At 41.9% G+C, this 144,179-nt stretch overlaps 1 protein-coding gene and 1 long non-coding RNA gene across 2 annotated transcripts; both read left to right on the top strand.

Moving 5' to 3' along the window:
* The first annotated feature begins 24,823 nt into the window (after nt 1-24,823).
* On the top strand, nt 24,824-43,648 carry LOC116474267 (uncharacterized). The gene is made up of 6 exons (XR_004249646.1): nt 24,824-25,143; nt 35,276-35,441; nt 35,561-36,238; nt 36,761-36,876; nt 40,308-40,383; nt 43,483-43,648. It is a non-coding gene; the product is annotated as an uncharacterized LOC116474267 (long non-coding RNA).
* A 6,765-nt stretch (nt 43,649-50,413) lies between these two features.
* On the top strand, nt 50,414-141,743 carry TNC (tenascin C). Its single transcript, XM_058445736.1, has 28 exons — nt 50,414-50,582; nt 71,407-72,000; nt 75,245-76,654; nt 78,013-78,276; nt 79,673-79,788; nt 80,555-80,711; nt 84,308-84,577; nt 85,952-86,137; nt 86,406-86,495; nt 88,658-88,921; nt 97,395-97,667; nt 98,243-98,515; nt 99,123-99,395; nt 102,303-102,575; nt 104,879-105,151; nt 113,362-113,634; nt 115,202-115,474; nt 119,582-119,704; nt 120,843-120,986; nt 123,555-123,674; nt 126,002-126,145; nt 126,909-127,039; nt 130,298-130,430; nt 131,574-131,725; nt 132,519-132,615; nt 135,275-135,436; nt 137,825-137,988; nt 140,706-141,743. Exons 2-28 carry the CDS (start codon nt 71,544-71,546, stop codon nt 140,814-140,816), a joined length of 6,606 nt encoding a protein of 2,201 aa, XP_058301719.1. The 5' UTR covers nt 50,414-50,582; nt 71,407-71,543; the 3' UTR covers nt 140,817-141,743.
* Nucleotides 141,744-144,179: the final 2,436 nt, after the last annotated feature.

Raw genomic sequence — 144,179 nt, 5'->3', positions numbered from 1 at the left:
CAAGAAATAACGCAAATGGAAAGTAGTCAGTGCTATGTTAGAAGAATGTACAAAGTTCCTGGAGAACCCAGAGGAGTAGGATGATTCAGAACAGCTGAGGGGATCAGGAAAGGCCCCAGGCATTCTCTGCAGGAACCCTTCATTCCAGGGAGTTCCTACAAAGCATGACTGAAACTCTAGCCATATTTTGTTTTTGTCCTTATTCCCTGGAATACAGACCCAGCAGAAAAGGCAACCAAGATGTTGGAGGAATTGCCCCACACATACAGGATAGATGTCAAATTCTAAGAAATGCTGTAGGGATTCCAAGGAATAAGGGAAATTTTTCATCCTGAGCAGGCACAGAAGGTCTTTGAGGAGGAGACAGGATTTCAGCCAAGCAGTAAAAGGTAGATTGGATTATTTCAGGGGTGTGGGGTAAATGTTGGGGCAGGCCATTTTATTTTATTTTATTTTATTTATTTATTTTTGAGATGGAGTCTCCCTCTGTTGCCCAGGCTGGAGTGCAGTGGCCTGATCTCAGCTCACGGCAACCTCCACCTCCCAGGTTCAAGTGATTCTCCTGCCTCAGCCTCCTGAGTAGCTAGGACTACAGGCGCGAGCCACCACACCAGGCTAATTTTTGTATTTTTAGTAGAGATGTGGTTTCACCATATTGGCCAGGCTGGTCTCGAACTCCTGACCTCAGGTGATCCACCCGCCTCAGCCTCCCAAAGTGATTGGATTACAGACATGAGCCACCATGCCCACAGTGGCAGGCCATCTTAGTAGAAGGAAGAGAATGTACAAAGAACCAAAGGCAGGAGAATAAGCTCTATTCCAGAGATGGTGTAGAGCAGGAATGCAGGAGCAGTGTGTGAGTGGAGTGGAGGAACATGAGACCCAAAGAGTGGCCTGACAGCCAGATCCTAAAAGAAAGACTAAGGGCAGTGCCCTTTAGGTGAGAAGAGCCATTGAAGTCTCTGAAAACTGAAATGGCATGATAGAAAAGACATTTTGGGATAACATGAAGATGAACCTGGTATGATGGAGAGTGGAACTGGAGGGCAACCTGGAGAGGGGCTACTAAAAGGGTTACTAATGGGGAGGCTGTTTAATGATCCAGGCGAGATAGGAGGGATCCTAACCAAGGAAGGGTCCAAAGGAGAAGAGGAAACAAAAGTAAGAGAGTCATAAAGAAGGGATCCACAATTAATGGTGTAGGGGGTTCTGAAAGCAGCTTGGGCAGTCATGGAAGAGGACCTGAGGTGGTGTTAGAGTAGGGCCCTGAATAATGAATAAAATTTAGATAAACAGAAGGGAGTAGGGAGGGCAACATAAGGAAGTACAGTTTTTCAAGGTGAGAAGTCTAACTTGATTAAGTAAAAGTTTTCTGTAGTGGTACTACTGAAGATAAAGGCAGCAAGTTGGAAACTACATGTATATGTACTATGCTCTCCTTCTTTTAGTCCTCTTAAGAAAGCTATGAGTTCTTCTCTATTAACCCATTTTACAGATGAGGAAATGGAGACTTAAAAAAGATTGTATGCAAACCACCTACATAATTTGTGTGGCCTGGGGCAAAAAGAGCCTTCTTGTTAAAAAATTATTAAGACTTTCAAGACAGTGACAGCAGAGTAGTAAGGCAAGCCACAAGGCCCTTCTGAGCACCAGGCCCTATACAACTGCCTAAGTCACATGCGCATAAAGTCAGCCCTAGTTCTATGACTTGCCCAGCTCCATACAGCAAAAAAAAAAAAGAGTCAGAGCTAGAAGTCAAATTGCTCTTGCAGCAGATGAGGAGAAAGTAGGGTTGATGTGAAGGCTCCTGCAGCCTGGATCTCTGTATCATATGGAGTCAAGCCTCCATTATAGCATGAGTGTGAAATAAACTTTTGTTGTTTTAAGCCACTGAAATGTTGGGAGTGTGTATTACTGCAGCATCACCTCTCTCACGCTTACTCATATACTAAAGCACAGAAAAATCTCCTACAGCTGGGGAGGTAGCTCATGAGCCTCAACAGCCAAGACCTGTGTTCTTTCCTCAATATTTATGTTTTCCAATTGCAGGTCACAACCTGTTAGAGAGTCATGAAAACAATCTATTGGGTCACAGGCACATTTTTACATAGGAAATAATTTAATAAGTAAAATATCATAGAAACTGTGTGTGTGTTACTTATTGCAGTGGTATTTTTTATGAAACTTTTTCCACTACATGTGTGTGTTGAGAGTCACAATAAAAAAATGTACTTCTGACTATGGGTTATTGTCAAAAAATGTTAAAAGCCACTGCTCAACATCACGCTTTTGACACAGGAAAGGAAAAAAAATCTACACACATCACCCTGACAGTTTGGATACTCATAATACCTTTTGAAATCAGCTAAATGGGAGGAAACTTGGGTCCTTATTGTCAATGTAGTTAATGCTTTGGACTTTACAGTTTGCCAGATAGAAAGCATTCCAGATCTTAACCAATATGAAACTCAATCTTTGTAATATGCTCCTTTAACTCCATTAATCCTCTGTCTCCTCTGCTCCAACTCTTATTCTGCCATAAAAGAATCATGAAGTCATCATTTCGGATACAGAGAACAAACCCTCATTGTCTTTTCACACAAGATGACAAATTCCGGGCACAGATGTGCCCACTGGAGCAACTACAAAAAAGCAGGCAAGAAGCCACTTTGTCACCAGCACCAGGCCTGGTGCCAGGCCTCTTGCTTTCTTTGAATCCTTGATGGGCTAAGCCCCTCAGAAGTAAGTCATCAAGGATTGCCAGTATCTGCCCATGGAGGGAGACCCGCTTACTTTGAAAAACTCTGCAGGAAATACTTGTGCTTTACTCTGCCAGAAGCTGTCAAATTTGCTCCTCTCACCACAGCAACTGTGGGTCTGAACCCCACCCCCTGAACCCAACTTATGACAAAAAGAGCATATGAAAGAACTGAAAATAGCCTTTTTTTCAGTTGGTTGGTGAAAATTCCCAGATGTGAGCTGCAGTGACTGTGTGGCACTCATATTTCGGTTTTGAGTGTGGATATTTTCTCTGAATGTCTCCTGCAAATTGAAGCAAGAAGAACACTATTAATTATTTTAGCCAAGTTTGTATTTTTGCTCCAACCTTCTATATGTCCTGATTTTGGTGATGTGGAGGTTTAAGGGGCATTGTCCATGATTATTCTCTGTGCAGTAATTGCCTTCCCCTGAAACAAGATGGTTGCATCAAGCTTGTTGAGTTTTTAACTCTAGAATGTCTATTTTCTTTTCTTTCTTTTTTTTTTTTTTTTTAGAGATGGATTCTTGCTCTGTCACCCAGGCTGGAATGCGATGGTGTGATCTCGGCTCACTGCAAGCTCCACCTCTTGGGTTCACCTGCCATTCTCCTGCCTCCACCTCCCAAGTAGCTGGGACTACAGGCGCCTGCCACCACACCCGGCTAATTTTTGTATTTTTAGTAGAGACAGGGTTTCACCGTGTTAGCCAGGATGGTCTCGATCTCCTGACCTCGTGATCTGCCCACCTCAGCCTCCCAAAGTGCTGGGATTACAGGCGTGAGCCACTGCACCCAGCCTAGAATGTCTATTTTCTATCGTATTTCCAGACCACCCTAATCTCGGCAAGGGTGTTTCTTCCATAACCTCCTTCTAGTTTCCAGACTTGCACTCTTGTTTTCACCCACTTTTCTTGCTATCATTTCCAATAGCCAGAGCAATAGTCTTAAATGCAAATCTGATAGCCACTTTTTCTCTTGAAATCCTTCAGTAGTTTTAATGTCTCTCTTTAGACCACATCTCACCAACATTAGCAAGGTTCTGCAGGGAAGGGGACTGGGCTCCTGCTACTCTCAGGGCTCATCCCAGACTATTCTCCTCCTTGCCCTCTGAAATTCACACTAACACATTGTCCTTAAAAGTTTCTGGAATACATCAGTCTTGTACTTGACTTGGGACCTTCACATCTGCTGTTCTTGCTGAACACTATTCTTCTCAATGCTCCAAATTTTTAAAACCTAGTTAGCTTTCAATCTCAGCTATAGCATCACTTTAACAAGAGCTATCTTCTAGCTCTCAAAATAAACCAAATCCTTCCAAATTCTCTCCCATCATCTTATTCTTTTCCATTACTGGCTGTATTAGTCTGTTCTCACACTGCTATGAAGAAATACCGGAGACTGGGTAATTTATAAAGAAAAGCGATTTAATTGACTCACAGTTCCACATGGCTGGGGAGGTCTCAGGAAACTTACAATTATGGTGGAAGGCACTGCTTCACAGGCCAGCAGGAAAGAAAATGAGTGCAAGCAGGGGAAATGCCAGACACTTATGAAACCATCAGATCTTGTGACACTCACTCATTATCACAAGAACAGCATAAGGGAAACTGCCCCCGTGATCCAATTGCTTCCAGCTGGCCTTGCCCTTGACACTTGGGGATTATTACAATTCAAGGTGGGATTTGGGTGGGGACACAGAGCCAAAAGATATCACTGACTATATCATAATATATAGAAGAGTGTAATTTTAACATCTTTCTCCCTCACTAGACTTGGCTTCACAGAAACAAGGACATTGTTTCTTCATTATGTATATTCATATCTTAGCATGGTGCCTGGTGCATAGTAGCTAGTAAATAAGTATTTGTTGAATAAATGCTAAAGGCCTTTTAAATGACCTCTCTGAGATCTAAGTGCTTGAAAAATATTTCTTTGACTGAGGAACTGCTATTTTCCTAAGGACAAATAAATGAATCTACTTCCCTTTTCTTCTTTGGATTCTGGTAACCAGAGCCACATATGTATCTCAGATATATTAATCATGTTAGATACACAGGGTTTGAATAGTTGTATTTTCTCTTCCCTTGGTCTTGATCTTTTACTTTTAGTGCACTTCCTCAGGGGGAGTTTTTGCCATCTTGTTCCATGGTAAATAATATATGATACCACTATTGAATAGCATTACAATCTTTCGTAATAAAACTCAAGATGGCAAGTCACATTTAATTCTTTGAGGAAAGAGGTGAGAGCAAACATTATCTCCAAGGTGTCTGAAGACCTCACATATTTCAGATGCGAAAAGGGAATTGGGCAGCTCTCCGAAGACCCAGCTGCCGGTATTAATGCTACAGGACTTGGGAAAACCAAGTCTCAAGCCTCAGACTCTTCATTTATGAATGAGAGGAACTCTATTGTGCTTAACACACAAGGCTGTTGAAATATTGTATGATCGCTTTTAGGTTGAAAAGCAAAACACATGCACACATATATATGCACACACACCCATTTAAGAATATATGATTATGGGCTGGGTGTGGTGGCTCATACCTGTAATCCCAGCACTTTGGGAGGCTGAGACAGGTGGATCATTTGAGGCCAGGAATTCGAGACCAGCCTGGCCAACATGGCAAAACCCCATCTCTGTTAAATGTCTAAAAATTAGCCTGGCATGGTGGCACACAACTGTAATCCCAGCTACTCAGTGCTAAAGCACAATAATCACTTGAACCTGGGAGTCAAAGTTTGCAGTGAGACGAGATCATGCCACTGCACTCCAACCTGGGTGACAGAGAGACTGTCTCAAAAAAAAAGTATGTTATAGTTATGATCTCAAGGGGGAACGTCTTTGATGAGATCACATTTGATTCTCCCTTTCATAACTAGCTCATGGGCAAAAAAAGTAGGTAAAGTTTCCCTTTGTATTACTCATTTTCTCCAGCCTTTCCTCTTGGGTCTTATTCATAAAGCTGCTCAATGATATCAGTCTCAGAGACCCTCACTGGGGAATATCCAAAGACTACCCAGATATGTTCTTTCTACTTCCTATGTTCTCCATCAAAAACTGCCAGTCCTATAAACAGTTTCTCCAAAGTTTCCAGACTTCTAAGTCCTCTAAGGGCTTGTAGCTGATACCTTTATCTGGCAAACTAATTAAAGCTAAAAATAACTACAATGTAGAGAGAAAGATAATTGAGCAATTAATCATAGCATGATGAGGGCTGTGGTGGGGGAGGCCCAAAGAAAGGTACAAAGGTTTCCCAGAGGGCTTATGCTGAGCCTGAACACTGGAGGATGGTTATGAGCTTTGCCTTATATTTCTGCACACTAGTTCTGGAACCACACTGAAGTCTAAATTTCTGACAGCCCTGGAGAAATTGCAGGATAGTAATGGTCTTCCAGGAAGCCATGGGAAGGTTTCTGAGTGTCTTAGTCCATTTGGGCCACTATAACAAAAATACCATAAACTGGTGGCTTAAACAAAAAATGCTTATCTCTCACAGCCTGGAGTCAGAGAAGTCTAAGATCAAAAACTCCAAGATCTAGAATTTCGTGAAGGCCCTCTTCCTGGTTCACAGATGATCATCTTCTCTCTGTGTCCTCACATGGTGGAGGTGAAAACAAGCTTTCTCATGACTCTTATAAGGACACTAATTCCATTCATAAGGGTTTCACCCTGATTACCTCATTTAATCCTAATTACCTTTCAAAGACCCCACCTCCTAATACCATCACATTGGGAAGGAGGACTTCAACATGTTGATTGGAGGAAGGAAAATGCAATCACTCAGTTTATAATACTGATATAATATTGAGTCAAAGAGCTATCTCACTGCAGAAGAAAACTTATCACATAGGAAGCGTGACAAGGTGGGATTAGTGCTCAAGGTGCATCCCAAGGCCCATGGCAGTAGGAACAGGAGGAACTCACTGCATGGCACTATAGATAAAACTCAGGACTGGTTGAATGCATCATTCCTCTGGGATCCACCACTTGTTACCCATCTGCCACGAGGCCAAGTGCAAAACATCTCCCCAGGGATCACCACTCTGGATAGAAGCAATCTAACCAGCAAGGTAGATGCTCATTCCTCCCTGCAAGCCTGTCAATAATATTTTGGCATGTAGTATGTACCAGGCAGTGTGTTGCAGAGAAAGTAGCAAAGAAGAAAGATCCAGTGCCTGCTCTCAAGAAGCTCAAGGAGGCCGGGCACGGTGGCTCACGTTTGTAATGCCACCACTTTGGAAGGCTGAGGCAGGTGGATCACTTGAGGTCAGGAATTTGAGACCGGCCTGGCCAACATGGTGAAACCTCGTCTCTACTAAAAATACAAAAATTAGCTGGGCATGGTGGCAAATGCCTGTAATCTCAGATACTCAGGAGGCTGAGGCAGGAGAATTGCTTGAACCCGGGAGGCGGAGGTTGCAGTGAACCAAGATCGCACCATTGCACCCCAGCCTGGGTAACAGAGCCAGATTCCATCTCAAAAATAGTAAATAAATAAGCTCAAGGAATTACCCAAGGCAACAGTCAAGTAAACTGCTGCTGACAAAGCAGTGAATGGACAGAAGTGATTTAGAAGGCATCAACCTGGGAACCAGGGAAGATGTCCTGGGGCATTTACAGTAGTCCTGTACCACCAAGGATTAGGTGACTATCCTTTTGTCCATGGTAGCTCTCATCTCCATGGCACTCGGCAAATACCGGGGCTCTATAAATATTTGTTGACTCGAATTAATTAGTTCCATTTGATTAGTCATTGATCTCTGATTAGCATTTGACAAGGAAAGCAAGGTGACATCTAGTCAGTATCTTTCAGTAGAAAGATCACCAATAGGTTTAGGTATCAAAAATTCTTGGTTTAAGTTCCAACTCTGCCACTCACACCCATGTGACTTTGGGCAAGTGACTTGAACCCTCCAGGCCTAATTTTTTTCACAGTCAACATTAGGATAATATCTCCTTGTGTCATTGTGAGAATTGAATATGAAGATGCACTCAGGTGATATTGAATATGGTAGGTTCTTAGTAAGTATTGGTTCCTAATAATAATGGTAGCAGAAGTGGGTTGATCCTTTAATGTGTGCCAGACAAAGGACTTTATATGCATTATAGCTTTTAGTCCTTACATTGGCTCCATAAAATGGACCAACTATCACTTCCATTTAGCAGGAGAGAAAACTGAGGCTCAGAGAATTCAGGTAATGTGTATAGTGTCATGCACTGGTCTGAAGTGGAGCTGCACTCTGGAGCCCTATTCTCTCCCACGTCTCTAATCATGATTTTGTTCTCCCACATATGGCCTCCATCTTTTTCCACAGAGACGTCAAGATACTGAAAAGTTTATGTCACTTACACAAGTTCACATGGTTGATCATTGACCATGATGCCGTGATGAAAAAATGCATTCTAGTAAAAGGGACTTCTTACCACGATTAGGCAACAGAGCCCAACACCTCCACTCCTTTTTATAACTGGAAATGATGTGTCATGAGAATACATGGAAAGTTTCAACAATGCCTGACACTGCTATTTCTCTGTTGCTGGTGACTTAGCTTTTCCATTAAGACCCACAAGGGAAGGAGAGCAACAAAATCCCAGCATGTCCCATCACCCAGCACAGAATGCCCTCCCCTAAGAAGGTTCTGAGGTGTCAGGAAACACATTTAGACTCTGCAGTTGGTGTGAGAATAAAGTGCTGCATGGTCTGGTTCTTGTCCTCACCATATTCTGTCAAAGTACATAATTTGCAAGTCATGCCCATGGGGGCATCTGGACTCTGTCATTGCCCCCAGGACTTATGCCAGTCTGGACAAGCTGTCAGAGTTAAAGAATCTCAGAATTGAAGTACAGTTTAGCTGACCAAATTGATAGAAATGAAGATGGATCATATACTATTACTGTCACCCAAACATACTGAAGCTTCCCTGTGTGACAATCACTTGAAGAATGACTATGCACTCATTCTCTCATTTAGTAATCATAACACTCCCATAGAGAAGAAAATATATAAGTTTTATATATAAAAACAATGAGCCAGGCCAGGTGCGGTGGCTCACGCCTATAATCCCAGCAATTTGGGTGGCTGAGGTGGGTGGATCATTTGAGGTCAGGAGCTCGAGACCAGGCTGGCCAACATGGTGAAACCCCGTCTCCACTAAAAAATACAAAAATTAGCTGGGTGTGGTGGAACATGCCTGTAATCCCAGCTTACTCAGGAGGCTGAGGCAGGAAAATCTCTTCAACTGGGGAGGCAGAGGTTGCAGTGAGCTGAGATCACACCACTGCACTCCAGGCTGGGCGACAGAGCAAGACTCCGTCTCAAAAAAAAAAAAAAAAAATTAGCCGAGCATGGTGGCACATGCCTGTAATCCCAGCTACTTGGGAGGCTGAGGCAGGAGAATCACTTGAACCTGGGAGGCAGAGGTTGCAGTGAGCCGAAGTTGCACCACTGCACACTCCAGCCTGGATGACAGAGCGAGACTCTGTCTCAAAAAACAAACAAACAAACAAACAAAAAACAATGAATGATTTGCCCAACAATTCTCAGGGTAATATGAAAACTTTCCTTTAGTTAGTGTTCCAGCTCCCTACTTTCTCTGCAGATATTGTCCTTTTGCTGTTATTTATAGTCCCCCTCCTTGCTCTGGTATGGTCTTATCCTGGCTGAGTGGGTGTTGAATGAAAGAAATAGGAAGATATAATTTTGGAGAATCCACCCTTTGCCAAGGACTACATCAAGTAACCAGGTACTTATAATACATCTCTCAAGTAGTTTCTCACAAGACTAAGTATCACCATCTCCTTTTTACAGATGAGGACGAGGACACTCAACGAAGTGCACAAAGGACACTTGTAAGTGAGAGAACCTTGGGCTCCATGCCATGATCTTCCCACCACCTAGGAGAGCAAGTTAACAAGAACATTAAAATGGTCAAATAGGCAGAGCATGGTGGTTCATGCCTATAATCCCAGTACTTTCAGAGGCCGAGGCCAGAGGATTGCTTGAACCCAGGAATTCGAGACCAGCCGGGACAACAAAGACAGACCCCGTCTCTAGAAAATATATAAAAATTATCCTGCCACGCTGGCCTGTAACTGTAGTCCCAGTTACTCCAGAGGCTGAGGTAGCAGGATTGCTTGAGCCCATGAGGTTGAAGCTGCAGCAGGCCAAAATTGCACCACTGCACTCTAGCCTAGGTTGACGGAGTGACAGCCCATCTAAAAAAAAAAAAAAAAAAAAGTTAAATAGTAAGCCAAATCAAGGGCCTGGGTGATTCACCAGTTGGATGATATATCCTACAAAAATGTGGCAGCCTGTTCCCACTCAGCTGTCTCTCTGTCAGAGGGTGAAACAAAAAAGGAACTAGAATATGGTAAAAAGCAAAAGTTAGAAAAGGTGTTGATCCTCTTGAAGCTCCTAGACCATAGGGAGGGCTTAACTTGTTTGAACTAAACCTTTGATTCACTGGTTGACTCATTCCATCATTCATGTTTATTGCTTGCTTTGTACCAGGCACCATATTAGGCATGAAGATAGGAGCATGTTAAGAATACTGTGCCTGGCCCAAAGTGGAAAATCATGTACTATTTATGGAAGAAAGGAAAGAATTCAAGAAAAGAGAATATGAGTGAGACTCAATCCCTGTCTTCAAAGAGCTCAAAGTCTAGTAACCACCTAAAAATGAAACAGACACTGCCTAATAGCAACTACAATTACTAGATGTCAGGTTTGATATGAGCTAGGAAGGAAAAAGGAAAAAAGGAATATCATGCAAGATTCCCCAGAGGCAGTGAAGGGACTTTCAAGTTGAAATCTGAGAGATATGTTGGAGTTGAACCTAAGTGGGAAGTCACAGGAACAAAGATGTTCTAGCCAAAACTATGCAAAGGTCCAAGGTGCTGGGACCTCATTAAGGATTCAGGTATTTCAGAGAGACTCCAATATTGATTTTGGGCTTCTCTGTGGGAATGCACATGACTGTATTATTGGGGTAGGAAGAGATGTGTCAAGAGATATGCCTGGAGAAACTATCAGAGGCTAGGATTTAAAGATTCTCTAAAGAGAGTCTAAAAAGTGGATGTCTCAGAATAGCATAAAGCAATGGAAGGATTTTCAGCAGAAGTGAAATATCTTTATAGTTGTCTGCTATGCATAGAATGGATTGGAGCAGCTGAGACTGAGGGTAGAGAGGCAAAATAAGAGGATACTGCCATAATCCAGGTGAGAAACACTGCCAACCTAAGAAAAGGTAATTTCAACTTCAAAAGATTCATGGTACAAAATGGACAATTGTAGATTATTACAAATATTCTGAAGACATAAGCATAAGAATCAGATGCAAGAATTAATGAGGTACAGCCCGTGATTGTGTACCCAACTTTCATTTTCTCTAATAGAATAACTACAACAATAAAAATTTCTTTTATTTACTTTACATAAATCTTATAAATGACAATGTGTTCCCACTTGTCTTAAAGCCAATGTCTACTTTACAGTAGATGTTCAGTAAGTAAAGGCTCTCACTGAATTCCTCCAGTAGTCCTTTAAGGTAAGCAGGAGAGCTATGATCAGCATCTCCATTCAACAGATGGGAAAAATGAGACTCAGAGAAGTTAATGAGTGCCTGATGGTCCAAGAAAGCTCCAGAGCCAGAAATAAAACTAAATCTCATGTTTTTGTTTTTGTTTTTGTTTTTGGAGAAGGAGTCTCACCCTGTCCCCTAGGCTGGAGCGCAGTGGCACGATGTCAGCTCATTGCAACCTCTGCTTCCCAGGTTGAAGCAATTCTCCTGCCTCAGCCTCCCAAGTAGCTGGGACTACAGGTGCCCACCATCACACCCAGCTAATTTTTGTATATTTAGTACAGACGGGATTTCACCATATTGGCCAGGCTGGTCTCAAACTCCTGACCTTGTGATCTACCCACCTTGGCCTCCCAAAGTGGTGGGATTACAGGCATGAGCCACCAGGCCTGGCCAATTCCATGTATTCTGAACAGGTATTCTACCTTGATGCTAGAAATCCAGGGCATGATTTTTGGTGCCTACAGACAGAAGCCTGAGTTTGTATCTTTTTTTTTTTTTTTTTTTTTTTTTTGGAGTCTTGCTCTGTTGCCCAGGCTGGAGTGCAGTGGCGCGATCTCGGCTCACTGCAAGCTCCGCCTCCCGGGTTCACGCCATTCTCCTGCCTCAGCCTCTCCGAGTAGCTGGGACTACAGGCGCCCGCCACCACGCCCGGCTAATTTTTTGTATTTTTAATAGAGACGGGGTTTCACCGTGGTCTCGATCTCCTGACCTCGTGATCCGCCCGCCTCGGCCTCCCAAAGTGCTGGGATTACAAGCGTGAGCCACCGCGCCCGGCCCTGAGTTTGTATCTTAAAAACAGTTGTTCTTAAAACTTATTTTCCAAATAGTGTTTTAAAGGAGGATTTGAATGCAGGATCCACAAACACAGCTGGCAGGCAGGGTTAAGGTAAGGGAGTTTGAAATACCTTAAGGTGGCAGAAAAATCTAAGATGATCTCTCATCCAAAGCTCCGTATAGGCAGGTCGGACTGGTCTTATCCTGGGTCTTCGTGTGCTAAAGACAAATTTATGTGTGTTTATTTCCACTGACAACAAGTAAGGATTCTGGTCATTGTCCCTGTCCTTGATTCACTCCCCTACTGGCCCCCATAGATGCCAAGCTCCACACATGCCAGGAGTTGATCTTCACAATTGATATGTGCTGAGCCAGTGCTGGATGACAAAGATGTCTCAGGAATCTGGGCCACCAGCCTCTATATCCTGGGAGAACACCCCTCCAAACATTAGGAAAGACAGATGGTGAAATCCATCTTTCTACATCCTAAAAAGTCACATCCTGCCAAGATCTTTCCAGCTCTGGATCCAGGCCCCTTCCCTCAGTCTCCCTTCCTGGACCAGGTGGAGATGAAGTCAGTCTCCTGGCTCCTCCAACTCATCCCTGGAGACTCAGCTCAGCTCACAGCTCTCCCACACTAAGTGAGGTTGACGGCTGGTCACTAGCAAAAAGAGAAAGATGGGAGGTAAACCAGAAGGAGCAGAGAGCACCACCAGTTAGGCACTGCCTTTGCTGTTTATAGGAGATGATATTACTGCTCACATATCCTGTGCCTCTATCCTGTGCTCCTCACATGGAGGATTATATACCTTCATCCTGTTCAATTCTGTTAGAGTCACAGGACTTGTTTTGGCCAAGGAAGCATAAGCAGAAGTGATGTGTGTCACTTCTAGGAAGATGCTTCTAAGAGCCAATGTGTGGTTGCCACATTCTCTGGTCCATCTGACAGAGTTCCAGATAGAAGCTGCTCGGTTAGCAGTAAAATGCTGGCTGTCAACTTGGCCTTCTTTTCAGCCTAAATTGATTTGATTAAAGGAGAATGTAAGAGTCCCTCATATCCGCAGGTCTAGAAAAGAATTCTTTACGTGAAACTGGCAGCTGGAAGGAGTTTAAACATTCCTCCAGCTTTAGAATTCCTGTAAGATTGAAAAAACTATATCAAGTCAAAATATGTCATCATCAAATATTCAAGAGGAATAATTTCAATTGTGCAATTACTAAAAGAGCACGGTTTCTCTGCCTTCTTAAGAAAATATCTAGTAGGAAGACTTGAAAACAGGTAAAGAGGAAGCAGTAAATGAGACTGAAATAGAAATAAGGAGGTACAACAAGGGTCACATTAAAACCCACTTATCAGATGAGAGTATGAGTTGTCTGAGACCTAGCAGCCCATGCCCACAGCCTGCCAGCTATCCAATATAGGCAGAGCATAGAGATTCAGAGGCTATTAGAGTCAAAGCCCAGGCCTGAATGAGGGCACGATGGCAAGCAAGGGTGGTGCTAGACAAAGAAGAATACCAAAAACCCAACCCACAAGAAGCCAAAAATTTAAGGGACAGAGAAGGAATAGACAGAGTGGTTCAAGCAGAGGAACAGTGCAAATAGATGTCAAAGGAGACTTGCACTCCAGCCAGGACTAATTAACATTATCTATTTCAGTGAAGAGGTCTGGTAAAAGAAGAAACAGAAAGATGGCCACTGGGTTCAGTAATATGAACACTGGGTTGACCTCAGTGGGAACAGACTCAGGAAAGGAGGGTGGAGGGAGAAGGCTAATGAAAATGAATTGACAAGTGACTATGAGAGGAAGACAAGCAGTGAGTATAGACTCTGCACAGATGAGCTTAACAGAGGTTGATACACAGTATGTGATAAAAAACATGGGAATAAAGAAGAAAGAAAGGGATAAAAGAAAAGCAGAGAAATGTATACTCCAGCGTAAGAAGAAAATGCCATGAGGGGCACGGCAGAAGGATGAAGAGGCTAAGGTTTCTATGGGACTTGTTTAGGTAAATTGATAGTTATGTATTATTCAAAGACATGTATCCATGAATTAAATTACAAGCCTGAAGAAAACAACAAAGAGAAAGGTCTCTTCTCCCTCTGGACAGATTATTTGCATCTTTGGCATATTTTCTATTCAGTCTAAATATTTATGGAGACAGTTTTACTTGGAGTTGCACCATCTCCATCAAGGGATGTTAGCAACATGACAAAGAACCAGAGAAAGAGATGATGAATGTAGGGTGTATGACGGGGTGGGTGGGAGTGCTGGGGCCAGGAGAGTTCGCTGCATTTTCCAAAAGATGCGTTGATGGAATCTGGCCTTGTGGATAAGAATGCATTAATCGTAATCCATGGCAACATCTCAAGATGCATGATCAGAGTGATTCATTTGCTATTAGCTTTTTCTTTCTCTATGCATTGATGCCATAGTATTGCCAGCAATGCTGACCAGGAGGGAAATTATTGACAAGCCCTACACACCTGTGACTTGAACAACATCTGCAATCTGGTCGTTGTCTATGTCTGTATCTCCATCTCCTCCTGCAGTAACCCTCAATAACTCTCCTACATCCATACTGGCTTTTGCTCTTTTTCTTTCTTTGTTTCTTTGTTTGTTTGTTTGTTTGTTTGTTTCTTTCTTTCTTTCTTTCTTTTTTTTTTTTTTTTGAGGGAGTCTCGCTCTGTCTCCCAGGCTGGAGTGCAGTGGCGCTATCTCGGCTCACTGCAAACTCTGCCTCCCGGGTTCACACCATTCTGCCACAGCCTCCGGAGTAGCTGGGACTACAGGCGCCCGGCTTTTGCTCTTTTTCAAATACATCAGGCTGGTTCCTGACTGAAGACATTGGTGCTGGTTTTTACTCTGCCTGGGAAGCAGATATTTGCAAGTTTCTTCCCTGTCACTTGCTTTAGTTCTCTGATCAAAAGACTTCCCCTTGAAGAGGCCTTCCCTGGCCACCCTTGTAAAAATAAATCTTCAACCCAATATTAGTCTGTAGACCTTTGCCTTGTTATGGGCCTGTCACTGCTGCAAATTTGAATAATGTTTTGTTTAATTACACTTGTTGCATTTCTCCCATGAAGGTGAGGAATATTTTTGCTTTCTTAGTGCTGCATCCCTTAATATCTGGAAGAGTATCTGACACAGAAGAGGTGTGTGCTAAATATTTGTTGTAGGAATGAAATAATAAGTCACTGTAATCAATTAATCCTCCAGGAAGACAGGAAGACTCCTCTAATTTCCCAGGTTGGGGTAGGTCTCCTCATATTCACTTCTATATCCCCCCAGCTATATATTACATATGATTGTGTAATAATGTATGAAAACAAGCTGTTCTCATATCTGACTCTCCAAATTGCTCCTAAGTTCCTGAAGCTCATGAACCAGGACTGATTTATCTTTGCATCTCCAATGTCTCCCGCAGCAGTATTGTTCACTGAAATGAAGGTGAAAGGCTTTATAGACCAAATGATGATAATAATCAACGAGAAAAAGGAGCTGTGGGACAAAAAAGGACTCAAGATTTAGCAATGGCTTGCCTTGAAGAAGGAGAGATGGTTCTGCCATACATTATTTTTAACCAACTAGCAAAATATATTAACTATCCATGTGAAGTGACAGGCCTCGTCAGAGTAAGCATCCTGAACTGAGAGTCAGGCAGCATCTATTCTGGCCCTAGCCTTTGTGTGAGTCTGAGCAAGGCCCTTCCCTTCTCTGAGCCCATTCTCATCTGTACTATGAGAAGATTAGACCATGGGATGCCTAAAGGTCCTTCCAATCCTGTGTTTCAGGATTCTATATACCTAGGACAGTGAATGGTGCAATGGAGGAAGAAAAATGTGTACGGTGTGTAACCCTGCTCTCACAAAAGCCAACCATGCAGGATTTGGAGTCAGACACACATGGGTCTAAACCCAGAGTCTGGATCTTACCAAACTTTGTGAACTCAGGCAAATTTCTCAATCTACTTAAGCCTCCATAAAATGGAAATAGTAATTACTAACTACACATTCAATAAATAACAACTTGCTCTGCATTTCTTTCCCATACATCTCATGGCTGGCTGTTTTAGCCATGTTGACTCGAGAATGAGAAGGTTCTTTTATAAACACCATCCTAGCAGTTTGGATAGCTCAAGTGCTGCTGCACCGCCAGCTGACTCCAACACTAGAGTAGACAGCCTCCCTCACAAGGCTAAAGTTTTCCAGTCACTCTCTTTTGCGGCCTCTGAGCAGACTCTATTTGTGTTACCCAGGAAATTTCTTGAGCCATTTCTTTTGCTAGAATTCCACGGTAAACATTCTTACAGATGACTTACCGCCTGTCACAACATTCTACTGCTCTCTTTCCAGAAAGAATTCCTGCAGAATGAGGTCAGTCGCTTACTAACCATGACTTCCATTTCTTTCACCCCTTTTGGTCTTGCCATTAAGATGCTGAGTGACTGACTCTGGCTACCTTAATGGGTCACTTCCAACAGCTATGGGAGCAAAGTGTTCCAGCAGTTCAAGACAGAGCCCAGAGGATCCACAAGATGAAGAACAGACTCCAAATACAATCAGAGGGCCAATGGGGAAATTCCAGGTTTGTAGATCCGGTAACCATGGAGGGGAACTAAGAAGTTCTTAGATATGTTTCTAAAAGATTTGGAAATGTATAGAGTGCACAGATGCTTGCCTTCTTATAAACATTTTTATTCATCAATGGCCCCATGATGCAGGAATGTTGTTTCTTTTTTCTATGCTTCCAAAATGCTGGAGGCCCTTAAAGAAATTGTGATAAGGACACTATAGAATATATAACTCCTACTGGAAAGGGCGGCAGCAGCTCCCTCTCCCCAGCTATGGGGGAGCACAAACCAGGGGCTTCAGGTAAACACCTCTCACCTTCCCTCAAGAGGACAATGGATGTGTCCTTTGATCTCAGAGTGGGTGCACAGGAATATGCTCCTTCTCATAATCTCATATTGCTGAATTACGAATAAATTTGCTACATCGCTTTATCTTTCATGTCATATAGCTCATGCTTGACACATAATGGTTGCAGAAGTGATGGCTTTTAGTTTGAACTAAAGACTATTTGCCAACCCTAATTTAGGAAACCATTCCTATTCCCATCTCTAGTAGATAATAATTTCTCTACGGTTGCTTACTAAAATAACACTTCCAAAAACGCAACAGAGGAACTATATTGCAATCAATCTATCATCTACTCAGTTATTCAACAGACCTTTACAGAGCCTCTAGGAGAAGCAAAGGCTCTTACACTTTACTACTTGAATTTCAACCCCAGCCACTTTAAAAAGTCACCTAACCTCTCTGATTCTCAGCTTCCTAAATCATGAAATGGTAATAATAACAGAATCTATCTCCTAGGGCTGTTAGCAGGATTAAGAGTCATGTCAACTTTACTACATGTAATAAAGTGCCAGACATTGTCTGTGCTGTGATGTTCAGTGGGTTAGGTGTATTAAATGCATTTTTGACTTATGATAGGTTTAACTTATGATGGGTTTATTGGGATGTAATCCCACCATAAGTCGAGGAGCAGCTGTACTCAGTTGTCTAGTATGATAGAACATGAGATCTATGTGATTTACTATTATGTTCTTTGTGCCCAGCACAATTACCAACACAGGGTAAATACTTAATAAGTATTTTTCAAATGATAGCATGAATGAACAAACAATAAATATAGAGTAAAATGCTTGAGAGGAACTCCCTTATTTAAGGTGGTATTTTCATTTCAGAGGGACAATTTTATTCACAAATATTGTGAGGACAAACTCTTTGTGGTTGATTTTGTCCAAAACAATCTATAGGGCTTTTTACATAAAGAATTTCCCTATGATTTTCAGTTACATGCACCCAGACTGGGGACACATGTTTGGTATTTTATAAATGGGTGGGAAAAAAAGAAAGAAAAAATCCAGAGAAGCATCACGCTGAGCCCAAGTGATAAGAGAAATGCCTAAAGAAGGAACAACATTGAAAGAAATTTTTTGAAAATATTCAAAGTATATAAATCATTCTGAAACCATGGTGTCCTGGTAAGAAACACAGAATAGAAAAAAAAAATTATTTTCTTCTGTGCTAATATTTCATTATAACTGGCAGCTCAAAACCCTTGAGAGCCTGGAGTTTGAAGATCTTTGAGATGGGAGCTGGAAGGACTGATCTCAGAGCATTACCTGGGAGCCAGTTCTCAGGAAAACCACAGCACATTGTGTGGCTTTCTGGAACCCTTGTGGAGACCTCTCATTACAGTAGAGTTTCAAGGAGGAGACAGGGCTCGCTCAGGGGGCTGACTGACAAAAGAAACAGTTAAAGGATAAAGTCATACTAGGCATGGTGCCAAAACCCAAGTAGTCCTTGGGGTCACTGTCTATCAACCAGGCTGTCAGGAACCTGCCACTCAGTCATTCCTGCAGCACCCTTCATGCCTATGACTTTACTTAGGCAACTGAGACCCCAGTCTCTGCCTAACACTATGTGACATGATGGGTAGCAAGAGATGTAAATCTGAATGCTGGTTCCATCACTATGCGTGGCTTACCTAAGATGAACTTCAAAATTCTTGTCTGGGAATTTAAAAAGAAAGAAGGAAAAAAAAGGAGAAAGGAAGGAAAAAAGGAGAAAAGAAAAAAGAGGAGAGAGGGAGGGAGAAACAAAGAAAAAGAAAGAAAAGAAAAAAGGGAAGTGAAGGGAAAGGGGGAGGGGGAAGAGGAATGGGAAGGGAAGGGAAGGGAAGGGAAGGGAAGGGAGGGAAGGGGGAGGGGAAGGGAGAAGGGGAGGAAAAGGAGAAGGGGAGGGGAGGGGAGGGGAGAAGGGAGGGGAAAACGGAAGGGAAAGGAGAAGGGGAGGGGAGCGGAGGGGAGAAGGGAAGGGAAGGGAAGAGAAGAGAGGGGAAGGGTAGAAAAGGGAAAGGAAGGGGAGGGGAGGGAAGGGAAAGGGAGGGAAAGGGAAGGAAGGAGAGGGGAGGGGAGGGTGAGAAGGAGAAAGAAGGAAGAGAAGAGAAGAGGAGAGAAGAAGAGAGAAGAGAAGAGAAGAGAAGAGAAGAGAAGAGAAGAGAAGGGGCACAGGAAGGGAAGAGAAGGGAAGAGGGAAGGGAAGCACAAAGGGAATGAAAGGGGAGGAAGGAGGAAGGGAAGGGGAGAGAAGGGGGAAGGGAAGGGCAAGACAATAAAAGAGAAAAGAAATTATTATAATGACTAAGTGGAATCATAAATTTAAAGCATGGTTCCTAGCACGCAGCATAACTTTGTTAAATGTTAGTGCCCTTGCCTACATTCACTCATTGTCAGCATAAGGGTCTTTTAGAAGCCCCTTGTTACTTAGCTCAAGATCGGTGCACATGCATACAAATTCACCCTACTGCTTGTCCCCAGATGAATAAGATTTAATTAACACTTAACATTTTGGTACTTGCTCACTTTGGTGGGAGTATGGAGGAGTTTCTCTTCCTGTTGAACACACCATGCTCACCTGGAAATGTCCTTGATGACCACTTCCCTCACTGATTGCAAAATATTTTAATACTTTTGAGCTTAAGCTTAGATAAACTGGAATCCCAGTGTTCTAAAAGATAGGTTTGGGATCAGTCAGGTCTAAATGAAATCTCAGTTTTACCAATTACCAGTTGTGTGATTCTGGAAGCGTTACTTAATCTCTGAGACCCAATTTCCTTAGCTATAAATAAAGATAATACATATACCCCACAGAGTTAAAATATTAAATGTCATCATGACTAAATTGTCCAACACAGGTGCTCATTAAATTCATTCATCCGTTCAATAAATAGGTATCAAGCACCTCCAATGTATAAGGAGGTATTCTAGAAACTGATAATACAGTTGTAAACTAAATAATATTTCTGCCTTCGTGAAGACATTTCTTTCAGTTAAAAAAATGCTATGAAGCAAAAGAATGCAGAATAATAGGATGGACAGCAATAGTAATGGTGGTGCTAGAAATAAACACTAGATCCTTTTTCCCTGTGCTCACACAGTTTTCCTCTTTTTGAATCCCAAACTCTCCTACCCACTGACCACAGGTCTCCAGGGAGGATGAATAAAGGGTAGATTCTGTTGAATTGAGTCATCTGACATCATTTAAATGAAGTTGTGGACACCAATAGAAGAGTACATGGTCATCAACAGGATGGATAGAGTTGGGTGTCGCTTTGGAGACCCTTAGAGATGCACAGCTATGCTCGGTCTCCAGGCTTGTCATAGTTGAAACTACAGAGGCGATTCTTGGAGAAGGACATTTCCCCCCAAAGAGGCAGTCCACAATAATGCCATCTTTGTTGCAGCAGAACATCGGCAACCTTGTTCTGAGCTGGATCCAAGTTGAGGGGAAAGAGGGGAACAGCCAGCTGTGAAAAGATCAATTTGTTTCCAATCCATTCTTTCTTATGGTTACAGAGGCTGGCTCCCCACACTGGCTGGGTCTGTCAGGGACAGATGCCAAGTAGGGCACAGACTGAAGAAACACCCCCTGTTCCCACTGAAGCAGAAGCATTCAGCCCCTGCTCTGAGTAAGTCTCAGAGTCTGTGGCATTAGCCATCCCCTAGTTAGGTTGCTTTGGGGAGACACAAGTTGGGGCAGATGAGAGGGATGCCTCAAGTCTAATTCAAAACTACAATTATTCAAACCTTCCATTTATTTATGTTTGTAAATACCCAGTGTTGGCAGGTTGTGGGAAAGCAGGGGTTCCCATATACCATAGCTGAGAGTGTAAATTGGTATAACCTCTTAAGAAAACCATTTGGCAGAATCTATGGAAATTGAAAGTGCATAGACCCTATGTTACAGACAGTCTACTTCTAGGAATTTATCCTTCAGATAAATTCTCAGAAGTGCACCCAGATGAATGCACCAGGAGGATGTTTATTACAGTATTGTTTGTCACAGAAAAAGTCCAGAATCAACTGAACATTATGTTGTAGAGTAAAAGAATGAGCCACACATAGAAAGAGGTCTGAGAGTAAAAGGAGGAAGGAATATTCAGTTTGGTATGCATGGTAAAATCTATTTATTATACATAAAGTTAACCCCTCCATCAACAGGTATGTTTTACATCCTGTTGGATCTCTGCTAATACCTCTGTCTGTTCCTACCCCAATCCCAAGATTCAATAATACAAGGCAAGAAGACTCCTGTAGGGCCCTGTGGATGTGCAAGATGCTAAGAATGAGTGGATATTATAGATAGATGTAAAAGCAGGAACTTTGCCAGCCTCTATTACCTTTCCTCAGTAGATCTGTCTTCCTGGGCCAGGGTGAGGTAGAAACAATAGCCAAATGAGTAATCAGTGGCTTGTGTGGCTTGGCATTTTTCCTGAGCTCCATTTGGAGAGGGAACTAAGACCATACTCAGTATTTTCAGGTTTTTAGTCTCTTCATAATTGACAGCCCATTTCCTCCTCTTATCAAATTGCACAGAGATCAAATGTGAAGGAGCCTGAAAGAAAGGACAGGTTATATTGCTCAATTAAGAACTTGCTCCCTTCCAGCTCTAAAACATCCCCCAATTTTCCAGTTGCAAATGTTACCAAATTTACAATGACCACCAAATGTTGAATAAAACATATGTAATTCTACCCATCCTGGCAATAATTCACTGTGGAGTTTTGGTCAAGCTTCCTGCTCTCGCTCGGCCTCAGTTTTCCCTGTGGTTCATGTGATAAGGACTATGTACCTAGGGTGGCAAGAGCAGATCACCTGTGTGCCTCTCTCCCTGCTTCCTCTGACAGGCATAGCTAATCAATCACAACATGCTTTCCTACAGATCTCAGATGATTCCTCTGACTCCTTCTTGACACAGAATTGTAAGCAATCACAAATATTTAATCCAAGTTGACGTAAAAGTCAACATTTAATTGTCCTCTCCATACTAGATGATATCTGAAGTTCATTCCAGATTTAACATTCTGTTTCCATAATTCAAGGATTCATTTGAATGCCAGCTTGTTCATGAAGTCAACCTAGATTGCTGAAGAGCAAGATAGTTTTTCCTGTTTCTGACTTATGGAGACAGAGCTATATAAGTTGATATGAACTTGACTTCTGGTTTCTTTGCATTGTTATCTCATTGTCACCTGTATAACAATGCTGCCTCCATGGGGAAATTTAATTTAAGTATAGAAAGTATGTCCCATATAATAATTTTCAGACTGTGATGCATAGTACCCCCAGAGTTACTCAAAGATTTTCCATGGGCTCTAGTTGGCAGAGATAAGGAAATTTTCAGATTCTCAGCTTTCATTTGCACTCTTTCTCAGGAATCTGAAGACAGTCCCTTTTTCGTAAATTCTTTTCTCTCACTTTACAAAGGGAATTCATGCCTCTCACTCATCTCAAGTTGCCTTGGGGTATAAAAATTTCTAGGGGACCAAACAAAGGTACAATTCAAAATTCTTTTGAGAAAAAGTGTTGAGAAAGTGAATGACTAATGACCTTGCAGCAAATCATTCTGCAAGTCAGATGACTTTCAATGCTTTGGTTACAACAAAACTGAAGGGGAACCTAATTAAAATGTCAGCTGAGAAAGTATTAAAAATCCTATTTGATGATTGATCTTTATGTGATTTTTGGCATACAACCTGGTACGAAGTTATAACACTGCTATAACAAAAGTTTTTCTTTTCCCATTTACTTATTTTTGTGAATAGGTTTCTCAGTGCTTACAGCCAAAAAATAAAAAGTAAATATAATTTATGAAATACCATCTCATGTTAGCAATAATGAATATTCAGCAGACATATGGCCTAATTTTTTAAAAAATTCACCTCATTCAGAGAAGCATTTCTAATAAAACCTTATGTTTCACATCACATTTAGCAAAATTTTAATGTATATGGTAGATTGATCAGTTTATATGTCTAATAATTGTTATGATAATTTAATCCAGAAGAAATTGGGTTTTGTTAGCATCTTATATTTACAGAACATTAAAGAAATTTTAATATGAATTTATATACATGTTTTGTTTCAGAACAATATAATAACATGATCAGTGAAAGAATTTCCAGTATAAAAACATATACTACATTAGGAAACATTTCTATAGAGCAAATGAAATAGAAATAAAGATTTAAGGAAAACAAAAGAACTATGTAAGTTTTCAACTGTTAGGGAAGATTCTATTTGTATATTTTTAAATGGATGAATGGTGGTATCAAATTAAAGTGGAATTTCAATCCATTAAATCCATTTATAATAGACAGTTTTATTTTAAATGACTATATTTTCAATATACTTTACATTATATCCCTCACAACTATTTAAACTTATAATAAAAGCACTTGTCAACTTAAAAAGGTTCATATTTTTCCAAGAATATTTTAGAGAGCATTAAAGCGAACTACTAAGGACTGTATTTTATCAGAGTGAATTCTCTTCCATAATTATAATAGGGGAATCAAATTGTAGTTGTTTAAGAAAATCCAGTCTACTGATGGACAAATCTGTATAAAGGAGGTGAGAATGACACATTTTCTAAGTATAAATGTTACACGTCAAGTTTGGGCTGCAGTTGGACTAAGTCTACACTTCTTTATTTATCCTCAGCCAGCCAATCTAGGTCTTATAGCTCTACCCTTTGACCTGTGCTACCCTGTGTAACTGGTTCCCTAACTTGGATTAGAATATTGAAAGATTTTCAAACTGCAGGTCTTTGTTGATAGATTTTTTAAAAATCTCTTTAATTATAGTATATAATTCTAGTGCCTAGGAATCAATGCCTTATCTAGGAAACACAAGCAAAGCAATATGTAGCTGCATCATTTCTTAGGATATTCATTCCTTTTTTGGTCAGTTCTGATGCTCTCTTTTCTGAGCAGATTGCTGAGCTGGGGTGAAGGCAAGGCAAAGCAAGAAGATGGTGGGAGGAAAAAAGGTATGTCATCTAGCTAGTGTTGCTTCAGTTTTAACTTGAATCGGCTTATCCACTGATTCATTCAGTAAAGTTTTCCTAAACACTTACTCTGCGCCACGTTCTGGGTTAGGATTGGGGGCTACCAAGGCCAAGAAGGTATAGGTTTTTCCCTTGAAGAGTCACAGTTTACTAAGGGAAAGACAAAGTCAACAAATAATTGAGATGCTCTGCAATAAGCTCTATATTAGAAAAAACTCAAGATGCCAGGGATCAGAGAGGATAGAATGATAAATTCTATAAGATGTGGTAATATTTGAGCAAAGCCTTAATTAAGGAGTAAGAACTGAGGACAGTCCCAGCAGAAGGTACAGCACACATTTTAGCATGGGGCCATATGTGGTCATAACATTTGGATAAATAGAAAGTATATCATATCTAAAGCAGAGGGTAGAGTCAGCACCTAGCAGGTGGAGGCAGGAGATAAGGCTAAAGAAGCAAGTTGGGGATAGGTCACAAAGGGCCGTGAAAGTTGTCTTAGTCTTTTCAGGTGGCTGTAGCAGAATACCATAGAGTGGGTGGCTTATAAACAACAGAAATGTATTGCTCACAGTTCTAGAAGCTGGGAAGTCCAAGATTAAGGCAGCAGTAGATTCAGTGTCTAGTGAGGGCCCCTTCCTGGTGTCTTCTTGCTGTGCCCTTATATAGTGGAAGAATAAAGGCGGCTATCTGGGGTCTCTTTTATGAAGGCATTAGTCCCATTCATGAGGGCTCCACCTCACGACCTAATCACCTTTCAAAGGCCCCACCTCCAAATACCATCACATTGAGGATTTGGTTTCAACATGAACTTGGAGAGAACACAAACATTCAGATTCTAGAAAGCCTTACTCAACATTTGAAAATTGAACTTGATCCTTTGGGCAACAGGAAGGAACATGATGAGATAAAGACTTTAGAATGATAATCCGAGGTTAGAGGACATGAGAAAAATGCCTAACCCAGCACAGGATACAGATTCTCCAAAAAACTTTAATTGACCTTTCAACTTCCCTTTCTCCCTTAAAGAAAGCAGGGCTCTGAATCCCCAAGACAAAGTGCATCCAGTATTATATACTGAGAAGAGAAAATTAACCAAGAATAAAGTAAGAACTATTCATTTGTTTTATCAGTATTTATCAGGTGCCTACTCATGTACATATAATTCTGCTTTTTTTTTTTTTCCTCTTAAACAAATTTGTCAAATAAGAGCTATGGCCCCTACTTTGTCAAAGTGGACACTGAATCACAGATGGCTTCAGTAACTTGTCCAAGCTCACATAGCTAATTAAGAATGAGACTATTTACAAATCCAGCAGTCTGACTTACATGCACTTAACCATGGTGCCATCTCTCTGTAAGCAATATTATTATTTTACTGCTGTGGACTGTGAGAATAAAGACATGCCAAACCAATAGGGTAAGGGCCTCTAAGAGATGAACTTTGCCTGCTGTTAGCTCCATCTTAAGTGAGACAGTGATATATGTATGTGCTGGCAGGCCAAGTCTGGAGATAAAGAAAGCACAGGCACGGTTTCCTGCTGAGGCCAGGTCTACAACAGAATTTTTTTGTTTCTATTGCCTCTATTCCTAAGCTGGGACTACCAGGTCCAAACAACGGTCACTTCTCCCTCTTCTCCCTACCTGTCAATTCCATTTCAGGATATTACTTCTCTCTACTCTTTACCCATATCCCATCAATCAGCAAACCCTTGCAAGTTTGTCTTTAATATCACTAGACTCTGCCCAATTCCCTCCATCCCTGCAACTCCCACCCTGGTTTGAGCCACCATCCTTTCTTGCTTAAATGACTACAGCAGCCCCTCGCTGGTCTCTCCAACTCCAATCTGCTTGCAATTCTGCTTCACAATTATAGCCAAGATGATATTTTCCAAGCACAAATCTATCTTTATCCCTCCTTGTTGACATCCAAAAATGGCCTCCTATAACTTTTCTAGAAAAGAAGAGTTCAGAATCCTTCCCAGGGCTCTCAAAGTCCTACATGAGATTCTGCCAATTTCGTCTATCTCACCCAAACCCTCCCTCCATCCCAGACCCTCACTCCATGGACTTTCCCAAAATGCAGCATGCTGTTTCTCATCTTCACACTCTGGTATGGATAGACATCTCTGCCTCTCTCCCATTGCCTCCTTTCTTCCATTTTCCTCCCAAGCTCTAAATCATATTTAAGATTCTGTTCAAGTGTAATCCTCTCTAGCAAGCCTTCCTCCCCACACCCTGAGCCACTATTAGTTCCTAGATCCTGTACTTTCCCTTTAATGATATTGATCACAATGGGTTACAATTGTCACTTTGCTTGTCTGTCTCCTGTTCTAAGCTATGAGCCCCTTAAGGACAAATCCCCTGGTTCATCTAAATTCCTCACTTCCCAGCACAATACTCAATGCATAGCAAGAGACACGCAAATACGTGTTAAACAAATGAATAAATATTCTCATTATCATCTTTAATTCTTAATGAATATTATACATTCTCCTAGTAGATGCTATGCGTTTGCAAACTGGATGATTGCAAAAGTTAAGTGAACTTGAACATTGCCATTAACTCATTAGGGCCACCCCCAGCCTCCCTCTTTCAAGTATGGTCAATATGGCTTCATCATTGCTATAAGACCAAGTTCCGTTTAGTGGGGGAAACCCACATATCCAGTTCATCGGCAACTAGGGCTAGCAAATGCTCCTGCCACAGTTTTAAAAGTCTGAACAGTCTGTCTGACCATAGGTGAGAATATGATGAATTTTTCACATCTGCACTTCACAACAGAAAAGAATCCACTCCAAACTCTGTGAAAGAAGAGCTCTTGTAGCATTTCCTTTTGGTGGGGGAGGGGGAGATTTTCCAATAGATCAGGCTCCAGACTACTGAATGGAAACTATTTCCTCACTCTTCCCTCCATCCCCCAACATACACACACACACACACACACACACACACACACACACACAGATGTCTGAAGATTTTTCTGAAATCAGGGATTGACTCAAGGAAAGGATGTGTTTCATTAGCTGTTTCATCAAGGGAAAGAGACATGGAGCCTGCTAAAGGTCAAGAGAGAAGAAGAGAAGGAGCCGAACACCGGTGGCCCAGATGCCCAGGCCCTGCCCCTCATTGTGACACACAGCTGTTTGGAAGCACAGTGTTGCAAATCTGATCCTAAAATATTTCATGACGTCGCTGGCATTCTTTCTATCGTGATGAAGCACAGAACAATACATGTCCTTTACTTCACAGTAAATGCCTGTGGCAGGAGCCCAAGATATTTAACGCTCTGACTCCTTGGATACAACACTGTTGAGATTTCCTAGCATATTTTTTTTTAATATAAGATGAACCTTGGATGGAGATTGCCTTACTTCAGTAGGGAAAAGAAGTAGTCTAAGAATTTCAATAAAACTAACTTTGTTCTTACCATATTCAGAGAACTGTTATGTCATGATGGTGGAGCATACAGAGCTAGATAAAGGCATAAATTTTAAGCCCTCCAGGAGTTTAAAATCTCAGAACCTCCATTTTACTCATTTTTGTTATTTTTTTTTTCAGAGACAGGGTCTTGCTATGTTGCCCAGGCTAGACTTGAACTCCTGGGCTCATGCGATCTTCCCACCTCAGCCTTCTGAGTCACAGGAGTACAGGAACATGCCATCACACCCAGTTTTATTTTTAATACGGGGCTGCTAATATCTGCCCATAGTCAGTTTGGGAAGATTCCATGAACAAGAATTTATAAAACAATTATCCCAGTGCCTGCCACATAGAGGCTCCTAATAAATGTTGCTCTCCTTATTTTATAATCTCATGAGAGGGGCACATAAGAAAGCAATTACTTAGGATCCTGGCAAAGTGGGGTAATCAAGGAATAGAGATAAAACTAAAATAAAAAGAGGCATGCTGGGCTAAATATGGAGGAATGATTTATGGATCAGGTGGCATTTTGTTGCACATTAGAAGATGAAACGGCATTTTAGATAGAATGGGAAGGCTATCTTCTCAGAAGTCTACGTAACTGAAGTGCATCATTTGAGCATAAAAAGAAACACTTCCTGGCTTCGCTAGTCATTATTGTGTCATTTGTTAACATTATTAAATCTTTTCCATGTGGCTCTGCTTCCTATCCAAAAATAGCTTACAAACAAGAAGTTTAGATTCTAGTTCACAAAGCATCCTCATCCCCTGTATCTTCCATAGATGCTGGTGGCAGGAAGGTGCTAAATCTCTTCATAGGAACTATACAGGGTGTCTATCTTCTTCTCTGAAGAAAGGAAACAGCTATCTAATTCCCTGAGCATGGAGGGAGGAAGGACATCATTGTATAGGAGAATCCTTGGCAAAACAGAATCGTACCTAAGTGGGTAGAGAATCAGTGCCCACTCTGGCATGCATCATAGCCATGAGAGACTAGAAGGTGTAGCAGATGTTGTATGTGGACTACAGCCTCAAGGATCACATGACTAGAAGTCCCTAACCTAGTGACAATCACACTGGGGTGGCTGATGGTGCTGAAATCCCTATGGAAGACCAGCAAGTTCTCATAAGGGTTAGCAGTGGGCAGCTCCCTTGTATATTGTGAAAATCTCCATTCCTAAGTGGACATTGTTATTTTTGGGAGGTCAGAAAAACCGAATAAATGCACACTCCTTAGCACACAGTACTCATCATGATCTCTCCCAAACTACTCACTGCTCCTGAAATCTCTTCTATGCCTCTTTGCTTTTGCATATGCTGTATATTCTACCAGATTACCCTTCCCAAACTACTTTGCTTTGAGGATGTTTCAAAACTCGGAGATAAATCAACTAATTCTCCCTGTAGCCTGGGTTAGACAACCTTCGTCTAGCATGTACCTACCTCAGTCACAGGACTTATTTTGCTGGATTGTAATAACATTGTTCCTTGTCTTGTTTTCACACTTGACTGTAAGCTTCTTGAAGAGCAGGTACTGAATGTTTAGGTCCCTGGTTCCTAGCATAGTATCTAGTATAAGGGAACACCTGGAATTTGAGGCAGGAGGCAGCAGTAGCATGTGTATATTGGAAAGGCATAGAATTCATGCCCAGGTGACAGATGAGAGGCTTTGGTAACTCATTTTACCTGTTTCACCCATTTGCTAAAAAGCAACATCAAGAGGAATCAGAAATGCTTCCATCACTCCTCAGTTGCTGGAAGATCTTGGATTAGTCATGCTTTCTGCAAAACATTAGCTATCTTCTCACTGGAACCAAACTAAACCATTTAGTGAGAAGCATCTGGCTTAGTGGTTAAGACTTAGGTCTTGCAGGAAGTGAGAGAGGAGTTGGAATCCTGGCTTTTCCACTTAGTAGCTGTGGCCCTGAAGTGAGCCAGCTTTGCTGATCTTCCATTACATCTGCTTTCAAGTGGAGAAGCTAATCTACACATCATTGTTTTAGAATTACATGAGGCAATACTTGTTAAACACATAACACAGTACTTATGTTATTATAACTGCTCAAAAATTAGTAGCCATTTTGACTCTTTTACATTGCTATAGGCTGAATATTTGTATCCCCCTAAAATAATGTTGAAATCTAATCCCCAATGTGATGGTAGTTAGAGGTGGAACCACTGGCAGGAAGATGGTGAGGGCGGTGCCTTCATGAAGGAATTAATGCCCTCATGAAAGAGGGCTCGGAGAGCTTTGTTGTCCCTTCTGCCAAGTGAGGACACAGCAAGAATATGGCCATCTATGAACCAGGAAGCAGACCCTCACCAAACACTGAATTTGCTGGTACCTTGGTCCTGAACTTCCCAGCCTCCAGAACTATAAGAAATAACATTTCTATTGTTTATAAGCCACCCAGTCTGTGGCGTTCTGTTATAACATACTATAACAAAGACACGTATGAAATACAGACTCCCTGGAGATCTCTATAATTTATATATTTCTTCAAAAAGATTACTGAATATTTATCACCTGTCATAATAAACACAAGAAATACAGACAGAAATATCCAAGCACCATTTTCAACAGAAGATACGAATATCCTTTTGGCTTTTTCTATTTCTCAGCTTTTGTCCTTTTGAGAGATAGAACCACAAACAAGCCCCTCTCCTCCTGTGTGTTGGGGTGAGCTTGGGTCCTGGAAGGTGAAAGGCCAGCCCAGAGCTCATCAAGCAACTTTGGTCTCTCAGAGCCAGAGCTGCGGGCGATGTAATCCAATCTGGCTGCAGAGAATGTAACTAAACGAAACCCCATCTGCTGCGAGGTTTCCCTGGGTTCCCAGGAGGGACCTGAGCAGGATATGAGGCGGCGGCGGTGGTGAGGTGAGGGGTCTGCAAGGAAATGGTGCGATCCCCCATGTGTAATGTGTCTCACCGCAGGCCAGCGTGGGTCTCCCCGAGCATGACATCATCTTGGAGCTCACCCGGGCTCCGGTCTGCTGGCCGCTATAAACCAGGGTTTCTCAATCTCAGCACTATTGACATTTTTCAGCTGGATAATTCTTTGTTGAGAAGTGTAGGGGGAACTGCCCTGTGCATTGCAGGAGGTACAGCAGCATCCCTGACCTCCATTCACTAGTTGTCAATAGCATCTCCACCCAGCCTAGTTGTGACAGCCCAAAATGTCTCCAGTCATTTCCAAACAATGGGGGACAAAATTGCCCCCAGTCGAGAAGGAGAACCAGTGGCACAGAAAAAGTGGAACAAATCAGACACCCTTTCTATTAAAAGCAAGGGAAAAAGATTCCAGAAAAAAATAGAATACAGTAAGTTTCCAACTCCTTATGTAGTTTTAGAAATGAATTAAAAGTTGAGCAGCTAGCTTTGATGGTTCAGGTGAGAGCCTTCCAATAAAGAGGACAACTTAGAAGTGATAATAAGTACCATCTACTTAGTGCTTTCTGTGTCCTAGGCATGGTGCTAAGCACTTTAACTCATTGACCCCTCAAAAGAACACTGAAGGTAGGCGTCTGATCTCCCTGTCACAGGTAAGGACTCTGAGGCCCAGAGGTGTGAAAGTCTTGCCTAGGAGCATATAGCTAGTAAGGACTGAGCTGGGATTTGAACACAGCTCTGCATGATTTTAAGGGAACTCAGAGATATTTGGTTCTCTTAGTCCATTACTTTGGAGTCTGTATCCAACACCATAAAAATTTCAAGGTCTATGCTTTAAACCAGGGAGTATTTAATAGGAACTTCTACATCCAGCATCAGCCTAGACAGAAGGTGGGTGGATATGAGTGGGAGAATCAGACTTTCCATGTCCTTACTTAAACAAGACTAATCCACATTTAAAAATCAACATGAGATAGTATATAATTAACCCCTATATGGGTGGTAGATGTTAAAGGAGTATAAAGTAAATAACAGGCTGAATAGAAAGAATATGTTTTAATAAGCATGCTTCTAATAAATTAGTGAAACCGTCCCTGAATGGGGTGGCTCATATCTCATGAGGCTCCCTTATGAGGACTTGGAGTGAAGTGCATGGGCTTGGCATTGGACAATTCTGACTTCTAATCCCAGCTCCAAAACTTACCAGCCGGGTGGCTCTTGGCTAAACACTTTAGAGCTGGAAGCCTCAGTAAACTCCTTAGCAAAATACAGATTAAAATACTTATTTCAGGGTTGATGGGATTAACTAAAACCAGGAAGTGGAAACTAATAAGAGTGTCTCACAGGCAATTGACTTTTCTTTCATTGCACTCACAGCTCTTTGGAATTACATGTTTATTTGTGTATTTGTGTGTTTAATGGTTGTCTCTTTTATTCTCTGCCTCTCCGGAACCTCCCATAGTACTTGGCATATAGTAAGTACTTATTTAAAATATGCTCAATGCATAGGAAACATTAGTGCACTTTCTTTCTCTGTAGTTCCTTCTATGACAATGAGTTTTCAGACATTAAAAATACTCAAGCAATGGAAATATAAGATTCTCTTTCTCTTTGTGTCCCAATCATAGCCTCTTATGGTGACTTGTACTACAGCACTTATGACATTGTTTTACAATTACTGTTTCTTTGGTTATAAACTCCTTCAGGGCTGGATGGATCACTTTTTTTTTTTTTTTTTGAGACAGAGTCTTGCTCTGTCACCCAGGCTGCAGTGCAGTGGCGCAATCTCAGCTCACTGCAAGCTCTGCCTCCCAGGTTCATGCCATTTTCCTGCCTCAGCCTCCTCAGCAGCTGGGATTACAGGCGCCCGCCATTATGGATGGATCACTTTCAATCCCTATGACATGGTCCCATTACTTGCACCCAAGGTGTGATACATGTCTGAATCTAACAAGTATTTGTAAAATAAAGATATTGATGCCTTAGGGTGCATCGGTCCACTGAATTGGAGCTCCAAAAACATTATAGTTCCAGGCTTTGGCAACTCTAACTACTGCCAACCCTGCTCATACAACATCTAATCACCAAGAGCAAAAGGTTAGGGCTGTCATTTTTATTGTTCCAGAAAAGTGTAGATAATTAATAACTCTGTATTGAATTTAATTGGCTGCTTTTACAAGGAAAATTGTGAGCCAAATTTTCCATATCCAAGCTAGCACCTCAAAGGTGATTAGATTCAGCCATAAATTCTTACAACGAATATTTATAGAGTGCTTACTATGAGCCAGCCACTGTTCAAGGTACCGGTTAAATCTTGTTGGATATTTTAAGGCTTGGAGAATGATTTTGACATTGAGCATTCTTCTCAGTTACCCAAAGGAAACCAGCTGTTTCTATTGGATTGCTTGAGGCAGACAGCAATAAGGGGCTCAGGAGTCTTGGAGACAAATTCTTAAACCTCTGGTCTCAGCACCCTGGTCCTTGGAGAAGGGAACATCTAATATACGAAGGAAACAGTTTATAAGCCAAGCTGTATATACTTCCTAACTAGAGGTTAGCATCCAAAACAGAATGCTTAGGCATTGGAAAGTTTATCATACCCATGGGTCTCATCTCCCCATCAAGCAACTTTCATAAAAACAGGGAAAGCTATTACTTCAACTGCAATTGTTTTCTTTTGAAAGAAAGAAAACTATCAATTTCCGTGGCTGGCCAGAAGCTGGGAGATATATATATCTCCTCACAGTGGGTACATTACAATACTTGAGGGTAAGATATATCTCATTTCTTTATTTCTTTCAACCATGCCATACTCCTCTGTGACTGGTAGAAAATTCAGTCTCAGCTGTGTTGAGTGTTGCTTCTCTTGTCCACTAGTTTATTCAATAATCTAGAGGTCTTACATGGCCTAGAACATTTAGGAACCAGTTGCATGCCCCATTCCTCTCTGGCTATAGCAGATATCCTCAGTTTTGGGGTCTGCACCCCTAGAAGTGAGTAGCTCTGCTTCTTCCATCTCCAACTATGATATTGGGATCCTGGTGACTCACTCAGGACACAGCCCCTCTGAATGCACTCTGTGGCATGACCAGTTCAAGTCTCCTCACTTTCTAAGACACTGCATTAGAAGAGAGTGTTTATCCCATCTCATGAAACCTATGTCTCTCACACACTATCCCATTGCATGTCTGTTGGGTTAGTTCTGCCCAAGGTCATAAATGTTAGAGTGATTCTAGGGTCCAAGTTCAGGTCTTTTCAATCTCTATGTTGGATATTTGTCACGATTCTACATCCTACATCCTCACTAGATCAGCATTATTCAAATAGCACTATTGGCATTTTGGGACAAAGAATTATTTGTTGTGGGAGACCATCCTCTGCATTGCAGGCTTTTAGCAGAATCTCTGGCCTCTGCCCACTTGATGCCCAAAGCAAACCTCCCAACTCTGACAGCCAAAATGCCTGCAGACATTAGCAAATATCCTCTAGAGAGCAAACTATCCCTGGTTGAGAAACATTGCCCTAGAAGGTAAGTTCAAAAGGAAAGTGATTGCATCTGTTGTGTTTGTGGCTATATCGCCAACAGCTATTAGCACAGGGCCTGTGTATCCCATTAATCTAAGTGCAATAAAGAAATGGTTGGGAGAATTAGTCAACAAAATAAATAGAAATAAATATTATCACGCCCCTGCCTTTCTTCCTCTTCTTTTTCTTTCCTTCAACAAGGAAAGTAAAGCAGTAAAACATTGATATGGTTTGACTGTGTCCCCACCCAAATCTCATCTTAAATTGTAGCTCCCATAATTCCCCTGTGTCATGGGAGAGACAGGTGGGAGATAATTGAATCAGGGGGGTGGGTCTTTCCCGAGCTGTTCTCGTGATAGTGAATAAGTCTCATGAGAGCTGATGGTTTTAAAAAGGGGAGTTCCCAGGCCAGGCACAGTGGCTGATGCCTGTAATCTCAGCATTTTGGGAGGCCAAGATGGGCAGATCACAAGGTCAGAAGACGGAGACCATCCTGGCTAACATGGTGAAACACCGTCTCTACTGAAAATACAAAAAATTAGCTGGGCGTGGTAGCATGCTCCTGTAGTCCCAGCTACTTGGGAGGCTGAGGCAGGGGAATCACTTGAACGTGGGAGGTGGAGGTTGCAGTGAGCCGAGATCGCGCCACTGCACTCCAGCCTGGTAGACAGAGCAAAACTCCCTCTTAAAAAAAGAAAAAAAAAAAAGTTGGGGGGCAGTTCTCCTGCACATGCTCTCTCTTGTCTGCTGCCACGTAAGATGAGACTACTTTGCTCCTCCTTCACATCCCACCATGATTGTGAGGCCTCCCCAGCCATGTGAAACTGTGAGTCAATTAAACCTCTTTCCTTTACAAATTATCCAGTCTCTGGTATGTCTTTATTAGCAGCATAGAATGGATTAATACAAACATCTTCTGCAGGAAAACATAGTGTAGAGGATCCTGTGCAACATGTAAAGAGTTTTGGGTCCTAATCCCATATCTGACACCAGCTATTTATTATTGATCAAGTAACTTCCTCTTGCCCATGCCTTCATTTGGGACTAATAATAGTATCTATCCATAGAAATGTTATGAAGATCAATGAAGTTAATGTATGTAAAGTTCTAAAAATGGGATCCAGCACATAATAAATGTTCAATAAAAATTAACAATCACTATTTACAGAAGATCCCCCGTGTCATAGAAGTGATAGAGTAAAACTCCATTCCCTTCCAAGGGACTCATTAGAAAGCAACTATCCATTCACACGTTTGCCCAGGTGTAGTCTCAAGAACACCATGCCTTTTACCCCTGCTATCTGGTCATCTCCATGGCTCCTAAGGGCCTAAACCTGAATTCTGATACGCAATATCAGCTTGTGACATCTTTTTTATTGGGTGTCTTCCTGCTCTACCTAGGTTCTACACATGGTGTTGATATCAGTACGGTATCCACAGATGGGAGAAAAAAAATTCATCTGCCAACCATGGCTGTCAGAACTGCAAGCATGGGGCTAACTCACTGTCCTTCACAAATACCCTGCCCCACACCAACCTGGCCTGTCTTTCCATCGCAAGAGTGACAGTGGGCAAAATCTTTTTAAATTTAGCCAAGGTCTGGTCTGGAATTTATCTTTGTCACAGATTTGGTGATAGGGCTTATACTATATTAAGTTTAATCATATTAAAATATCATTTTTGTAGGTCAAATATGGTTGAACACGAGCAATTTCATATGAATTACTTCTTAGATTAACTGAGCAAACAAGATTGCAACTTGCTAAAAGCCAAAGTACTTCCACTTCCTTCAAAAGCAACCACTTATGACTGATTTCTAGTCATTAAGCCAGACTCTCAGAAGATCTCTCCTTGGCAATACTTTACTAGTTTAAAGGAGCCACTGGCAGAATATACTTCAAAGTAAGCTTCCCTGGATTGGTCTTCCACAATGCAGCTGTCTCACTGATTCATCCTGGCCCCTGCCCACTCCTGTCCATGGGGATTATCAAGCCTTCACCATAATTTCCTTATAAAGTATTTCCACGAGGGAAATCTATCATCTGCCTCAAACGATGAGTCATCTATCTATATTCACTCAAGAGCACTCCCCATATACCATTCATCTGCAAGTTGAGCCCAATGTGGGCCTGGGCAGGTGTTCCAAAGAATTTAGAAAGTCTTTGAAGTTCCCCTACAGAGGCTGCTTTCTGATACAGTGTCTGAAAAACTTGCCTGGCATCTCACTAAGGGGCTTCTTTGGTCCTCTGACACCACAGCCACATCGATGAGAGCACTGCATACATCCAAAACTGGAGAAAAGCAGGAGAGAGAGAGAAGCGACATTGTACTGCTCACAGAAGCTCAGAGGGAGTAGAGAGCCTGGTGTGTGTTCACCTACTCCTCTCGGTCCCCTTTTTATGTCCTTTCTAAGTGAAGAAGCCCAATCCATGTAAAGGATTTTTTAAGCAATAAATTCCTTTGGTTTTGGCTGGTCTTACACTAATCTAGGCAAGCTCCTTCCTCCACGTGGAATATAGTTTCACAAATGAGCAGACCTGGATTTTAGCTCGGAGTGGGCAAGACAAGCAACTGCTTTGGACCCCATTTTCTTATCTCTAACTTGAGCAGGATTGTCTCATAGCTCTTTTCACACTTGTCAAAGTGTGCTGTGGGTGAATCCTCTGAATTATGGATGAGCAGTGACCCAGATAAGCCTGCCACTTGCTGGGTTTACACTGACCCTGGAATGATATGAATGTCATGTATAAGTCCAGATTTACTCCTCACTGTGGGCTAAACCACTCGACACTGCAAAGCTCCCATGTCAACAGGCCACTTCAAAACTGTCAGGCTAATGATGGAGGTTGTAACTCCTTCCAACTTCCCTTTCCTTCTGTCTTTCAGCCTACAACTAAAATGTCATGTTAAAGGAGCTGTGACAAAAAAACTACTTGAAAATCTAGCAATGTGCATTTACATCATAGAACTACATCCCTATGGAAAAGCATTCCAGTTTCAAGGTAAGTTAATGCCATTTCTCCCAGAAAAATGATCTCTTGGACCAATACTAACCATTACCATTTTTAAAAATTCATTAATTTTTGTAGATACATAGTAGGTATATATTTACAGGGTACATGAGAGGTTTTGTTTAATAATCATGTCACGTAAAATGCAGTATCCATCCCCTTAAGCATTTATCCTTTGTGTTACAAATAATCCAATTATACTCTTTTAGTTATTTTTAAATGCACATTTAAATTATTATTGACTATAGTCACCCTGTTGTGCTATCAAATACTAGGTCTTATTCATTCTTTCTAATTATTTTTTGTACTTATTAACCATCCCCACCCCCCAGCCCTCCTCCCAGAACCCTTCCCAGACTCTGGTAACCATGCTTCTGCTCTCTATCTCCATGAGTTCAAGTTAAGCATTACTGTTTTTAAGGCCCTGTTATGCACAACGCAAAGATACTTTCCCATTTATTTCTTGTATTGGTTTTATATTGCTACTCTAACAAATTACCACAAACTTAATGACTTAATAACACAGAAATGTATTCTCTTACAACTATGGAGACCAGAGGCCTGAAGTGAGTTTTAGTAAGCTAAAATCCATTGTCAACAGGCCTGGTCTTTCTGGGGGCTCCAAGGGAGAATCCATTCTTTGCTTCTTTCAGTTTCTGGTGTCTGCTGGCATTCCTTGGCTTGTGGCCACATCACTCCAATCTCTGTTCCTTGGTCACACTGCTTTCTCCTCCTCTGTAGTCAAATCTCTCTCTGCCTTCCTCTTATAAGGACACTTTTAAATATATGCCAAATAGTCTCCCCACCTCAAGATCCTTAACTTAGTCACAGCTTCGAAGTCCTTTTTGCCATACAAGATAATATTCACAGATTTCATGGATTTGAACACACATCTTGGAAACCTTATTCAGTTTCTCATGGCCCTTCCTTTATCCCTGTGAAGTAAATATTCTCACTCCTCTTTTACAGACTCAGATACAAGATGGGGTCACATAAGTGAAGGAAATTGAAAAAAGGCCAAACACCAATAAATGGCAGAGCTAAGATTGATCCCATCTGTCTAGTATCAGATCATGAGCTTCTTCTTTATACCACTGTACCCCATAAAACTGATAAAATAATACTCTTTATAGATGGTTCTGTAATGGAAACCTGAAGAGCCCAGTGGCCCAGTAATTTTCATATGTGGACCTTCTGTGAGACCACATACCAGCTATGTGACTTTCAGCAAGTCTCTTGATCTCTCCTCACCTCAGCTTTCTCACTTGTATTAGGGGAATGGCCTGGTGTGAGGACTGAGATAATGCCAATGCCTTGTCATGTTATTAGCAAATACAAGTGGGTATATTTGTCACCACCCCTACCATTGGAAGGCTGTGGGACAAGGAAGTAGTCAAGGTTAGGACTGCCTAGTATGTGCCCACTAAAATAAGGAGTGTCAATTTACTCTCCTCCTTAGGAAGGGTAAGGGACAAAGGGCCAGCCCAGAGTACTTCCCAAGGAGGAGAGTGACTCAAATACCTATGTGATGCCAGTCCATCAACCTCTAAGGCCCTGCCGAGGGAGCGTCCGGCTCTTAGGCAAGTGAAACCACCCAGCTGACTCTGAATAAGGTAAATTTTTCCACCTGAGAAGCAGAATGTACAAGGCTTGAAAGATGATTAAAAATAATAACACCTGCTGTTGACTGGCTGGGCAAATGTAGTTCTACTTTTCAAAGGAAGTTCAAACTATTTCTCTCTCAGAGCAATACTAAACATCCCTTCAGGAAAATACTCATTTCAATGAATACTCATTTCAATGAACTCTCTCTCTCTTTCTCTCTCTCTGTGCGCGCGTGTGTGTGTGTGTGTGCGTGTGTACTGCATGTGTGTAGCAGGATGGAGGGGAAATTTATGAAGAACATTAGAGCACACAGTGTGACTAGTGCAGTTCGGTCAATCTGAAAATCTTATGTCCCATGATGAAAAGAGTTGTATATTTTTATTTGCATGTACATTTGTTTTATTAACCCTCCTTATTTTAGTGAGCACATTTCTGAAACATATCTCTGACATTATCTTTTCCATCATTTTACAGATGAGAAAGTAAAGGCTCACAGTAGAATAAGTGACTTATCTACAATAGCCAAAGGCCACCATTTTGAGATTACTTAGAATGTGGCAAGCAACGGCATACGCATTTGACTAAGTATTGTTCTTTTAATCCTGAGACTAGCTGCAAGGAGTATCAGTTATTATTGTACCTGTTTTACAGATGGAGAACCTATGACAAAGATGTTAAGTAATTTACCCAAGGTCCTACTCCTTTTTGTAGCTATTATTGGTTAAATTAAGGTTTGAAACCAAGTGCATGCTAGGTAATCTCAAAACTCCAGGATTGGCACAAACAGACAGGGACAAAGAAAAATAACCAAAGACCACCTTGCCTCCTCAGATCTTTATGCACAAGCTCCAAATCACTCAATCTGGTTCATGAATCGAAGAATGCCATCTTTACCTTTGGGCAATTATTACATTAAATACATAAGAAAGCACCCACAATAATAGACAATTGGGAGCTGGAGTCCTCTTGGTGCGTTTGAATCCTCTTGCTACTATTTATTACCCATACACCCTGGACATTTCCCTAACCTCTCCATGTCTCACACCCCCCATCCGCAAAATGGGAAAAATGATAGTACTAACCCAAAGGCTCATTGTAAAGATTAAATAGTTTAATACACCCAAACTGCTTCAACAATGCCTAGATCACAGAAAATACTCAATCAGTGTTAGCCACTATTATTCTTTGTGGTCCACAAAAGAAATCTTAAGAAACCTAAGAGAGAAGGAAAACAAGCAAATTATACTTCCCCCACAAGTATCCAACCCAGCTGTGGAAAATCAAAGAAAGAAATTCAATTTGCATTGATTTCAAAGCTATATATTCCCTCTGTGACCTGTATTAAGCCCAAGATGGTTTGACCCATTTGTATTCATCACCTCAGCCTGAGCTCATACTGGTAAACATGATCAAAACTGCCTCCCCAGCCCTCTGTTGGAAATATACAACTCCACATCTTCTAATTTAGCTTGGGCAATGCTAGTTTTTTAAACTCTTCCTCTTTCCCTTCAACCTCCAAGGAGGCACAAGACAGCACCAGGTGGCTTCAACCCCCCTCTCCCTGCTGCCAGCCCCTGCAAAGCCCAGAAGTGCTTCAGATAGAAGCTGGGTTCCATGCTTTCATAAGCACAATATAGCTATGCAGAGATTGAGCTATTGGGATTTGGGGGGCAGGGGGCGGGGAAGGGAACCACATCATTTAACATCAAAAAACTCTACATAGGGCATCCCAGTTTGCTAAGCACTTTGTTTACACCCTCTTACTTGGTTTTCATACCAATTTTGAAGGGTATTCAAGGTACAGATTCTTATCTCAGTTTTATAAAACAGGAAACCAGATGAATCCCAAGAAGAAGAGGAGGAGCTTCAGAGAGGGGACATGCTTTTCTCCAGGTAATTCACATTGTAAGCAGTTGGGCAAAATAGAACCCAAGACTGTGTGCTAATATAATATATTTTCCATTATGCAGCCAATTAGTTGATCAGTCAATCATTTCGTGGGAACATTAATCACCCTCCAAATGCTTTGGGTCTGTACAGGTGAAAAGCACAGTCCTTGCCCTCAAGGAGTCCTCACAGACCAGCTGGGCAAATGTATGAGTAAATTGATAACAATTAAGGTCTCTAATCATTTCATAAAAGTCACTTCAAGAATGTTTTTATTGCTTACCTCCAAAATCTGCGACAGGTCATATGCTATTCTAAACACTATGATATGCAGGAACGATATTCAAAATAATTGACAAATAACATGACATAGGCAGCAGCCATCAACAGATGCTGGCGACAAAGAGAACTGCTGACAAACAGACGGAAAGGCACAGTGTCTACCCTCAGGTGTCCAAGATCTAGCAGGGTAAACAGGCAAGAGAAATAAAATGTGCAACATACTAAAAGTTAAAAAATGATGGTGTGGATGAACATGAAGGAGAGGCCCTTCTCTCCGGATGTGAGGGTCATAAAAACTTTGTTAGAAGAAGCACTATGAAGGAACTCTTGAAAAAAATAATAAAGGAATTTGTCATGGAAATAAGGCAGGGTTCTTCCTAGGGAAGTGAATGTGCAAAGGCTTGGAGACTTCTAAATTATTTCTTTAAAGATTTTACTTGAGAGTTTTGAGTTGCTATAATCCCTGGGAATTCCCCACTTGCTAACCAGGACCCTGGGGGTCAGTGGGGAAAGGGATTTTCCCAAAGTCACACAGCGAGTTGATGCAGCATCAAGACTTGCACACTCAACCAATGCTCTCCACTCTGCTGTGCTGACGAGGCATGACTTCTTGGTTGATGGTGCAGCTAAATTGCCATAGTCCCTCCATCAGAGAAGCTCTCATATGTCTTGCCACACACTCCATATGGTCTTTGACCTTGATTTTGTCCTTTCTTGTCTAAGGAAAATTGAGAAGAGATGGAAAAGACCACTCAACAATGATCTGCAAGCAAGTTGGGAAACCTTGACTCTAACGAAATGCATTTAATTAAATGACTGGCCCATTGTGTGGGATCAGAGATCCATCCTGGCTTTGGAAAAGATTTCTGGTAATTATGGAGTCACATGAGACTTTTGGACTGGAGTTAGCACACCAGATGAGATGAAGAGGAGGAGGAAGGTTGGGAACAGTGAAGGAGTACGTAATCAGAGTAGGAAGCAGGCGATTCCATGGGGAAGTGGACACTCAGCTTCCTCAGCACTAGTCCTGGCCAAAATTCCACTCATTGTCTGTTCTGTCTGGAAGAAAAAGTATTACATTTAACAGACCTTTAAAGAAATGAGAATATCTCACCTGAGGCAAACCGCGAGATTCCTCTGGTCTCCAAACCACAGCCTCCACCAGCAACTCCTGAATGAGAATTGCAAACAAGCAACAACAAAATCAGTCTTTGGCAGGAAGCTCTGTGCAGAGGTGGTGTTTACATGCATTCATTCTACCCTCTCAAGTGGAAAAAAGCACTTATGCTTCTCAGAAGGATGCAACCATGAGGGATCAGATGCCAAGAGGTATGGCCTCTGCCAAACAGGAGGAAAAATGGTTCTTCATTTCCATAAACTTCCTCTGCTGTAATGTCTAGTGTGGCTTGGTTGCTCAGTTCTGATTGTGACAGTTTTCTTCCTGGAAAGCAGGCATAGCGGCTTCAGACAAGTCATTCTTCCTCTCAGTGCCCCACTTTCTGATCTGTGCAATGGAAGCATTGGACACAATAATCCAGTTTTCTTTTCAGGTTCTATGGTTGTAAAAGGAAGAATTTAATTATAAAGCACAACATTTCAAACATTTATTTGTTCCTCCATTACTTCATTCATTCTATAAACATTTACTGAGCTTCTATGCTACCCAAGGCTCTATGCCAGGTACAGAAAAAGCAAGTGTGATCACCAGCCTCAGGAAGCCTAGCATCTAGGAGGAAAATCTAGACATGCACATGTGTAATTATACCATGTAGATGCAATGGATGTCCTAATAGAGTTACAAATGCCATAGCGCATAGAAACATTTCTTCCTAGATGGATTTCTTCCATTTAGGAAGCTCCATAGTGAAGTCAGATCAGAAATGGATGATAAATAGATGTGAGGGCATGGAAGTGAGGAGCCTAGGGCATCATCCTAGCATGAACAAAGTTTGGGTATTGCAGAGTACATGGTGCATATGGACCCATCTACTGGAAACAGAGGCTGCGAACAGTACAGGGATGGAAAACACGTCCTTGTCTGGGCCCTCCTTACTGAAATGCCAAAAAGCTTAAGATGCCACATAGCTTTTTGGAGAAAATGCCTTTTACAAGTAGCCTTTCCTAAAAATGCATAAATCATCTCTTCTCTGTTATCAGAATATACTTATATGATAGTTGTTAACTTAACCCATAATAGTATTCTTGTTTGTCACCTCCACTAGCCTTTTCCTGCTTTGAGGGCCAGCCTGGTCATATTTGGCTTTAGTTTCCCTGTGATTGGCCATACCACTTGTGGTAGACACTAATCAATGATTGTAGAATCCTAAGAGAACTGGGGAGAGGAGTTCGAGTTTGAGACATTCCCCAAAAAAGCCATATCTATCTAGTTTTCTAGCATGCGCTCTTGTCTGATTTAAAAACTCACATAGAATTATAAATATATTGATTATATGTTATATACAAATACAGTTTATATACCATATGACATATATTGTACACTATTCTAATATTTTACTCCCTAACCCAAGAGATTAACTCAGTAGGCTTAGGAAAGCCAAGAGGCATGGAACCACTCACTGCTGGTTGAGACACAGCTTCATGCTACTGAAATATCCTTTGGCTAAAGCACAGAATTTAAAACTTCCCAAACAACTGACATTTGAATCAGCCAAAATGGATCAAAAGTTCAAATGAGCAGTTTTATGACATGACTATTTATGGGCTTTCTTGCTGTCTGGGAGGGCCACTTTAGCAGAGAATCCTAAAATACTACAGCCAAAGCAACCATAGGATGACCTAATCGTGTCTTGCTTTTTTTTTCAGATGGGGAAACTGAGGCCCACAGCAACAATAAGAACTGTGGGGATGATATCATTTAATATTGAAAATAAGTGGATAATTGAGACCTCCATTATTAGTAATTTTTAAAAATCAAAGATCTCTCCTAATTAGCTTTACGGAGCAAATAAATATATTTTCCATATTCAAATATGGCTGTGATTTCTACACAAATGGTGTTAACAATCTAATACAGCATAAAACATTGTTTGAATATCATCATACCCTATTCCTAAACAGTAACGTGTAATAGATCTCTGGAGCCCAGTGTTGTAATATAAACACTTCCCAGGTGTATTCCCTTGGTGAAGTTTCATTACTTCTCTAAACCTCAGTTTTCTGTAAAAAAGAGACACTTGTGCCTATCCTACTTACTGGTTACAAGGATATAATAAAAATAGTGAACAAAAATAGTGTTCATAAAGTACCCTGCACAGCACCTTATTATAGACTTAATAAAGGAGGGCTCAATGGTAGTTGCATTTTGAATTACATTTGATGTTTCATTTTACTTCACTGTCACAAACTACTATGCTCTGCAGCAGACTCAGAAGTCTCTAGGTACAGGTGAAGTGCTACTTCTCCACTCCCTTAAATGCCCCTGCATGCCCTGCGGATACTCAATGCATGCTAACCACCAAAGGAACGGATGACTCAGAGCTTGGAGGAAATCCACGGCAGGCTGGAAAGCAAAGGCGCAGCTTATGGCTCAAGGATTAGGTTGTTACCTTTTTAAATTATTGCTTTTCTTTAAAGAAACGGCTGTAGGGGACGCCTTTCAGCACTAAGAGAAAACCTCAGAAACCCTTCCCCCTGGAGACCCAGCTGAGAAGACCACACCAGGCACAGGGCATGAACAATGTCAAAAAGCTACTGCCCTGTAGGACACTGGGGCTGGAACAAAGATGCTTCCCAGCAGCTGGGCAAGGCTGGCTGCCACATAAGAAAAGCAGGGCTGATGTGAGCGTCCCGCACGATCCCCACCTGCTGAGACCTAATCCTGGGTTATCTCTCCGCTGGCCCAGAGAAACCTGAAACGCCCCAGGCTTTTGAAGGGCTTTATCTCCTCTTTCCAGGAACTGGGCTCAGTCCCTGTACTCGCTCCGAGGTGCCACTGAGCAGCTGCTGCCCAGAGCCCAGGCGAGCCCTGGTCCCATTTCCAGTTTGACCAAGTACAAGAGGGGAGCCAGGGCTGCGGATCTTACTCCCTCTTGCTCCCCGGGCATCCGTCTCACAATTAGAAAACCGGTGTGGGGAGCAAAGCAAAAATCACATTTCACTAACAGCTACTCGGGGTCGGGGGCGGGGAGGCGGGAGGGGAAGAGGGAATTCCTACTTTCGCCATAAATTGTATGCAAATAGGTTCCTTCCCTGGCCGAGAGCCAGGAGTGAGAGCGTCTTTCATGAGCTAACCCTGTTCCGCTGGGAGGGCTGTTCCTTTAATTCGCCAACTGAAAAAGTGGGAAAGGATGTCTGGAGGCGAGGCGTCCCATTACAGAGGAAGGAGCTCGCTATATAAGCCAGCCAAAGTTGGCTGCACTGGCCACAGCCTGCCTACTGTCACCCGCCTCTCCCGCGCGCAGACACACGCCCCCGCCTCCGTGGGCACAAAGGCAGCGCGGCTGGGGGGACTCGGGGGACCGCGCACGTGGGAACCGCCGCAGCTCCCCACTCCAGGTACTTCTTCCAAGGATCTAGGTCTCTCCCCCATCGGAAAGGTAAGTCTGTTTTTCCCTCATCACTAGAGATCCTTATGATGTACGGATTGCATTCTGGTACCAAATGAGTTGTGGTTTTATATTATAATTATAAAACATATGGGTTTTTTCCGCTGCTGGAAAAAAAAGGAGTGTGTATTGGTTATGATCAGATGCACCTGGACTTTTCTGGTCTTGTAATTTTGTTTGTTTTAACTTTATGAATAGACTTGGAAGGAACTTTTCATAAAGTTGTTATCTTCTGCTGTTCTGCAGAGGAAAAGTAAGAATTTTCTCTTCAACTGCCCTCCTACTTCTAGTCTGGCTGATTCACCTGTATATATTTCATTTTGAGGGTTAGGGAAGTAGAGTTTTAAGGGAGAGTTTGCTCATAGCCTGCACCTGGGATGGGTTAGAGGGCGTTTGATAGAGTGCAGGGAGAATACAAACGTTTATATCTAAACAGCACTTACATAAAGTTTACAAAGAGTTTTGTACCCATTCCCTCATTTGGTCCTCAAAATATTCACCCTGGAGATGAGAGCTGGGGGACAGAAGAGAGGAGGTGGCCCCTGGGCCAGATGAATAACTGACAGGCGGCTAGAGAGTGGTGGAGAACAGCTTTATTGGGGTGCCTAGAGCCAGCAGCGTCTCACATGTCTCTAGAATCACCTCCTCCTCCTCACCTCTCATCACAGAAAGATCTGAGCAAAAACATCCCCCAGGTAAGGGAACCCTGCCACCCCTGGTGTACTTTGGAAAGAACACAGGGGTTCTTCTCACCCATCAGTGTTGAAAGAGGAATAAGAGCTTAGGTTTGAGGCCAGAGGTGTTTGGTATTCTCCCCACCACCACACATGTGACCCTGAGAAAGATACATTACTTACTTAATCCTCAGTTTTCACATCTCTAAAATGGGGACAATAGCGTCTGCTGTCGTTTTGAGGAGAAAATGAGATATAGAAAGATCAGCAATGACTGCTTAATAACTGGAAGTTTGGATAATCATTGTCATTGCCAAAAACTGCCATCACTCTGGAAGTTAAAAGAGGCACTTAGCCAGTCTTGGATCGTTTCTTGTGTGTTGTTCCTCAGCCCGCCCCCAGCCCCCACTTTTTATCTCACCCAGTCTCAGGGTGTCTCACTAGGCTGGCAGGTCTGAGACTTGGCTGTATTTTACAAGCAGGAGGTTGTGTTGGCACAGGTTGGAGAAAAGGTAGCAGCCCGGGGCTGGATGTTAATGTCAAATTCTGATTCCAGAATGTCAGGAGGTTTTGAGTTTAGGCATCTGCAGATTCTAAAGCTGACAGCTATGAAGTACGATGCTGTTGGAAACTCTTTGGAAAAGCTTTCTGTCCAGAGGGAGAGCAGGACAGGGAGCCCCACTTGAAGAATGAATGCCTCTTTTTCATGTTTTTGTAGACTTTTTCCCCCATTTTTACAGAGCTTTCCCATATGTGTTTTAGAAAGGAAAACTACTACCCACCCCAGCCAGGCAAGCCCAATTAAGGACTGAAGAAGATTTATTCAGTCCTAGATAACCCAGTGAAGAGTTTCTGGCATTGTGCGCATACAAGTCATTTGCAGGAGATGTAAGTTAGCGTGCTTTGGCCCTTGCATTTCAGGAAGGTGACTGCTTTGTGGGGAAGAAAAAGGTGCACAATATGAGTATTCTCTGGTTTGCTCAAACAGGGTAAATTGGATAAAGATTGAAAGGGATGTTGCCAAGCTCTACAGTCATTAAATATTTTTTTCCTCTATGCTTTGTTTTATAAACCTAGCTTCTCTATTTTATCTCCCACTAACCTCCTCCTTCCCCGCTCTAAGAAGTGACTAACCTTTCAGCCCTCAGCTTTGTCATTCATATAATGGAGATGACAAACTATGTCTCACAGGGCTCTTGCAACATTCAAATGACATAATATATGGCAAACTCTTGGCATAGTACCTGCCACATATTAAGGGCTCAATAAATGGAAACTTTTCTTAGTTTCTCTGTTTATCATTTTACAAGGACTTGTCCAAGATTAATGTTCTAAGATCATGATTTTTAAACTTATTTTTAATGATGAAAATATTCATTACATGAATTTAGGGCAAAACCCCGTATATGACAGGTAAATGCAGAGCTGCTTTGGTTGAAGTGGAGTCACAAGGTCTAAAACTTATACCTTTGCTCTTAGCCTCTGGGACATTGCCACGTGAATCTTCAGTGACAAAAAAACACAGTTACAAATCATGAAACCAGGCTGTGTGCATTCTGGTTGCCATTCTGCCCTTCAACAAGGATTTTTGCCCCTCTGAGTCACCATCTGTAACAGAAGTAAGAGCAAGTCCACAAATAGTGCAATAGACAGGAGTATGTATGAGAAATTTAAAAGGTTTAACAAAGGCTATTTTAATTAATTCTAATAACAATGATAGCCAAAATACATGATAAGCCTACTTTCTAAACCTTAGACTTTTGTGGGATCATCCACAGCATGTCTCTGAGGTATAGACTATATTTGCTAGACAAAGAGATGGCTTCAAGAACAGGGAAACTGAATAACTTTACCAAGGTCCTAGAACTCGGAGTGATAGAGCCAGGTTTCACACCCAGGTCCCCGTGATCACCAAGTCAGAGGTACAGTCTGCCGTGCTCCTTCTGAATGCTTCTCTGCTTCTTGCCTGCCTTTAGAAGGAAAACACTTCCTTTCTGACTAAATATGCCCCTCCAGGCAGACTGTGGCCACCCATAAATACAGCAGTAGCCTGATCATATAACCAGAATGGAATTTGGAAAGAGAATTCAAGCTGACAGAATGAAAAACATATCCCCCTTAATCCTACCCTTTCTAATGCTAACAATAAATTAAGAGCACATATTCTCTTCTCTCTCTCTAGATTTCTATAGACACCTAGCTGTGCTTTATTACAAGAAAAAATATCCACTGGACCAAAGCGCAACCCCCTTCATGCTGAAGCCACTTCAGTTTGAAACGTAAAAAGTAGGTTGCAAATGTTTAGTTGGTTCAAAATATACGTCCTTTTGTGATGGTAAAACACACAAACACAAAGTTAATAGTGAGGGCTATGTGTCACATATGTAACAGGAGGGTTTGACAATGGTTTCTCATCTCATTCTCCAACACTACAAATTATAAATTACTAGCTCAATTTTAAAGAAATTGATGCTCAAGGAAGTTAGGTGACTCATCTGAGGTCTTTCTATAATTGAGGGGCAGAGCTGGCTATGACCCAAGCTTTCTAACTAATACCCTACTGTCCTTTCTGCTGTGCTATATTGCCTTCTGAAGTCAGGCTGTGCTGACCAAGTTTAGAACCTTAAATGGTGTCTTTCAGTGAATGATCAAGATGGTGGAGAAGCCCCCAGCTGGCACTGGTGCCTATTGATTTTACAGAATAGCCCTGCATGTATCATTTTTCATGGTTCTCAGCAAAGGTCAGCTCTCAGTGGTGCAACTCTCTGCCTGGAAACAGGAAAGTTCAAATTTCAGCCCTGGAAGAGAGAAGAATGAAACTAGAGGTAGCAGTCAGGTCACTCCTGCTGATTTTCATCTCAGAAAAGTAGGCACACAGGTGAGCCAAACATCTGGTTTTAAAAGGGCTGATAGGTAGGTAGAGTGAAATCGGCCTTGGGGCCATGAATCCCAGGACAATTGGCAAATGGTTATAGGCTCTGAGCCACAAATTGAGCCACAAATTCAGCGGAAGCCTCAGAGAGGAAGATTGTGATTCAAATACCTCTCACTCTGAGAAGATTGTAGGGAATCCCCTTGACTCTTATCCCGGGCCAGTTTGAACACCTTCAACATGTGGGAAATATTAGATGAAGGCTCTTTTCCAAGGAGGAAAACCCCCCTCAAAGTGTGATGTGATCAGCCTCCTGCAAACCCCAGGCCATAATTCTATTCAATGTAAAAGACAGAGATGGTGAACTTACCTGCCTTCGGGGACTATACATGCTTTGTGACTTCTCTGCAAAGGAGAAAAGTCTGCATACCAACCTGATTCTAATCCTGGTGGCCAGACTTTTTTCAGTTATGCCCTTAAGCCTAAACTCCTTTCCCTCCACCTTGTCTCACATTTCCAGCTTCTCCTCCACTTTAGAAACAACTCTATCACTATCATTACTCTCTTTGACCCTTCATCATGGAATAAAAGCAAAATGCCCATGTCAAAAGCAGATCATGAATGGAAAATCCCTTCCATGTGCATTTTTAGTTTATCTGTGAATGGAGATTTTAAAAATATATATTTCATGCCACGTTGTCTCAGAATTTTGAAATTTCCTGAAGTTCATATGTCCTTCATGATATAGCCATGGTAACTCAGATAGGTTTGTTTGGTCCTTTAACTCTCCCCAGATACCCTATACCAAGAGCCAGAGATATATCATGAGCTCTGAACATAGATAGCTTTGCTTCAGAATTAACTGTTGTTCACCTCTAACCTTAAAGCTGGCTGCTGCTAACTTCGACAAGGATGTGTCTGAAATGTTCTCCTAGGAGAATCCTAGGGGATAATCATAATAGCTAATATTTACTGAGGACTCTATAGGCATCATGCCATTTAGTCAACCATAGCTTCTAGTAAGTCTTATCACCCACCCTATTCAAATATGCACAATGTAAGGCTGAAAATGTTTAAGTAGCTTACCCAATACCATTCAGAAATTACCCGGTGGAGTCAAAAGTCAAACCCAGTTCCCAGTCCTGAGAGAGTAGTTACAACCATTTCGGTAAGGAAGTCATGCTCAACACCCTAATTCTATTCATCTTCTGACAAGAGAGAGGGCTAGACACAGCAAAGCTAAGAAAGACACAAAAGCCTGTCTTTTGGGCCCTGGTGTTCTTTGACAGACTGGTTAATTTTGCTATCTCCAGCTTGCTCCTTCAGGCTCCACCTCTTGAAAAAACTGTAATTAAATGATTAGCATGTGACCTATAATGTAATATGTTTTCTCTACTAGACTTTAAGCTGCATGAGGGCAAAGCCCGATCCACATCACATCCCTGCAACCAGCCTGAGACCTGAAGCATAGACACACATAAGCAAGTGCTGCCCAAGGGAAGCCATGAGTGCCCTGCAGACCGCCAGGAATCCCTCTGCTCCAGGTTCTCACTGAGCTCTGCACATCCCCTACTGTGTGTGTCATAATTACCCCTATGATTGCCTTCCCTGCCACACTGTACTGTACACCACTGAGGTCAAGAACATTAGGGAGGCAGGAGCTTTGTCTCCTGGAGTTCGTTTTTCCCAAAAACAGACCCACCATGGGCAGATGCACCATTAGCACAGTCCCCAAAGGAGATGCCCAGGACTGTGGGATGGTCTTGTGAAGGTCAATGCGCAGATATTGCAGAGGAAGGCTTTAACTTCTAGGTAGGTTACTATTTTCTTAAATCTCCTTAGGGAATACAGAATTTTCAAACTAAAAGGGCTTACGGGTAGCCTCTCAGCCAGAATCTTGCAGACTGGATTTTAAAAAGAACCTCAGAGGAGATTTGGGGGCTGCTGTGGAGAGACAGGGAGGCCAAGCAGGGGATTCCCCTCAATCTTATTTCAGTGAAAGCCCCTCCACTTATCTGTTTTGTACACTGAGCCTCCTCATGAAATTTTATTTGATGAAAGGGTTCTGTGCGGAAAAAACAGAATGTTTTTGTAAATTGCTGGCCTAGGTTAGCATACCTCATTTTAAAGAGGGTGAAACTGAGACATAGAGAAGGGAAAGATCTTTCTAAGATCTTCCGCCAGTTGGCAACAGGGTCAGGTTGGAATCCTAGGTCTTCTGACTCTTGCTCTTGGAAGCCAGGGACAATCTTAAAAGTTTCAGAATTAAGACATTCTTTTAGAAAAGAAAAATGAACAGTCTTATTCTCTCAATAGCCTTAACTTACATGGACCGAGCCAAGGATGACTAGTATCTCTGTATTCGTTATCTATTACTGCATACCAAATTACTTTAAATCAACACTCATTTATTATCTCATGGTTTCCAGAGGTCTAAGCACAGCTTAGTTGGATTTTCTGCCTCATGGTCTCTCAAGAGGTTATTGTCTGTGTTGGACAGGGTTGATGTCTCATCTAAAGGCTGAACTGGGGGATGATTAGCTTCCAAGCTCATTGATGTGGTTGTTGACTGGACTCCATTTCTTGAGAGATATTGAACTGAGGGCCTCAGTTCCTTGAAGGCTGTTGGTCCAAGGCCACCCTCAGTTCCTTGCCCCATGGGCTTCTCCAGCAAGGCCATTTACATTAACAAAGCCAATGAGAAAGAGAGTTGCCGGGCATGGTGGCTCACACCTGTTAATCCCAGCACTTTGGGAGGCCGAGGCGGGCGGATCACTTGAGGTCAGGAGTTTGAGACCAGCCTGGCCAATATGCTGAAACCCCATCTCTACTAAAAATACAAAAAAATTAGCCTGGCATGGTGGTGGGCACCTGTAATCCCAGCTACTCGGGAGGCTGAAGCAGGAGAATCACTTGAACTTGGGAGTCATAGGTTGCAGTGAACCAAGATCGAGCCATTGCACTCCAGCCTGGGCAACAAGAGGGAGATTCCATCTCAAAAAAAAAAAAAAAAAAAAGAGAGAGAGTCTATAAGCAAAAGGCACATCACAATCCTGTGTCATCTAATCATGGAAGGGATATTCCATCACCTTAGTCATATTCTGTTTGTTAGAAGAAAGTTGCTGGGCCATCCCACACTCAAGGGGAGGTAATTGCACATGTATGAGAATGCCAGGAGGCAGTATCAATGGGGCCACCTTAGAGTCTGCCTGCCACAGCCTCCAACACTCCAGTGTCACCAATTTCTGGCAACCTCTTATCAATGACAAGTTCACTCAACCCATCTGTACTCTCACGATAAGTAATAAAAAATTGAGACCATGGTGAAACCCTGTCTCTACTAAAAATACAAAAAATTAGCTGGGTGCAGTGGCAGGCGCCTGTAGTCTCAGCTACTTGGGAGGCTGAGGCAGGAGAGTGGTGTGAACCCAGGAGGCAGAGCTTGCAGTGAGCCGAGATCACGCCACTGCACTCCAGCCTGGGTGACACAGCGAGACTCTGTCTCAAAAAAAAAAAAAAATTATGGCAGCCACTAAAGTGGACTAGTTTTTATTTAACATCCTGCCATGTATATAGTGGAGCCAGGTGTTTTGATTAGTTGTTTTAACTCATTGGTTAGCCATAATTTCTCCTGAATTTCACCCCAGGGAGGGGCCTTTCACGGCAATGATTCCAAATGTATTTTATTCTAAAGCAAGACAGTCAATGTGACCAAAACTAAAACTCATCCATTGTCCCCCCTCTCAATCTATTCCTTTCAGCAGATATAATGAATAGTAACATCTTTGATTAATTCTTTTTTCTTTACTATCCCCACACACAAAATGTTGTAGTCTCTACTGCCTTGACAAGCAAATCTGTTCACTGCCTCCCCACTTTCTCCATCACCACCCCCTGCCCCACCTCCATTACCCCTGTAGCATCTCACAGATGGTCTTAGCATCTCACAGATGGGCCACTGCAACAGCTTTCCCACTGGCTCCCAGCAACCCAGCCTTCCCCTTCTTCAACCTGGGTCATAGAGGTTAACATTCCTAGGCCTCAAGATTTCCAAATGCTTCTCCTCTGCCTGCAAAAAAATTAAGATATTCTGACATTCAAGATTCTCCATGATCTTGCTTCTGGTCTCTAAACAGCTCCTGTACTTCAGCTGTGATTCATACTGTTCACATCAACCTTTTTATTCTTTTTATGTCCTTGTAAATGCCATTCCCTCGTGCCTAGAATATCCTTTTTTATGTTTTTCACCTATTCATATTTTTCTTTCAAAATTCAGTTCAGGCACCACTTCCTCCAAGTAAATTAGATGCCCCTTTACTGTCACCTCATTCTACCTATGTTTCTTTTTTTAAATCTTTCATCTCCTTTATCATCCTGGAATGGACTGTCTGCCCCTCTTGACAATATAGTTCTTAAAAGAAAAAATTGTATCTGGTTTATATGAAACCTAGCACAACTGGAATAAAGTTAATCTTTAGCAATTAATGGGAGTCTTTGCTGTGTCCAAGATTTGGACATCCTCTTCCTTAGCAGTTTGCTCAGAAAGCCCAGAGCTTGAAGTTGTTTTCATGCTTCACCCACTGGCTTGCAAGTATGCAGTGTGATGACACAACATGTGATAGGAGGAAACCATCCCAGCCCTAGGACAGGAAACTGTCTCAGGACACAGACCTCAAGGAATGTGTTTGCTTTCAGAGGTGACCTTCAGGATAAAAACACAAATTGCTTTGGATTTGGAAAAACCAGTACCAAGGACAGAGGAGTCCTGTCTGGGGATTTGAGGCTGAGTCACAAGAGATAGCTGAAAATCTGGAGGTTATAACAAAGATTAGTCAACAACTAATAGAAGGAAAGGACAGGCTCAAGGGCAGGATGGAGACAAAGAGCTCTCTATCTTAGCACATGGAGAAGCTCACAGCCCATGAGAAGAAATGAATAATGGTTAAGAGTATGACTTTGGCATCAGAATTCTCTAGGTTCGAGAGGTATTTTCTTGCTATGTGATCTTGGCCAAGTTACTTAACTTCTTTAAGCTAATTTTTTCTTATCCATATTAAAAGCAAAGTAGTAGCACCTAGTTTAAAAGTTTATTGCGATGATTAAATGATGTAATTCATGAAAATTGCTTAGCACAGAAACTGGCAATCAATATAAATGTTTTGTTCTTGTCATTGTTTTGTTACCTGTTGATCAAATAGTTCTTGATGAAAAGATCCCACTAGAGAAGCAGTTCCCAAAAGTGTGTCATGTGGAAAAGCATTCTCATGGGAATCACCTAAAAAAGGGTTTTGTGGCCGAATGAGTTTGGAGAACACTTGGTACTCTTCTGTTCTTGGAAATGCACAGCTCATATGTCCATTCAATACATAGTTTTAGGGCTGGTGATACAGTAGAAAGCAATACAGTCAAGATCCTTTTATTCATGGTGTTTATGTTATGATGGCGTATCTTAGTTTGTACAAGCTGCTATAACAAAATACCATAAACTGAGTGACTTACAAACAACAGAAATCACTTTCTCACAGTTCTGGAGGCTGGGAAGTCCAAGATCAAGATGGCACCTTCTTTGTCCTCACATGGCAGAAGACATAAGGCAGCTCTCTGGGGTCTCTTTTAATAAGGGCACAAATTCTATTTATGAAGGCTCTGCCCTCATGATCTAAGTACCTCCCAAAGACTCTGCCAACTAATATTATCACACTGGTGATTACGTTCCAATGTGTGGATTTTGAGGGAACACAAACATTCAGACCATAGCAGGGGGAAGGCAGACAATAAAAAGGAATCACATAAACTTATAGCACAATTTCAGGTAGTGATATTTGCTAAGAAGAAAGACAAAACAAGGCAAGGGGATAAACAATGACTGGTGGTGAGAGGAGTGCTCTTTTAGATGGGGTGAGTGGTGAATGTGCCATTGTGCAGACATCTGAATGAAATGAGAGAAGGAGCTTTGTAGGCAATGGCTAGGAGTTTGAATTTCATTCTGAGTGTGGTTAGAAGCCAATGGACGGTTCAGGGAAGTAGAGAGCATCATCTGAGAAATCTTGCTGTAATTAATCTGTTCAATTTTCATTAGCCCAGTATCTCCAAACATACCTGGCCATAGGACGTCTACCTAAAAACATCTTGCAACGTAGTCTGGGAAATTCTCCACTGGGTACAAGGCTTCGTAGATTTTAAAGGGACTGCAAATTTGCTCTTGTTCATCTAGATCTGCAATAAAAATCCAAACATACTGCTTGAGACAAAATAGGCATGCCCGAGAAGGAAAACCTAGCTCTAGAGGTAGAGACAATCCTAATTAGCAGCTCTTTTTGGCAAAGACAATCAGTGAGCACAGCCAGGCCTCAGCAGATTCTGGAAGCCCATTTGATGCCAACGGAAACTCACCAATATCTACCCAAGGCTAATAAGTGTTTGCAAACAGTACACCTTGGCTTAAGTATTCTCCAAAAAGGAAGTACATAAAACTTGAGATACAGCCAGAGGTTCTGGGAGAAAAACAGAGGTCAAATATTTTGCTGCTTACATGTGCACAGCCACCAAAGAGCTGCTGAAGGTCTAGGAAATGGAAAGTGAAGGTATCCACTTGAATGCTGATCTTTTTCTTTATGGAGCAGTAAAAATTTAAGTTTTTACCTTATCTGAACTAAGAAAATTCCTTTAGGAGTCAGCCCAGTGTAGCTCAATGTAGTTGAAAGCACACATTTTAGAACCACAAACAAATCAGGATTCAAAAGTTGGCTCTGCCTCTTAGGCCAGTCATGGAAACTCCCTGAGTCTCAAATTAACATTCAAATAGGCATAATAACACCTAACTCACCAGGTTGTCATGACAAATGACAAGATAAATGATAGCATGAATAAAAAGCATTTAGTGTAAGATTTAGCATAAAAATGTGTATAATAGGCACTCAACAAAATGTTAGTTTCCTTATTGTTTAATTCAATCTGTATTTAGTTTCATAATAGAAGCTGTCATTTATTGAATAACTACTATATTCCAGCAGAGGTTAGCAAACCATAGGGTGGCAGCCTATTTTTGTAAATAAAGTTTTATTGGAACACAGCCATGCTCATTTGTTTATGTATTATCTATAGCTGCTGCCTCTACAATAGCAGAGTTGGATAGTTGTGACTGAAATCATGTAACTGCAAAGCTCAAAATATTTTCTATTTGGTCATTTAAGGAAATGTTTACTGATCCCTTCCAGTCAACTTTACTAAATTTTTATACTTACTTTCCAGTCACCTTAACCTAACAAGGTGGATATTATCATACTTATGCATATAAAGAGATCGAAGCAGAAAAAAAATCATCTAGTAAGTTCTCCTCCAAAAACATAATGCCAAACTCTATACCTAAAAGAAGTTCAGAATAATGATTAAAAGTTATTCATTTGTATGATTCATCTTCATTTGCCTCTGCCTTCCTCTGAGTAGTATTTCTCTCTGGCTAAATTTCTTGAATTTCCTGCCATATGCTGAATTAAATGATCCTATTTAGAAGGAATTTTCCCTCCTTTCCTTACTTATACAAATAAGTTGTTTGTTCATAGAAGTCTATGCTTTCAAAACTGAAAGTGGTAATTTCCAGCCCCTCTGAAATGCTCTCCAGTCTTGACTGATTTCTTGGAAACCACACTTTTTTTAGATAGTACATAGTGTGAAGCCCAGTTTTCCAGAAATGATAGATTTTTAGCTCCCCCATCTGCTACTTCTCACTGTATCTTCCTCTCACTTATTAACCTTCTCTCCAGGTCAGACTCAAGGCGAGCAGGCTTTTCTCCAGGGGCTTTAAAGATTTGCCTGAGACACAGATGTTATAGTCCACCTGGCCTATGCCTTCCCCTCAAGTTCACAACAGTAAATAAAATAGTTATGTAAACCCCAATTCCCAAACACCATCCTACTTTGTTCCACTTTGAAAATCCAACAACTCTATTCATATTAATGATATTGTGTTTCTCTCTGATAGTTAGTAGATAAATATTAATTCTTTAACTTGAACAATGAATCTTACTTCAAAGGTAACTTGATATAGCAGAAAGAGCATAGACTTTGGAATTATAAGACTGTTCTTAATTCTGATTCAAATAATTGCTGACTAGGCCACTTACTTAACCTTCTTAAGCCTTCAGTTCTCTTACCAGTAAAATACAAACAATGCTCCCTAATTCCCACAGTTGGTAACATGATTAAACAGCATTTGTAAAGTGCCAGGCACAGTATAAATATTGACTTACTTGCTTCACTCTTAGTTTAAATTGCTCAAGATCCTCTAACATAGAGCTTCACATTTTATCCCAGAGAGGTCATAGTTAGGTATATCTCTACTTCCTTCTAATACAGGAAAAATGAAAGGAGTAAGGGTCTAGGATTTGTTCTGTATCAGTTCTTCCCCCATCTTGTGCCATCCAACCTAATCCTGTGACTCACTTCAAACAGAATAATCAAGTAGATTTGGGGAACACTCTATAAACTGTCCCCTTCTTCGAGATTTCCAACAAGCATGAACCTATTAAATACCCTGGAAAAACCTGAAGTAAAGAAAGTTGTGTAATTTGTTTGACTTAAAATCATATTTGGTTTAGTATAACATTTTCCAAATGTGTTTATTTAGGAAATCTTTTTCCTTCAGATTAGTACCTATCAACGTGTTGTAGATTACACTTTAGAAAATGCTGTTTAAAGTTACACAGCTAAGTTAAAGCCAAGTTAAGGGGGTTAGACATATCTCTATTTTTCAGACTCTTCTGCAGTTTTTCCTGTCCTGCCTGTAGATCATAAAGATATTTCATTACCAGTAGTTTCTCTGGACCCCGACCTTAGTTATGCAAACCACCCTTTAACATAATCAAAACAAGTGAAAGTTCACCTGATTTAAATTTCTGTTCCCCCTTTCTAGCTATGTGATCTTGAGCTGTGTGAGCCTCAGTTTTCTCCTCTATAAACTGTGAAAAATAAAGACAACTACCTCAGAAGTCTTGGGGAGGATTCAATGAGATAATCCACAGAAGACACAAAAAGCAGTGTCTGGCACAGATGACATATGCAATCAATGTTCATTATTATTACAGCATTTAGATGGTCCCATTTTGGGAAAGGGAAAATAGACAATGAAAGTATGTTTGCTTTGCCTGAGGTCACACAAATTAATTACTGGAGTAGTCTTAGTTTTCCCTGAGAGTCTGGTTTCCTGCTTCCAGTCCTAGAGACGTATTTTTGTTTCACGAGTCATATTCTATCAAAATGTATCAGACTTTATTGAACTTGATTTAAACAGGATTTTGTAATTGTCAATGGCTCCATCTAGCTCCTTCTGATGCAAACTCCACTCAAGCAGGATTCCATTCATTTGAATATTAGCACATTGGATCGGGAAAGATTTCCAAAGCTGTCTAGTTTTGCTATGCCAAATATTTGGTGTACGCGTCAACACTCTCCACTCCTGTACCCATGGTGGATATTGCTAATCCATCACAGCACCTTTTCCCGAAAGCCTAGTCATAGCCACAGAATCTTTCTCAAAGAAGTTCCAGGTAGCTATGTCAGCTCTTCGAGTTGAAACATAATTGATCCCAAACCAATTCTACTTCTTAACCAGTGCTTGAATCACCTCTACACTACTACTCTTTTATTTTTTAATATGCCCAATGTCATGGAGCTCTCTCATAAAGGGAGACAAGAAGGAAAAGGAAAGAAGAGGAGAAGATATACTAACATTTGTGTAACACTTATTATTAATATGTCAGGCACTTATAGCTTTGTTTTCCCATTCACTGTCTCAAACAACCCTGGATAGATTTTATAGCTGAATAAGCCACAATTCAAAAGGTATAGGACGTTCGTTGTCCAAGACTCCCCAGCAGATAAGTAGAAATCGGTCTCAAGTATTCCTGACTCTAAAGGCAATGCCCCTGTCTCTCCCATCACAATGCCTTAAAATTTTTCAGGGTCTTTTGGGACTAAATTTCTGACTTTGGGTGGCTGATAACAGTTTCACAAAGCCAACCATATCACAGAGCCCTATTCAGAAGTTCTCTTATTTAGGGTTGTGTTGTAAGTCTGTCTGTAATCAGTTCTTCATAGATAAATCTATTCCATTTCTTAACCTTGGCTCAAGACTTTGAGAACTCACTATCCAATGCTTCTGAAAGAGCCAACTAGATTTCTTAAAATTCTGGATGAAGACCAAAATAGAAGAGGTCATTGTTCCATTGGGAAATGAATTCAAATCTATTTTTGAAACAATTTTCCAGAATTTTACAGGAATCTATATTGTTGCCACTTGGTCAGAACCACTTTTTATTTTCTTTTCTGTCTAGGCAAGAAATAGAAGAGAGAAAGCAAGTGCTCTGCAGTTTTATTTCAAAAATTGAAACCAGACCACACCAGGGCAGTTTGTGGTCTGAATGTATCAATGGATCTAGTCATATTTCATCTGAGCATTTCTTAGGTATACTAAACCACAAATATGAATCTCATTATTGTGTCTGGGTGGAAATATTTTATGGATTAAGATTTGCGGATTTAATTTGGTTGGTAATGGAACTTCTGTTCAAGGGACAGGAGGGAGGAAGTCATGAGGCACCACCAATGCTTAAGCCAAACTATGGAAAGAAACACTATTTGGAGGGTTTGTACTTAATATTGGCCAGTTGACTTGGGTCTAAAGTGAAATTCAAAATTAAGTTCAACAAAAATATTGTGAAATTAGCAATGGAACACAGATCACTAGAACCAAAGGGATCTTAGAATTGGAAACCATACACAGTTGCTCATTTTACAAGAGAAACTGAGACCTCAAGAGTGGATGTGACTTGCCCAAGGTCACACAATGACCCGGTTCGTCAGACCTGCTTGGCAGAAGTGGAGCTCAGAGCTTCTCCTCCAGATCTTCCATTTATTGCACTTCCTGTTATATGGCCTCATAAAAGGCCAAGTATATGGGAACTTAAAAAAAAGTAATGAAGGTAAAAATTTAAAATGAGGAAGGGAGACCTATATTTAACAACAGTACAACAAAACGACAAATACTGCAATGAAATTGAAAGGGTTACTAACGAATAACCCAGGATGCTTCCTTCACACCAAAACCAAATTTTCATGCTGAGTGCATCTTAGGCCTGGCCAGTTCCACCTTCTGCCAAAGGAGTTTACTTGATCATAAAGAAATCTTGTCTCAAAGTAGAAAGCACTGAGCTCTTAAAAGCCCTTGGGTTGATGTCTAGAATCTCATGGGAAGGAGCTAGGTCTGTCTTTGTCACTTTTGTACCCTCTGCACTTAGTGTGGTGTCTGGAACATAGTAAGTACTCACTGAATAACTGAATGAATTAAAACAAACTAATTACAGAACTGAGGCTGTGATAAACTCCTTGATACATCTTACTTTAGAAGAGATTACAGGACAGCCAATTACATTAGGGCCATCAGGAAAGTAAGAGTATTTGTTCATTCATTAATTCCACAATATGAGAACCTGCTATGTGTAAGTTCAAACCAAGAAATACATTCAGCTTCATTTCATTTAATATAAACATATTGTGCATTTACTATGTTCTAGATAAAGTGTTTTGTGTTGGGTATTCAGAGGTGAATGTCTCAGATATATCCCTGCCCTCATAGAGCTTATAGTCTACATACAATCTAACTGCACGTATGCAAACCAACTGTTTATAAACTAATATAAATACAATCTAGAATTAGCTAATTTCCTAAGAGATGGAGTTATGCATGCATAATAAAGCCATTCCAAATCTTTTTTTAAATGATAAATGAAATAATATCATATCAATTTCCCAGACAATTCAGAAGAGAGAAAGATAAATTTAGGCCAAAGTTACCTGATAAAACTTTCAATAGTAGATTTTTTTAAGCAGCATCTTGAAGGACTGATAGATTTATTCACGCAGAGATGGCAAAAAGTCTTCTAGAAGCCTTCAAGGCATCTGGAACCCTCGCTCAATGATCACTGAGAAATGGAAGCATCCCAAAGGTATCTGTCAGCTTGCTTCATCTCCACAGCAGCCACAGGCTGTCTGGCATCTTAATGGTCTACTTCTGGAGGATTGATAGTATTCTGCTTTGAGCCAGGTGTTGGGAAGTTATATAGTCAGAGGTTGGGGCTAGTCTTGACTCATAGCTCCTTTGCTTGGCCCTCCAGCAGAAAAGGCTGTATAAAATCATGGTTCAGAGCCCTGACTTTGGACTCAGATGGGATTTGGCTCAAATCCTGACTCCATAACTTAATAATGTCTGAACTTGCACAAGCCATGTAAAGACTCTATGCATCAGTTTTTTCAGCTGCAAAATGAGGGTACAAATACTATCTCATAATTGTATGTGAATTTGAAATTGGAAATGTAAAATGCTAACTAAGCACAGGCTCTGGCAAAATCAACACTTAATAAATTATAGTTAATGATATCTGTATTACTTATGATGGTGAGGATGATGATGTCAACTTCTTGATTATTATTATGATGTCAACTTCTTAATGATCTTCCAAGGCCTCTTCAACCAATATTTGGTGATTGTAATTCTTTCCTTTTCTAGGAAGCCCTCCATGAACTTCCCAGTGCAAAGTGGCACACAATTATCTCATTCAGGCTGGCATTAATACCAGACCTTGCTTGTGTGTGATATTCTAGTTTCTGAGATCTCTAGGAACACAAAATAACTCCTTACTTGGCCTATTTTCCAAAGTACCCAGCACATTGGGAAGTCCATACTAAGTAAATAGCATTTCGCTCTTGAAAGAATGTTAACATTTATACTCTTGCTATTGGCTTGGGAGCGTGCACCATGTTCCCAACCTGCAGTGGCACTTAAGAATATCACAAATACTAAATCAACTGTACACGGAGTTAAAATCAATTGCGGCCGGGTGCAGTGGCTCACGCCTGTAACCCTAGCATTTTGGGAGGCAGAGGCAGGCAGATCACCTGAGGTCAGGAGTTCGAGACCAGCCTGGTCAACATGATGAAACCCTGTCTCTACTAAAAATATAAAAAGTTAGCTGAGCGTGGTGGTGGGCACCTGTAATCCCAGCTACTCAGGAGGCTGAGACAAGAGAATCACTTGAACCTGGAAGGTAGAAGTTGCAATGAGCTGAGATTGCACCACTGCACTCCACCCTGGGCAACAGAGCGAGACTTCATCTCGATAAATAAATAAATTGTATTTTGTGACTGTTTGGGAGGAAATTATGAGCTTTGTGATTATACAGAACATGTTTATCTTCTTCGGTGTTGTATCGTTCATACTTAACTCAGGGCTTGGCAGGTATGCACCAAAAAAGTAGATAGTTGGATGAATTGATGGATAGATAGACAGAAAAGTAAAAAACTCATCAGGGCCAAGAAGTCTAGAAATACTTTAACACAAATGCTCTCCAGGATCCCACCACCGATATTTCTCTCTGGAGATCATTACAATGACCTCAGACTAAGGGTTACTGAAAGGCTTTCTTATGCACTTTTTGTAAGTTTTTTTCCCCCAGCTTTATTGAGGTATAATTAACAAATTAAAATTTTATACATTTAAGGTATACAACGTGATGATTTAATATATGTATACACTGTGATGATTACCAGATTCAAGCTAATTAACACATCCATCGCTTTACACAGTTACCTCTGTGTGTCAACGATAAAGACACTTAAGGCCTACTACTATCTTAGCAAATTTGAAGTATGCAGTACGTTATTATTAACAGTAGTCACCATGCCGTACATATGCACTCCTTTTTGAAGGCCTCCCAATGGTCTAGAAGAAGAGATAGATCTTAATCGAATTCCTTGACCCAAAGGCAAAATCTCTGGATTTTAATATCAGCTTTAATAGTTAATTAGTAAAGTCACCACTGATTAGCTAGTGACTCTCTCTGGGTGTTTCAATTCGGTTATTCTCTTAAATAACTAGGTATTATGGCAAATAAGTTGCATGTGATATACTATCTCTACTTATGTACTACTTAATTGGCTGCCTGAAGTGATGATTCAGAATGATTAAGTGGGGCTCCTCAGAAGTGTGTTGTTACCGATTAGCTGTGTCTGCCCATGCACTAGAATGAAGTGTTTTGTGCCACAGACTTGCCATGCCTATACCCAATGATCTTCTACAGTTGCTTCTGAGTCCTGCTCAAGCATGATTTTGATTCTATAATTTGATGTCTGTCTGTGTCTTTGGAAAGTACTGAGAAGCTGGGCCAAATGTTTCCCGTTAGGAACACAGTCTTGAAAGACTAAACCACAGGCAGTCTATTCAGTAGAAAGCCCTGGCTCAGCAGCATGGACAGCCATCCCAACAGCAGCACTGCCCCTGAGGAACTTTGGCCAGGGTCCTGACCTCCCAGAAAAGAGCCCCACCCCAGGCTAATTCATTTGCTTTTCTTGCTACTGAGTTAGAAGAGATAGGATAGGAGGAAAACCAGGGCTGTAGCCACAGCCTCCTCATTTTCCTAAAAATTTTAGAGTGTCCCTGCTACTTGACAAATTGAAATACTAAGATTTATACATTTCCATGGAAAAAGCAACAGTGGGAAAGAGAGGGCTTCCCAGATTTGTCTTATAGATCTTATCCTTCAGAGACTAGCCTTCTGTTAGAAATGCTGTCTCCAAGCACAAGACAGAATAATCATATAATACCAATACACACCAGTTGCTAAGGTCTCCATCCTTTTAAGTATTGGCTACTGAGTGTTTTGCCTGTATTATCTCATTTTTCTCACTTTCAGTTGAAAGAACTTTATTGTGCAGTTGATATTAGTGTTACTATTTTACAGATGTGAAAATTAAGGCCCAGACAGGCAATGTTACACAACCAAAACAGCTATTGGATGGAACCCTGTGGATTTGCTACTATCCAACTATTTCTGACCTAAAAGAGTGGTGATTCTATGTGGTTCAAATTAATAGCAAGTGGCAGAGTAAGGATCTAACAGTGTTTGACTGATGCTAGAGCAGATATCCTCAAACATTGCACAGATGTTTCTTGGATATTTATCCATGTTAGTATTTATCATTCTTCACAACAAGAGTCTGTTTACATGTCTGCTTTCTATACCTGACCATGAGTTCATTAAGGGCAAGACCTATCCATCACTGGCTTCTGAAACACCCCACCACCACTAGGCTATCCCATAGCCTGTTCTTACACTTGTTCAACACATCTCTGTTGAATGCAAGAATAAATCATTTAAAAATTAATTCTTAGTCCTCTTGGATAATCACTGGCTCCCCCAGCACCTTAACTGGGCACCAGTTAAGCCACTGTGCTGCCTAAATGGATAACCACTTCTCAGTTCTGGAATTCTTCAAACACCTAGGGTCAGGAGGGTCTTTGCTTTGGCAGTTAGAGTTTTCTCAATTCTTTTATGACACAGGTTGCACTGGACTCACTCAACTATGGAGATCAGATGTCCTCAGGAAAAAAAAAATCCACACTTAAGGCTGTTTCCTGGCTCCTCTCTCTTCCTGACACATTCCAAAAAGGAATTTATGGATGTTGGGAAGGACAAAGGGTGAGGAATTTCTAGGACATTTAAGAACACCCATGTAAGCAACTCTACGCTTGACAGGCCATGCACAATAAAACTCTTTGGCCTGTAAGCGAGAAGAAAAATTTGGTATAAGCTGCCTCATGGGTTGCCAAAATGATGTGGAAACAAATTCATCTGCATTTCTAAACAATAGGAATTCTCCTTGTCCTCCCAAACCTAGAATATTTCATGTACGTGCTTAAGTCAACAAGATAAATATATTCCATGAGCTACTAAAAATGAAGTCATAAGTAACTAATTCTGAAATATGATTCTAGCCAGTTGGAAGTTTCATCTTTATCTAAAAATGAAGTTGTTTATTCTCCAGCTGTGACCAGGGAAAAATTCAGATTGTTGATTTCTTCATCTAGCAATGATCTTTGTCCTGCAGTGAGGTGCCCAAAAATAACTGTTAGCCTATTCCCTGCTGCTTCCAAAAGGTTAGCTACCAAACAGCTCTACTAGTAAAAGAGAAAAAAAGAAGGATTTGACAGCAAGCCAAGAGGCATCTTAATGTGTAAAATTATGTGCTAAAAAGCCATTAAGACTGGCATGAGACTGGCCTTGGTTTCCCAACCTGATAAATTGTTATCTCACAGTAATGCTCTGAATAAAAGTCTATAATGCCAAAATCTGAAGAAATGATTCAGCACTGATAACATTTAATACCAAGGCAATTGAAATAAGATTAAAGCTTAACATTTAACCCCTCTCCTACCCCACACTCCCCACAAAAGCTTTCAGGACCATTGTTTTTCTCTTCTTATTTTTTGTAGCGGGCTGAGGCCATAAATGTACCAGGTATTTGGAGAATGGGGGACTAAATATTAAAGCCTATATTCTACCCAGCCTTCTCAACAGATGACTAACTGTGAGCAGTTAGGCACCTAGCCTTACAGAGGTGCCATATTGCTTACTGAGTTAAGTACCAGCTCTTCATATTGATCTTTTATATCCTTCCCAACATGGCTTCTGCCAATACCATGTAGTCTCTACCTTTCCGCTTTCCTATGCATTATTTTATACCCTAGTAGAACAAGACGTCTCCATATTCCCTGCATGCTACACCACCTTGGCATGTATCCAGCACCCACAAGGAGATGCCACTATTATTACAGCTATCTTCTTAATTCTCCTCACCACCCATGCATTCCAACTTCTTTGCCTTTTTTCATGGTGTTTCTTTTTTCTAGGGTGCTATAGGCTTCAATTTGAACCCACCTACTGGAGCTGTATCCAACCATTTTTCAGAATCTTGGCCATCTTTCAAGTACACCTCAAATGCCACTTTTTTGAGATGTCTTTCTTGGGACCCTCAATGGATATGAGTTGGCCAATCTCTTTTGTTACTCGTTATAGTCATGAATGTATCTCCCTGATTCCCCTATCCCTTCTGGATACAAGGTTTTCTTTCTGATCTATTCTCTATTTGATCAGTGTTGTTATTACTGCTGCTGCTATCATTAGCTACCACATATTAAGCACACCTTAATGTGTGCCAGGCACTGTGTCAGTAGCTTAACGTATGTCTTCTCATTTCATCCCACTCTCCTGCAACACTATAAGATAGACATATGTATCCCCAGGGAGAGGAGGTGGGGAAAGTGAGGTTAAGAGGGGAAAGGGAATGGCCATAGGGAGCAGCTGCTAAAGTGATAGAACTGGATTCGAACACAGGTTTATTTTACTCGAAAGACCAGACTCTTTCCCCTACACGCAGCTGCTTCATTAATGGAAATGTTTAGGTGGCTGAAGGATATGGACTGAGTGCCCTCAAAACTCTGGAGCACAGCAGTGCAGGGACAGCAGAGAAACGGGAGTCATGAGTTGTCTTTGACAAGCTCCTCCAGCTTCTAAAGAGAGGCTGAAGCAGACAGAAAGAGACATTAGACTTGGCCAGAGTTGTTCCTGGAGCAACTTGGTTTTAGTTTGACATGGGGAGAAGATTCTTACAAGACTCTAAGGTGTGCAGAGGGAGGAAGAAAAAAATATTTCTTAACCCAAGGACAAGGCTGGCGGAAAGGATGCTGATCTGACACAGAGTAGTTATCTCTTCAGATCTACAAAGGACAATAGCCTTGAGGATTGCTTCTCACTTGTACCTGGATATGTTCAAACATGTAAGGTATGGAAACTATAATGCACATACATGCTTGCTATAGTTAAGTGAGTTAGTTGCTAAAAAGAAGCTGTTTTTTCTCCCTAATCCCTGGGCTCTTGTGTCTGAGGTACTCACCCATTTTCATTAGTCAAGAAACTTAACAACATTGAAACTTTCTTATAGACTCTTTTTGATCACTTTGAATCTCAGTTTCCTCATTTTGTACCATGCACTTAGTAAAAACAAGCAATCCTCTAAACCAGTACTGCTCAATAAAACTTCTTTGGATGATGGAGATGTTCTTCATCTCCACTGTCTCATATTGTAACCACAAGCCCCATGGGCTATTAAGTACTTGAAATATCAGTGTTACAACTGAGGAACGAGATTTTTAATTGCATTTAATTTTCATTAATTTTAATAATCACATGTGGCATATCGGACAGAGCAGCTCAAGACCAATGAATTCGAAATGTTTTACGTCTTTTTAAATTTTCTATCTCATGGGAAGTTTTTATTGTGGATTTTTTTCCACCAGATTAACTAGGTTTTGAGACATTGACAGGGATGGAGATACATAGAAAATCTCACAAAAACAATTTCATAATTCACAGGTATTTATTTGACTCTAAAAATTAATTTTGATAAAGAAAGAAAGCAAAGTCTGACACAAGTGTGTCTTGTTTTGCATTAGATACATAAGATGAGGTGGAGCAAAAAGCAGCACAACATGCTTAGCTTGGAAATAGCTTTGTCCTGGATATGGGACCCCAAAAATCTGTGTTTTGTGCCAATGCAAAGGCTATGTCTCTTCCTGATACCCTTCTTTGCAATCATTGACTTACCAGATCCTTAAATATCACCATGAAAGATATATAGACACTTACATATATAATATGATATGTAATATTATATTATCTATATTATATTATCTTTCATTGTATTATAATACGTAATATGTTGGGTTACATATTATAATATTATATGTAATATAATTGGAGCAACTATAATATTATATATGGAGATATATATACATACATAGATACACGTATATATGTGTGTATATATGTACGTATATATATACACGTATATATATACACACATATATGTATATATACACATATATACGTATATATGTGTGTATATATATACGTACATATATACGTATATATGTGTGTATATATGTACGTATATATGTGTGTATATGTATGTATATATGTGTGTATATATGTATATATATGTGTGTATATATAGACGTATATATGTGTGTATATATAGACGTATATATATGTGTGTATATATAGACGTGTATATATGTGTGTATATATATACGTGTATATATGTGTGTATATATATATACGTGTATATATATATACATACATGTGTGTATATATATATATACCAGGGCATACATATTTTCTGGGATCACTGAGAGAGGAAAAGTTCTCACTTTGCTGTAGAACTCTTGTCTTTGCTTAAAAACAGACATATGCCAAAGTAGGGGTTTCAAAGGTTAGGAGAAAGAAAATCCTAGAAAAAAAAACACACATTCATTAAAGTCCATATTTTTCATTACAAATGTTTCCCTTTATTAAGCTCCTACTGCTACCAAAGACTGTGCCATTTCTTTCACACACATTATCTCATGCACTTTTCACAATGATCCTATGAGGACTCCCTTAACACATTTATTGATGACAGTACTCTGGCTTATGGTCACAGATGATAACCTTGCACAAGGAACGGGAAGTGATCAAACAGTAATTCAAACCTAACACAATTTGCCTATAAAACTTGTGCCCTTCAATGCCATTCTATTTACATTCTGGTGCTTTGGAAGCTGCTACATTCTCAAAGAAGACCTTTCTATTGGGTACCGATTCCAACTAGAAAAGTCTTTCTCCTGTGCTGAAATTTGTCTTCTCATAACCAGCCCTCCCTCCCTGCCCCATCCCCAGCACATAAACACACACACACACACACATACACACACACACACACACACACACACACACACGCAGGCACTTGTTCTGTCCTTAGTGGCTACAAGAGGCAAGCCAGTGCCTGCTTTGCCAGGATTTATACATGGTAACTCTGACCCACTCAACCTTGGTTTTCTCAACTACAAAATAAACATGCCCAGGTCTGTAGTCCTTCCTCCTACAAGATATTTTCCAGACCTTTTATTGCTGATCAATTTTCTATAAAGATTAGAATCTGTTTGTGTTTTCTAAAGAGTCTTTGTAGAATAAGTTGCTCATTCCAAAATTATAAAAGTCCTACTATCAGAGCATTATTCTTCATGTCTGACCTAAATACCTCCAACTGCAATCTCAAGTAAGTTTCCCTGGGTTCATCCACAAAGGAGACTTAAAACAGCCAGTTGTCTGCATGAGAATATTTTACATTCTTAAAGGTCATTATTTGCTCCCTATTTTTCCCTCTCTCATATAAATATTTCTAGTTGTAGTAAATTTACCTCCTCACCCACCAGTGATTTCTGCAGCTCCTCTTTGATCTAGATCCAAGTTGCTGCTGAGTTTAGGACTGTATTCAACTAGGCGGTCAAGCTCAGGCTTAAGTAAAAGGAGGCTATTGACATGGACTCTTGTTAGATTTTGTTCCCAGGAGTGCAACAAAATAGGAACTACTGTTTAATGAGTGCCTACTACAGGCTTGACACCATGCTGGGTACTTTATGTACAGGTCTCTAATCCTTAATTTTCTCTGGAAAGGTTTTGACTCCTGTGTTGTAAATGAGGTCATGGTTTAGAGAGGATAAGTAGCTTGTCAAAGTTACAGGGCTAGTGAGTGACATTTGAACCCAGATACGCCTAATTCCAAAGCCTAACCATTTCCTACAACACTGCAAATATAATGGATTTTTCCCAAAGTACAAAAACACCCACCTGCCCTCAGACCACCGTGAGCCAACAGGAAATACACAATGCTCAAGAATAACGTACTCTTTCCCCCAACAATGCAACATTTGGTGGCACCAGTGCACATCTCTTAAACACACAGTGAGAAATCCTCACTCTGCTCACACTCTGGTCATTATTACCCTAAACTCATTGCCTTGGGAGTCTCGATCAGCAACTATAATGGCTTTTTAGATGGAAATTTAAGTCATTTAGCAACACACAGAAAAGTGTTGGGGAGAAGTCCAAAAACATTTCAAGCTTGGCCCATGGCCCTTTCTAAAAAAAAAAGCTAAGAATTGATGGGAAAGGGGTAGGAAAGTAGAACTTTGTGAAAGTGAAGAGAGTTAGAGCAGCCATTCTAGTAGATTATGCAGCCAATAAATATTTGTCCAGTAAACACGTAAGATGGCCAAATTGGTTTGAGAGGAGAGAACATGCCAAGTCTTCTTTTTTGTAATAATCTTCATTCAGTGGCCTTACCTACATTACAGACCCACACATTGTTAGTTAAGAAGCCAATTTCAATGAGAAAGCATGCTCAGAAGAGGGTTAGGTATTTTTTGTTTCTTTTTTTGTTTTTGTTTTTGCAGATATTAAATAAAATAAATAAATAATATAAAATAAATAAATAAATAAATAAAATAGCTCTTCAATTATCATTTGAATTTTACTCAGGTGCATCTCCTAATTAAAGAAAACCATGAAAGACTTCATATCATGTATAGATCATTCTCACATGCCTCCATAGCATTGTTTTAGTAAATATTATAACTGCCATTTCTTCCTGTCTTTATTTAGTTTCTCAACTACCTCTGACAAGTCCCCTTTTCTCTGCTACCTGATTGCCCATACTGGTGAATAGCTCTAAGAGAGATGAATAAGATAACTTGGCAAAGTGAGAACTGCTTCATGGTAGCATATTCTCCTCCATATTCTGTTCCCATCTAATTCTTCTCACTATTTAAGGCTCAGCTTAAATTTTACCCTCTCTTTCCCATAAGCTATGCCCCACCTTTCTCTTGACCATTCCTTTTTATTTTCAAACCCCATAGGCAGTTATACTCTATACCACGAAACAAATCCTATACATTCTTTCTTGCTTTGCTTCTTAAGTACTGGATGGATGATTCCATTTTCTTCTTAATTCTATTGTTAAGTTCCCTGATGGTATGTATACACTTGGTCTTATATTTATTTCTACCACCCTCAGACCTCTGTAAAAATGGTATAAGTACTTATTGATTGGAGAAGACATCAGGGGCTCTCAGACATCCTTTCTGAGCTGTGAACCTCAGTTTAGACAACTGGTTCAGGAATATTCAGTCAGGCTCTTCTAAAAACTGGACTTTTGAAGGTTTGGGAAATAAACCAAGGAACAGGGAAACTGAGGTGCAGAGGAGTAGACTGAATGCTATGCTGACAATCACACAATTAGTAAGAAGCTCGGCTGGGATTAAAACTCAGTTTGCCTCCTAGAGTCCTTTATTTTAACCTCTGCCTCCCATGACCGAAGAGAACCAGCAGATGGGGAGAAAATCAGTTTTGAAAATCACTAATAAGAGGCAAGAGTTACTGAACATCTACCGGGACTAGGGCCTTTATAACACTGTAATAATTCACTCAGAGGACATAGTAAATACTGAAGGAATTAATGAATACACAAATAACTTCTACATCATTCTTTCAACCCTGTCATTAGCAACTATGATCTTCACTATACAGAAAGTGAAATAAGGCAAAGAAAAATTACATAACTTATCCAAGGGACCAGAGCTACAGCCAAGATACAAACCTATGTCTATTTTATTTCAATATTTTACCTTTTTCTCTCTATTTTTCTGTCTCCTTAAATTTGCAGAAGTTGAATAGTGAGTGAAATCATTCCTTCAAGTGACAAAGTTCTTTTAGAGACCATTGTATGTTATTTCAAGAGTATATAATGAAAGATTATCAGGAGAGCTTCAAATACAGGGATATAAAATCAAAATTCACTTGGAATTGTAGATATTCAATATATTCAATAGTAGATACTCATAATTTTTTTTGTTCGTCTTTGCTTGTAGAAAATAATTCTTTCAAGAAGATCAGTGACAACTGATTTGAAGTCTACCCTGTGCTTCTAAACCCCCAGTTCTGCTGAGAGTGAGACACCCTAGAGCCCCAGAGCCCCAGCAGCCACCCAGCCAAACCCACCTCCACCATGAGGGCCATGACTCAGCTGTTGGCAGGTGTCTTTCTTGCTTTCCTTGCCCTCACTACCGAAGGTGGTGTCCTCAAGAAAGTCATCCGGCACAAGCGACAGAGTGGGGTGAACGCCACCCTGCCAGAGGAGAACCAGCCAGTGGTGTTTAACCATGTTTACAACATCAAGCTGCCGGTGGGATCCCAGTGTTCAGTGGATCTGGAGTCAGCCAGTGGGGAGAAAGACCTGGCCCCGCCTTCAGAGCCCAGCGAAAGCTTCCAGGAGCACACAGTGGATGGGGAAAACCAGATTGTCTTCACACATCGCATCAACATCCCCCGCCGGGCCTGTGGCTGTGCCGCAGCCCCTGATGTTAAGGAGCTGCTGAGCAGACTGGAGGAGCTGGAGAACCTGGTGTCTTCCCTGAGGGAGCAATGTACTGCAGGAGCGGGCTGCTGTCTCCAGCCTGCCACAGGTACGAGTTGGCGGCCCGTCCAGTCCCACACTGTGCAAATATGGAGAAATGAAGAGCATAGCAGCATCCATCACTTGCTTCCAAAGTGGGCTCACTAGAAAACTAGCTTCCCAGAGGGTTCGTTACAAAGAGATTTTATGTTCAAATAAGTGTGGAGACTGCAGCCATCTCTCTCCTGCTTGGAGGAGTCATGGCGACAACTGCTTCTCAGAGGAATTTTCAGGCTTCTGATAAGTCCTGCTTTGAAAAACCCTATTTTACCTTAATTATAAATTTCTAAAACGTATTTGACCATGAAATCTACCCACTTTCTACCCCAAAACCTATGAGTACACCATGAAATTTCTACCCCAGAGAGCACTCTCTGATAGGTACTGGTGTGGCCCCATCACCTCATTTTACAAATAGAGAAACTGAGGCCTGGAAAGAGGATGGGATTCCTGAAGGTCCTCCAATAAGGAGTTGAGTTCCTCACATTTCGGTATTCTTACAAATGCACAGTGCTGCCTCTGATAGTGCTGAGTCTATAAGAATTAGAAAAAAGTTCCAATTTAATAGCAATTACAATGATTACAATCATATAAGCTCCCTCTGTGTAACAGGCACTGTTGTATTATCTCATTTAATCCTCCCAACAGCCCTTTAAGGTAAAGATTAGATGAGGGGAAGATAAGTCCTCTTCTACAGATCAAAGAAATGAGTCTCAAAGGGATTAACCCACTGGCACAAGATGGCACAAAGAGCAATAAGAAATAGGGTCTTTGGCTGGGCGCGGTGGCTCACGCCTGTAATCCCAGCAGTTTGGGAGGCTAAGGCGGGCAGATCACCTGAAGTCAGGAGTTCAAGACCAGCCTGGCCAACATGGTGAAACCCCATCTCTACTAAAAATACAAAATTAGCAGGGTGTGGTGGTGCATGCCTGTAATCCCAGCTACTCAGGAGGCTGAGGCAGGAGAATCACTTGAAACCGAGAGGCAGAGGTTGCAGTGAGCTGAGATCATGCCATTGCACTCCAGCCTGGGTGACAAGAGCAAAACACCATCCAAAAAAAAAAAAAAAGAGAGAGAGAGAAAGAGATAGGGATTTTGCATGTGCCCGTGGGTCTCCAGAGCTCATACTCTCCCATGGATGCCCTGTTTCCACATGCATCCTACTTCAAGGAATTTTGCTGCTTTGGAATTATGTCTTTATCTCCAATAACTAAAGTTGATAAAGCTACATGAGTTTCAACAACTTCAAATCAGAGCTGAACGTCTGTTTCTGCCACTCAGAAAAAAATTACCAAAATGTTCTTCGACAATTATTTCAAGAGTAAACCTAACCACCCTAAGAGAAATAGTCTTACAGCTCTGCAGGACAGTCTCTAGGTTTCTAAGGAAATTTTTAAAAACGTTTTCTTTAGGCAAAAGTTAGTTTATCTTCCACTTCTGTCAACTCCCTGGAAAAATGCAGATGAGAATATACAGTAGGAGTAATGCTAAGTAGTCAGTTAAAATGATTGTTTAGAGCAGTGCTGTCTAATGAAAATATGAGTCACATGTAATCTTAAATTTTCTAGTAGTCATGTTAAAGAAAGGAGAAAGAAACAAGTAAACATAATTTTAATCATCTCTTATTTAATTCACCATAGCCAAAATATTGGTTTTTCAGCCTGAAATCAATATAAAAATTATTAATGGATATTTTTCAGTCTACTATTTTATACTATTTGGAATCTAATGTGTATTTTACACTTACAGAACATCTCAATTTAGACCAGTCGTGTTTCAATGCCTAATAACCACATGTGGCCAAGGGCCACCATACTAGACAGTACATACTTAGACTCTCACTTTACAAATCAGCTTTTAAAAAAAAATTCTTTCTTCCTGCTGTCAAGAAGGAGATAAAATATATTAATACAAGCTGTTTCCAGGTACAGAGACTATAGAGTGAATACATTCTAGTGCAGAGAATGTAGAAGTGGGGTTTGTTTCTTCTCCTTAAGCTCCATGGAGATCAGACCAATGACTTCTGCAAACTGAGCTAAGGCAATATTTAGGCCTCAAGGGGCTCGAGTAATGTCAACCTTGACTCCACATTCTTCAAGTTGACCTCCACTTAGCCTTCAGGATAGAAAGAAATAAAAGATAATGGCACGATACTTTTCTGGGGACAGAGCCAAACTGAAAGATGTCCTTATAGAATTAGAAAGCTATTAGCTACCTCATTTTAGTTGTGGAAAATTAGAATGTTTTGATTATATAAACCCACATACCAACTTGAGCCAACCTTCCACAAAAAAACTTTGGAAAAGAAAACAGAAAAAAAATAACAAGGACACAAGAGTGAGCTCTTAAGGGGTTTACTTAACTTGGATATACCCCCAAGGAAGTGGGCTATTGGCCCAACTTCACCTATAAGAAAACTAAGCTCCAGAGAGTCTAAATCCCTTGCCAAATGTGGCATAGATATTGAATCAAAAAGTCAGAATTACATTCAGTTCAACAACTATTTCTTGGGCATCTCTTATGTGCCTGGCCTTGACGAGGCACTGAAGAAATAATAACATAGTGGCCAGGCGTGGTGGCTCAGGCATGTAATCTCAGCACTTTGGGAGGCCAAGGCAAGCAGATCATGAGGTCAGGAGATCAAGACCATCCTGGCTAACACGGTGAAACCCCGTCTCTACTAAAAACACAAAAAAATTAGCCAGGCGTGGTGGCCGGCACCTGGAGTCCCAGCTACTCAGGAGGCTGAGGCAGGAGAATGGCATGAACCCAGGAGGCAGAGCTTGCAGTGAGCCAAGATGGCGCCACTGCACTCCAGCCTGGGTGACAGAGCATAGACTCCGTCAAAAAAAGAAAGAAAGAAAGAAAGAAATAGTAACATAGCCCCAGCCTAATGCATTCCACAAGGCAGTGACTCATAATCATCATAGTAAGACTTCTTGAAAATGTGACAAAAACTATGAATCCGCTCCCCAGGGGTGGGAATACACACACACACACCCCTATGCATAATCACACACTGTTTTGGCATACAAGCCTATAATTTCGGGGAGTTCAGGTTATGAGTTCCTACCTGGTATAACAGGATGTGAGTCTCATCTGATTTCACACACTACAACAAATGGTTCTCAAGCCAGATGGAGCCCGAGGGTGCAACCATCCTTCAGCTGAATTTGAATCTGGGTGCCCTGGGTAGATACTGAGAAATGTGGCTGCTTAAGCCTGGCTGAGACCTTCTGTTTCTTTTGTTGCAGGCCGCTTGGACACCAGGCCCTTCTGTAGCGGTCGGGGCAACTTCAGCGCTGAAGGATGTGGCTGTGTCTGCGAACCTGGCTGGAAAGGCCCCAACTGCTCTGAGCCCGAATGTCCAGGGAACTGTCACCTTCGAGGCCAGTGCATTGATGGGCAGTGCATCTGTGACGAGGGCTTCACGGGCGAGGACTGCAGCCAGCTGGCTTGCCCCGGCGACTGCAATGACCAGGGCAAGTGCGTGAATGGAGTCTGCATCTGTTTCGATGGCTATGCCGGGGCTGACTGCAGCCGGGAAATCTGCCCAGTGCCCTGCAGTGAGGAGCACGGCACGTGTGTAGATGGCTTGTGTGTGTGCCATGATGGCTTTGCAGGCTATGACTGCAACAAGCCTCTGTGTCTCAACAATTGCTACAACCGTGGGCGATGCGTGGAGAATGAGTGCGTGTGTGATGAGGGTTTCACAGGCGAAGACTGCAGTGAGCTCATCTGCCCCAATGACTGCTTCGACCGGGGCCGCTGCATCAATGGCACCTGCTACTGCGAAGAAGGCTTCACCGGTGAAGACTGCGGGAAACTCACCTGCCCACATGCCTGCCACGGCCAGGGCCGGTGTGAGGAGGGGCAGTGTGTATGCGATGAGGGCTTTGCCGGTGTGGACTGCAGCGAGAAGAGGTGTCCTGCTGACTGTCACAATCATGGCCGCTGTGTAGACGGGCAGTGTGAGTGTGATGATGGTTTCACGGGAGCTGACTGTGGGGAGCTCAAGTGCCCCAGTGGCTGCAGTGGCCATGGCCGCTGTGTCAATGGGCAGTGTGTGTGTGATGAGGGCTATACTGGGGAGGACTGCAGCCAGCTACGGTGCCCCAATGACTGTCACAGTCGGGGCCGCTGTATAGAGGGCAAATGTGTATGTGAACAAGGCTTCAAGGGCTATGACTGCAGTGACATGAGCTGCCCCAATGACTGTCACCAGCATGGCCGCTGTGTGAATGGCATGTGTGTTTGTGATGACGGCTACACAGGGGAAGACTGTCGGGATCGCCAATGCCCCAGGGACTGCAGCAACAGGGGCCGCTGTGTGGACGGACAGTGCGTCTGTGAAGATGGCTTCACCGGCCCTGACTGCGCAGAACTCTCCTGTCCAAATGACTGCCATGGCCGGGGTCGCTGTGTGAATGGGCAGTGTGTGTGCCATGAAGGATTCATGGGCAAAGATTGCAAGGAGCAAAGATGTCCCAGTGACTGTCATGGCCAGGGCCACTGTGTGGACGGCCAGTGCATCTGCCATGAGGGTTTCACAGGCCTGGACTGTGGCCAGCGCTCCTGCCCCAATGACTGCAGCAACTTAGGACAATGCATCTCAGGCCGCTGCATCTGCAACGAGGGCTATACTGGAGAAGACTGCTCAGAGGGTGAGTCCCATTATCGCAGACCAGCATGATAATGGTTATGATGGAGTGGACTCCTAGTATGGGTTGGAAAACTACGTTTATATTTATAAACATACATACACACTGATTCTTTGTACATATTAATATATCCATTTAAACACACACCCATAATGACTCTTTAAGGGAGCCCTGTCATTCATTTGTTACCAGGTGACCTATTTAAGGGCTAAAGGGCTCAGAGAGGTTATATAATTGTCCCAGGGACACACAGCTGACACATCATAGAGCTGGTATTCGAGTCTGCCTAACTCATCTACCCAGAGTTTAACATCTAGTGTTCAAGATGAGGTAGATAAAGGGATAACCTCTCTTTTGCTAAATATCAACTTTATTTCCTACTCTCCACTGACATCAAACCAACAGTAAACAAAATCTCTCTATTTGGATGGACGTAAAAATTCAGCTAAATTGAATATGCAGTGAGATTACATAAAAACAACTGTTTCAAATGCATACCCAGCTAAAGACCAAATGCCTATTATCTACAAGATTGACCTGTCTTTTAATTGTCTTTTGTAACTGGTTTTGTTTTTTTGTTTGTTTTGTTTTTTTAATCCTAAATACTGTAAGCTCCTATCCTTAAAAGGGCACTATTTCTAGCAGCTAGTATGGGACCTGGTACATAGTAAGTGCTTAGTAAACCCTAAACACAGGAGAGAAAATTAATGCTCATGTTTAATGAGTGTCTTCTTTGTACTCCTCTCATCCACCCATATTATAATTGTCGTAACGGAGAATTTTTGCCTTTACTAAATTTATTGGTATCTAGACATAAATAAATGGCTTTGTGTTCAGTGTGGCCCAAGCAGGGAAGCCTGGTTGGAAAGAACACCAGGCTGGCAGGGAGGAGACACAAGTTCTAAACTTGATGAGGTGAGCTAGCTTGGTCAAGTCTTTCTGCCTTACTCACCTCTATAAAATAAGAAAGTTGGATCAGATGTGCCCAAAATACCCTCCCAGTGCTAGGGACATGTAACTCAAAGTTCAGAGCAGGGAGTGAGGCTCAGGCTGCACTTTCCCATGCCAACAGCCTGCATCTGAGCTAAGACCCAGGAAGCACAGAAAGTTGGAGAGGCCAGAACACCAAAGGCCACACTGCTGACCTGGGACTCCAGCCTGAAGGAAATGGACTAAGGAACAGCCACCACAGGGCTTAAGATGGATCACAGCAGGGGGTCCCTGATGCCATCTGCATTTTAGAGGCAATAGAAGATCTTCAGTCCTCTGTGGCTGACAGTGGAAGAGACAGGTCAAACAAACCTAGAGAGATTTTAGAGGGCACACTGTTGACACCAGATGTCCTTTCTTATTCCTGCCAGTGTCTCCTCCCAAAGACCTCGTTGTGACAGAAGTGACGGAAGAGACGGTCAACCTGGCCTGGGACAATGAGATGCGGGTCACAGAGTACCTTGTCGTGTACACGCCCACCCACGAGGGCGGCCTGGAAATGCAGTTCCGTGTGCCTGGGGACCAGACGTCCACCATCATTCGGGAGCTGGAGCCTGGTGTGGAGTACTTTATCCGTGTATTTGCCATCCTGGAGAACAAGAAAAGCATTCCTGTCAGCGCCAGGGTGGCCACATGTGAGTGAGCAGAACTCTTTTGGGCAGCCTCACCTGACCTCAGCCCACCCAGTGTATAACTCTCCCTCGCCACGGCCCCTACAATCCTATAGTTGTTCTTTATAGTTATACCAAATAAGAGCCTAGAATTGTCCACAGAATCACTTCTTAAAGAAATCCCTCATTTTCCATAAAATCTTTCTGCTTGCTCTCCTATATACTTCCTGCCAGAGAAAATCATTACATGTAACATTTAGTAAGTGTTTACTACGTAGCAGACTTTGTTGTAAGCAGTCTACGTTAGTATAAGAGTCCTCATTTGGCCCGGCATGGTGGCTCATGCCTGTAATCCTAGCACTTTGGGAGGCCAAAGCAGGTGGATCACCTGAGGTCACGAGTTCAAGACCAGCCTGGCCAACATGGCGAAACCCTGTCTCTACTAAAAATACAAAAATTAGTCGGGCCTGGTGGTGCATGCCTGTAATCCCAGTTACTTGGGAGGCTGAGGCAGAGAATAGCTTGAAACCAAGAGGCAGAGGTTGCCGTGAGCCGAGATCATGCCACTGTACTCCAGCCTGGGTGACAGAGTGAGACTCTGTCTCAAGGAAAAAAAAAAAAAGAGTCCTCATTATATGAGTTAGCATATGTATGAAATAGGAGCTATTGTTAACCCCATTTTACAGATGAGAAAACTGAAGCTGCATGGTTAAGCATCTTATCCCAAATCATGCAGCTAACAAGGAGTAGAGGCAAAACTTTAACCCTGGCAGTCCTGGCAGGTTTATGTTCTTAACCACTCTATTACTTTTCAGTGGAGCTCACCGACTATTTTTCTTTAAGTGGAAACATTCTGGTTTATGAGTTTAGCATCAGTATAATTACCTTCATATCTAAAAAGCAAGCTCTGGCTAGAAATTGACCCTTTTTTTTGCTTAATAATAACATTGGCTACCATTTATTCAACTTGTTCTGCATGCCACGAACCAGGCCCAGCAGTCTACGCACTGGAGTGGAGTATATCACTCACTCCTCAATGCATTCCCAAGAAGTAGACATATTTACCTTCTTTTTCCAGGTGAATAAATCAGGCTTAGAGCATTGTGTACAATTTGCTCAAGTTCACATTGATAGTGGAGCTTAGATTCTAACCCCAAGTCTGTCTGATTCCAAAGCCTGTGTTCATTTTAGATCTAACCATATGAAATTGCCAAAATTAATCATACCATTTTTCCTAATATTAATTTTTATACAGCCTCATAGTAGACTTCATCCCAGAAGAAGCTTTAAAAGGACACCTGCTCTGGTTGTCAGCCCCTGACTGTTGCAGACATCCAGTCTGGTTTAGTGGAATCGTGGCCCCGTTGCCCACCCACACACCTGCCCTATCCTTACATTCTATTTATGTTGTTACTTACAGACTTGCCTGCACCTGAAGGCCTGAAATTCAAGTCCATCAAGGAGACATCTGTGGAAGTGGAGTGGGATCCTCTAGACATTGCTTTTGAAACCTGGGAGATCATCTTCCGGAATATGGTAAGGAGTAAAAAGAGCAGATCCATTTGATCTCAAGGATTTGAAAGACGACCAAAGCGTTCTGAAGACTTCTGTATCAACTCATTTTCCTTAGTTTTTGATGGAGGACAAGGCTCTAATTAGCATCTTTTGTGTTTGCATCTGTATTTTAAGGGATGTTGATTTTCCCCTGATTTTAATAAGTCAGTAAGTGTAGCACTTAGGGCTGAGACTCTAGACAAATAGAAATTGTCACCTCAAGGTTCCAATTGTCTGTCATCACCTTAGAAATCTCTACTCAGAGGCAAAGAAGAGAAGAAACAGTCTCTTCCTCAAAATAAAGGTACATCTCAGATTTGAGCAACCTTTCTCTCCAGGCCCAAAAGTACACGTGAGGCAGGGAACTTGTTCTCTGAATTTAAGCCCAGGCTCTGCCACCAACTAGCTGTGTGACTATCCAACAATCACCCTACTTCTCTGATGCTGGCTTCAGTCTACCCAAGGAGGGATTGAGCTTGTGCCTTCAGAATTCCTTTGGCTCTCACATTCTGTCACTTGACTTGCATGACAAAGGGGTAAAGGTTTACGAATGGGAGAAACAAACTAGAGAAATGTCTTTATCATCTCTGTATCCTCAGTAGCTTACATACTGATCTGATGCATAGTAAGTGCCTAATGAATCGATGAAAGAATAAAAGAGGAATGAATGAATGCAGAGTGAATGAATCACATAAATTAAGAGACTGGCACCTCCCCTAAGTCTTACCAAGCTGCCTCTATCTCTCAGAATAAAGAAGATGAGGGAGAGATCACCAAAAGCCTGAGGAGGCCAGAGACCTCTTACCGGCAAACTGGTCTAGCTCCTGGGCAAGAGTATGAGATATCTCTGCACATAGTGAAAAACAATACCCGGGGCCCTGGCCTGAAGAGGGTAACCACCACACGTGAGTATCACCTTTAGTACTTATAGAATGATAAGGCTGATTGTACCTCATAGCACCTCCTGGTTGAGACTGTGCCTTCTCATATGGCATCTATATCATTTGACTTTTGCTACATTTTTAAAAGTCCAGATACAGTGGTTTAAAATAACAATTCTTTGCATGTTGGTGATTTGGGTTTGGGCTCAGCTGAGCAGTTTATCTGTTCTTGACTGTACTCCTCATATATCTGTGTGCTTAAGGGGCGGATTGGCCTGGGATGGCCTCAGCCAGGATGGTGTCTTTGTTTCACAGGGCCTCTCATTCTCCAGGATGCTGGTCCTGTTCACACAGCTATTGAACAGGTTCAAAACTGGCACTAGATCAGTTCTATCAAAGCACATCCCATGGCCAGTTTATATTTAAGGAATAGAGAAACAGATCCATCTCTTGATGAAAGGAGTTTCACAATCACCTTTCAAAGGGGCATGACTATCTGAAGATAATTAAGCCCATTTGCTAACAATCTATCGTGTCGCTAGTTTAATATTAGCACCCAGTTGTAGGACAGAGGAAGGGAAAATATTAATGTTAAGGCTTAAAGAAGCTAAATCACTTTAATATCACATAGTTAACGCCATCAGGGGCATAACTTTAAGCCAGGGTAAGTTTTATAACTTTAACCCAATTTCCACTAACATTGACTAGGCTCTGGTTTATGCAGAATGTTGATTCCACCTCTTCGATGGGAACCTAAATAAAATTTCATTCAACACTAATGATGTCAGAACTTCTTGGGAGTAGAATAGGATTTAGCAGTACTAAATCATTTGGTGAGAAAAAGACCTGAATTTAGAGTTGCTCTACCAGGAGACAACTTTTTTTTTTTTTTCTGTCACCCAGGTTGGAGTGCAGTGGTGCGATCTCAGTTCACTGCAACCTCTGCCTCCCAGGTTCAAGTGATTCTCCTGCCTTAGTCTCCCAAGTAGCTGGGATTACAGGCTCCTGCCACCACATCTGGCTAATTTTTTTTTTGTATTTTAGTAGAGAGGGGGTCTCAGCATGTTGGACAGGCTGGTTTCCAACTCCTGACCTCAAGTGATCCGCCCTCCTCGGCCTCCTAAAGTGCTAGGATTACAGGCGTGAGCCACCGTGCCCAGCCGCAATTTTTTAAAAAGAAAAAAATACATAATTTTGCACTTCCATATAGGAAAACCTCTTTATTTTCTTCAAAATAACATATGCGCCAATTCTTTAAGTAATTGACTCTTTAAGTAATTAAGTAAACCCCTCTTGGCAGGGAGTTGTTGGAAAAATTAAATCAGTTGCTGATGACAAGAAAGAACATCTTGCATTTAAATATTTGCACATTTTGCCTAGCTCAGAGCCTATTCAAAGGATTTTCTCTTTCATAAGCAAGTGTTTTCCATCATCCTGACAACATGTCTCTGTGGTAGGTAGAAAAGCAGGTACCAGCAGGAAAAAAAAAAATCATTAGATCACCACAAAGACAAAGAAAAGACAAAGCAAACGCCTAGTTGCTACGGAGAAGGTGCACTGAACTTTTTTTTTTTTTTTCACTGCTCTTTTATTTATCTAAATACGGGAATTGTCTGCTTTATTTCTTCTTATTTTAGAACAAACATTCCAACATTTGAAGTTGCCTAATCATATAAATTTCAACATAGGGGGACAAATATTTACCTGTTCATTTTGTATTTTTAGTAGAGACAGGATTTCATCATGTTGGCCAGGCTGGTTTTGAACTCCTGACTTCAAGTGATCCACCCACCTCAGCCTCCTAACGTGCTGGGATTACAGGCATGAGCCACGGCGGCCAGCTGCAATTTACCACATATACCTGAAACCTTTAAACCTTTAACCTTTTTTCCAGATTTAAAGGGCCTTAAACTTCTAGTTCAAAACATATTTGGCTCCTTCTGTCTGGCATCTATATAAAGGTGGGATTATACTTACTTTTGAGGTCAATATTTTTGAGAGGTGTTGTCATGTAAAGGGGGAAAAGGATGGGCTTTGGATTCAATCAGTTCTGGGTTAGAATTCCATCTTTACCATTCACCATCACCTTGGAAAAATCTATTTCTTTAAGCTCCAGATCCAACAGCTGAAAAATGGGTTTATAGTATCCTCCTTGTGGGGTTGTCATAAGACTCAAGACATAAATGACAAAGCACCATGTTTGCACCTGATAAATACAGAGCATTGTTAGTTTCTGCTATTCAGGGGTCCCAAATCTAGGGGAATATCAGTGTCCTTGACTGAATTCCAACTTCTTTAATGTAAGGGGTACTAAGGAAGGTAGTAGGTACGGTTTGGGTGCTTGCTAGCACCTATAAGAACATAGAACAGGCAGCTTCTGTCCATTTTTGTGACATCATTTTCATTGTGCATTTTACATCATCTGTGAGCTGGGACTGATGTATCAACACCTAGACTTCAAAAACAGGCTGCAGTTTTCTCACAATCAGCTGTAAATTATTGTTCCTTTTCATTCTCTGTATAAAGCCAACTTCCTGTCACTTGTTATTGTTTACTGAACCAATGCTGAAAACACAAACATTAAAAAAAAAAAAAAAAAAAAGAAGAAAGAAAGATTCAAAGATTCACTGAATACCCAGAATGTGCCTGTCTCTATGCTGGGAATTTAAAAGACTCACTCTCTCAATCAATGAATAACCCCACCTAAATTGACTCAAACTGTACAGAAATCTATTATGAAACAATGAGACAGGTATGATACTAGAATGCTCTTTAAGGACAGTGGCAGCCACAGGGAGGGAATATGTGTTTACCTGACTGAAGCCGGGTTAAAAAAAAAGGCTTCTCATTAGGAGACAACATTTAAATGGGATTTTGAAGGATGCATAGGAGATTTTTAGAGAGAGGTATGATCTTAAAAAGAAGAAATGAGAGAACAGCATGTACAGAGACCAGGTGGTGCCCAACAGCATAATGGGCTTCCAGAGCTCTGAGCATCTATCAGAGTACACCACCAGAGTGGGTGGGGCAGAAAAAGTCAAGATGAGCCTGTAAAGACAGGCAAGGCTTGAAATAGCAATGACTTTCTTACGTGAATTCTTTTTATCAAAAATAACTTTCCATACACTGTCAAGACAGTCTATTGCCTCACTTTTCTGCTTGGTAATTCTGATGGAAAAGTTTTCAGGAAACATCCAGGAAGTTTTGCCTAATTAAAAATTTAAAGAGACTAAGTTCATTTTTTCAAATAAAGTATCCACAAAGCATGTTTCCTCAACTTACAAGAACAGTAATAATAATAATAATAATAACAAAAGAACCACCTTTTTTTTTTCATGTGACATCCACGGGCCAGGCTCTGTGCTAGATGCTTTGCAAGCTTTATCTCTCTTAAGATTTGAAAAAAACAAAAACAAAAGACACTAGAGGTAACTGCTGTTATCCCTACTTATAGCTTATCAAACTGAAAACTAAGGTTCAGAAAGGTAAAATAAAGTCAAGCAATTAGTATATATCTAAGTATTCACCCACAGATCTGGAGAGTTACAAAGTCCTCTCTCTGCTCAGCCTCAGGCAATGGCCCTAACCTCTGAAACCTCTCTGTCCTCTGCCCATCATAGGCTTGGATGCCCCCAGCCAGGTCGAGGTGAAAGATGTCACAGACACCACTGCCTTGATCACCTGGTTCAAGCCCCTGGCTGAGATCGACGGCATTGAGCTGACCTACGGCATCAAAGATGTGCCAGGAGACCGTACCACCATCGATCTCACAGAGGACGAGAACCAGTACTCCATCGGGAACCTGAAGCCTGACACTGAGTACGAGGTGTCCCTCATCTCCCGCAGAGGTGACATGTCAAGCAACCCAGCCAAAGAGACCTTCACAACAGGTAAAAGGCCTCCCCCTGTTAACAGATACAGTAAAGGAAAGATTGAAAGATTTCCATCCCACTCCATGTTGTGGTATCTTCCGGGATCATTTTACAGTACGAAAAATGAAAGGGGTATTTTTACTCCTGTAAATTTTAAAATATTGTAGCAATTTATTAATTAGTTTTTCAAAAAAAATTCCAAATAACCTTCCAAAGCACTTTTGGGGGTGGGGGACATATATAGAAGATGCTGGTCTGATATTCTCAGACAAAAGTTCTGGTTAAAATAAAGTTCAAATAAATATTTTTAAAGTAAAATACGGTATATGGAAAACATATATGACAAATGAACCTCCTAACACTTTAGCCTATGGCATTATTTTAAAAGTTCGAAAGTGTCAATTTTTCATTCAGTAAATACTTTTCAGAGCTCAGTAAGTACTTTGTGAGTTATTAGAAATATGATGAGGAGGCCGGGTGTGGTGGCTCACGCCTGTAATCCCAGCACTTTGGCAGGCCGATGCAGGCAGATCACGAGGTCAAGAGGTCGAGACCATCCTGGCCAACATGGCGAAACCCTGTCTCTACTAAAAGTACAAAAATTGGGGTCGGGCGCAGTGGCTCACGCCTGTAATCCCAGCACTTTGGGAGGCCGAGGCAGGCGGATCACGAGGTCAGGAGATTGAGACCATCCTGGCTAACACAGTGAAACCCCGTCTCTACTAAAAATACAAAAAAAAATTAGCCGGGCATGGTGGCGGGTGCCTGTAGTCCCAGCTACAGGCTGAGGCAGGAGAATGGCATGAACCCAGGAGGCGGAGCTTGCAGTGAGCAGAGATTGCGCCACTGCATTCCAACCTGGGTGACAGAGCGAGACTCCATCTCAAAAAAATAAATAAACAAATAACTGGGCATGGTGGTGTGCTCCTGTAATCCCAGCTAATCGGGAGGCTGAGGCAGGAGAATCACTTGAACCCAGGAAGCAGGAGTTGCAGTGAGCCAAGATCACACCAACGCACTCCAGCCTGGTGACAGAGCGAGACTCTGACTCAAAAAAATAAAGAATGAAATATGATGAGAAAATGCAAAAGACCAGTTTTTACACTTATGAGCTTATTTTTAAGTCTTTGCATTGTTTCTTTAACCACAAAGTCTGAGAAAAACACAAATGACTAAAGTGTCACACTCATCCATAATAGGGAAAGGTGCCAAATCTGTAGCACTTGTTTAGATTTGCACATCAACTATGGGGACAGATGAGTGGTGTGCTGAGAATTTTGTAATTTCTCTCCAGTTCCAGGCACGTTTCATATGTCAGCTTGAGCTGTCAAAGACTCCTGCTCTGTTGTGACTGATATGTTCAATACAAATGTTCCTTCTTCTCTCAAACAGGCCTTGATGCTCCCAGGAATCTTCGACGTGTTTCCCAGACAGATAACAGCATCACCCTGGAATGGAGGAATGGCAAGGCAGCTATTGACAGTTACAGAATTAAGTATGCACCCATCTCTGGAGGGGACCACGCCGAGGTTGATGTTCCAAAGAGCCAACAAGCCACAACCAAAACCACACTCACAGGTGAGCTCTGCATCTCTGCAAGCCTGAGCCAGCCAGCCCTAGAGGACCCTTAAAAGATGGGCACCTGCTCCCACATGTCCCCATTTGCAACCCTCAGAAATAAGTCCAATTTCCAGAAATACTGCTTATTGGATTGCAGCGAGTTCTTTTGTAAAACATTCTGAACATTGGTTGTAGCCTCCAGAGACCAACTCAAAGACATTTTTATCATCCTCTGAAAGTCTCTCTGATTTCAGGATGAATCTCAACTTGCACATTCTCTCCTTAGGTCTGAGGCCGGGAACTGAATATGGGATTGGAGTTTCTGCTGTGAAGGAAGACAAGGAGAGCAATCCAGCGACCATCAACGCAGCCACAGGTGAGGCACATCTGGGATTCCCATCCCACTGAGCTGGTGCTGGGCAGATGAGACAGGGCCAGTATGGCCAAAACCTATTTAAATAGAAAAAGTAGAAGCACAGAGGAGAAAGGGCCCTGTAGTACCATCTAGCCCCAATGTCGAAATTCAAAAGGAACATAAGAACGGTCCTTCTGTATCATGCCAACATTATCCCCTGTACGGAAAGGGGGACAGGGGATTTTGTGTTTGTTGTTGTTGTTGTTGTTGTTGTTGAGACTGAGTCTCACTCTGTCACCGGGCTGGAGTGCAGTAGCGCGATCTCAGCTCACTGCAACCTCCGCCTCCCGGGTTCAAGATTCTCCTGCCTCAGCCTCCCGAGTAGCTGGGACTATAGGTGTGTGCCACCAGGCCCAGCTACTTTTTGTATTTTTAGTAGACACGGGGTTTCACCATGTTGGCCAGGATGGTCTCGATCTCTTGACCTCATGATCCACCCGCCTCGGCCTCCCAAAGTGCTGGGATTACAGGCGTGAGCCACTACACCCAGCCGGGATTTTTTAAAGAAAAATTGGGACAAGGCTTTATAAGAAATTCATGAACATTTTTAAGTTGATAATCAATCGCATCTTTTAAATAAACCATTGTCTAGTCCAAACACATCTGTGGGGTTTTCTCTGAGAAAACACCCAACTTTTATACCTCTGTCAAGCAGATTATAAGTAACAGTATCATAGTTTAAGTCCAGGCCCTGCACTTACCTGTCGTGTCCTGTAGCCGCAGCCTGTAGGTGAGGATGCTGAGGGGGCTACCTGATTTGAGGTCATTGATTCTTTCCTCAAGATTTTTTTTTTCCGTTTTTCTGAGAAGTTGGCACTGCAAAAAGAAAACTCCTCCTCTGCCTCTCTCCCAGCCCCCAGCTTACCTCCCCGCAGGCACTATGAGGAAGAGGGGGGCTGATATGTAAAGAGGAGATGGATCATCATTGAGCTTCCACATTATGCGGGATGCAAGGCTGGGCATTTACATGCCAATTCTTTTTTTTAATCTTTTGATTTTGAGATAATTGTAGATTTTCATGCAATTGTGAGAAATCATCAGAGAGATTCCCTGTGCCCATCACCCAGGTTCCCCCAAAGGTAGCATCTTGCATAAATGTAGACTAAGATAACAACTGAGAAATTGACATTGGCATAATTTGTCCACTCTATTTATAGTTCACCAGTTTTGCATACACTCATTCGTATGTGTGTGTATATACCTAGTTCTATGCAATTTTATCGCACATGTAGATTTGTGAATGCACCACTATAGTCAAGATACAGAGCAGTCTTAGTACAAGAATCCCATGTGCTACCCTTTGCAGCCACAGCCACCTCCCTCCCTTTACCCCTCTGCCTAACCCTGGTCATTCATTTATCTGTTCTTCATCTCTATGATTTTGCCATTTCAAGAATGCTTCATAAATGGGATCCTACACATATTAGTCCATTTGAGTTACTGTAACAAGAATACCTTAGACCGAGTAACTTATAAACAGAAGAAATTTATTTCTCACAGTTCTGAAGGCTGCAAAGTCCAAGATCAAGATGCCAGCAGATTTGGTGTCTGATGAAGGCCTGCTTTCTGGCTGACAGTGTGCCGTCTTTTTACTGTGTCCTCACAGGACAGAAGGGGCAAGGTCTCTTTTATAAGGGCACTACTCCCATTCATGAGGCCTCCCAAAGGTCCCTAGATCCAAATACCTTCACATTGGGGATTAGGTTTCAACATAAGAACTTTAGAGAGGCACAGACATTCAGTGCATAGCAATACAGCATGTAACATTTTGAAACTGGCTTTTTTTCCTTCAGCATAATTCTCTCAAGATTCATCTAAATTGCTTCTTTTAACAATAGTTGGTTACTTTTAACTGCTTTAAATCTGAGTAGCATTTTATGGAATGGATATTCCATGACATTATTTTTAATCTTCTCAGACTCCAATGGGGTCATGTGGGTAATGTATAATTAGACCTATTTTACAAAAGTAAAAAGAGAGACCCAGAGAGGTGACTCTCCTGTGGTCCCTCAGCTCCTCTGTGGCAGACCTAGGATTCCAGCCCAGAGGCAGTTGACTTTCAGCCCCAGAAGCAGCCCTGCCTTGCAGCCTGAAGAGCATTCATCTCTCTGTTCTCCTCCCAGAGTTGGACACGCCCAAGGACCTTCGGGTTTCTGAAACTGCAGAGACCAGCCTGACCCTGCTCTGGAAGACACCGTTGGCCAAGTTTGACCGCTACCGCCTCAATTACAGTCTCCCCACAGGCCAGTGGGTGGGAGTGCAGCTTCCAAGAAACACCACTTCCTATGTCCTGAGAGGCCTGGAACCAGGACAGGAGTACAGTGTCCTCCTGACAGCTGAGAAAGGCAGACACAAGAGCAAGCCCGCACATGTGAAGGCATCCACTGGTGAGTCTGCCCTGAGCTTCCTCCAAACTCTAGGTTGATTCCGAGGTTAACAGATCTCCTCAGCCAGGGTGTCCTCACATGAGAAAGCCAAATGCAAAAGCAAGCCACTTTCTCCATCCCTGAAGCCCCTGAACACCACTTTGAAAGGGCTGCTTACTCGTCTTTTCTACCTCCTGTTAACTGATACAGCAAAGTTCCCCCACTGGGAAATAGGGGTTTTAAAATATTTCTTCCTAGGAGAACTTTAAACATCAGGGTTTGTGTTTGCATTTACCTATGATTTTTGTTTTCTTTTTTTAACTGTGTGCATCGCAGCATCTTTTAAATTGTTTCTTGCTTATTTCCTTCTTTTAGCCTAACAATTAATTTACTTTTCATTTTACTTCATTTAAAGATGACCAAGGTGTTGGTAATAATTTTTTTTTGGTTATTTTCCACAAACTGTTTTTATTCCAGGTCTTTTGCTTTCTGCCAAGGTTACCCCTGAAGAGTGGCACATGGCCCTTGGAGACTTCCACGGTGCCCTCTCATTTTCTCTTTTCTCTTAGTCATTAAGACATTAACCTAGTTTGTCTATGACGACAGCTTAATCCTGACATGGCGGCCCATGCAACTTGTGTCCATTCTGGCCCATGCAACCTGTTCACTGAACCTGCTGCCATGCTTACTCAGTGGCTAAACTGAAGAGACAACCAGGTTTTTAAAATATTTCTTCCTTTATGAAAAATAAGCCTATTCAATTTTGGCCACCAAATATTCGAAATGTATAGGTGGAAAATGTTACTTCTCCAGGGTTTGGCAAGTAATAGTCTTTACTTCCAATTTAATTAGTAAGCATGTATTGAGTACCTACTGCATACACTGTACCATACTGATATTTGAGGAAAAGTAGTTCCCAAAGTCAGCATTGTTATGTGGACTCATGTGTGCCTGCTCATAGTGCTTGCGGAAGACTAGATCCTCAGAATGCTAGACAGAACTCGAGAAAAAGAGTGATCCAAGGAAATCAGGAGAGCTGGCAAAGGTGTTATGGCAAGACATGTTATTCCAGTTGAAGCTTGATATGCAAGAAAAGGGTTAGAAGCATGGACATATTTGGAAATGGCTTGAAGAGTCTTTCTCACAATATCTTCAGTCTCAAATCACAGTCACTTACTTAAGATAGAAGTTGGTTTTCTTTCTTATAAAATGAATCTGGAGCTGTGAGGTACAGGGATAACTTAGTATTCAAATTGTCATTATTTGAATTGACAATAGTATTTCAAATTGTCAGGCACCCAGGCTGCTTCTATCTTTCCTTTCCACCATTTTTAGCCCTTGGCTTCCATTCTCAAAGTCATCTCAGTGTCACAACATGGCTGCTGTAGTACAGCCATTACATCTGTGTTCTAGGCAGCATAAGGGAGGGAGAACCAAAACTCCCGAAGAGGAGCACCTTCTGGGTGAGTCTTTCTGGAAACCCCACCAATCACTTCTCCCCATAGTTCATTGGCCACTCTTAGCTGTAAGGGAGACAGGGAAAGGTAGTCTTCTGTCTGAACATGTTGCTTCCACATAAAATTGAGGTTATTTGTAAGATAGAAATTTGGCAGACAATGAGCAGTCCCTGCCAGAGTCTGAAATGAGTTTACGTGGTCGATTCTGTTGACTCTGCATTGACTGCTTCCCATCCAACTGTAAGATGTTTATCAAGGATGCTCTGAAAGAATAGTTTAATCAAAAATAAGGTGGGGGGGATAGAATCAAGAAGAAATAAATCTATAGTAGAGATTTAAATTTCAGCTTTATAAACATGAGCTTGTTATAAAGTGTCAAGGGGCAACAAATGAATCAGAAATACCCGAAAGATGAAATCCCTCTCTTTTCTTCTCTTTTTCTCTCTCTTTCTTCCCTCTTCCCTCCCTCCTCCTCTTCTTCCTCCTCCTCCTTCCTCTGCCCCTCTCTCTTAGCTTTCCCTTGAGTTTGATAAATGCTGTATCTAAGAGAGATTCCTATTGCCCCTCAATCATTCCACCTTCTGGTGATGGCCACATTGCCTCCTTCCTCCAGTGAGAAAGCCTCACATCTCCGCAGTCACTGAAGAAGTTTTATCTCCCTAAGATCCTGAGGTGTGGGGCTTCTCCACTAGAGAAAGGAGGTAATGTGGCTATAACCAGGAGATTTACTAGCTAGAATTATTCTGTTTCTGAATGAGAGCCCCATATTGGCATTCCAAAGCCTCAGCAGTTGCATTTCCCCACCACGCCTCCTTAATGCCATTTCAAAGATATCATGTTTCATATGTAAAGACATTCTTCAGTGTGGGAAAAATGTGCAAAGTTCTTTTTATTGGTTCTTCTCCACTGTCCACAGAATATTTCCCCCATCCCTTTCTCCACAGGAAAAAATATATATGTTTCATTTAAGGTGACGCAGATGTTTCTTTCCCTCTCTTGAATTCTAACTTTTAAAGTCTTCTGCATTCACTCAGTCAATAAAATACTATCACCATGCTCTGTGCTAAATTCTGGAGTTACTAGGGCAAAGAAGACGGGTATTTAATTCCAAGGAACTCACTGTGTAGCAAACAAACAGACACTGAGACAACATTCTGCTCACTACGATCGAGGGTACAGAGGGTGCAGCCAGTGCTAAGGAGACACTGGATCTAACTTCAGAGAATCAGGAAAGGCTTACAATGGGAAGATGCTTTTGGACAGAGACAAAAGAGGCAAACATAGATGAGTTAAATGGAATAGGTAAAGAAGTAGAAGTCCAGGCATCTGGCTTTGGTAAGCATATAGGAAGAAAGAAAACAGGAAAAGTGAGAGCTCTTGGGTGAAGGAGTCATGTAGCTATAAGTCCTGAAATGTTGCAGAGTTTTAGGTTCAACCATCAGAGGCAAGAACCTTCCAGCTCATATCACTGGATTCTTAATAGCAGAAGCCTGCCAGGCACCACATGTCTGTGGGGCTTATAGAAAAAAATGGAGAATCTGGCCCTGAAGAAATTTTCCCAGAGAATTCCAGGGTTTTAGTGATGGATTGGGCCATAATGCAAGCCTTTTCCTTGACGTGGCACTCCATCAAGGAAAAGTATGCATAACCTGGCCACCTATCACACCTCTCGCCCAAAGACCCAGCCATGGGTTATAGGGCCCTACAGAATCTGGCACGGCCGGCCCATCCTCTGACCTCAGTCCTGCCACTTATGCCCTTGCTCACTTCACCACGGCCTCTTGGGCCTTCGCACTGTTCCTTAAGCTTGCTGAACCTGCTCCCACCCTCGGGCCTTGGAGCATGCTGCTCCCACTCCCTGGATACCACCCTTCCCAGCACTTCACAGAGCATGCTCCCTTGTTTCACTCAGCAACTCAGGTATGACCCAGAACAGAGGGCTTCTCTGACCACCAGCCTAAAAAGGCACCTCCATCCTGATCTACCCCTTCAAGCAAGCTGCTCTAGGGTTCCTTGTGACACTTATCTGCCTTGATATTATGCAAGTATTGGTTTACTATAATATCTATGGCCTGCCTCCCCATCAGTGAGCAGAATGTAAGACTGACTCCGTTATCCACTGCTGCATCCCAGTGCCCTGAAGGCAGACAAGTATGTGGTATGAGCTTCCTGAATGTTTGGGGACCCTGCTTCTGATTCTTCCCTTCCACCTCTGCATTAACACCCCAATTCTTTCCTTAAGGCATAAGGGAAATCATTCCCTTGGAAAGTCTTCAGTTCAGCTTAATCTGGATAGAAAAGGAAGGAAGGGAGGAAAGAAGGAAAGAGGAAGGAAGGAAAGAAGGAAGGAAGGAAGGAAAAGGAGGAAAGAAGGAAGGAGGGAAGAATGAAAGGTACTGTGTCTGTTGGCATTTAAAAAAATTAGTGTGTACCAGACATCATTCCCTCTTCTCCTCTCCCATTCCCTCCCTTCCCTTTCCCTCTCCTCCACTCTATTCTCCTCCCCTCTCCTTCCTCCCTTCTCCCCTCTTCTCTCTTCTCTCCTCTCTTTCCCTTTTCTCTCTGCTTTTGCACTCCCATAAACCCAACTAAACACTGCTTAAGGTCAAAGCCATGAATTTGCTGCATGCTGTAAGAGACAGGAGGCAGGGGTGATAGGTAGAAACATAAAGCCAGCAAAGCATCTTTTCATAGCAACATAAGCCTTGATAGTGACAACCCAGTAGCTCTCAGGAATTTTGGAAGAAGAGAGGTGGAATGTTGTTTTTAGCCACAGCTACCAGTAATAGAGAACATTCTGCTCTGATTTGCTATTTTGATTTTCTCACAGACCAAACTGAAATGTATTCAAATATTTATTCACCCAGCAAATATTTATTTCATACCTACTGTGGGTCAGGCGATGCCGGTGTATAGAAGAGAAAGAAACAGCTTCTCTTCTCAAGAAATGGTACACGTTGCTATAAGAGAGAAAACCAAAACTCACGTTATAACTCTGTAGCTTATCTGTTTTACAGGGATTTGTGGGAGGCTGCAGGAGCACAGAGACAGGTACCCGTCACAGACCTAAGCAAAGGGAATGAAGAGCATTGGAGAAGGCTTTTTGGAAGAAGTGATGTTTGGTTGAGTTCTGAAAAAGAAAAGGGGCTGGGCAAGTGGAGAAAGAGTAATGACATTTCCAGCAGGGGGAATAGCATCTGAAAAACTGAAAGGCATGAGAAACTTTACCTTAGTGAACTGCAATCTATACAGTCCTGCTATATGATAGGGTGGGAAAACAGTAGGGTAGGAGGCTAGAGACATCATCGGGGCATCTGCAAAGAGGCTTGGTTCTTGGCAGTTAGTTACAAAGAAATCACTGAATGTTTTACGGCAGCCAAGGCTTCTCATTTCAATTGTCTTATCTCTGAGAGATGAAAGTAAAGCCACTGAAGATACCCTTTGGGGTTGTCAGGCTTGGATGTGACCATGCCCCTGCTGTGGGAGAATCACTCTTTCTCCCATAAGTGGACGCTGAAGTGAGTTCCTCATCAAGCCAGCACTTGGTAATCACTATCTAGAAGATGGTAACAATCTACAGATTTTTAAGTTGGCACTGTCAGAAATTCCTCCAGACCAGCTGCTCAACCCACCAGGAGCACAGCAATGGGTTTCAAAATTCTGATTTCCCAGGCCCACTGACATTGTTTAGAGGGTAGATTCCAGTGCACAGCTGTAAGAAAAGACAACAGCCTTTTCATAAAGAAATGCCAAGAAATTCAGTGTGGAATCTATAATGGAAACACTTGGCTTCTAGGGCAGTAAGTCCACAGTATGTCATTCGCAGTTGAAATGTGGAGCCAGCATTTATGTGAAGCCTCTTGGTCCTCACCTCAACTATTGTCCACTGTATTTTTTATTCATAATATTCCCCCTTCTTTCATAATTCTGACCCCCTCTCTCTTTAATTTAGCTACTGATTTTATTTGTGGAAGTTGTACCTTTTACTTATTTGGCTAGCATTTATTTGATAAAGGGATCTGGGTGGGGCACACATAGCATCCACAACTGACATGGCCACAGTACTGCCTCGCTGAGTTATAAACCAATGCTCTTTCTTGATTTGCCTACCAAAAAATGAAATCGTAGAGAAATAGCCAAAAGTGTTAGCGGAAGTACCAACACCGTCACTATTACTATACTGAACAACATGACATTATGTAAAAAAAAAAAATCACTCTATCGACTATATGAACAGATGAAACAGGATGTGGGGACCATTAGATGAAAGTATCAGTGGCATATTAAAAATCTGATTCGAAGAGATAAGATGATTCTCATTAGGAAGAGACATTTTCCTATGTGCATCTTTTCTCTCCATCCATCTCTTGCCACAGCTTAATGGGCAATCCACAATCTCATTCTCCCACCCCCAGTAAGGTAATTTTCCCAATATCTGTTGCAAGGGGGCATTTAAAATTTATTTCATAGAAAAAATACATTTTATGTAACAATTAGACATAAGGATTAAAAGATAGACACCCGCAGAAGAAAGACAGTAACTTAATTCACACGAAGGGGTATGTTGTCAATGACAGATTAGTTCCTGACAGGTGGATAGCAGAGGAACAAAAACAGGAAAGTGGGATAAGAAGGAGAGCTAAGAAGACATAGGATTGATTTAATTTTCACTTAGCTCTGTTTTTGTCCTATATCTCTTTCTGCATCAGGACTGCTGGAAGATTTGAGAAGGACATGCTCTTGAGTTTAGTTGTGCTTAAATCCCAATGTCAAGGGTATAATCACTATATCCGGGGGAACTGTTTCTGGCCTCACAAGGCCCAGCAGGATTAAAGGTAGTTGACACCTCCTTTCTCTTCCTAAACCTAGATACATCACTTGCAGTTTGGGGTCCTCCCTTTCTCATAAAGACCATGTTTAGGTGGTTAAGAACTGCTTTGGAGCCTCCAGTGTAAGCTTCAGGACATGAGTCGGGGTTAAAGAGGAGTCTGTATTCAAGATCAAGTATTGCAAACATTTTCTGTAAAGGACCAGATGGTAAATATTTTAGACTTTATAGGCCAGAGAGTTTCCATCACAATTATTCAACTGCACATTTTGTAACAAAAAAGCAGCCATCAACAATATATAAGTGAACAAGCATGGCTATGCTCCAATAAAACTTTATCTGTGGCACCAGAATTGGAATTTTATATGACTTGCATGCACCATGAAATAATATTCTTCTTTGGATTTATTTCCCGACCATGTAAAAAAGTAAAAAAAACTATTGTTAGCTTGCTGACTACCAAAATAAGCAGCTGGCCAGATGTGAGCCTCGGGTAAGAGTTTGCGGACCTCTGTTCTCGATCAAACAAAATTTGAAGGTGAAGGAGTATATGCTCTGACAATATGAAACAAGCAGGAAGAATGTTCCCCAGAACTTGGAAACGTCTGAGTTAAATCAACTCTAGAAAAGAAATGTTTTCTCCTCTGAAAGGGTATCCTCAATCAGATTCCAAGCTGAGATTTTCAAGTTAGTAGCCTGCTCTAATGGACACATAAGGCTCATTTGAAATTAGCAGCAATGTGAAGTATAAACAGAAAAAACAATTTGTTCTTTTAAATGATTTAAAGGCAATTTCTATTCTCTAGTTTACAGGATCCATTTCCAGAGAAATACTTTCCTTCCTAAACTATGCAAAGTCCACTTAAGCTCAGCCCTGGGCAAATTATCTCCCTTAAGTCAGGTTGAGACCAGTGAGTTTTTATGGAATTTCATGCATTCAGGAGATGAATGAAGAGGGTGCATTCAGTTTTACTTGAGCTTCATAAGATCTGCTTCTCCCAGGACCTCTTTCTTTTTTCTAATAAGGAACAGTTTTTCAAAGCCTTATCACCTTCCTTAGCTCAGCCTTAATACTGTGTCAGTGTGTCTCTGATCTTTACTAATATGATCTATGTAAATGATTTGAACGCTAGAAACTGACGAAATCCCAATATAAACTATACAACAGACCTCCCATAGGATATTGAGGCAGCACAAAAAAGAAGAGGCTTTTTTTTTTTTTTTTTTTGAGATGGAGTCTCACTCTGTCACCCAGGCTAGAGTGCAATGACTCAATCTTGGCTCACTGCAACCTCAACCTCCTGGGCTCAAGCGATTCTCCTAACTCAGCCTCCCAAGTAGCTGGGATTACAGGCTCATGCCACCACACCCAGCTAATTTGTGTATTTTTTGTTGACATGGGGTTTCGCCATGTTGTCCAGGCTGGTCTTGAACTGCTGACCTCACGTGATCTGCCCACCTCGGCTTCTCAAAAAAGAAGAGAATCTAAGAGGAGCCAATTGTCTCGAAATACAGAAGGTTGGACAGCTCAAACCAAGACCCCCAGAATAACCGAGGGCTACCCCATTATGATGCAAGACATGTTCCAAAATGAAAACTTAAGCTCAGAGCATCGCTAACATAGACATATAGTTTTCTAAATCCGCAGGACACTGATCAATAGGAAAATACCATTTCCAAGAGAAAAACCCAAATATACATGAAGGCAAAAGAAATTTTTTTTTTTTTTTTTTTAGACAGAATCTCACTCTATCCCCCAGACTGGAATGCAATGGTGACATCTTGGCTCACTGCAACCTCCACCTTCTGTGTTCAAGCGATTCTCCTGCCTCAGCCTCCTGAGTAGCTGGGATTACAGGTGCCCACCATCATGCCTGGCTAATTTTTGTATTTTTAGTAGAGACAGGGTTTCACCATGTTGGCCAGGCTGGTCTCGAACTCCTGACCTCAAATGATCCACCCACCTCGGCCTCCCAAAGTGCTGGGATTACAGGCGTGAGACACCGCGCCCGGCCACAAAAGAAATATGACATTGTTGTCCTGCTGGTGTTTTCATAGGGACAGCACCAGTAGGGGATGCGGTGAACAAAGAGTGGCACTCGGACTGCAATGGCCTATAGATGTGGCATTGGGCTTGCCATTCCCAGGTTCTCAGAAGCAAAACTTTCTGAGGAATAGTTTAACTGACCCCATCTCTGTCATTATTCAGAACAAGCCCCTGAGCTGGAAAACCTCACCGTGACTGAGGCTGGCTGGGATGGCCTCAGACTCAACTGGACCGCAGCTGACCAGGCCTATGAGCACTTTGTCATTCAGGTGCAGGAGGCCAACAAGGTGGAGGCAGCTCAGAACCTCACCGTGCCTGGCAGCCTCCGGGCTGTGGACATCCCGGGCCTCAAGGCTGCCACGCCGTATACAGTCTCCATCTATGGGGTGATCCAGGGCTATAGAACACCAGTGCTCTCTGCTGAGGCCTCCACAGGTATCTCTTTCCTTTCTATTTATAGCTTCTGTTTTTCCCAGCAGGAAACTTCCCGTGAATAATCAGACATGACTAGCTTTGTAATGGACTTGTTCTGCCAATACTTATGTCTAATTGTGACACCAGGGCCATCACGCTACAGAACCCCAAGGCAACTTCTAATACTTCACTCCACATGAATGACACCCTTGGGAGTTGTACAGAGCTCAACCTGCGGGACTAAACACACAGCTCCCGTGGAGAGGGCCTTTAGCTCCGTAAACAGCCTCCCTCCTGTTAAAGGACGTTAAGGCACTATATATGAAAGGGAAAGAAAATCACAAAATTCTCTCATCTACTGAGGGTTAAGGCAATTCTTTAAGGTTTAAAAAACAAACAAACAAAAACAAATATTTTCCTGCACTTCCCTCTCTTTGCTCCATTTCTAAAATTTAAAGAGTTGCATGATGCATGTTTATCTAAAGAAAGTCACATTTTTTTCAGTAATATTATTATTCAGCTTATTCTTGCATTAAAGATTCCCTGGATCTTGTTGTGTGATTTGATCACTAAACTAGTTCTTTGTCCTTCTCCAGGGGAAACTCCCAATTTGGGAGAGGTCGTGGTGGCCGAGGTGGGCTGGGATGCCCTCAAACTCAACTGGACTGCTCCGGAAGGGGCCTATGAGTACTTTTTCATTCAGGTGCAGGAAGCTGACACAGTAGACGCAGCCCAGAACCTCACAGTCCCAGGAGCACTGAGGTCCACGGACCTGCCTGGGCTCAAAGCAGCCACTCATTATACCATCACCATCCGCGGGGTCACTCAGGACTTCAGCACAACCCCTCTCTCTGTTGAAGTCTTGACAGGTATTCTAGACGAATTCACTAATTCACTTCCTCCCCTTTGTCTCTGCTAGGGAGGAATCAAAGCACTTTCTTGCTTTAAACTGGGATCAGCTCCTACCACATTGGGGAAATACCAGTGAATCATCTCTGCTTCTTCCTAAATGTCACATCCCTTATTTGGCTAAGTCCTAGTTGTAGCCCAGTTCCATGGAAAATTCCACCTACTCTTCCTTTAAAAAAGTGAGAGGTGACTTTTCTTTCAAAGTAAGTTTCAGTCACAATATCTAAAAAGTTGGAAAGCCCAACCTGTAAATGAAGAAAAAATAGCTCTGAGCTCATGAGCTCATTTTAAGAACACCGAAGGACTCCCCATAGCCCTTATTTGTATGTCAAGAATAGAAATTGTGAACAATTCCTAAAACTACTTTTCATTCCCAAAAGCTGAATAGAAAAACCCTGGCTTTAGTGCCAACAATTTGAGTGTGCTCAACACCTGCTGTAAATCATGCGTCTATAATCAACACTAACCAGACAACTCACCCCAACCTTAGCCAAAATGCCATCTCACCTGAATCCCAGAGTGCAATTGCCTTTTTAAGTAACTTAGCAACTCTGTGTCCTTATGCAGAGGAGGTTCCAGATATGGGAAACCTCACAGTGACCGAGGTTAGCTGGGATGCTCTCAGACTGAACTGGACCACGCCAGATGGAACCTATGACCAGTTTACCATTCAGGTCCAGGAGGCTGAGCAGGTGGAAGAGGCTCACAATCTCACCGTTCCTGGCAGCCTGCGTTCCGTGGAAATCTCAGGCCTCAGGGCTGGCACTCCTTACACAATCACCCTGCACAGCGAGGTCAGAGGCCACAGCACTCGACCCCTTGCTGTAGAGGTCATCACAGGTATATGACCCTCCTCCCAGACTGGAGACATGATAGGAGCCAGCATGTCATTGAAATAGAGAAAATTCCCCCGTGTGGCAGAATCCTACCTCAGTGTTGTTGACAGGCAGCATGAATCTCTAACTCAGGAAGGTCTGTGTTGGAATTCCACCTCACTAGCTAAATATTCTTGGGAATATATAGATATACATACACACACAAATATATACTTATACATATATATATATATAGTGTGTATATATATATATGTGTGTGTGTGTGTATATATAGGTATATACTTTTTTTTTTGAGTCAGGGTCTCATTCTTTTGCCCAGGCTAGAATGCAATGGTGTGACCATGGCTCACTGCAGCCTCGAACTCCTAGACTCAAGTGATTCTCCTGCCTCAGCCTCCACAGTAGCTGGAACCACAGGTGTGAGCCACCACACTCAGCTAAGTTTTTTGTATTTTTTGTAGAGATGGAGTTTCACCATGTTGCCCAGGCTGGTCTCAAACTCCTGGGCTCAAGCGAACTTCTCACCTTGGCCTCCCAAAGTGCTGGGATTACAGACATGAGCCAATGTGCCCTGCCTCTATTCTTGGGTATATTTCTTTATATCCCTGAGCCTCCTTTTTGTATCTTTAAATCAGCAATGACCCCTACTTCAGGAAACTTTCATGAGCAATAAATAAGCTAATGAATGTCAGTGCTTAGTAAAGTGCCCATCATGTAGTAAATATTGAATAGCAAATAGCTAAATTTATCATACAGCAACAGAGTCATGATTTTTAAAATAGCACAAACATTAGGGCTATGGCACAAAAATAAGATCAGAACTTTCTAGAAAAACCTTATTACTAGCCTCAGAGCCACCAACTAACACCCAACTGATAGGCAGATCTCTACATAATAACCTTTAGAAATGATGCAGTTAGCTTCTGCTGAAGCTACCTAAGACTCTCTCCTCAACAGATACAAAAAGCAGGGACATTTCCAAGAAAGGACAGCCACCTTTGACTTCAATGCTTTTCATTCAATTTGAAAAGGAAAAACAATTCCTCTCAATTTTCCACCAAAAATATGCTACTTCATCTGCTATAAAAAACTGTGCTGCACATGAGGTTTCTAGAAATAGCTTCAAAAAGAGCTATGGGAAAAAGGGCCAACTTTTTGGTAATAGGGTTTCTGTGCTGAGCCCTAAGCCCATGCCCCACTCTACATATGCTGCCTTTTCATAATGCAATCCAAATCACCCAATTCAAAAAAATTGTTTTCCTTGCTCTTATATAACAGATAAACTTGGTGGTTGCTAGAAACTACATAAAATTCCAAAAATAAGGGGGCCAGGTTATATTCCTGTGTTTCCTGGAATATCTGCAGATCAAACAAGAGCAAAAAGGGCCTTTGAGACAGGTGTGGCCTGTGTGCAAGATGCTCATGATCTTCCTCTGTAGTCCGCAAACTGTTGTTTTTAGCAGTACAACACCTTTTGCAAATGAAATCTTCCAAGGAACCCTACTATTTGACAGATAAGTGAACAGCTGTTCTTGGTGAGCCTGGAAGTAAGAGGGGGACACCTCCACCCATGTTCTCAACACAGTTCTTCTAGAAAAGCCCCAGATCTATGTGGAACACAGTTTGAAAATAAATAACCCCTCTTAAAATCAAGAGGTTGCTCAGAGGTTGCTCAGACTCTCACAGTGCATTGAATCCTTGGATACCCAAGAACAAGTACCTATATCTTTCACCTTTTTTTGGTTGAAATCCCTGCAGATATTCTCCTCCCTAACTTCTAACCCATGGCCACTTCAGCCTTCAAAACAGTGGCTGAGAGATTGCATTTAACCCTCAGAAGCATCCCACAAAGCAATGGGTTTTTCCATATCCTAAATCCAAACTTTCTAAATCACCAATAACAACTACGTTAAATTTCCTTTCTACATTGTAGAAGCACTAATAGTGGGTTCTGTTCTGCACCATTTACTGAGAAAAATCTCCTCTCTTTTAATTAAAAGTAGGCACACTCATTTCACACAAACAGCTTTGCTCTGTGATACAGCCATTCTTCATTTAGACATAAAAAGTACGAGCAGAAAAAGGTGGAAGAAGAAACGAGCTGAGAACCCAGTACGCAACTTTTGATCCCTGAAAGCTGATAAAAGACCAAAGAAAAAACATCATACTTATTCACACCTGAGACAGCATAACACTTTATCAACCCAGGCAAGTAGCCAGTGGCTAGTGATGAGATAATCTTTCTAATTATAAATAATGAAATAAAGCAGGGATTTCTCCCTGACATGAGTAAGAAATTCCAAGGGAAAACACTCGAACAATGACTTATTTATTAAGCTGACACTTATCGGGCACTCGCCATGTATCAGGTATAATACTAAGAAGTTGATAAATATTACCATTTAATCATCACGCAATCCCATGAAACAGTACCATCAGCTCCATTTAAAGGTAAAGAGAGGGTGGCTCAGAGAGAAGCTGAGTGACATGCCCAAGATTATGCAGCTAGCAAATGCTAGTATTGGGATTCTAATCAAGGACTACTTGCCTCCAAAGTCTGCACTTGTAACCATTGCCATGTCTCTTACCCTAACCCACAATCCTACCTTTCCATGTGAATTTCAGCTGCTGGCAATGCATGCTCCCGGTGGGTTGTGCATTGGTGCAGATGTCTTTGCCATCTCAAGGACAAACCATGCAGATATTCCCCTTTCTGGCCATTTTCAACTCCTGAAGACAGCTGTGGCCAGAGAACCACAGTTCAAATTGCCAATGCTCAGAGACCAAGAATTTAAAAAAAAAAAAAAATTATCTTTCCCCTTTCTCTCTTTCCAAGAGTTGGGCTGTGGGATATTTGGTTTCCTCATTTTTGGTTTACAGAACTGACAAATACTTTTCTATCCTTCTTCAGAGGAGCTCCCACAGCTGGGAGATTTAGCCCTGTCTCAGGTTGGCTGGGATGGCCTCAGACTCGACTGGACCGCAGCTGACAATGCCTATGAGCACTTTGTCATTCAGGTGCAGGAGGTCAACAAAGTGGAGGCAGCCCAGAACCTCACGGTGCATGGCAGCCTCAGGGCTATGGACATCCCGGGCCTCGAGGCTGCCACGCCTTACAGAGTCTCCATCTATGGGGTGATCCGGGGCTATAGAACACCAGTACTCTCTGCTGAGGCCTCCACAGGTACTTCCTCTCCCTGTCAATGCATTCTCCCCAAGGTTCTTTGCTTCCTTCTCAAGAGATCATGCGCAGAGTCAGCATCTCGCCATAACTGAATCCTTTTCATATGCCTTTCAGTGGCCAGCTGTGCATGCTCAGAGACCTCCCTGTGGGCTGTGCCTTTGTCCCCATGCCTTTGCCCTGTGGATGGTGAATGATACAGGTGTTGCCCTTTCTGTTCTCCAGCTCCCCCAGCCTTTCATACTTTACCTGGCTGCTTCTACATCTTTTTTGAATGATGAATTTTTGTTTCAGGAATCAGCCTGATTGTTTTAATTCACTTCTCCAGTGCTTGGATATAACTAAAAGCCTCCCTCCCTATATATGAGTTCTGGTGGAACACAGATTATTTACTTTAGAGAGTCTTTTGCTAGTCGGAAATGGTGCTTTTTTATCTCTAAATCCCTCAAGGATATGGGTACTGTGGTTCTTGCATTTAAGAAATGTTTCTTTAAAATGCACCCAGTATAATAAGAGAACTGAATTACCCTCCTCCGGGCAATTCTCTCAGATACTGAGTCATTGTTAGAACATCAAATTAGCAAATAGCTAGACCAGAAGGAAAAAAAAAGAAATTACACAATTATGACTGGAGACTGTACCAAAGAGAAAGCCATTCATTAGCACAAGTACACACAGCAGCTTTTGGAACAAGGAATGTCCTGGGCTATGAATGTCAAAGAACTGATACCCTTTTTGCTCTTTTAATCAAGAGTTTCTCTCTGGAGTGTTGGCCTTTGGATGGTAAACTCCCAGCCCCAGACCCAGGAGGGTGCATTATAGTTTACTCGTCACTCTACCGCTGTTATAAGGCTTCAGTGTTTCCCAGGAGCCTGCTAAAGTCAGCAGCCTTCCTCTGACACAGTTTTCCATTGCTCATCTTTATTATGTGCCTCCATGGGTTTGAAGGTCGGTAGAGACTATTGCTTCATTTTGCATATGACTGCCCCCCTTTTTAAATAATTATTGCAACTAAACTTTAATGCATACCTGTACATCCCAGTTGAATCTAGCAAGAGCATAGCTCTGCATTTTAACCTCAGTCATTTCACTAATTTTCACTGAGATAAACATAAAGCACAGGCAACCACTGCCAGGACAGTGACCCTGAAATGCCTAGAATTTGCAGCCGAGGCTACTCTGAAGGCACCCGGACCTCTTTTTTCTGAGACCCATAAACCATCCCTTCCCAGAAGGCAAAGTAATCACCCACCACTTCTGATCTTTTCTGCAGATCTTGTGGCTTGGGTATCCTCAGGATTTTTATGTGTGTGTGTTTTTCTTCTTAACAATAGCAACATTCTTGCCACTGATGAATTGGCCTATGGGCAGGAAGGTCCATAATCCCACCTGATCTGTATCGCAACAAATCTATTAGAAGGATCTCAGAGACCAGGAGCCTTCTTTCTTGCTAAAGAGACAGTACTAGCTTTTCAAACCCTGCTCCTACCTGCCCTCTGCATGTTTTATTCTTATGGCTGGGGAAAGCACTGGCAGGACCATCTTCAAGACAAAATGTTATTTCTTCGCTGAAAGGGATGGCCTAAACTGCCTTGCCTTGGCTTAGCCCTCTTGGTTGGCAATGCAATACTAGCCTTTCTGGCCCGCATAGCAGCAGTTAAAAGAGGACAAGCTATTTTAACAGAATATGAGAATGGCTGGCTGGTCCTTGTCTAAACTATGAAAAAAATACCAAGAATTACACTGAGAAATTGGTAATTACCATTAAGTCACAAAATCAGAAACCTCAAGTTACCACCTTGGGAGGGTAATGGCATCAGAATTATTTAGCCCTCATTTGAATAGATGGGAGCTCCTTCAAAGCAAAGAATGGCTGTGGGAGGCATCCAAATAATCTTGGTTTCCTTAATGCAATTCAAGAGACTGGAAGTTGCCAGGGCTCATATCTTTTGACCAGTGGCCAGCAACCCTGAGGTAGGGCTCCCAGAGGCGTGTGTGGTTAAGATGCAACAGTTCCTGATAAGATCACTCAGCACATCTTCTTGGCCAGGGCCTGAATATATGTGGCAACTGCACATAGAGAAATCTAATTGCCATACCTTCCTTTTTCTAATTTTTCTTTTAACAAAACTGCTTTTTCTCTCCCTTTGGCACTAATTGGTAACATTGCTTCCTTCCATCATAGCCCTGAACTATCAGATCTCTCTACCCAGCAATGGTTCCATTAACAACCTCAATCTTAAAACACAGCCAAATAATTAACTCAAATTTATTTGTTTCTTCTCCCCCACCCCTTCCTTTTACAGCCAAAGAACCTGAAATTGGAAACTTAAATGTTTCTGACATAACTCCAGAGAGCTTCAATCTCTCCTGGACAGCCACTGATGGGATCTTCGAGACCTTTACCATTGAAATTATTGATTCCAATAGGTTGCTGGAGACTGTGGAATATAATATCTCTGGTGCTGAACGAACTGCCCATATCTCAGGGCTACCCCCTAGTACTGATTTTATTGTCTACCTCTCTGGACTTGCTCCCAGCATCCGGATCAAAACCATCAGTACCACAGCCACGACAGGTACATGTGCATTCTCCCATTTCTAACACACTCTCTCCACAGTCTTCTTTGCAGGGTGAAGCCTCTCCTTCTCCTCGCCCATTGATGTACAAGCCACAGGGCACTAACTCTTCCATGGTGCTAGGCTGGAGTGCTGTTTAATATAACTCTTTTCCAACAGCAGCCCACATAATGGATTGCCATAAAGCCATGTGCCTGATTTATCACTGACCAGGACGTTTACAGCATAAAATGTAGTTCAGTCTAGTTTGCCATATGGAATCTAGAGAAAAGAATTCTAACCTCTCATAACTAAAAAGCTATATAACAAGAGTTGTTCTTGACTTTGGAAGATGTCTACCTCAGTCAAAGAGGTCTTATAAATTTTATTTTGTATTATCTTAGTGTCTTTGTCTTCCTAGTCTCTTGGACCTTGCAATACCCAAATATCCCAGTGATTTAATAATCATGTTGATGGTGTTGGGTATTTTTTTTCCAACTGGGAAAGTAAAGAGAAACAGCAAAGATTACTTTTCAGATGAGTGCAGCAGGCAGCCATGCCATTCAGACCACCCCAGTTCCAACACCACCTCTAGAAGACCAGACCATGTTGTCTTGCCCTCAGAATAGTGAATGATAAATGGCAAAAATAAAAGTAGAATAGTTGTGTTCAAACAAGGGACTTAGTTTAAAAAACAAAAGAATAAACTGCTCTCACTTTAAATTTGTGGTGTCTGTGAGATGTGCACTAAGTCAGATGCTCTTTGCCATGCAGTAAAAGAGAACCTTATGTGAATTTAGAAAGGGGAGTCCCATACATTCAAAATAGCATTCTTAGCACAATTTAGACAGTGCCTTCTCTTGAGAGGTGAATGAAGAAATCACAAACTAGAAAAAAATAAACAATATCTACAGAACAAATAAGATAATTTTTCCTTATAGTTTACAAAAAGGGGACTCACAGTCTGGGAAATCCAAGAAAAGGGTTGACATTGTAGCATCAAAATTGCCTGTCATTTAGGTCACCCATGGTTGAGAGAGGGTCTGTCCTCATTCTACATGAGGCTACAAATTGTCATCAGGGTGATCCACAGATAAGGCAGAGAGCCAACATTATCCAGTTCCTATCTCAGCCAAGTTCAAGTATAAAAAAACTTAGAGGACAAAATTAGGCAAACATATATGTTTGTTTCTCATGGCTCAAACTGATTTTCAACAAGGGACAAATTATTTTACCATTAACAAAGGGTAAAGTCTAAAACTTTATGGATTTAGTCTTATGTGTTTTGATTTTGACTCTATAATGGTGTTTTAAATTGACACACTTTCTTTTTTTTTTTCTCTTGCTTTAGTAGCTGAACCTCTTCTTAGCCACCTCACTGTCTCAAACATAACCTGGGGCAGTGTGTCCATCTCGTGGGAAGCTCAGGAGTCTGCCTTTGATAGCTTTCTTATAGAAGTTAGTAATTCCCATCACCCCCAGGAGACCATGGTGCTCTCTGTGCCTGGGGTGTCTCGCAGCTCTGTCATCACCAACCTCAAAGCTTCTTCTAATTACACTGCCCACCTTCATGGGCTGATTGGCGGGCAGCGTGCTCAGACCCTGATGGTCCAAGCAACCACAGGTATTTCCTATTATGGCTTCTTCACTCTTCATTGAATTTCCTCTGAATAGCTTTCCAAAAATCACCCGCTACCCACTTTTCACCCTCCTAGTTGTTCCCAATCCTTCTCAAATTTGATAGAGCCATCCAAATCAAAGCTTTAAAGCTTTAAAATAACTCTCACCCCAAATTAAAGAATTTCAATGTCAAACCTCTTTTTCCTAAATATCCATTCACATCTGGAGTTGTTCTGTTTGTATGAAGTTAACCTGACTTGCTTTGGTTGAATTTCTAAACCATCCTTTCATCTGATCTTGAATAATCTTTTTCAATACCATCCATTATCATCTGCCTGTGGTCGTTCTAATCAAAGTTTGCCTATGTCATGTTCAAAGAGGTATGTGCATGCCATTTCTGGTGCCTTGGTCAGAAAGATCTGCACTCTCTTTCTCTCTAGCAGGATTTTTAAAAAAAAAAAGGGGTGCTCTGAGCATGCTGAGAATAGACTGAATCACAACCCAAGAACTGCATGAGAGGACTCAGTGGTCTTGGCTTGTTCTTGAGATTTTTGAATGAAGACTACTATTTTTTGACATGTACTTTGTCAAGCATGTTTTGTCACCCACTGATAGCTGTCACAAAGTCTCAGGCTCTTCTTTCAAGCCATCATCTTGTCCAAATCTTGGTGCATGTGGTGAATATTCAGAGTATTAACTTTTGAAAATGTTTCTTTTTCCTGGAAGCAGCTAGCATGTCAATGAGTCATTTCAGAAGGTTGAAAGTGGTGGGAGAAAAATGCCCCTCATTTTGCATGGAACACTGACCGTATCCTAACTACCGCTATCTTTCTCTGTTTTTTCTTGCATCTCATTTCTCAGCTTGGTTGCACCCTTTGAGAGACAGCTGGAGGTAAAGCTGACCTCAAGAACCTGAGTCTTATTCTGCATGGTGAATCTGTTAGCACTGGCAGTCTGTCGGGTAGCATGAGAAGAATTCCAGCATGCATCCTTAATTTGGGAGATTGTTTCTACAGCAAAATATAGGGAAATAACAGAGTTCCGCTTGAAACATTTTAATCTTTTGTGTGGTTAAGGGAATTTGTCAAGGCTATAGCTGAAAATGATTGCATTATTACCTTCTGAAACTAATTGATAAGGAGGAAATCCCATGTCAATGCTAATGGCTATATTCTGCTTCTGAACCAAATCCTTTTTGATCTTAGAGATTTTATGACGTCGAGTTATGCTGTACGATTGTGCAGTTAAAGTTTATCCAAATGAGCCCCTTCTTTCCTCCAAATTTTGGAGCTGAAGCAAAATAACTCCCAAGTCATTGGGAGAAACATTGTGCCTCTTCCCAACTCTAAATCCTGATCTTAATATCTGAATCCTCCAGTACTGTTGCCTCTCTCTAAAATACAATCTGGGCCGCACCTTACTTTAAAATTAGTTTTATTTGATAAATGAGCATTTAGGAGGCCAGCCCCATAAACATCTAGCCATATAGGTCCCTCAACATTAAATGAGTTGCTCTCAAAACTGAATGTCTAGATTTTAACAGAAAAGAGATATTTAACCTCAGAGAAACCATCTATCTGTCCAAATTATCCAATAAGTGAGTTTCCTAAGCAGAAAATTCAATGCCTAACTTCAAGTTTTTCTTTCACCTTTGCATTCACCGGGAATTTTTAATGGAAGCCATCTTCACATTTATGGTATTAAATGGTGAAATATAGATTTTCCTACAGTGCATATTAAGTACTGTAAAAATTTCTCTTGTATGGATATTAGCCTTTAATTCGTGCAACCAATAGATACTAAAAAATAATACTAAATAAGGAAACTCCAAAGAAGCATTTTCTAAAGCATGTTCAATGGAACACCAGCTCCTTGAGATGTTCAAAGGATATTTCTCAGATAGGGTATGCATTGATCAATAAGTTTATGAAATTATGGGCTAAACAAAATTAAATAGGTTTATTGACAGAATCAGCCTGTCAGAGCCTTTAAAATGCAAACCCACCTCGTGAATCTCTATGATAAGACATAATATTCAGTGCTTACCATGCATACTTAATCATAAAGCTGTCTTTTCTTGGTACATCTTACAGGGCTTGTGTCCCCATTACAAACTTTAGAAAATGTAGCCTTAATACCCTTTACATTATTCCAATCTACCACTCTAATGGCTTGTCTACTCTTCTTCATACATGACTAGCAAATGGTGGTGTCTATGCTTTAAAAGAACACAGATCTAAAAAATAAAAATAAAAATGAAGAACACAAATCTACACCTGCAGAGAAAGAAATATATTTTCTATCATCATATTCAATGCAGGTGTAGACACAGCCTAACACACTGTCTCTTCTGCATGTATTTGGAGACATCAATGCTTTCATGTTCTATGGCTACATTCTGGAAAAATCCACTGCTTCCTCTAATAATGTCTCTCTCTCTCTCTCTCTCTGCCCGTGTTCCTTCTTTAGAACCAGAGCCACAGTTGGGCATGCTAATCCTTAGCAATATTACTCCAAACAGTTTCAACATGTCATGGACCACTCAAGCTGGGCTTTTTGCAAAGATTGTTATCAATGTGAGTGACACTCACTCACTGCATGAGTCCCAGCAATTCACAGTCTCAGGAGATGCAAAGCAAGCTCACATCACAGGCTTGGTGGAGAACACTGGCTATGACGTCAGTGTGGCAGGGACCACCTTGGCTGGGGATCCCACCAGACCTCTCACTGCCTTTGTCGTTACAGGTACTCAATCAGAGGTTCTCGCTTGTCTAACACAGAGAGAAAAGGAGATAAGTCATCTTAAAGGAAAATACGACAAAAATACAATCTTCACTCCAAATGTATACTCTCTTATTTTTAATTGACAAATAGTAATTGTATATATTTATGGAGAATAGTGTGTTGTTTTGATATACATATACATTGTGGATTGATTGAATCAACCTAATTAACATATCAATCACCTCACCTACTTATGTATTTATTTATTTATTGTGCTGTGAGAACATTTAAAATCTACTGTTTTAGGAATTTTGAAGTATTCAATATGTTATTATTAACTATGGCCAGTCACCATGGTGTGCAGTAGATCGCTAAAACTTATTCCTTCTGTCTAACTGAACTTTGTACTCCTTGACCAACATCTCCCCTTTCTTCATCTCCCCAGCCCCAGTCACTGGTAACCACCATTCTTCTCTGTGCTTCTATGTGTTCAGCTTTCTTAGATTACACATATGAGATCATGCAGTATTTGTCTTTCTGTGCCTGGATTATTTCACTCTGTACAATGTCTTCTGGGTTCATCTATGTTGTTGAAAATGACAGAATTTTCCTCTTTTTTAAGGCTATAAAGTATTCCATTATATATATGTGTATATATATATATGTATATATACACATATGGAATGTATATATATATAAATATGATCTATCTATCTATCTATATGCCACATTTTCTTTATCCATTCATCCATTGACAGACACAGGTTACAATACATTACTCATGATAGCCAAGATAATACATGTAAACTTCTAAGTAAAGAGAAAGCATATACTATTATAAAGGAGAGGACTTTCACAGCTGCTCTTAGGAAGTGGAGACAACGTTCTCAAGAGTTGTATAAAGCTTTTAGGGTTTTCTGTGCCCAGTTTTATTGGCTGTTTTATCCACAGTTTTGAGATTCTGCCTAAAAAGTGACTCCTAAGTTAGTAAAGGCCTAAGATAGAAATTCTGTTCATAAATCATGCTAGGTAAGGCAGTTCATATATGTGCCCCAAAAGTATAACCATCTTTTTCTTTAAAAAATAATTATTCTTAAAACTGACAATACAATAGATTGATGAATGTTCAACCTCAGATGGCAGGTAAATTTCTAGTTTAATTAAGCCCTACCCATTCATTCAACTTGACTTCTCGCACATTTGCCAATGTTCAATTTGGCAAATGCTGCCAAATGGTGGCAGCAAAAACTTCAATGGCAAAGGCTGCACATGGTGTCAGTTTACTAAATTCTAGCCCAAAAAGCCTCAGAAAGTATTTAGAAGTCTCTTCCTTTTCATTAGTGATAATTTTCAGAAGACGGACTTTGCCATCTGATTTTCACATTAAACCAGGTCTCTCCCAGGGTCTAAATTGCCATCACTAAGACATGTCAACTAGTACAATTAAATATTTAATTATAGGCAGCATAGTGTCCTGGAAGAGTGAGGCTTTTGAGATCAAGCTTGCGTGGTTTCTAAACCTCTCCCACAGCTTTTTAGCTACATAATTTTAGCAAGTTCTTCACTTGTTTGAACCCTAATTTCCTTATGCATGGAGAGAGGATACCACAGGAACTTCTGGGAGCCTTGTCTCAGAGATTAAATAGAGTTGATGAAATTTAACTGCCTAGCATCCAGTAGGAATTTTATAGATGCTAAGTTCTTTCTGCTGTCTCCCAACATTATTAGGAAAGTGGCTTTCTTAAAAATAACCAATAAGCCTAGATAGAACAACAGACCTATGCAATCATGAACTCCCTCTCCTTTTTAAGAGAACTTTGGATGTGTTTTAATGTAAGATTAAAAAGTGATTATTTTTTCCTATCCAGTTACCTAATGTGAATTAAATCATTCAGATGAGTCTTCAAATGCAGAACATGGTAATATCTTAAGGGACTGAGACAAGGAGGAACGAGATGAGTTTCTCACTCCTCAGGAGGGGAGAAATGGCCACAGATCCCATCAGGCCATTGCTTGTAGCAGCTTGCAGGACCTCCCACATAACAGAAGAAAAGGAAGCTGAGAGAGCCAGTCTTGGGAATCCTAGATCCAGTTACAGCATTGTCTCAGCTAATCCATGATGTGAAAAGATTGCGTTTTAAAAGAAGCATATTAAAAAAGAAAAAAAAAAAAACAAAACAGGAGGGACTCTTAAATAACAAGCCCTTGATCGCCTAATTAGCCTGAATGCCCTCACTTTCGTTGGAATTCACTGCTTTGATGGTGTGGAGGTGCAAAGAGGCCAGCTATCAAAGAGAGATGCCACTTATCTAAACAAAATCCAGGAACAGAATTTGAGACCCTTGTCTCTCAGACGAAGACTCTTTGCACAGTATAAGAGATTTCATCTTCGCTTTTGATACAATTATGATTCTTGGGAAATCTTTACAAGAAAAAAAATGCCTCAGAATAAACACCAAGTGTTTCAAGATAACTACAGGAAGTCCAAGCCACAGCAAAATTTAAATCTTTATTTACAAAATGAAGGTATTCATTCCCTTACTCATTCAGTCACCAAACACTTCTTTTTAAAACATTTTTCTTTATGTCTCATGGATTAGACCCTAGGCATTAGTGAATTAATGCAAGAGCATTTATCTCTTTGAAAGTTTCCATTTAGCTGTAATGGAAAAGAAGTGTCTAAACTAGATGCAGCTAATTTGAAATTCCTGTCTCTTTTTTTTCTTCTGATTTAAAAAAAAAATGCATTTACCAGTACTGTCAGAAAAAAAAAAAGAAAAGAAAAAACACCTAGAAAAGAGACGCTGAACCTTCTCCACTAATCCTCCTTATCCCTCAGGATTGCCATCACTGATTGCGGTTGGCTTTGGGTATGGAAAGAACATAGAACTTGGAGTCAGAAGACCTGGTTGTATCTCAGCTTAGGCACCTAGCAGATGTATGACCTAGGATAAGTCATTAGCCTCTCTGGTTTTTTTAGATGTGATCAGGGTTGGAAGGCAGGTAGCAATATCTACCTTACTGTATCATTTTGAAGATTAACTAGGATAACAATGTGAAGCTTTGTCAGTTGGAAAGTATCAATGGAAACTTAGACAACATAAGCTCACTCCTTTTGGATATCCCAATGTGTGAAAAGGCCCTTTAGCACCTGAGAAATCAGAATGCCTGGGACATACATGTTTGGTGAACGAATGAAGGAAGGAGAGATGATGACAGAATTTACTAAGACCTTGTGTTCTTGTTTTCTAACTTTATCTGGGAAAATAAACAGCAAACGATTTAGCAAATCTTCTAATTTCTTAGTGGGTTATAACCATGAGCTATTAATTTTGACACAAAAAAAACCTTACCTCCTCACTTTATTTCAGCTTGTGAGGATATGTCACTAATTGACTTCATTAATTTGATTCAAACTGTGCACTAGAAGTGGGATAGAAACACATGAAGTATACCGGAAAGAAATTATACTTGAAAAAAAAAAAGAGCTGAAGGCAGTGGGAAGTAGACAAAGGGATCCAAACTCAACAAAATGCATCCTATTTGTATAGAGAACTACATGGCCTTTGGAGTCAAACCTGACTAAAATCTTCGTTCTATCTCTTCTTACAAGCTTGTAACTTTAGCCAAGTCAATCAACTTCTTTGAAACTCAGTTTGCTCACATGTAAAATGAGAATAATACCTACCTCATGGGCTATTAAGAGAATTGCACAAGATAACACTATCTGGCACCCAGTAAGTTCTTACTGAATTTTCATTTTCTAAGCATATAACACAAATTGAATGATGGACTTGGGTATCTATTGGTGTTCTTGGAAACGTGTGCTATCCTGACAGAGTCAGTGCTGCTAACCTGAGTTATTTTCACTCCTCCCTTCTTTCAGAGGCCCTGCCCCTTCTGGAAAACCTAACCATTTCCGACATTAATCCCTACGGGTTCACAGTTTCCTGGATGGCATCGGAGAATGCCTTTGACAGCTTTCTAGTAACGGTGGTGGATTCTGGGAAGCTGCTGGACCCCCAGGAATTCACACTTTCAGGAACCCAGAGGAAGCTGGAGCTTAGAGGCCTCATAACTGGCATTGGCTATGAGGTTATGGTCTCTGGCTTCACCCAAGGGCACCAAACCAAGCCCTTGAGGGCTGAGATTGTTACAGGTATTTCAAATCAAGTGAGCCATTTGTTCCTCTTCCTGGTCCCCTTCTGTGTAATCTGTCTACCGGATCGCCATGACTTTAACATCTTTGTTCACATTCCGTACTTAATCCATAAATGTGGTCTACTGTTTCACCTTCTCCCCACACTCCCTCTTGTCACATGTACCTAATGAATACTCCCCACTCCCACCCCAGAAATGAGAAGGTCGAAATATTTCTGCTTTGTATTCAAAATCCTTTAGACCTTGTCTTGTCCATAGCTCTTGTGTGCTTACCTCATATCGTCTTCCCTTGTGATCAACCTGGCTGGTCCCCAGCTACATTTCAGCCTTCTCAAAAGAAATATACCAATGAGTATATTTCCAAAACGTATTTAAAGCCTTTGCTATCTCAAAACCTCAACCATGATCTTAACAAACTTACCCAGTGGGCTCGTCATTGGAAAACCAAATGTGAACTTATTTTATCAGTAATCACTAATATCAGAGAGACTCTGCAACATGGACTAAATCCATAATTTTCTCAGGACTAATGATTCCTACAGAAATTAACAACTGAATAGTCAAACATCTGTGTTTCCCAAAGTCTTTCTAGAGATTACTAGCTCCATAGAATGTTCAAAGGTCCTACTCGGTGAGGAAATTCCATGTTCAAATAAGTTTGGAAAGACTGAGTTAAACAAGTTAAAGAGGATCTTTAACTGCAAGGCTTTTCAGAACACCCTAACATGCACTATCTCCAAGAAGTACTTATCCAGGCAGTATTTTACAAACTTATTTGACAAAGGATAGTTTTTAAGGAAGAGGATCAAACAGGAATAGTTTGCTCTGAGCACACTTTGGGAAACTCAGCTCTAAATCTACATTGAGTTTTGTCTAGTTAAGGCAATACAAGATGAAACCCTGGGTCCACAGTATGTAGCACAAAAGTTTCCAACCTCAGTTCTACCATCTGAACATTTACGTAATAGTTAATAAAATAACAAGAAAGAATGCAAAAAAAAAAAAAAGTCAAGGGTAGGAGCCTTCTTTAGTGAAACAGCACTAAGAACAAAGCAAAAAGACCATAACATTTCAAAAGCCATTTTGGGCAGGCTCAAGGGGAATGTAATCAGCAGTATCATCATGAGCAGCTCTACAGATCATTAATGCTGGTTTATTTGTCTTTTCAAAAAGAAAAGAAAAAGGTCTTGCAGGGGATGGGCACTCAGCCACTGGAAGACAGAGAACAAATGTAAACAAGTTACTGGCTTTGAACTTATTTAATAATATGTAGGAGGGGCCAATGCTGAGTCCAGATGTGGATTTACAGAATTGCTTTTAGACAAAACTCACATATGCAAACATATGCTTGACTTGTATTGAATGTGTCTACTCCATCTTTCCCCTCTCCTGACTCTACTGGACTTGTTAATGTTGAATGATTTTATTTTTGGTATCTCAGGACACTTCTATCTCTGAAAGCCGGGGCATCACTACATATTGATACCCCCACTGGAGAGAAGATTGCACGGACCGGTAAATGATGTTGTCTTTCCTCCTTCTCCCACCATTTTCTCTCCCTCTAGAAGCCGAACCAGAAGTTGACAACCTTCTGGTTTCAGATGCCACCCCAGACGGTTTCCGTCTGTCCTGGACAGCTGATGAAGGGGTCTTCGACGATTTTGTTCTCAAAATCAGAGATACCAAAAAGCAGTCTGAGCCACTGGAAATAACCCTACTTGCCCCCGAACGTACCAGGGACATAACAGGTCTCAGAGAGGCTACTGAATACGAAATTGAACTCTATGGAATAAGCAAAGGAAGGCGATCCCAGCCAGTCAGTGCTATAGCAACAACAGGTACTGTAAATAAACAGGAGAGAACAGAGAAAAGTCATGACTCAGAAGTCTTCTTCTCACAGGGCTGAGTAATCACAGGAGCTTTGGATGCAGGCAGGCTGGTGCTCTGATCCTGGCTCTTTCAATTATAGATTGTGTTACCTTGGACAATTTGGCTAAGTCCTTATGCAAAAAAAGTATGATGCCATTTACTTAATAGGGTTGTGAGGATTAAATGAGATGATTCATGTAAAGTCCATAGCGGAAGGCCTGGTACGTAGCAAGGGCCCAGCAAGTGAGAGCTATTCACATTGCCATTACTGCATCATCATAGTTACAGTTATCATCTTTTTTTTTTTTACGTTCCAAAGATTCTTCCTTCTATCTATTATCTCATCATATTTTATCCAGAGATACACCTCCTTGTTCTTTGGCCAAACGTTCAAGCTATATCAAGCAGGGAGATAATGGAGAAGCAGCACCTCTATCTATAAACATTAATATTTATAAAATGCTACATGTGAATAATCAGTATGGTGATCAGCAAGGATAAAGGAGAAAGCTGGCAAGATTAACATGCTACTGTTTATGAAGCTCTCTAACTTTGATACTCACAACAACTCTGAAAGGCACCTAGAGTGTCCTTGGAGTTTAATCACCTTTTTCCATAGGAGCTGTTTCAAGGAGAAAAAAAAAGATGGTTAATAATATGACTCTTAGGCCCAGAGTGATGGCTCACACCTGTAATCCCAGCATTTTAAGAGGCTGAGACAGGAGGATCACTTGAGTCCAGGAGTGTGAGACCAGCCTAGGCAACATAGTAAGACCCTACCTATACAAAAAAAAAAAATCAAAAACTTAGCCAGGCGTGGTGCCTCATGCCTGTAGTACCAGCTACTTTGCAGGCTGAGGCAGGAAGATCTCTTGAGCCCAGGAGGTTAAGGCTGTAGTGAGCCGTGTTCGTGCCACTGCGTTCCCACCTGGACGACAGAGCAAGACCCTGTCTCAAATAATGATAATAATAACAGTAGTAATAATATGACTCTTTGTAATAATAATAATACTAAGATGAACATGACTTTTTGAAGAGAAAAGGAAAAACCTCCAACAAGTCAAGTAAATTATTTCATGAAACTGAGGGAGATGCAGAGACATAGCATTCGCTGGAGGCAGCTGCTTCAAAGGGAACCAGGGGACAGAACCACAAAATCACCAGGAGAGATAAAAGGGACCTGAGAGATGATGTAGCTCAACCTCTTCTGTTTGTGCACGAAGACTCTGAGGACCAGAATGGTGAAATGATTTTTCTACGATCATAGAGCTAGATTTGGAGTAAAGCCCAATGACCAGCTTATTCTAATACTATTTAAAATGAGCAGTCTGGATGAGAGAAAACCAATGCATACAGCTGCTTGCCGTTTCTGACAGGCATAGGCATGACATCTGCCAAAACCTCTCCTTTTTGTCTAAAGATAGATATTTTATATTGTCAAGTTTTCAGGACCTAACAAGTGGCAAGAAATCACCCATGTAAAAATAATAATCAGTATTTGTAGGCTTGGAGAAAATGCTAGAATCCAGGCAGCAACCTAGTAAGAGGGAAAAACCCTGTTTCTTATTAACAGGGACACCCTATCCTGGGATGCAGGTCTCAGTCTCCTCATCCCTGTGGCTACCCATAAAACGACTCCAGATCAGAGGCAGAGCCTTGATTTTGATCTTGGTTTATAAACAGTTCTCTTCAAAGTTTACTTCTTCTGATCATTGATTTGTTTTGCTGATCTTTTTTTTCTAGAAGCCCTGCAGTTCTAAAGCAAAAAAAGAGAATGAATAATCATGAATTGAATTTTTTTTAAGAACAACAAAAAAGAAAAAGGCAAGGCAGACCCTGCTCTTTTGGAAAGCCCTCTCTTTGATTTTCTTCTCTAGAGCCTAGTAGCTTACAGCCAAAGACAGATGCCCACTTGCGTGCATGCTTTTGTGTGTGTGTGTGTGTGTGTGTGTGTCTGTGTGTGTGTGTGTGTCTGTGTGTGTGTGTGTGTCTGTGTTGTGTCTGTGTGTGTGTGTGTGTCTGTGTGTGTGTGTGTGTCTGTGTCTACATGCCTGTGCTCCAGGACCAGGAGAAGACAGGAAAGGGGGCTCCTGAGCACAGAAGATGCCTAATTTCTATCTTCACCTCATCAAGTTTATAAATTTCCCCTTTTGTTTTTTTTAATCCTTTCTCCTATCCTCTCTTCCTCCCTCATACCATTGTAAACTCTTCTCTGTAATGTCCTACCCCTCTTCCTCCTGAGAAGGCCCTGCTGTAGCTCCTCCTCCCACTCACAAGGTACCTCTCCATAGCACAAGCTGCCAGGCCTGGGTGCCCAGGGCAGTAGAAAGGGCAGCGAGAGACAGTGTTGCCTGGTGGTTAAGCCAACAACCATGGGGCAGTGTCCTTGGAGTTTAATCATGGCTCTACCTCAATTCCCTCATCTGGAAAATAGAATTTAACTCAAAGGTCAGCCACGAGGTTTACATAAGATCATGAATGTCAAGTATTTAGCAGAATTTCTTTACCCACAGTAACCATATTAGCTATTAATGTGTTTGGCCATAAGATACACCTACTAAAATGTACCTACACCAATGAGGTTTTCAGTCGGAGCAATAGCGCGAGTACACCAGGTTGGCAGAGGGAGGTCTTCAGTGCCTGAGTTTATACACCTGTTTTTTTTTTGTTTGTTTTTTCCCAGCTAGCGTCATCTCGATCTTTCCTAGGGGACACCTTAAAGTCTAGTATGGCCCATGGAGGAAAGAGGGACATTGGAAAGAAAACAAAGAGAGGGCAATCATATTTACTGAATTCTCACTGCATGCCAGACACTGTGCTGGGAGTTTCACATTTGTTATCTCTGCTAATCCTCAAAACATCCCTGTGGGTGGGTACCACTTTTCCCTCTGGACAGATGAAGCAACTGAGGTTCACAGAAGTGAAAGGACCTGCCCAAGGTCACCCAGCCTCTCAGTAGTATTTGGACAATTAAGCTCTTTCAGGCTCCAGAGACCCATGTGGTTTCTGAAACTTTCCATGGACAGGGCAAAAACCCAGGCAGCCACAGAGTCTGGGGGTGGCTACCAGGCCACAGAAGAAAGCTGTAGGAGGAGATGTCTTGGATGAGAGAAAAATACAGAAAGGGGAAGAAAAAAAAAAAAACCTTGCTGAATTTCTGTGGGTTTCAGCATGTAATAATCCCTGTGGGTTGGAGAGGGGAAAAGATGAGGAAGTGAGCTCCCTAGAGCCTGAAAATTGTTTCCTGAATTCTCTAGGTAGGCATGGTCAGCTGAAGAGGGCAAAAATCGAAGCCAAAAAATACACAGAGAAAAGCCAAAGGAAACTGGGTTTTGAGGGGAGTTATTTGGGGAGGCAGAAACTCCCCCTGGGCATGGCTTTCCTCACAGGTAGACCCAGTGTCCACTGGGTGTTTGCTTTGGTGATGGGCCTGAGGTTGTTCTCCTGGCTTTGGACCTCCTTCCAGTTCTAGGAATGGGTTTGCCCAGGTCAGTGTTTATGTGAACATTATTTCCAGGATTCCAGGCTGTGTTTGGCTCTGCTGCCTACTCCTGGGACCCAGAAAGATCACATCACAAGAATGTTCATGGAAGCCTTGGTTTGGTCCTCTGTAAAATGGCTACAATCACATCTTTTGGGGGGTTTCTATAGGAGGATTAAGCCTTATAAATTACAAAGAACTGTACAGTTGTCAAGTCTTAGTATTATTTAATAAAAGGAACTAGAAAGCAAAGATTTAAGAAAATCTTAAAAATCAAAAATGAATGGGGGACATATTCCAATCTGGGAAACCATTCTCCCTCAATTCCTTGGAAGTCAGCTATGGTCCTAGCACTCCCCTTGAATTAGACCAAATGACTCTTCTACAACCCTGGGCCCTGTACCTGAAATGAAACAACAATTGGTCCTAGCAAGTCACAACTTAACCACAGATCACCACATTCTCCAACTTAAAGGCTTAGCTCAGACACAAATTCTAGGCACTGAGTTTTCCTAAATAAGGAATTCAGGAAGAACCATTGATGAACAAGATAGTTAACTGTTTCTGGGCTTCTCTTGTGTTTTCTTCTTGACAGCCATGGGCTCCCCAAAGGAAGTCATTTTCTCAGACATCACTGAAAACTCAGCTACTGTGAGCTGGAGGGCACCCACTGCCCAAGTGGAGAGCTTCCGGATTACCTATGTGCCCATTACAGGAGGTAGGAGACTTGGAAAAGGGAGAGAGAGGAGGAGTGTTGTGGGTTTGGATGGATTCGTGAAAGAGACCCTGATAATTTTCATCCTCCAACATCATGATCAAAGAAAATGAATTCTTTATTTGTGAGACCATCTGGAGAGAAGAGACCTCATTTGTGAAGTGCTATGAGGTTCTTAGAAGAAACTTTCTTGTGAAGGGTCATTTGAACAAGACCTTTTTTAGCCTTGAAATTATAAAATTCTATGAGAAATAGATCTCTAGCATTGTTTGCACACAATGACAAAAGATTCTAAATATATTGGCATTTCTCTCCCTGAGCACACTCATCTGAAAAGCTAGTCTTGGATATACGTGAAGTTTTACCTTTGGGTACCAAATCTGTCTGTCTCAGTAAATGATGGCAAGTTGTGCCTTAGAAAATTTGTGAGCTCTAATTCAAAGCACATGGGCTATAATAGAGACCACAAGGAGGAAGCCCAGTCAAATCTGCCTAAAGACACTCTGGCAGGTAGTAAGCTACCTGTTGCTGGAAGTGTATAAAGAGAGGATGGTTAATAACCTCTTCACAGAAATGCTGTTTTGTCTCTATGGGAAGTCTGACCAGCTGATGTGCAAGCTCTTCACTAGCCCCCAAGTTCTAAGAAATACAATTTCTGTGTTTATTAATAAACACTACAACACAAACTTGACTATGATCAACTTTCTTTTCTTAAGTAGAATTTCCTCCAGTAAGGGAGTCTCTATAATCCTAAGCCAAGACAATGGGTGAAATAGATCTGATATGCATTACATAGTAAGCTTCCCATATTCTTTGTGGGGAAAAATAATAAAATAATATTTGCACAACGTGCCAGCTCTCTACTGAACGGAAACTTGCCATTTTTAGTACATTGTGACTTCATGTTTTTTTTTTCCCTCCTCCTGGCTTTGTTTTTGGCATCTGCACCAATGGAAAAAGCATACAAAAAGTAAGCCTTCTTCCCTTATGCCAGAGGGTAGGAGCAAATGAGAAGTCAAGAAAGTGGTGTTTGATGAATATATAGTTTCATTTCTAAATCAGATACACTCTTTTCAGGGGCAACAGTGAATAAGTGTCAATGAGGTTCATTATTCCTCATCTTGCTTTTACTGTGTTCCAGGTATACCTTCCATGGTAACTGTGGATGGAACCAAGACTCAGACCAGGCTGGTGAAACTCATACCTGGGGTGGAGTACCTTGTCAACATCATCGCCATGAAGGGCTTTGAGGAAAGTGAACCTGTCTCAGGGTCATTCACCACAGGTGAGTTGGTGGGGTTGTGTGTGTGTGTGTGTGTGTGTGTGTGTGTGTGTGTGTGTGTTACTATTTTTCAGGGGTCACTTGTACATCCTATGTCATTTCTCATTCAGCCTTGTAGCTCATGACTCAGCAGCTGGAAAAAAAAGGGGGGTTTTATTTATGAGATCCTAGTGGAAAGTGAACTGGATTTAGAGTGCCAGAGGCCTCTCTTCTGGCCCATCCCAGCCTCTGGTGAGCTGGGTGACCTTAACCTTGTTGGGCCTCCATTTCCTGGACTATTGTGAAAGAAAAAGTCCAAGTTTGGAAGTCATACTTACCTGAATTAAAATCCAAATTCTACCAACTACATGAGCTATCATTCCATTTTACTAGGGTCCACTTTCCTTCTCTGTAAAACAGACACAATTCTGCTTCCCTCACAGGGTATGGTAAGGATCACATGAAGCTGTATTTGCAAAGCATCTGTAAATACAATTGTTCACGTTAGCCCACCACCACCTTCACCTCCCCACCTATTGCCTGGAACCCTTGTGAGGGTCCCTCAAAGCAGGTGCTTCACATGAGCATGTGATGGTGACAATTACAAAGCAGCTCTTCTCTATTTGGTGGCTCCTGCATTCCAGGCACTGTTACTAAACCCTTCACATTTAATCCCCACAGCTATTATCATCCCCATTTTACAGAGGAGACAACTGCAACTTGGGGAAATGAAATACCTTGGCCAAGCCCACATAATTAGTAAATGCTGGAACCAAATTTGAACATAGATCAGTCTGACTCCAAACTCTCTATCCTTCTAAAATAAAGAGTTCCTTTCCTAGTGTAACCTGATTTGTACAGTACACTGTAAAGAGGGGAAAATAATGAATTGCATTGAAGGAGAATGAAGTGGAAAATTTCTCTTCAGACAGCCATGTCTCTAAACAATTTATCCTTTGATATATGAGCAATTATCCAGTCCAACTCATTAAGGGATACAAAGAATGGGCCTCATAGGAAATTTTAAAAATATCCTCATAGCCTAAAAGAGTTGACAACACACAATTAAAACATCCCATCTGAACCCAGAGTCCCGTCCACCCTGCCTCACAGGCCCTTATTTCCCCAAAGAAATCTTTCATCAATGGATTCTCCACGGCAACAGATGGCAAAAGCTGGACGTAGTTCCTCCCAATGCCCCATTGTCATCACCAGTTAAAGGAGATTCTGTCCATGCACAGTGAAGCAGGAAGGAACTCAGAGTGGACAATTTGGGCTCCCCAATTGCCCTGCCACATCCTGGCTCTCAGACCAGTCATTTCATCCCTCGAGGCTCAGGTGCCTCTCTGTGAAATGAGCTGAGGATAGCTTCCCTCCACCCACGCCAGGGCTGCTGGCATGGGTGTATTTCAGTAGCAAGTGCAAAAGCAAGAGGAAATAGTCAGATTCACGTTGGCTTCTGAGAAAGTGATGTTTGGTAGTAGAAGAGGTCAGTTAAAAGAGGCCGGGGATAAATATCCTTTGAATACCCATCCTTTCTCAGAACAAGTCATTTGAAAACCATACTTAAGACTTCAAATACCTTTAATAGAGATCTTAATAACAACTGCAAGTATTGAGAGCTTTCCCTAGTACATTTTACACACCACACATTGCTTAGCTAGTCTTTATTAACTAAAGTCACCCTTTGGCAACTAAAGAAAGTGAAGTTTGGAGAAGGGAAATGAATTTTCCCAGGGCACAGAGGCACCAGGCAGAGAAGCCATGGTAGAACCCGGGACCACCAGCCTCCAGAGCCTGGCTTTATGTTCTCTGCAAGCCATCTAACGAGAAGTACCACTCAAAGTTCAGAAAACGCTCGGGGCCAGGCGTGGTGACTCACGCCTGTAATCCCAGCACTTTGGGAGGCCAAGGCAGGTGGAATACCTGAGGTCAGGTGATCAAAACCAGCCTAGCCAACATGGTGAAACCCCATCTCTACTGAAAATACAAAAGTTAGCTGGGCTTGGTGGTGCACACTTGTAATCCCAGCTACTTGGGAGGCTGAGGCAGGATAATTGCTTGAACCCCGGAGGCAGAGGTTGCAGTGAGCCGAGATTGCGCCACTGCACTCCAGCCTGGGTGACAGAGTAGCAGTCTTTCTCAAAAAAAAGAAAAGAAAAAAGCAAAGAAAAGAAAAGGCTCGGGCAGTCTTAACTATGCAAGTCCCCTCTGTGTAAGTTCTTTCTCTGGGGAAAGTGATATAAACAATAATAATTCTTGTCATGTGTTCAGCCTTGTTCAGTTTACACAGCTCCTTTCCACCCATAATATAATGGAAAAATCAAAATAACACTGAGGATGAAGCCAGCCAGAATTACTATCCCTATTTTACACATGAGGATATAGAGGCCCAAAGTAACTGAGCCAGCAAGGGAGGGAGTCATTACTCAAAGCCAGGTCAGCCTGGCTCCAGGCTCAGGTCTCTGAACCATTCCATGCAGCTGACACTGTCTTAACATCAGGACTCCATAAGCAGTGCGGACAGCAGAGCAGCTGGGGTCTGATGTCCCACCCAGTGACTTCCCTCCTGTCCACCATCTTTCTTTGCAGCTCTGGATGGCCCATCTGGCCTGGTGACAGCCAACATCACTGACTCGGAAGCGTTGGCCAGATGGCAGCCAGCCATTGCCACTGTGGACAGTTATGTCATCTCCTACACAGGGGAGAAAGGTAAGGTTTTGTCCAAGTCTCTCCTCACTCTAAGGAGTATCTTTCCTGCTGTAAACTCTTCCCATTCGCTCTTCTCCCTGCCACATTTGGTACAGGATGATAAAAATGCATGGGTAGGTTGAAAAGGTATGTAACGTTCTTGTGGCTCCCAGCTGAAACCTCAAGGGAGTCTGGTAGGCCATTTAAAATAAAAATAAAATACATCTCCAGCCTCTACATGTTTTCCTGGCCCATTCCTCCTCTCCTGTTAGTCTCTTTGCCTACCAGTGGGAGACACCCTGTTTAGCAAGCAGCTGTCATCTTTTACAAAGAAGAAAACCAGAACCTAAAATCTTAACCAGACTGCTTCAGGCCATACTGAGCAGTCTCAACTTTTCAGAGACCACAAAAGAAGCTAGTTTTAGCAGATTTAATTTAAAAGTCTGAAATTTTAGGCCAGGTACAGTGGCTTACATCTGTAATCCAGCACTTTGGGAGGCCAAGGCAGGTGGATCACTTGAGACCAGGAGTTTGAGACCAGCCTGGCCAACATGGTGAAACCTCGTCTCTTCTAAAAATATAAAAATTAGGCTGGGCACGGTGGCTCACGCTTGTAATCCCAGCACTTTGGGAGGCCGAGGCGGGCGGATCACAAGGTCAGGAGATCGAGACCACGGTGAAACCCCATCTCTACTAAAAATACAAAAAATTAGCTGGGCGTGGTGGTGGGTGCCTGTAGTCCCAGCTACTCGGAGAGGCTGAGGCAGGAGAATGGCGTGAACCTGGGAGGCGGAGCTTGCAGTGAGCTGAGATTGCGCCCCTGCACTCCAGCCTGGGCGACAGAGCAAGACTCTGTCTCAAAAAAAAAAAAAATATATATATATATATATGTATATGTATATTTAAAAATTAGGTGGGCATAGTGGTGCATGCCTGTAGTCCAGCTACTCAGCAGGCTGAGGCAGGAGAGCTGCTTGAACCTGGGAGGCGGAGGCTGCAGTGAGCCGAGATCGCACCACTGCACTCCAGCCTGGGCGACAGAGGGAGGCTCTGTCTCAAAAAAAAAAAAAAAAAAAACCAGAAATGTTTTCTTGTTTGGCAACCACCAGTGCTAATTTACCCAGCTGGCAGATTAAACACTTGCTTAGAGCACCAGCAAACTACAGCCGCCAGAAAGTAAAATCAAATATAAGTAAGAGACTGGAGAAAGAGAGAGTCCTTTTCAGTGAACCCCTCCATTTTGTAATGAGCTACTCTAGAAATAATTGTGTAATTTGAATTTCCAGGTATAGGTAAGTTTCATATTTTATGGTTTGGTATTGTTTTGCTCTCAGTGACAATATGAGCAGGCACCAGCATCTGTGCCTGAGGCCTCTGAAAATTTCAATTCAGTTCTGGTAACCAACTAAGAGAGGTCTTTCTGAGGACAGAGCACAGGTAGGGGTGGGGAACTGATGGGGAGGAGGGATGTTGGGTTTATTCTTTTTACTCTTTAATTCTTAAATAGTCCCTGAGAGCAAACTCTTCTGAGTCAGGAAAGATGGTGTTGCACCTAAAATGAATCAGGTATAATTCATGGGAAACATGGAGATTGTGGATTCAGGGCAAACAAGGAGCTTGGTTCAGAAGAGGGGGTGGTGCTCACAAATGATGAGGTAAGTTGACCAACTTGTCCCCGCTTGCCTGGTACTGTCTCAGTTTTAGCACCAGAAGTTCCACACCTAGGAAACCCCGCAGTCCCTGGCAAACCAGGATGGTTGGTCACCTGTGAATAGGAAATAAACACACGCCCCCAGGCACTGTGATCAGTATTGCTTTCCACCATTGGACATGACTCAGCAGGCCTGAGAGATAGTGGCCAGGCTGTGGTGCAGCTACCGCTGTCCAATTGTTGTGACCCCTCAGCCTAATGACTTGATGACACTTAGTAAATTATAAAAGGGCATGTGAAAAGGTGACAAAGAGAGGAGAGCATGCATCGGGACAAATTAAGCATGGGCAGCAGAAGGCTTGGGGATGTCCCCTCCAACCGTCCTCTACCTCGGTCTCAGTGGCAAAGCGATTCCAGCCAGTACCATGTGGGAAAAAAATCTCCTGACCCCCAGTTCCCCTTCCTTCTGATTTGGGGCCTGGAAAAATTAAGTCTCCATATGAGAAATCCTTTACGTATGAGGTGAGTGCTCAAGAGAGAGAAAGAGAGCATGAGTCATTTCAGAAATCAGACCTGCTTTTCTGCAGGGTCACTGAAAGTTTCGATGTTCGAAGGAGGTGTGTATGTGGTTTGCCAAGCCCACTCATGGCTCAGACAGTGAGAGGTGACTGCCTCGGTATGTGTATTTCATGTTTAGTGCCAGAAATTACACGCACGGTGTCCGGGAACACAGTGGAGTATGCTCTGACCGACCTCGAGCCTGCCACGGAATACACACTGAGAATCTTTGCAGAGAAAGGGCCCCAGAAGAGCTCAACCATCACTGCCAAGTTCACAACAGGTACAAAGACACTGAGAGCTGGAAGCTCTCCCTTCTGGGATGCCCACCCACAGCCTGCATCTTAAACGGGAACCGCTAGCCAGTTCTTCTTTCTTAAGTCAGGGCCTTGCAATGTGATTACATCAGCATCACTTAAATTCACCAGTGCCCACTCAGTCAAGGCCTGAAGAAACACACTATTTCCTTTTGAACTGAAATGACCTTGGTCTCCCCACGGGGAAGGAAAAGATTTTAAGAGGAGGGCTTTGTAAGTGGAAAAACAGTTCCCACTGGCCCTAAACCTAGTATTTAATGATCCATGTTCCAGGCAGGAAAATATTTTTGAAGAGGCAGATTTTTTAGGCAGTTTCTCCTAGATGTTTGTTAGGTTTCTATACATTGAGAGCTTTTTACAAACTATAGCAAGCAGGGAAACAGAGGAACCATCCTCTCTGTCAGGGTAAGTATTGATATTAGCATTCATCCGTCCTCTTATTTAGAAACAAAGGGCTTGATAATGATATTCACAGCTGTATACTTCTCTCTAAATCCAACCAAGGCCAGTTAGAAACATCCAGCCCTTAGGACGAGATAACCCATAGAGAATTTGTCTTTGGATATCATCTGGCTCAACCACCTTATTTATACAGAGGAGGTTCTTGCCGAAGGTCACGTAGTTCAGTGGTAGGGAAAGGACTTGAACCCAGTCTTCTTGATACCCAGCCCGAATTTCTGCCCTACATTTGCTGACCTTATGCGATATTAATTGTCCTATCTTCTCCAGACCTCGATTCTCCAAGAGACTTGACTGCTACTGAGGTTCAGTCGGAAACTGCCCTCCTTACCTGGCGACCCCCCCGGGCATCAGTCACCGGTTACCTGCTGGTCTATGAATCGGTGGATGGCACAGTCAAGGTATTTTAAGTATATAACAACTCCTCAATGCTAGTTGAAGCATTTGCATGATCTTCAAAGTATGGAAGAATTACCTGATGCTGTTTTTCTATCCCAGTGCATCTGGGGAGCTGAAAAAAAAAAAAAATTAGTAGAGACTGGATGGCATGCCAGACCTTCTGAATCATACTCTCCAGCCTCTTTCATTTTAACCAGACTCCAGTTCTGATAGGCAGCCAAGATCAAGAACCACTGCTTACAAGACTTGAGGACATTTTAGGAGCTGGAATCTTGATCCTTTACTATTTTGTTGAACAAAGGCCAAAAGGTTTCTCTGCATGTTTGCCATATGTATTATCTCACAGATGGTATCTTTATATTATGTATTGTAATATGTTTCACTGTGTTCTTATGATATCAACTGTTAATACTGTTTTTATCCAGTGTTTATATTCTTTATATTCTCTACCCAAGAATTTTCTTTCACCTTTTAATTTGAAATAACTTTAGATCTTCAGACAAGCAAAGGAGATTTCCTAAACTTTACCTTCCAAACTTGTTATTGAATTTTTCATTTTGTTTATCTTACTTTATATTTCCAAGATCTTTTGCTTATTCTCCACACATTGATCTTTTTTGGCATTTTGTTTGTGCTTCATATATCATCATCTCTTTATCTCTTAAGAATATATTGCTGGTATTTTATTCTATATCCTACACAGTGTTTGTTCCAAGTTTCTTTGTTTTGCTGCTGTTGTTCAATTTGGTTTGGTTTGGGTCTCCGTCTTTCACGCTGGAGACATCCACTCAATGTCTGTTGATCATGGTCTGTCTTTTTGTATTTGAACTAGGAATGAAAGAGCTAATTGGGAGTTCCAACTGCACAGGCAGGGCTTGTCAACTTTGTGGCTCCCTGCAGAATGATTGGACAAGTACCCCACAGTTTTCTTGGGGGACCCCCAAATAACAGTGCCATAAAACCTGGCCTCTCACTATGTACAAACTTTCATCTTGTTTCCAGTGTGGCACCTTGGCCTCCTTGAAGGCTGAGCCTGGTGGATTTGAATCCGGAGCTTCCTCTCTGGCTCAACCTCTCCAGAGAGTAAACCTCAGCCTACCATCTGAATGGGAAAGGGCAGTCATTTAGACTGTTGGAGGGAATGAGGAGATCTTAGAGTCTGTTTCTTACAAAAAAGCTTCTAAACAAACCAAACCTTTGTTCAACCACACTCCACACTGGCCCTTAAAGACATCTCTGCTTTTGTACACATTCCCTTACTGAACTTGCTGGACTCTGTGACTTGCACCAAGCAGCCTCTGACTAGCTCTGCCCATGCTCCTTAGTTAACCTCAGCCTTCTTCATTCATTCCCCTCCATGGTCTCTTTACCACTCACTTTCTGTCTACCAAGTTTCTGTTGACATGGCACACCTGTTGCTGTCTCCTCTCCCATTCCCCTCATCTTCTTGGATTTATACCTTACATTCTCTTGCTCTCCTTTTAGTGGGTTTCAGAAGCCAGTAGTGATGAGTGGCTATATCCAATCTGTCATATTTAAGCAGAACTGGACACACTGCTAATTACTATCATGCCCCTTCCTGGAGTTGATATAACAATGAACTATCTCACTGTGTGTGCTAAAGCAAATCCTTTATCTTCTCTGGGTGTCAGTGTTCCCATCTGTGAAATGAATGCCTTGGACTTACCCATCTTTAAGGTCTTCTCCTGGTCAGGCATTCTAGGATTCTGTGTTTACCTGAATCATGAGTCTCATTTTGATCTAGAGTACCCTAATTGCCTAGAAAATGGCTTTGCACAGAAGCCTAGAGAGCTGACAGGTAATTGTATTCCTAAGTAATTCAATGAGCCCAGCTTTATCCCTGACAGTTGATCTTTCCCCCAGGGACTAGAACTGGGGGCCGCACAAAGGCCTCTGGATATTAAATAAGCACTCATCCCAGTTTACTTTTCTGCATGTCCATTGACCAGCTTTATAAGTCTTAGAAAAAAAATCAATCTGGTATAGGAGAAAAGAGTCCTGGACAGGGTGTTGGGAAACCGGCATGCAACATCATCCTCTGCCTCCAACAATTTATGGAATGAGAGCAAGTCTTTTAGCTTCTCTGAAACTCAATTCTCCCCTTGAAGAAAACAGGATAAGGTACCTTCCCAGTTCCCAGGATGCCGGAGAACCTTCCAGGGGCTTCTGCACTGACGCATGACTGCCCAAACTCAGCTGGCTGTTTGCAGGTTGTAGAGAAGAGCGTTGTGTTTGGATTACTAGGAGTATAGGTTGAATTCCAGACCCAGGAGTATAGGTCATTTGCTGAAAAGAATTGGAAGCTAGCAAGAGGGTGTGGAAAGAGGATCTCCTGCAAACTGAAACCAATGACCTCCTCTGTACGGCAGCACAGAGACCAGCCACAGACTACAAGTATAGTTAGAGTTGGTCAACATCTGTCATGGATATCTCTGTTCTAGAACAGAGACATGTGAGGTCAGCTTAAGTTTTAATCATACCATGCCTACAGGGCTATTATAATCATCTCCTAACTCAAGAGATCCCCAAACTGACTGCACTTGGGAAGTTTTTATACCTTACAGGGTATACCTTACATTTATACCTTACAGGGATCCTCACTCCCTTGAATGATAAACTTTAAGTTTCAAAGCTTGTCATTTAAAGGCCCTTCATAATCTAGTAACATTTTCCACTGTTCTAACACCTGAAGCTAAGTATGGTTGAGGTCGCTTGTTGCCTCCTTATTTTATTTCATTTTATGTTTTAAATCTGCTTTATTCAAAGTTTACTGATTTAAATATTAATCTCATCCAAAAAAAAACCCCTTCACAGAAAAATAGAATAATATTTGACCAAATATCTGGGCCCCATGGCTCAGCCAATTTAACACATAAAATTAACCATTACAATCCCATTCTCCCAATATAGTTTGGCAGGGCCTTGGGCAGGTGGTAGGCTCAGCCCTGGAGTCTACAGAACAGCAGTGCTCTCATCCTTACCAGATGCAGTCTCTCCCTCCTTATATTAACTTGCTCTGCACCTTCTGGCCCAAGGACCTTTGCTTGTGCTACACTCTCCCCATCTCTGATATCTCAGCAGTGCACATGGAGCCTGGTACAGAGTGGGTACTCAATGAATTCTTGTTGAGTAAATAAATGAATCGATGGGTAAATGAACTTATAAATAGAATGACTTCTTATCTACACCCTGAGAATTTCTGTGACCAAAAGCCGTTATACTCTTTCTTCTGCTCTTAGGAAGTCATTGTGGGTCCAGATACCACCTCCTACAGCCTGGCAGACCTGAGCCCATCCACCCACTACACGGCCAAGATCCAGGCACTCAATGGGCCCCTGAGGAGCAATATGATCCAGACCATCTTCACCACAAGTAAGGAGGCCCAGGGTGCCATCCAGCCTCGAGATCTAACTTTGACTGAATCAACCCTTGACTTCCCCTTTGACTTCTACTTTAAAATTTTCAAACAAACCTCTGAAAAGAATCGATTCACTGCTACTACTTGGAAGCCTGAGGAAAACAAGTGTGGGAGATTATGAGCATCCTGGTGAAAGGAAAGGAGGGAGCACATCTGGATTCAATCCCCATTTCTATCACCTGCTAGGTGTGCCTTAAGAATGCTACTTCCATCCTATAATCTTTAACTTCTTCGTCTATACAGGGAGATTCATAATAATCCCTCCATCACCAGGACCTTGCAAGGGTTCATGAGGTATTGCATTTGAACTCCTAGCCCAGTATGTGGCCCATACAACTGTGTGGTCCTTTTATGTCAGTTCAACATGGGCTCAAAGTCTCTTTCTTTCTCCTTCATCATGCCAGTGTTTACAAAGCCTGTCCACATTCAAAATCACAAATGATCTTCCCACCAAGCTGGTATGGTAAGCCCTATGTCCAAAGTTCTAGTGGGGAAGCAGAGGCTTTCAGAGACTAAATGACCTGTTCAAGACTATCCTGTGAGTTACAGTCAGAGTTGGGCTCAGATATTCCATGCCCAGGGAGCTTCCCCCTGCACCTGTCACAAAGTATCTTCTGCAGATAGCAAACCTGCAAGTTGTTCCGTTGATAAGTAAGAGTGGCATCCATTCCTGAGGACCAGAGGAGCTGGCCTTTGGAGAGCCCTGCCTTTCAAAATTCACGGGACAGTCATTCTGCACACATCTGCCAAAGAAAGTGCTTCCTCTTTGCCAGATCTTATGCCAGATGCTAACTATGAATGTATCCTAAAGATGCTCTTATACTAGGGCTGTGAAATAAATAAGAAAACAGCTCATGATACAACCTCAGATGAATGTCCTCGGATCAGAAAAAAGAACTGCTATGATCATCAGCTCTAAGACCCATCTACTAGGCTAGTTCCAAGATTGCCCATTTCTACGAGTTTTTAATTGTTTGCATCACATTATTGCACTTGGAAATTCCCCAGGCATTCTAGTCCATAGAGTTAAGCTGAGAACTAAGCTCCAGCTCAGTCCTCCTGCTCTGAGAGCATCATCATTTCTCCTTATTCCACAGTTGGACTCCTGTACCCCTTCCCCAAGGACTGTTCCCAAGCAATGCTGAATGGAGACACGACCTCTGGCCTCTACACTATTTATCTGAATGGTGATAAGGCTCAGGCGCTGGAAGTCTTCTGTGACATGACCTCTGATGGGGGTGGATGGATTGTGAGTACCACCAGGGACTGCAGAGCCCCCAGGCCTAGGGGAGGAGGGAGAGGGCAAAGCAGGGGAGGAGAAGAGGGTGATCTCCTCCTGGTGCACTCTGACACCCACATGTGTGAGGCCTTGCAAGATAGTGCCTGTCACACAGAGGCACTCAGGAATTCTCTCTTAAACAAAAGAATGGGAAACACGCTGGGTACTTTTTGAAATGGGGAGGTAAGTTTTTTGTAGTTTATCTCATCCGATCCTCATCAAACAACTCTGTGATGTATAAATGACAGTTGATCGTTGAACCCATTGCTTACATTAATTAGCACGGACTAAACATTTATTATCAGGCACTGTGCTAAGAGTTTAAGATGAATTATTCCAACCCCATTACCATAGGATCTGGGTAGTATATTTTTGAATTAATAAACTCTATTTCTTTAGAACACTTTTAGGATCATGGCACAATTAATTGAACAGAAGTTTTCATATACACCCCACATCCACCCACACAACCTCCCCATTATCAATATCCTGCACCAGAATGGTGCATTTGTTACAGTCAATGAACCTACATTGACACATCATTATCACCCAAAACTGGGTGGTATTTTTAATCCCTGTTTTCCAGGTGAGGACACAAAGGCTTAGGAAGGGGGAGGTGACCACCTGAAGTTACATAGCAAATTAGGGATGGACAGAGTGGAGCCTGATGCTCTCTCCACAGTGCCACACTCCTTCCTCTCAGAACAATGCCCTCTTTCCTGCAATAGCTTAAGTACACCCAGATTCATTGATATGTTTATAGGTGTTCCTGAGACGCAAAAACGGACGCGAGAACTTCTACCAAAACTGGAAGGCATATGCTGCTGGATTTGGGGACCGCAGAGAAGAATTCTGGCTTGGTAATGCATCCCTGCATGTTTGTATCTAAAATGCCCGTTTCTGCCCTCCTTGTCATTTTTCCTAACCCACAGGGACCTATGGGAGAGAAAGAGATGAGGAAGAAGCACTAGTTCTGGTGGCAGACACAGAATATCAAATTCTTAATGAAAAAGACTATTATTTAAATGCTCTGAATCATTAAAATGTAAACCAAAAAGTATCTGAGACAGATCTCAATCAGTTTAGAGGTTTACTTAGCCAACGTTAAGGACATGCCCAGAAAAAAAAAACACAAAGCCATAGGAACAACCTGTGGTCCATGCCTTTTTTTTTTTTTTTTTCCCAGAGATAATATTGAGAGCTTTAGTATTTAAAGAGGGAAAAGCCACAGGAACAACCTGTGGTCCATGACTTTCTTTTCTTTTCTTTTCTTTTCTTTTTCAGAGATAATGTTGAGAGCTTTAGTATTTAAAGGGGAAAAGTGGGCTGGAAGGGAAAGAGGGAGGGTATAGTCACATTACTGAATCCACATGTTGCAAGATAAAAAAAAGAAAAAAGCAGAATGACAAAAAAGAGAATGGTCAATTATGTATTCATCTCACACTCAGTAAATCAGCACTTTACATAAGATAAAGTGAAGATAGAATAACTACCTGTGGAGATATCCGGCCTTTTATATGTAGCATCTGCTTAGGGACAAAAGGAGAGGCAGTATCTCGCATGACTCGGCTTTCAGTTTATTTTTTTTCCTTTTGGCAGAGTTAAATTGGGGTCCCAAGATTTTATTTTCCTTTCACAAAAAGTAAAATTCTGATTAAGGAAGAATCAAAACTCAGCCCTTACGTGTTAACCTAGCCTTAAGTCATTCTCTGGACCAGTCATAGAATCCTCCTCACTGATATCATTGATATCTTCCCTCCTGTGCCCCAGGTTGTGCTCCAGGTGCTAAGATGGGTTTCTTAGAGACATAACCTTTAACCCCCATAGCACCCCTACAAAGTACTCAATTGCCACTGCGTGGGCAAGGTGTCAGGTGTCAGAAGTGGTTGACTAGTGGGTTGGTAAGACAAATTTACTAAAAACAGTATAGGTTTGGAAAAGGTACGTCTATTAGAAAGAAAGAATGCTGCAAAAGGACTTACAGCCCCTGCAGTGGATTTTTCCTTAGGGGTATTTATGGACCTTAAGGCAGGAGCTTAAGGGTAATTTGGACCCTATTAGCCATGTAGAACATGATACATGATTACATTTGTGACATTTTGGTGCCTTAATGTCAGCAAGGGTTGCAAAATGAGTTTTGATAAGCATGTATTCCAGAGACATATAGAAGTTCTAGTTACCTATAAATTTTTGGGAAATAAACCTGGAACCAAATGCTTGCTTGAGATATACGGAAGCCTAATTACCTTTAAATCCCTCAGTTAAGGGGTTTTTGTCTCCGAGTCCTACTTGATGATCACCAGGTGATTTTTGTTCTCCTCACCACCTCGCATGGATAAAATCACAGCCTCAAAAAGGCTGAGTGGTTTGCCCATAGGAGTCTAACCAATGAACAGTTGAGCTGAAATTTGGAATCTCCCAAGTCAACACTACGATCCTATCACCCATCCATTCATCCATGCAACCCACACTTTCCAACCACCTAACTGCAGAGAACATTGTTCTATGTACCACTGCCTAGGCCAGAAAATGTTTATCATATTATAATAAACATTTATCCATATTATTCATTGCCCTTCATTCGTAAGGCACTTTACAAAATTTTATTTGTTTGTTTGTTTGTTCATTTAGACAGAGTCTCACTCAGTCGCTGAGGCTGGAGTGCAGTGGTGTGATCTCAGCTCACTGCAACCTCCGCCTCCTGGGTTCAAGCAATTCGCCTGCCTCAGCCTCCCAGGTAGCTGAGATTACAGGCACCCTCCACCATGCCCTCCTGATTTTTGTATATTCTGTAGAGACGGGGTTTCACCATGTTGGCCAGGCTGGTCTCAAACTCCTGACCTCAGGTGATCCACCCACCTTGGCCTCCCAAAGTGTGGGGATTACGGGCATGAGCCACCGCGCCTGGCCTGTAACACACTTTAGAGTTTAAAAAGTACTTTCACCACCTTATCTCCTTGGATCTTCACTAATGCACTGGGAGGTTGGAAGTGGGGCAAAAATGTCAACCAGATTTTACCTGAGCCTAGTATTACTCCAGCAAGCACAAGACTGAGCTTTGAGAACAGGCCTGTGTGATATGGCCCCCTTTTTTTTTTTGCTTTCTGAAACGGAGTCTTGCTCTGTCACCCAGGCTGGAGTGCAGTGGCACAATCTCAGCTCTCTGCAACCTCTGCCTCTCGGGTTCAAGCGATTCTCCTGCCTCAGCCTCCCAAGTAGCTGGGACTACAGGCACCTACCACCACACCCAGCTAATTTTTGTATTTTTAGTAGAGACAGGGTTTCGCCATGTTGGCCAGGCTGATAACGAACTCCTGACCTCAAGTGATTCCCACCACGCCCACCCCCACCCCCTCCCACCCCACCTCTGCCTCCCAAAGTGCTGAGATTACAGGCATGAGCCACTGGGCCCAGTTGGCCCTGTTTTAAGTGTACCCAGTTGCCGCTTTTACAGAGTGAGATAGAAATGAGGGCCTCAGTCACCTGTGCTTCTTAGCAACCCTTGCCTGTCATCCACAGGGCTGGACAACCTGAATAAAATCACAGCCCAGGGGCAGTACGAGCTCCGGGTGGACCTGCGGGACCATGGGGAGACAGCCTTTGCCGTCTATGACAAGTTCAGCGTGGGAGATGCCAAGACTCGCTACAAGCTGAAGGTGGAGGGGTACAGTGGGACAGCAGGTACAGTAGTGGCTGCACTTAGAGCCTACAAAGCCATGGAGACCCTCTTGGCATTTACAGCTTATTTCTCTAACTTTCATTCCTTCCTCGTTAATCCAGCCATTTATTAAGTCAACAAATATTTGAGTACCTACTGAGTGCCAATCCAGAAAAACTGCAATTCAAAAGTGTTGGGTAGATATTTGGATCCTGAAACATTGAGTATGTTGGGAATCAGGGCAATCAGGATTGATTTCTAATGACCATCTTTCAAAAAAAGTGTGTCTTTCTTACCCAGTTTTAGATATCAGTTGTAGACTGATTTAAAAAAAAAATCCCCCAAAGGCCTTAATATTCATCCAATCCAGAACTTTTCAATTTATTCTGGGTGTATGGACCCACTAGCGGTCTTGTGAATGTCCAGATGCTGACACAGGTTGTCTGGGATGGGGCTGAGATTCTGCACGTTCTCCAAGTTCCCTGGTGATGCCGATATAGCTGGTGTTGCTGGTCTGTGGACCACACTTTGAGCAGCAAACCATCCACTCCATCACCTAACTGCTTGAATCTCTTCCAAGACATCCCTGCCATGTGGTCATCTAGTCTCAGCCTGCATCCTCATGAATAGAAGGTCACTGCCTCTCAAGTGGCCCCTGCATTCCTTGTCTGGCTCATAACCTTCATTCTGGTTTTGAAGATTTCTTGGACTTGAAGTGGTTTTGTGTGGTTTCCTGGCTCCACGTAAGAGGAGAAATAAATAAGGAAACAACATGTATTAAGGCCCTACTAGGTACCATCCTCTTTTGTAGATATTCCACCTGCATTCATCTCATTTATTCCTCATAAAACCATTTTATGAAGACATTATTTTTATACAGAGGAGGAAAGAAGTTCAGAAGAGCTCAGTGATTTGCCCAAGGTAAAACAGCTTGTAGGAGGTGGATGCAATCCTGGCTGCAGAAAACTGCATCTGACAATGTTCTTGGGGACAAAGAAGGGTCAGGACTGAGAGTGTGTACCACCCCCATGCAACCCATGCTGACTTTGGGTGGCTTTCTGTTATGTTTGTGAGAGCAGAAGAGACAGATGCTTGGCACGTTTCCAGCCTCCCTGAGCCCTGAAAGAAAACATCCATAAGGTGTAAAGTCTCCAGATAAAAGGTTGCCAAAAGCCAGGCTGAGCCTAAGGAGGCACAAAGCTCTTTTGAGATGGCAATTTAGCGATAATAAAGAGAGACACCCAGGGGCAAACATTGCTTTAGTTCTTGAATCCCTCAAAGAATGTTGGCATTTTATTACCTGGAAATAAATACCTCTTTGGTTGAGATGGCTTCAGGCAAGAAGAAGAATGTTACAGGGCAAGCAAATTCGTTAAGCAGCAGGAATGTGGCCTCTGTTCCTCTCTCTTTGTACTTCCATTGAAGAATGAGCCATGTTTCCCTTTACTGAGATAACGTTTGTAAGGCTGCATTTTCTTGTGTGATTTGGCTGCACCCAGGCCCTCTGCAGGAGAGCATCCTGTTTCATTAATATCTACGTGCCGTCCTCATGCCCTGGGTAGCATCATCAGTTAAAAAGGTACCTGGGTCCCTTTGACAACTTGTTCCAAATTATGATGGTAGAATGCCTCGCAGTCTTGAAATGTTTGTGCACAGCACTTGGCTGGATTGGGAGTGAGAAGACCCACAAAGCAATGGTACTGAAATGCTTCAAAAATTCAATGTATTAAATTACAAATTAGATTTCCAAATAGTAGTACATGTTAATGGGCTTCTTGTCTAAGAATCACGGAACATGATCTGATGAATACTTTAAAAAGTAACTGTGATACAGAGACTATTTAAGGACATCTAAGTCTGAAGGGCTTTAATTATGACTAATACATATTTGTATGTGGGAGAAAAGCATACCAATATCAAATGCATACTTCTCACCTTACTCTCTGAGGTCTTTATATAAATGGAATGCAGAAAAGTCATAAAAATAACAATCATAATAAGTATTTGTATGCCATGCCACCTGTTTAGCATACACCTTTATATCCATTGTAACCATGGCACTACTCAGTATACAGAATCAAACTGCTGGTTCCATTGTATAGATGAGAAAACTGAGGTTCAACAAGAGTCTTGACAGCCAAAAAGTGAAAAGATGGGACTCGAAGCTGGACTCTCCAAAGCCAGCCACAGCCCTCTTCCCACCACATTACGCTGCTTCTGTCAGAAATAAGTACTGGGGGTGACACTCATGTCCCATTCAGTTCCACATTCAATGCTGACTCTGGGTTCAATGTTTAAGGCCAGTCCCACCCCCAGAACCTTTCAATTGTCACCTATGGTTCTGCCCTTTACTGTCCAGGAGGGAAAATTCAGCTGAGATTTCTCAGGTCCATATTTTCTGTCTCTCCCAGGTGACTCCATGGCCTACCACAATGGCAGATCCTTCTCCACCTTTGACAAGGACACGGATTCAGCCATCACCAACTGTGCTCTGTCCTACAAAGGGGCTTTCTGGTACAGGAACTGTCACCGTGTCAACCTGATGGGGAGATATGGGGACAATAACCACAGTCAGGTGAGTGGACCGTGAGGGCCCAGAGCAGGCCAAGCTTGGGAAGCTGGAGGAGCTGATGGAAGTACAATTTAACTCCCTATCCTAGCAGAGACTAGGAGGCAGGAACCTTACTTATATGACAACCTGTTTTTCCCAAGACAGTGAGCAATCTCAAGGACACTGCAGGCCAGGTACAATAGAAACAGCACAGGTTAACCCTTGACAATCCCAAGGACAAACACCGGTCAAATGGATTCCAAAAACAGAACGCTTTACTCAGACAAAATCTCTGTCTGAATCCCAAAAGTAAAGCAGATAAAAGTGGAGGCCATTTAGGCGAAGCAGGGTTGATGACACAGAACCCCTGGCCTGGGGCACCTTTGGAATCCCAAGAACACCTTAAAATGGAGTCCACAGACTTTAAATCTCCTCCTTTTGTGAAGAAACCAAGGCCCAGAAAAAGCTGACTTTCCTGAGGTCACAGAGTGAAGTTGGCAGCAGAGCCAGCTCTCCCCACTTCCAGCCCCTGGCATTTTCCCTGCACCACACATACCTCTAGCACTTCTTCTGCAATCATAGAAACAGATTTTTTTTTTTATCCCCTTTAGAAATAGGCGAATGGATCAAATTCAGTAATCTCCCTTACTCTGAGCCTTGCCTACACTGGCACATTCCTGAAAAGTATAAAGCTGCGTGGGACTAGCCACTTAATCATAACCAAACCCCTGCCCAGGTCCCTCCGCAGAAGTTAGTCACCATCCCAGGGAGGAGGGATGGGTCTTCCCTTGGGGCCACACCACACTGATCCCTGGACCACAAGGATTCTTATGAGGTCTGCTCACTGGAATCCCCAGGACTTTATAAAAATGCAAAGGGCCAAATTCCACTTTATGATAACCCCAGGGATTCTGATTCAATGATCCCAGGCAAGACACAGCATCTCATTTTTTTTTTTTTTTTGCATATTTGCATTTTTGTTGTTGTGGAGTCGGAGGGGAGGCGGTTGATAGACTCCACAAGTGATTCCTGACATGCAGCAGGTGTTGGGACCTGTTGCTTTTCAATATTAGTCATTTTGATACACGTGTTTATGCCCTAGTTAACTGCTAGCAAATGACACCTGCGACCTTAAGTGTAGACCTTACCTTACATAATTTCTGGCACTTTTCAAAGCACTGTTACCTTCTGTATCTCAAGTGCTTATCACTTTTACCCTGTGCGGGAATTAGGATGTGGTTTTTCATGCCTGTGTTACAGAGAAGGCAAGAGTCACAGGACATTTCTTGACAGCAGTCCTGTGTTGTTTCCATCTTATTATGTTACTTCATCAATATTTCCATTCTGAGCATTATTTTATCATCTTTATTGCCTTGTCTCAAAAATACTTGTATAATACAAAATTCTTCTGGGAAAAGAAAAAAAAACCAACAAGCTACATGTCAGAAAGCAAGCCTCTCTTTCATCCTTCCATTCGATTATGGAAGAAGAAAGAGATGACATGGAAAGGAGCCACAGGAGCGGAGCCCCAGCTCCGGCTCTTCTCCTCCTGCTGTGTAGCCTCTGCAAAGTCACTCTTCCTCTCTGGCTTTAGTGCCTACCACAGTACAGGAAGGTGTGGCTTCCAACCCTGAACTATCAGAGGAAAGAACCAAGGCAAAGGCAGGCAGCGTGAGCACCAAGCTGTTGGACTACCATACTCACTGTAACTGAGTAATTACAAGCGGATTTGCCCATGAAAGGAATGAGCCATTCTTAAACCTCACATCCCTGTAAGACTCAGAAACTGCCCACGTCAGTGAATGCCAAACAATTAGAAGCAAATAAAGTGTCTCTGTTTTTCTCCCATCTCACTATCCATTTACTTCCCCACAGTGGGGCAAGGGGCCATGTGGGGTTTCATGGATTGACTCTACTAGCATCTGCAGACTTCGCTGAAGAGCCAAACTTGGAACCTGGAAGCCAAGACACAAATACAGTTTTTTCTTGTAGAAAGCTTTGGCCAAAATTTCAAAGATATTTCCCCCTACTTGAGACTAGGGAAGTAATATTTACGAAGCACCTACGACATGCCCAGCTCTGTGATAGCTCCTTTACAAACTCATTAATCTTCATCTCATCTTTCAAGCCTAACATTATCAGATCTTAAGAAAGAAAAAAGAAATAGTAAAACCGAGGCTCAGAAAATATTGAGAACTTAAGACTATTTATCTCTCAAGTAAGAGCACTGATATTTAACCCTATATGTCAAATTGTGAAACTGTGTTTTGTTGATGTTCTTTCTGCTATTCCATACCAAACCCCTATTAAAATACTCCATAGGAATCTCGTGAATTACAGACACACACACACACACACACACACACACTATGTATATAGCTATTCAATTCTAGAACTTCTAATAATGACCTGAACTCCTTCAGAACCTATTCCTAAGGACGGCAGGTTTCATTAGCCACCATTTTGCTTCAAGAGGAAAGACCAAAGCTCCATGCAAACTCAGGCGACTCTTGACTCAGGTGAAAAACTGGGTCAGATTCAGCCAGTTCCTTTGAAAGTTTTCACAACCCAGACCAACAGAGAGATAGGCAAGAGGCAGCTGTGATATACCAAAGGGTCAAATTGAAACAGAACTCATTTAGTTTGAATGACTAAATAGCAATGATCAGTGAACACCTTGCCTAACAGTAACCAACCTGGAGGCCTTCTCTCTCTCTTTTTTTTTTTTTTTTTTTTTATAGGGCGTTAACTGGTTCCACTGGAAGGGCCACGAACACTCAATCCAGTTCGCTGAGATGAAGCTGAGACCAAGCAATTTCAGAAATCTTGAAGGCAGGCGCAAACGGGCATAAATTCCAGGGACCACTGGGTGAGAGAGGAATAAGGCCCAGAGCGAGGAAAGGATTTTACCAAAGCATCAATACAACCAGCCCAACCATCGGTCCACACCTGGGCATTTGGTGAGAGTCAAAGCTGACAATGCATCCCTGGGGCCAACGGCGACAGCATGGGCCTCACCTCCTCTGTGATTTCTTTCTTTGCACCAAAGACATCAGTCTCCAACATGTTTCTGTTTTGTTTGATTCAGCAAAAATCTTCCAGTGACAACATCGCAATAGTTTTTTACTTCTCTTGGGTGGCTCTGGGAATGGGAGAGGGGTAGGATGTACAGGGATAGTTTGTTTTAGAACCAGCCGTATTTTACATGAAGCTGTATAATTAATTGTCATTATTTTTGTTAGCAAAGATTAAATGTGTCATTGGAAGCCATCCCTTTTTTTATATTTCATACAACAGAAACCAGAAAAGCAATACTGTTTCCATTTTAAGGATATGATTAATATTATTAATATAATGATGATGATGATGATGATGATGATGAAAACTAAGGATATTTCAAGAGATCTTTCTTTCCAAAACATTTCTGGACAGTACCTGATTGTATTTTTTTTTTTTTTAATAAAAGCACAAGTACTTTTGAGTTTGTTATTTTGCTTTTAATTGTTGAGTCTGAATTTCACCAAAGCCAATCATTTGAACAAAGCGGGGAATGTTGGGATAGGAAAGGTAAGTAGGGATAGTGGTCAAGTGGGAGGGGTGGAAAGGAGACTAAAGACTGGGAGAGAGGAAAGCACTTTTTTTAAACAAAGTTGAACACACTTGGGAAAAGTTTACAGGCCAGGCCTGTAATCCCAACACTTTGGGAGGCCAAGGTGGGAGGATAGCTTGACCCCAGGAGTTTGAGACCAGCCTGAGCAACATAGTGAGACCTTGTCTCTACAGAAAAAAAAAAAAAAAAAAAATTAATTAGCCAAATGTGGTAGTACACACCTGCAGTCCCAGCTACTCAGGAGGCTGAGGTAGGAAAATCGCTGGAGCCAGGAGTTCGAGGTTACAGTGAGCTATGATCACACCACTGCACTCCAGCCTGGGCAACAGAGGGAGACCCTGTCTCTAAATAAAGAAAAGAAAAGAAAAAAAAAAGCTTACAACTTGAGATTCAGCATCTTGTTCAGTATTTCTAAGACTAATAGATTATGGTTTAAAAGAAACTTTTATACTCATATCTAATGCAACTCCTAGAAACTCTATGATATACTTGAGGTAAGGATTGTTACCACACATGTGCAAAGATCCCCAGAGGCAGACTGCCTGAGTTCAATTCTTGGCTCCACCATTCCCAAGTTCCCTAACCTCTCTATGCCTCAGTTTCCTCTTCTGTAAAGTAGGGATACTCATACTTCTTATTTCAGAACATTTTTTGAAGAATAAATTATGTTATCCATTTGAAGTCCTTAGAATGGTACCTGGTGTATATTAAGTGCTAGTACGTGTTAGCTACCATCATTATCACTTTATATGAGATAGACTGGCGTTCATAGAAATCCAATGACTTGATTGTGGCTACTACTCCATAAATATAATAGAATTTGGATTTAAACCCAGGTCTTCTGGCTCCAATGTTCCTGCTCTCTCCTGGTCCCTTAATGAAAATCTCTCCTTCTTTGGGGAAATGTGTGCTGTGGCAAGAGAGTGAAGGTTGCAGAATGGGATATGGGGGAAGTTCAACCGGATGCTTCCTCAGGCTTCTACAATCCTGAACTCTTAAAACTAGGAAGAATGTCTATTAGGAATATCGCCTTCTCCTCTACATTGCAGTCCCCAAAAAGGGAGCAAGCCCATATTCCTCCAGCCTCAGACTGAACACATCTAGTGATGGGGAACCCATTGCCCGGATGGCAGGTCTGTTAGTCCTCAGCAAATATAGTGAGTCAGAACTGCTCAACGCATAACATTTCTCTTTTTAAACAAGGGTATATGGGGGAGAGTAATTCCCAGTTCATTCTCTTAGGGATTTTCAGAAAATTGACTTATTTAATAAAATAAGTCAAGTTTGGGCTGATAGGCCTCATTCAAATGGAATGTGATGGCTCTGCAGCAAGGATCAGAGGAATTTATGGTTCCAGCCACATCCTTTGTTGCTGAGTTTATCTTGCTTTAATAAATGCTGTCATGTTAGATATACAATGTGCTGTTCCAGATCATAAGAACTGTTGCATGCAGTTCAGCCATAGCAACGCTCTCCTGGCTATATAAATCCAAACAAATGGGCTCCCTGTAGCAACCAGGCCTCGAGTTGGAGGCTTACCTCTCCACTGGCTGCTGACTTGTGAGTCTCTAAACCCAAGTCCTATCCCCTCTCCAGAACTGTAGATGTACTTAATAAAGCTTGAAGGTATTCCCCACAAGCCATACAAGAATCAACTTCGGATTGGTGAAGAAGCCACATCAAACAGGAGTCAGTAATAACCCAAATGGGGACAGGGCAGGCAACCGGGTCTGAGGCCACGGCATTCAAAGACCACAGTCTCTAGTGTGAGCTAATCATTTCTCAAACGTGTCCTTCAGCCTCTGGCTCTGTGACTTGGCTTAGGAAACCTCTTCCATCTTGAAAGTTCTCTTAAAATTCCACTTCACCCTCAAGACCTGGGCCCTACCCCTGCCCCCATGAAACAGTCAAAATGTCTCTATTGGGAAGTAATTTCCAGGGTGTTCGACCTTCCCTTTGTTCCTTCTCTCATCTGCTCCCCTTCTCCCTGCTCTGTGCACTTCAAGGCCACCCTATTTCGATTGCATCAATGACTCCCAGCTTCCAGGTGGATGTCAAAATGGGAAGAGCCAGCAGGACATTGAAGGGAGGAGACTAGGAGTGGGGGTGGGTCAGGGCACTTGTTGCCCAGCTCCATCTATACAGCATCACAGTGGGCTGTCAGCATCCACATAAGAGAGCCGTAGACACTGTCAACTGACTGTCTCCATGCAACTCTCTCTTCAGGTTTAGAAAACTTCTCTCTCACTTGCCCCTTCTAGCCTAGGAGCGGTCACAGCACCCTAGCTCCTGCTAGACTTGGGTACCTGTGCTAGGCTCTGTGGCTCTCCTCCACCCTGCCCATGGTTTTGGGAAAAGCCCCTCTCCTTTAACTCTCCTCAGGGACCCCGGCAGGCTCGCCCACCCCTGGGAGCACTGAGTGCCATTGTTACAGCTGCCTGCTGGCCTTATCCATTATGATTTCTACTTCCTGCCTCTGTTCCTATAGTGATTATTGGTCATTTAATGGCTTTCCAGCATCCAAACTCCTTTCCAGTTTTAGGAAATTTGAGAACCTTGCCTCCTACTAAGGAAGCCACAGAGGAAAATACTCTTTCCTCCTCCC

Source organism: Hylobates moloch, unplaced genomic scaffold (genome assembly GCF_009828535.3).
Source record: "Hylobates moloch isolate HMO894 unplaced genomic scaffold, HMol_V3 SCAFFOLD_10, whole genome shotgun sequence".
NCBI lineage: Eukaryota > Metazoa > Chordata > Mammalia > Primates > Hylobatidae > Hylobates > Hylobates moloch.
Note: the sequence above shows the minus strand (reverse complement) of the source record. Positions and strands in the feature narration are given on the sequence as shown.

Excerpts from the sequence above, each read along its gene's own strand:
- TNC (XM_058445736.1), top strand. The coding sequence starts at position 71,544 with ATGAGGGCCATGACTCAGCTGTTGGCAGGTGTCTTTCTTGCTTTCCTT. Across the intron at positions 123,675-126,001 it reads CTCCTACACAGGGGAGAAAG|TGCCAGAAATTACACGCACG; the intron begins GTAAGGTTTTGT and ends TTTCATGTTTAG. Across the intron at positions 127,040-130,297 it reads CGGTGGATGGCACAGTCAAG|GAAGTCATTGTGGGTCCAGA; the intron begins GTATTTTAAGTA and ends TTCTGCTCTTAG.